This window comes from Pantherophis guttatus, chromosome 1 (assembly GCF_059756535.1).
Source record: "Pantherophis guttatus breed Tessera chromosome 1, ASM5975653v1, whole genome shotgun sequence".
NCBI classification, from domain to species: Eukaryota; Metazoa; Chordata; class Lepidosauria; order Squamata; family Colubridae; genus Pantherophis; species Pantherophis guttatus.
In genome coordinates, this window is record NC_142063.1 from 84479991 (window position 1) to 84607419 (window position 127429).

The 127429-nt window shown below is 36.6% G+C and overlaps 2 protein-coding genes across 3 annotated transcripts; one reads left to right on the forward strand and one right to left on the reverse strand.

Moving 5' to 3' along the window:
* Positions 1-15372: 15372 nt before the first annotated feature.
* On the reverse strand, positions 15373-56607 carry PDHX (pyruvate dehydrogenase complex component X). Of its 2 annotated transcripts, none has more exons than XM_034417359.3 (11): positions 55187-56607; positions 51195-51278; positions 46660-46760; positions 43662-43852; positions 41928-42026; positions 32338-32515; positions 31782-31929; positions 25792-25850; positions 23044-23202; positions 20538-20602; positions 15373-16375 (listed from the first exon to the last, which is right to left on the reverse strand). In XM_034417359.3, exons 1-11 carry the CDS (start codon positions 55326-55328, stop codon positions 16111-16113), a joined length of 1491 nt encoding a protein of 496 aa, XP_034273250.1. In that variant the 5' UTR covers positions 55329-56607; the 3' UTR covers positions 15373-16110. The 2 variants fall into 2 exon arrangements, with proteins under 2 accessions (XP_034273250.1, XP_087733395.1); XM_087877269.1 differs by having other exon boundaries at positions 15951-16375; positions 56237-56606.
* A 62-nt stretch (positions 56608-56669) lies between these two features.
* On the forward strand, positions 56670-82721 carry APIP (APAF1 interacting protein). The gene is made up of 7 exons (XM_034417361.3): positions 56670-56750; positions 62565-62665; positions 67474-67522; positions 71398-71515; positions 73895-74030; positions 80922-81089; positions 81972-82721. Exons 1-7 carry the CDS (start codon positions 56691-56693, stop codon positions 82069-82071), a joined length of 732 nt encoding a protein of 243 aa, XP_034273252.1. The 5' UTR covers positions 56670-56690; the 3' UTR covers positions 82072-82721.
* The last annotated feature ends 44708 nt before the right edge of the window (positions 82722-127429 follow it).

Here is a 127429-nt window from a genome sequence, read left to right on the forward strand (position 1 = left end):
TACTGTAGCTTTCATCATCAATAAATTCATCCTTATTTTGAGCTGGATCTCCTTTTGAAAAACTCCAGTCTCAGCCACCCTCTGTGATCTGGTTTCTGGAAGGTTGGACCACTTTTTCCTTTTAGTAAAAGACAAGCGCACTACTGGAATTAAACAATCTCTTTCTTTCTCTCTGTCTCTGTCTCTCTCTCTCTCCTTCTGTCCCTCCTTCCCTCCCTCCCTCCTTCCATGGAGGAGTTCTTACTTTTTCTTTGTTTGTTTGTTTGTTTATTTGATTTGTATATCGCCCTATTCCCAAAGGACTCAGGGCGGTGAACAGCCAAACAATAAAATACATAGATACAAAAAATTTAAAAACCAGATAAAATCAAATTAAATCATTTTGGCCCAGACAGATTAAAACACCCCAATAATTTAAAAACAGATTAAAATTTACATATTAAGAAGAGGGAAGAGATTAGGCCAAGCCCGCCTGATGGAATAAAAAGGTCTTCACAGCGCGGCGGAAGGTGCACAGATCCGGGATCCTCCGTATCTCCGGGGGTAGCTCATTCCAGACGGTAGGTGCCCCTACAGACAAGGCTCTCCCCCTAGGGGCCGCCAGTCGACACTGTTTGGCTGACGGCACCCGGAGGAGTCCCTCTCTATGAGAGCATACTGGCCGGTGGGAGGCTATTGGTGGTAGTAGGCGGTCCCGTAGATAACCAGGTCCTAAGCCATGGAGCGCTTTAAAGGTGTTTTTCTCTTACTGACGTCTTGAAATCTAGAATACTAATCTGTTTTCTTGATGGCATCATCCCTAGAACCAGCAGTTCCCCTTCAGAATCCTGAATTTTACTCTCAGGCCATGTCATTCAGTTGGAAATATGTGGAAACACTACCTGTGCTCAAGCCCTTTTTTCTTTCTTACTTAACTTCCTGCTAAACTATTCAACCTCTTTCTAGCAGCATCATTCATTCCATGAAGGAGACGAGAGAGACAGAGGTTAGTGACTTTAATTATTCACTCTGTCTATCATGTCTTGGATCTTGGAACCTGGGAGGCAACACACTTTCCTTGCCTGATTTGCAAATTGCCACCTCCATTCCTCTCAGTAGTGAGTCATTCATTTTCAACACACACTTTTTCCTCTTCAGGGCAGATGGCAAGTTCCTTCCCTCTGTGGGAATCTGAGCATCTCCCTTTGCAGTTCCAAACTGCTGGATGAAAACTTTTCTCCAGAAGTCTGCAAGTTACCATCCACTGACACTGATAGCGTAGCTTCAATGATAAGGACTACTTAAGGTTCTGGCCTGGGACACCTGCTTTCTTTATGGTGGTCTCTTCCTTCCTGACCATTTTAGAGAAATTCCTCTGCTATATCCAGAAATGTCTTGTCTTCCCTAATGAGTCTCACTGTGGCCCAATGTGCCTTCAGCTCCTCTACTTTCTCTTACAGCAAAATGAATTTGTATCTGGTGCAGATGTAGTTGAAGTCCTCCTCAGTCAAGAACATAGTATTCATTTTGTTATTCCCTTTCAGACTAAGAAGTGTATGCAGAGCACGAAGAAGAGATGAGAACACTAAGCCAGAGACAATAAGAATAAAATAGGATATGATTACAAGAAAGAAAAGGGACATAGCTACAGCTAGTTTATGTCATATTTCCCTCTCCATGTCTTTCTAGCCTTAAAAATCATCTGTTCTTCCACTCTTTTACATTTTTTACTTCTTTCAATAAACATCCATTCTTTGTAATAGATCACGTGCTATCTACAATTTTTACATATTTGATTATTTCTTCATCTATTTTCTCACCCTTAGTAAATAATTGACTAAGGTACACAAATTTATCTACCTGCTCTAGTTTTCACCATTTCTGTATAATAACAGCCCTTTGAGCTGGTTCAAGTCAGGAAAGAGACAAAAATGCTAGAACCCGAGAGCCAATTTAGTGGTTAAGACACCAGTATTGGATATATTAATCTCCTTCAGTTATATTTATATTTAAAAAGGGCAGGATAAAATAAGAATAACTTTACTTTATTGGTTTAAGCTATAGTAACAACATTTGGAAAATCTGTCTGTGTTTTCCCCCCTCCTTATTCCCTAGGAAGTCAGGGCAGTTTGTTTTCCTACAATTTTCTTAGTTTCCTGGACTTAAAGCATGTTTTTTTTTTAATTGTCACTTTCTAGTTTCTGCAAGGACATCTTTGTGGCTCTCCATACCAACTTGCAATGACAGTACAGTATTCGCTCCATTCTCCATTAGATTTAACTACCCTGACCTTTGAATAATAAGAATAAATATTAATAATTTATTAAACTTCTATGTCATCTGACTGTCAATTACTCTGGATGGCTTACAACAACAAAAGAATAACACCAATAAAACTTTAAAAAAGTTAAAAGATGGCAAGAGCATTGAAGCAAGTGGTCTTGCTCTCTCTCATCAAAGGCCTGGGTGAAGGATCAAGTCTTCATGGCACTTCTTATAAACAGCAGAATGAGAGCTTTTAGATTTTTGGGGAAAGGGCTCTCGTTCCAGAGTGCAGGTACTGCTACAAACATGGTAGACTTTTGAAGTCCTAAGAGGAACCTGGAGCGTGCCAACCCTACAGGATCGAATCGGTTGGGCAAATATTATGAGAGACAGACACTCCTTGAAGAATATAATTTCCAGATATATTTTCTTTGCTTGCATCATTCAGTCCAGCATTTGCTGCATATCTATGACCACACCTTTAGTATTACCAGAAACATTCATCATACATTTAACTATACATGAATTAAGTAGCCAAGGAGACATCATATCTCTTTGTCTTATTTCCTGCTCGTTGAATCATTTGCTGAGTATTATAATTCATGTATGATGTGATGCGTTATGTGCTTGTGTTCTTCTTAGCTTCTTTGCTGCATGGCCCTACAATTCTGTGTTGTTGTTTTTTTTTACTACCGGTATTAAATATCAAAATAACTAAAAAACAGCAATGTATTAAGGACACTTTGCAATCAAGGTTTCATTTGCCTTCTAAACTCCAATATTTCATACTTCTTTCCTTGCTTTAACAGTTTCACTCTGTTCAACTAAATTGTCCTGATACACTAAAGAGTGTAACTGGAGAAGCAAAATCTGTTTAAGCCGTTTGCGAGATGTTTTAAGTCTATCACACAATATAATTTTTCTTTCTTTCTTCTCAGTAGTTTATATCGGTAGTCTCTGTCTCTTAAGAGTTTTCTTTTGGTAATATAAGTATTAAGTGCACCAAAGAAGAGACTGTACTTGCTTTTGGTGCAATTAAAATAACTTGGTTAGCCGCAACCAATTACATGGATTTGAAGTGTACATTAACAATAAATTGAAAAAGTGAATCAGAGCTCAGGGTGGAATCAGAAGGGATGGAACAGGGGTGTGATCTTTAGTCAACCATGTTTAAAAAAATGGGCACATCACAGAGTTCATTTTTCCCTGAGTCACAATTTGTAATGCTATTTTTTTACAATTGAAAAACTACTTCAGACAGACTGCCTTGCTTAATAATAAAAATATTCTTTTTACATGCAAAGTTAAGATTGCTATTCAGTGATATCATTTCCCTAAAATGAATTAGCAATTCACCAGATAAAAGTCTTTTCATACAAATATTGAATATTACCAACACTGGGAAAAATACATCCTGCAGACAGTGAGTTTTCAGAACACTCAGGAATAAATAATGAAAGTAAGATGGTTTAATGTATGAAGGAAAGTCTGATAGATCTCCTATAGTTTTCCATGATCGCTATGGGTTAATATATCCCAGTTAAAGGTTATTTGGGATTGGGCAACAGAACATTTTTATACCTGCCAGACTTCCAAACCAATGTCTTTGAAAGTGGGATCACTTTGATTTCATGATCAGAATGAAGAACCGGCAGGCATTATGAAAGTGCTGTGTGGTGAAGAAGTGGGAGGAAGTTCCCCTGCTACACTTCACAATCCCTTCCCCTGGATCTGTCAGTTCTTGGATCTATCTCATTCGCCCCTCTCATCACCTCTCTAAGGCCTGCAAACTGATTGCTAGGTTGGGAGAAGGAATGTACTGGGAACGTAATGGATGCCAAAAGGTCCTACTTTGACCCAAAACCCATCAGCCAAGCTGGGTTTTTTGGAATACAGGTAGTCCTTGATTTACAACTATTTGTTTAGTGACTGTGGCAGCGTGGAAGTTTCTGGTTTTTACTTGGAGTTGGGGACTTTCTGGAACGCTGACAGACTGTTCAAAGTTACAACGGCACTAAAAAAAGTGACTTTTCACTGTTTTTCACACTTATGACTGTTGCAGCATCCCCGTGATCACCTGATCAAAATTCAGATGCCTTGATAACTAATTTATATTTATGACCGTTGCAGTGTTCTGGAGTCACACAATCATCTTTCACGACCTCTTGACAAGCAAAGTCAACGGGGTGACATAGTGACGCCAGATTCACTTAACCATGTTACTAACTTAATAATGGCAGTGATTCAGTTAACAACTGTGGCAAGAAAGGTCATAAAGTGGGGCAAAAGTCACTTAACTGTCTCACTTAGCAACAGAAATTTTGAGCTCAATTGTGATCGTACATTGGGGACCATCTGTATGAATTTAGGGAGACGTTATTTCAAAAAGCTGCTTGATCAGGTAGCTGAATTGGCTTCCACCTCTGCCCCTTATTAGTCAGGTTAACAGATAGCTGAACCAACTAATCAAACAGCTCAGTTCCACTCACTATAAAGCAGAAGAATTGGCTTTTCCTGCCATCAGGTGATGTTCAGTGGGGTGGGTGGGGGGAAGCCAGAGGAATCCAACAATCACTTTCTTTAACTAAATCCCTTTTCACATTATAATTGTTAGGATAGCACCAGTTTCTGATCTGATTATTGGGGCAGTGTTATTTAATCAGCAGATTGTTTCACTGACCGGTAGGTGGCACTTTGATGCAATTACCTGGTTGTGCATTAAAACTGGAGAATCCATCAATTTCTTTACTTAACATGTGCCGCATACAGTAACTGAGCATCAAGTCATTGTCAGCATGTGATAATAGCAATAACACTTAGATGTATATACCGCTTCACAGTGCTTTACAGCTCTCTCTAAATGGTTTACAGAGTCAGCCTATTGCCCCCAACAATCTGGGTCCTCATTTTACCCACCTTGGAAAGATAGAAGGCTGAATCAACCTTCAGCCGGTGAGAAACGAACTACTGAACTGCAGTCAGTCGGCAGTCAGCAGAAGGAGCTTGCAGTATTGCATTCTAACCACTGCGCCACCACAGCTCATAGTAGTAGAATAGTAGTGGAATTGTGGAAGAAGAGCAAGTATGTAGTGGAATGCATTTTCCAACGAGCCTGGATTTTCTTTTTTAATGTCAACCAGTAACTAATAGCTTAACTGGAATCTTACGTCCTTTGATTTTAGAACATGATGTCAGATAGCATGATTTCAGAATCACTTGATGTAGTCAGATTGTCGAGGACAGGCATGTTTTCTTTATCTCTCCACAGCTTATATCACAATGATTGAGAAGATTAATTTCTCAGAACAACAGAAGTGATTATTGATGTTCTTTAAATTACTCCTAAGAGATGAGCCTCAGTGTAGACACACCCAGGAAAGATACTGTACATCACTTAGAACAATCTGGGGGAATGCCCAGGGCTGCCTTTGACAGGGTTCATAGCTACTGAAGTGATGTGATATTCTGTATTTACCTGTCTTTATAAAGGCTGCTATGTTTTGTTTTATTGTCTGTGGATATTTCCTCTCTGTATTATATTTTTCACTTAAAAGTTGTACTTTTGCCATGCTTTCCTTAACAAAAATGTCTGCATCTGTTGTTTTTGATTCCACAAATCTCCCGTCTCTACTTAGTGTAGCAAAACAGCAGGGTAGAAACTGGCCGTTCTGGAAGCCTCACGTCTTATACCGATATATTTTATTTTGGCTCAAGGTCTGGTCGATGATGACAGTTTAGGGAAGTGTTGTGATCCACCAGCAGCCTGCAAAGTTGGCAGCAGAGTCGGACAGTGAGGAGGCTGGGGAGGAACATGGGCCAGTCCTGGAGTCTGAGAAGGCTCGGACGAGGACTCTGCATTGGAGGCAGAGAAAGGGCCATCTGGGAGGTATGTGCTGCCTCCAAAGTCCCCAGAGTCAGACTTCAGTGAGGCAGAGGAACAGGGGGAGCCTGTTCCCAGTGTGCGTATGCGCAGAGCTGTCAGAAGGCAAGAACAGTTAAAACAAAAGGGATGACTTGGGAGTAGGGCTTGGAGATGATTGGCCCCTCCCATAAGACTTAAAAGAGGAGCAAAGGCACGTGGGCCTTTGCAGGAAGCAACATTGTTAATTCTGTGCAGTTTAAAGTCTGAAGCTCTGTTTGATTCTGGACTCCATATGGCTTTGCCAATTAGGTCTTTGGCAGCATGTCAAGGCAGATAAAAGTGGGTGATTATCAGCCTTATCCAGAAGGACCAGAGGTGGGTTTCAGCAGGTTCTGACAAATTCTGGAAAACTGGTAGCGGGAATTTTGAGTAGTTCGGAGAACCGGTAGTAAAAATTCTGACTGGCCCCACCCCCATTTATTCTCTGCCTTCCAAGTCCCAGCTGATTGGGAGGAAATGGGGATTTTGCAGTAACCTTCCCCTGGATTGGGGAGGGAATGGACATTTTACAGTATCCTTCCCCTGCCACGCCCACCAAACCATATCCCACCCACCAAGCCACACCCACAGAACCGGTAATAAAAAGTTTTGAAACCCACCACTGCGAAGGACTCTTTACAACTATTTGGGACTCATCTGTGAATGAACAGAATTCACAGCTGTTAAAATAAAACAGGTTTTTGGGACTACTTGTGCGTTTTACTGACTCAGGAAACCTAGGTCAGGGCAGGAAGAGCTTTTTGTTTTGCTTGGAAACTCAGCAACATCAGGACTAGTTAGGAGCTTTAGGAAATCACGGGTTAGACTATGAAGTGAAAGGCACACTCAGAACAAGGCAATTCCATACTATCTCTGTAGCCTTGCCAAGAAAAACTACATGGATATGCTAATGAAGTCATAGAGAACTGAGCTTGACTCAATGGAGACTTTATTTTTTATTGAAGTATTGTGTCAGGAGTTGGCACTATCTAGCCAATCTTGGCTGATCTCAAGTGGTATCCTGGTTAAGGATAGCTTGAGCTTAGATGGGAGACTAAGGCTTAACTGGAAGATTGGGGAGGGGGGGAGGCAATGCTACACTGCTTCCATATTTTTTGCTAAGAAGCCAACATGAATGTCCTCATGAAGCCAATGGTTGATCTTGAAAGAGGCTTGATTGCAATTTCAAGAATGCAGATATAGTTATAGAGAAAGGACATATTTTAGGGAGTTGATGGATTGTTATTATTCAAATAGCCTAGAAAAAGAGTGTTTATTAATACTATTTTTGATGGCATGCATCCAGTAACCAATTATGAATATTTGAAATATATGTATCTAAAATTCCTACCCAGAAAAATCTATTCAATAGGAAGCAAAGATCAAGGTTGCATTGAAATAGTCAAAGAGAAAAAAAAAATCCACAAAAAAATAATTTAGTTGCTCAGATTGCCCTCTGCTGGTCTAATTCTATTTTGCCTGTTAATAGTTCTGCAATTGTTACCTTGATCAATTGTTACTTACCATAATAGGCTTGTGCGGCATGCTGAGGAAATAATTCAGACAGATACTGTATAGCATTTTGGAGCATGAACGTAGCACCTCTCTGCAACTCTTTAAAGCAGCTGCATCTTTTTTTCAGGATTGCACATCTCCCTTCTTTTGTTGCTACATGAACCCTGGAAATGACATGGCTGCTTTGAAGAATTGCAATCAGCTGCTACATATATGCCAAGAGGGTTCCAAAGCACCTTTTTAGAATCTAATCTGAAAGATTGCAAGCCATACTAATCTAAATCACCATAAAATTAATTTATTTATTAATTTATTCAGATCTATTGAAGATAACGCTGTGTTGAAATCTCCTAATGCCTGAGGATTTCTTTGGATTTTTTTAATGCTTATTATTATAATATACCTTGGAATTTAGCAAGCTTCTGAGAATTTAAAGTAATGAAAGTTCTTTGGAAGATGCGAAGTATGGCTTTATAATAAAGATACTTTTTGGAGTATTTCTATAAATTGCTGTTACGTATCCTCGTTTGATTATTGAGATTTTAAATGTTTGTGTCCACATTTACAAAACGCCCACTGAATCAAAAGATGAATAAATACAGATGGAACTTCTAAAAGAACATAGTATCATGCAGAGCATACAGCATACTGGCAAAAAAGGTGATAAAATTGAATGAAACTCACTCACCAACTATCTTACTTAACAATGGAAATTCTGGTCCTGTTTGTAGTCTAAAATTCTTATATATCTTTGCTCTTCAAATTACAATATATAATCTCCCAGCCTTATTTTTAGATACTCAAAAGATTATTTTCTGTTTGCTCACAGGAAATGGACATTTCTAGACAGATCACAACATTCTGCTATGTTGCCACTGCCGTCTGCCAGGCAAAATTAACACCTCATTCCTCAGTATATTATCAGGGTTTCCTTGTTGTTCAGATTTGCACTGGCATTGGCATATGTATTTCGGTCTTTGATTCAGTGGTGATTGCTACCAGTTTGCCCCAGATCAGGCGAACCGGTAGCAGTGGTGGCGGGAAGCTCCGCCCACCCCAGATGTCTCTGCGCATGCGTAGAAGTGTCATGCATACGCGTGAGTGAGCCCATAAGTGAACCGGTAGCGACGGGATTTGAATCCCACTGCTGCTTTGATTGTATATAGAGTTTAATCTAATAACAATAGCAAATGAATTTTTTTCTTTCTTTTTTAAAAATATTATGTTATTAATACATTGTATGTCATTACATTGGGAATTCGACAGTTTTCAAAATTGGGCAAAGGTTTAAGTAGCAGGTATTTTAATGAAGCACAACAACCATTTAAAATGGTACCCTACAGTAATTGTATTTTTAGAATATGTCAAAGTATAACTTCAATGTTTGGTAGAGCTTAAATTCAATTATTTAAAATCAGTCAACAAGAAAATATTCTGTTCATTAGCAAGTTTTAAAAGAAACTGCCTTCAATATTGCTGAGGTGCTTTTCTCTCTGAGAGTCTAAGAGATACTGGGCTAATTATCTTATTTATTAGTTGCAATCACATGATGCTTTTTCTGAATAGCTCTTGCAATCACCAAGATGGGAATAAAATATAGGCAATGTTTGTTCATGAGCGCCATATGCTAGAATTTAGCATGATTAAGAAGAATATAGAACATTCAAAAATGAGACTGTCAAATTTAAAATGTATCTTTGATTTCTGTTTTTCTCAGAAGACTTTCCGTTATTCAGTAATACAATTTCTATTGATATATTGTTGGAAGTGCAAATATGCCTGCAACTCATAACCATTTTTCAAGGTTACAATAAATGTATAATGTAAATTAAGCTGAAATGTAGGAATTTATGATTACTGGTTGCATCAAAACCTACTGGCCTTCCTGAAATAATACAGCCATTATGTAGAAAAATTCCCTAGTTAACACACACAATCACATTCATAATTGCTATTTAAGCCTGGGCAAAACAGGCAGAACAGAATGATAAATTCTTGAATGAATTTGAAAGACACAACTCCAGACTCCAGGAAAGTAACTTCATTTTACAGGTTTCATATGGGCTATGTTGCTTGCAAATCATCAAGATGAAATACAAATAGTTCTGCCCTATTCTTATTCTGTTCGTATTTCTCATACTCTTTAAGGAATGCAAGGGCATTTTTAAAATATAGAAATCATTCAAAAATATGATCAACGGCCCATTTAAAATAAAAGCTAGCTCTAATATCTCAGGAGTCTTCCACCTTACCATCATGTTTTCTTGTATAAATCATTCTGCATTTATTAGAAAACTTCTAAAACTTATACTTCTTGCATAAAACATCTGCATTTATTAGAAAACTTTTGTTAGACTGAAATGAAGAGATTCCATTTTCAAAGCAGCAGGGTTAATCCCTCCATTACTGAAACCAAAACTTAACATATTGCAGTGAAAGACCAGACGTACATTAGGACTGTGCTACAAGGATGTGGTGGAGGGGCAGGGAAATGCTTGCTAATTGGGCGAGGGACCTTATTTAAACTAATTAGTTAAATAATTAGTTCTTCTCATGCTGAGTCTACCCCCTGCCCCCTTGAAGTGATTGGATGCCAAATTTTTTGAGTAAGTCTGACCAATCAAACTTCTTGTTTGGTTTCGACATAATGCCAGCCCATACTTGCAGCTCAAGCTTATTATGAAGCTGCAATGGAAGATAACCTTCTGACTTAATTTTTCCCACTGGGCATCTTCCAAATTAGATCATCACTCTTATTCCACAGCCTCCTTCTACCAGGGGAGCCAGCTCAGTGTGAGCAAACCCATGTCAGTTCATCCAAGCAGCTGTATCACTATTTCCAGCCATAACACTCCCACTCCCACCCTTGACATAGACAGTGCCTTGTTAATAAAATGGTAATAGAGCCCTGTGGGCAGAGATCCACATTGGACGGCCATGGGGATATGCAAATGGCACCTCTTGGAAACAGCTCAAAGAAAATAATTTTTTCCCAGGATTGCACATTAGTTGCTACAGCTGTTCCAAAGAGCTCCCTACAGGTGCTACATACATGCCCAGGCTAATCTCTGCACAGCTCTAATATTTCCAAACTTTTGCACGCATCTTTGGTGGGCTCTTTTCCACTGCTCCTTATATAACTTATGTAACTTGAGACTTTGCTTGAAGGCAACTATCAAGAAACAGTTACCAAATGATATTGTGTACTGATTATAACAATTATAATGTCCATCGAAGTCTGACATATAGGTTATTTTATTAGGTATACATAGATGCATAGACAACTTTTTGTATTTTTTAACTGTAATATTATATGGAATTTGAACTGGAAAGAAATATCCAAAGTTTGAGACCATGAGATAATTGTTCACTCTGAATACTATAAGGATTATCATAGAAAGCCTCTGTTCCTCACTATCAATAAGTTGCAGTGCATGTCCATGCTAAATAATTTTATCATTCTTCTTCCTCCTCTCAGCCCAGTAAACAGATAAATCAGCCCTTCAGATTCTTGGAAATAATTAATATGCTTCCCCACAATCTTCTCTTTTCCAAGCTAAACATATTCAGTAATATTAACCAATTCTCCTAAATTGTATCTTCCAGGTCCATTATGATCTTGGTCTTCTGGGACTTGCTTCTCATTTGTCTGTTGTTCTTAAAATATCATGCCCAATTTGTAGGTGGCCTGATTAACATATAATAGTGAACAATGATAATGTCGCTTTCTACCGTTGATCTGCTATTTTCAAACATTTGTTTTGCTTGTACCGGTGAAGCATATTTAATTACACAAAAAAGACTGTTTCTCAGTTTTAAAAAGTAACTAGAAGTTACTCAGTTCTGTGTTAAATTCTACTCAAAACAGAGTGACGCAACAGGGAGCAGAAATGAGAAACATTTTAACTGCAATAAGGCTATGAAAAAGTTTTAAATCATTGACACAATAGGCACTCTTATCAATTTCAAGAGCAGGAAGATAAAGAGAGAAATCCCAGCACTGTGTTGTAAGATCCCGGCTCTTGGTAAAATAAACAGTGAATGACTAGCAACAGAGTCTAGAAAACCAGATGAGTCCATGACTGGAAGCAGACACAGTAATGACTGCACTGATTCATCCTCTACCGAAAATGAATGATAATGGAAGTATGAAGAAACTACTGCCTGATTAAACAGGAGCTGAGAGTAAAAGGAAAACAAACCAATTGCCCTGAAACCAGAAACCTTCATTGTTCTTTTGATGGCTGCTCAACTATACTAGCCATTAGTCCAAATAATCTAAAGAAGTCACCAGTGTCCTGATGGTCCTTGAGGAAGATCTGATTGCAAGTGCCACTCTCTCACTTGCTTACAATCTTGCCCATGCGCCTAGTTTTAATAATGCATTCAGTGTAACCACACTATATCTTAGGTATGCTTTATAAACCAGACAATAGTTTCATGTAAAAAGAAAGATGCCAGAGATACAGTATGTTTGAAATTCCCAACATTCCTATAAATGGGCTAGTACAGGGAAGATATGTATACAAATGTCTATAAATGTATAAATTATATTTCTAAAAGTAGTTTGTTAGCTTTACAGTCAGGACAAATTGGTACAGTCTGAGGCTGTATCAACTAGTGAGGAGAGATTTAACTTGATTATTCAAAGGATCTGCCTTGGTCACAAATATATTTTGCATAGGCCCAGTTGTTATGGAACTAGGACACAGGAAGTCTTTTTCAAACAATAAAGAGAAAAGAGGATACACCTATTAAAAATAAATGTTAAAAAGATCTTTTTAAAATATTGAAAACATTTTCAATGGCAAAGCAAAGCTACTTTACTAAAGAGTTATTATTTTAAGCTTGATAATTTTTCTCCGAAACAGGGATGATTCTCTCTCCTTTGGGAGCCTATTTGCGAACCATAACTATGCTGAATGAAATCTTGCTAGAAGCACTGAATACTCCTAGTGGCAACTGTAGCGTGCCAACTAATTAAGCCCATAAGAAACTATTGTAATGTGAACTTTCTTTTATTCTACCATGAATCAGAAACCTTCCCAAGATGAATTTTAACAAGAGTACAGTTTTAAGGCAGGATGTACTATATTATTTCAATGTAGCCAAGATGAAGCTACTTCAATTAGAGCTTGAATGTTTAAATTTAGCAGCAAATATGCAAGGACATATTGTATTTCATTAGTAACTATGTAATTATAAAGCTGAAAAAACCCTCATGGCTATTCACTGAAAAGATTTATGAGGAAATTGTTTCAGTAAATCTGGCAATTGTGAATAGCAAAGCAATCTTGTATATACCTATCCAGAAGAGAATCCCATTAAGGTTAATGAGTCTCAATTCCAAATTCAGCAGATACAGAAGTTGAGTGGTATATATTTCATACTAGACTGAGGGTGGGGTGAGGGTTAAAAGTCATTTAACCCTTAAAGTTTAATTAAATTTTGAATTCCATATGGAGTGCCTTGAATATCAAGAATACACCTTTTGAAATATGGACAGTGAACATTCTGACAAGTTACATTTGGAACAGCAAAAGTATTTTCCATACTGAACTGCCTAGCTGAAATTTAATTCTGTGTATTCAAACAAAATATAACAACAATCACTTATATTTAAATGTTCAAATACAGTTGAAAGATGGTTTAAGTAATATGTACCCAGCAATTCGAAAACACGTAAAAAATGCAAGTAGAAAAATAGGGACCACGTTTGATGGGAAGGTACAGGTGAAACTCGAAAAATTAGAATACCGTGCAAAAGTTCATTTATTTCAGTAATGCAACTTAAAAGGTGAAACTAATATATGAGATAGACTCATTACATGCAAAGCGAGATAGTTCAAGCCTTGATTTGTCATACTTTTGATGATTATGGCTTACCGCTCATGAAAACCCCAAATTCACAATCTCAGAAAATTAGAATATTGTGAAAAGGTTCGATATTCTAGGCTCAAAGTGTCCCACTCTAATCAGCTAAATAAGCCATAACACCTGCAAAGGGTTCCTGAGCCTTTAAATGGTCTCTCAGTCTGGTTCAATAGGAATCACAATCATGGGAAAGACTGCTGTGACAGTTGTGCAGAAAACCATCATTGACACCCTCCATAAGGAGAGAAAGCCTCAAAAGGTAATTGCAAAAGAAGTTGGATGTTCCCAAAGTGCTGTATCAAAGCACATTAATAGAAAGTTATGTGGAAAGGAAAAGTGTGGAAGAAAAAGATGCACAAGCAGCAGGGATGACCGCAGCCTGGAGAGGGTTGTCAGGAAAAGGCCATTCAAAAGTGTTGGGGACTTTCACAAGGAGTGGACAGAGACTGGAGTCAGTGCATCAAGAGCGACTACACACAGACGGATCCTGGACATGGGCTTCAAATATCATATTCTTCGTGAAGCCGCTCCTGAACAACAAACAATGTCAGAAGCGTTTTACCAGGGCTAAAGAAAAAAAGAACTGGTCTGTTGTTCAATGATCCAAAGTCCCCTTTTCTGATGAGAGCAACTTTTGCATCTCATTTGGAAACCAAGGACCCAGAGTCTAAAGGGAGAATGGAGAGGCAAGATGCTTGAAGTCCAGTGTGAAGTTTCCACAGTCTATGTTGATTTGGGGAGCCTTGTAATCTGCTGGTGTTCCACTTTGCTTCATTAAGTCCAGGGTCAACACAGCCGTCTACCACGAGATTTTGGAGCACTTCATGCTTCCTTCCACAGACGAGCTTTATGGGGATGCTGACTTCATTGTCCAGCAGGACTTGGCACCTGCCCACACTGCCAAAAGTACCAAAACCTGGTTCAATGACCATGGGATTACTATGCTTGATTGGCCAGCAAACTCGCCTGACCTGAACCCCATAGAGAATCTATGGGGCATTGCCAAGAGAAAGATGAGAGACATGAGACCGAACAATGCAGAAGAGCTGAAGGCCGCTATTGAAGCATCCTGGTCTTCCATAACACCTCAGCAGTGCCACAGGCTGATAGCATCCATGCCACGCTGCATTGAGGCAGTAATTGATGCAAAAGGGGCCCAAATCAAGTACTGAGTACATATGCATGCTTATACTTTTCAGAGATCCGATATTGTTCTATGTACAATCCTTGTTTTATTGATTTCATGTAATATTCTAATTTTCTGAGATTGTGAATTTGGGGTTTTCATGAGCTGTAAGCCATAATCATCAAAATTATGACAAATCAAGGCTTGAACTATCTCACTTTGCATGTAATGAGTCTATCTCATATATTAGTTTCACCTTTTAAGTTGCATTACTGAAATAAATGAACTTTTGCACGATATTCTAATTTTTCGAGTTTCACCTGTAACAGTGTTCCATGCGCCTTTCGCATTTAGTCATGCCGGGCACATGACCATGGAGACGTTTTCGGACAGCAATGGCTCTTCGGCTTTGAAATGGAGATGAGCACCGCCCCCTAGAGTCGGGAACGACTAGCACATATATGCAAGGGTAATTGGAACTATTGGTAATTGGAACTAATTGGAACTCTTTTGCACTTGAAAGTATACAAATACATTGAGATTTACATACAAGCAGCAGCAATCCAGTTAGCCTGAAAGTTATAGCCTACTGTATATAGAAGAAGAATGGATCCATGAAATTTGGGCAAACTTTCTTTATATGATGTCCCAAGGTTATGGCTGGAAGCACTGCTATGAGAAAAATCCAATACCACCAGTTCCACTGCAAATATCTAAGTTCAGATTTTATTCTGAAACCATTGTTTTCAAAACTCACAACAATATATATTACCAAGAACCATAGGTAGAAAACATGTTTAACAGGAATAGAATGTAGAATGTACTTTAAGTCTAATGATTAATATTGTTAGGTAATTGAATTTTGGCACCTTGCATTTTCTTCTCAACTATTTATCACTATTAGTCATTGTATTTATTGTATGCAGAGAATTCTTCATATAGTCAGATTTTTATAGCTGAATCCTATTCTAACTGCTAGAATAGAACTGTTTAACTGCTAAATTAAACAGCAACACTGTTGACTCAGATCAATTACATTTTGCCATCTCAGTCTGGTTAGACTTAAAAGACGGTTTGTATGCAGCGTAGATAAAAGTTTAGCTCGAAGGAAAGATAGTCTTCTTTCCTTTTAGTATTTTTATACATCTATTCAATCTTATCCAAGAGTTCTATATGGTATACAGGCAACATCCATTTATATTAGAATAAACTCTAACATTACTCTGAACCAGTTTTGTAGATGTAACATGCACAATAGTACTTCAACATATAAAAGTCAAGAGATAGAAATCATTAAACATCCTTTAAAGTTTATTTAAATAAATAAGCAGTTTAAGTTGTCCATGTCACACTATACATACTTTCCTAACTTCTGTGCCTAGTTGACTTTTATCTTCTTCTGGAATTCAGTTTAAATATTTTGTCAAACACAGGATGAAATCTTGATCTTTTAACACATAGCAAGACGCATTGGATTCTCCAAGTTTGCCTTGAGTGTGTCTAAAAATTTAGAAGCTAGTTCATCATTTATCACCCGACCATCACTTGACAGCGTTATCGTTAGGAGCTGGTGTTGTCGAAGCTTCTCATTCCCATCTTCATCCTCCACAACAGTGAGTTCTGTCCGAGATCCTCCCACCGCTAAGATGCAGGCTTGAGGAGGCATTACGAGACCAATGAAACTGTTGATACCGAACATTCCAAGATCTGAGATGCTTTTGTTGGAAAAAGGACAAGAAATAGAAAAATAAGACACTTTGGAAAAATAATTCAGAAACCGTTTAGTATAGATAGGTAGAAATAAATACGTTGTGATGATTAAGTCTGGATTTTGAATTTGGTTTTGAACAGAACAGTCAAGTAGTCTCACTCTTCATCAACATGAGAGTAGGGGTACTTGGGGGTAAGAACTGGTTCAAAATTCCATGTGACGAAATATGGTTATTGAGTCATTAGCTGTTTTATTTATTTAATGTATGGCATCTACAGAAGCCATGCAATCATTGAATACAATGATTTTAGTTTAAATAAAGCATCAGCACAGAGAGAGAGAGAGACAGGGACGGAGGGAGAGGGAGAGGAAGAGAATGTGAACAATATTCACATTCTATAGGAGATAAAATATTAAATTAAGATAAAACCATAAGATGATCACCATAATATGGGGCCATAGAATTGCAATGGGATAGATATCAAAGGAAGCTAACCATCTAACTGTTTCTGGTGTGGCTGCGATGAGATCAGGGATCTCGCAGATCAGGATCCCAGGGATATGAAGTGTAGACTACCTCCACAATGTTATGTCCTAGACAACATTCTGTCTTAACGGAGCAGCTAAAGGTCTATACACACAGTGACCGAACTGGATATTGCATCCCTCATGGTCCAAAACTATGGAAGCAGCAATTAGATTACAGCTGTCCTTTAAGGACTCACTGAAAAAATATATTGAACACCGGATCCATATTTTGGAACTAAACATAGAAGGCTTAAGTAGAAATAAATGTGAGTACCTAAACAGAATGGTGATAGATAATATGATAGATCTTATACATTTTGGCTGATGTGGAAACAGGTTAAAGGTGTTAAGTGTCAAACTTTTATTGGCAAAGGCTTACCCATTCACGCCTATTGTTTGGCTGCTCAATCTGGGACCCATGAACATCAATGGGCCACAGGTGCTCTGCTGATTTTTAGAGATTATTTTAATGAAAACATGGCAAATGGCCAGACATAAAAAGAAAACAACCTATTTTTTTCAACAATATCCCAGGGCCACATAAAAACACAGTCTTTCTCAGAGAACAAAATGGTGACTGCAGCTTAAATAAGCCAAGGTGATAGGAAGGGATAATGAAGGGATAATGGCAAACACTCAGTAGCATATCTTCTAGGAAATAGATGTTTTGAAGTTAACTATGCATGAATTCTAAACATGCTTCCATCTAGTAGACTGGGAAGTACTGATTAAATGACGCAACACAAAATATTCACTTGAAAAAATAACCCACTAGTACTAACACCAGAATGCAAATCAAGCAATCATCTCCCACACAATCCTTTAAAGGTTTTGAAATGCACAGATAGTATACAGCTCACCAATATTGGATATGATCTTGAACTCACTGAAAACTAAGTTATTTTGAATGCATCTGATTTAAACTCTGGCATGGGAGTTTAATACTGTTTTATACTGTCTCTTTGCAGCTTGAGCAAAAAGGATTCTTTTGTTTACAAGGATACAATGTTGCACTGTGGTTTTACAATACCTGTGTCTAATGAGGTAAGGAAAAATACTGTATTTTTTGGAGTATAAGACGCACCGGAGTATAAGACACACCTACCTTTTTTGGTTGTTCTTTTTTAAAAAAGTTTTTTTTTTATTTTTTAGACAAACACACATACAAACATACAATGCATTTTCTTTGAACAGAGTATCTGACTAGTTCAGAAATTTAAACAGTGTTTAGTCATTTCAATTAAATTTACAATTTCTATATTTCCTTTTTGCCATATTTATTCCTCATCTATTTTTTTTAAAAAAAACCAATATTACCCTTCATTCTCATCTCTAATCTTAATCAAATTCAATTTTTCCCTTCTATTCTATATTATACCCCTTCCCATTGTCATCTATTTTTATATCCATCCTCACATTGGTTAATTATTTAATATTACAATTGTTTAATACAAATTCAACATTTTTATATAAATCAATTAGTTATAACTATCTTTTTTGTATATTAATCAATATGAATATGAATATTCCAATTATTTCCATGCAATCAAATTTCTTACAAATCAATTAATTATATTTACCAATAATAATAAACCAAATAATTTCCCCCATATATTCCTCCAAACCACAACTTAACCATTTCTGCTTTCAACACAATATACAATTAATAGTATCTCAATTATTACAATTGCCTAGTTAAATAGAGCTTTTTTTCTTTTGTGTTTTAAAATCTTGAACTTTCCTCTTTTGCCCTAAATTTCCCATTGTTTGCACCTACCTTTTTTGGTGAGCAAAAATAAAAAGAAATCTCTCCCTGCTTCATTTTGTCACGTTACAGCAGAGCCTGCTTTACTTTCAGTTTCGCTTTTTCAGCATAGCTAGGGAAAAAAAATCTGCTCCAGCACTCTTTGCAGCAGCAGAGTCCTGCACAAAACAGCTGAGAATCGGGAAGCTGATCTAATCAACTTGTGCTAATTAACCTATGCTGAAGCTGAAAGGGGCTATTTTTTCTTGCTGCTTTCTTGCAAGGAGGTAACTGCTGTGAGGCAGAGGCCAAAGGGTGGGGGCCAGTGGGTGGGCAAGGCTACATTTGGTGTATAAGACGCACCTAAATTTTCACCTCCTTTTGGGGGGTAAAAAGGTGCGTCTTATACTCCGAAAAATACAATATCTATCAGGAGGATTTCAAGGTGTCTGGAAGCAGCCTTGCTTGTTCCATTGCAACAGAATCAATACTAGGGAATCTGATAAAATGGTATTGGCACTAAAATATAGTGAACCAATGAAATACGTTTCATTGTTTTTATGAAAGCATTCTGCAAATCTGTTTTATGATCTTCCCCTTGCCAGGTAAGGTCCATCTTCTCTTCTGTAAATTGTACATGGCAACTCTAATAAAAATGCTGTTACTTTTTTTTTTTTTTTTGGACATTTTTCCAAATATGCAGTATTCTTGCCATCAAGATTTAGAGAATATGAAGATATGAAACAAAACAGCATTCCATTCCCCAAAAAGTCCATATGTACAGAAGATCTCCTTTAGAGGAACGTTTTTCTTCTTAACACTACACTCACACTAATTTCTGATTTTGAGTCAGTTTGGAAAGGAAATCAGATGCCATTAGAAAGGGCTGCCTTCCTTTCTAAAGGGAGGAAAACTGCCACATACACCTTGTTTCATTTTAGCAACAGTCCAACACAATTTATCTCTTAGGAAAGGTAAGATGTGGTTGATGCTGACAAAAGAGGAGTTTCTCGTTTTGTTACTTTCCTTGTACCTCTAAGCAGTTCTTCCTGTTATTCCTGGTCACTTGAAAGCTTGCAGCTTCTATCTTATTCAAGAAAATAACCGTTGAAGGGCAAACGGGGTGGGGGTGGGGAAAATGTCTGCTCTCCTTAAGATCCCATTCTCAACAAACCTACCAAGCATGAGAGGTAACGAAAGTATGGGCTGGATGCAGTTTTCCATTCTTGCAAGATTAGATCTGTAGAAATGTATTTCCCTTTACCACTTCAACTATAAGTGCTGTATAAGGGCCCTGAAGAATTAAGGGTTAATTAAATTCATTAAATTTACTCAAACTATCTCCAGTTTGAAGCTAACCGGTTTCCAATTCAGTGATCTAGCATAAATGTCATTCCTCCAAGTTATACTAATTTCTACATAGTGTTATTTCAGATTCACGGGATTGATAAATGAAAATGCCAAGTCTTTTGGCCTCTTTTTAGGCTCAGCCTTAAAAGTGTTTTGACTTGCTTGCTTACTATGAGTCAATCATTTTCATGAATGTAACAATCCTAATAATCCAAATACCGTAACAGATTCCAAATTTTATAAAATAGCAGATATTATGATTTCGTAATACACCTAGATAGAGCATTATTAAAGTGGCTGATTATCCACTGAAAGGCTGCAGAATTAAATTCAAGAAACAACTCGACAGCAGTCTCAAAATACAGCAGGAAAAACAGAAGTGAATATAGCAGTACTTATTTATAAATAAGTAACCCCCATTCATTGTTCTGTTCACGGACCTTATAATGGAGGTGGAAAACACAGATGTAAGAGATTTACAAAGACTATCTCAAACATCTCCACCCTGCCCCCGCCATTCTGTTCCGAAATGTATTTAAATTACCTCAAAGATCCTCCTTGGTATTCTTCTGGAAGTAACTTCCCATCTCTTGCTTTCTTTGCTAAAGCCTAAGGAAGCAAGATCCAAATATAAATTATTTTAAGTTATCATGACTTTCAACAAAGTACATGCTTTTATGCACATTTGATTGGCTTGCTAATTTTATGAGAAAATTCTGATAGATTCAGACAGTTGCTACAATCTATGAGAGGCAGTTAGAAGAAGTCATATATTATTTATTTATTGGTTCGATTTATATGCTGCCCTTTTCCGGAGACTCAGGGTGGCTTACAATGCGTTAAGCAATAGCTTTCATACTTTTGTATCTACCTGCTTAGTAGGGCTCCCCCCCCAGTGGTGTTCTTTTTCATACAAAGTCAGCTTATTGCCCCCACAAACCGGGTCCTCATTTTACCTACCCCGAAAGGATGGAAGGCTGAGTCAACCTTGAGCCTGGTGAGATTTGAACTTGCAGTAATTGCAGGCAGCTGGTGTTACTTAACAGTGCTTTAGTCTGCTGCGCCACCAAGGCTCTTCCACATATGTTGCCTTATGGAGAGCATATGTGGTTATCCAAAATCCATCATTGTCTTGTTTACAGAATCCAAAAATTCAAAAGCAATTACTTTGCTATAACTATAAATTAACATTTTTATATTAACAGGAAATCCCACCAAATGTCAACAGAAATCATAGCAAATGTCATCGAAAATGTAAGCCATGCTGCAGGATTCAGAACAGACAGGTGAGAATAATTCAGTGTTAATTCATTTCTCCCAGGAGGCAATAAAACTCATAAAACTCATGATGTGTTATATTTTTATACACCATATTTAGATGCTTCAGAATTAAACAATAGAACTTGCCTTCTGAATGCTTAAAAATAGAATAGTTATAGGAGATATTTTAAAGATTCAAATAAATGGCAATTAAAAATTATCTAGATAAGTGTTTCTTGAACTTTTTTCTCTCAGGACCATTTCCCACTTTAGAAAAATATGGCTGCTAAGAACTTTTGTTTGTATAAGATACATTCATCAATGTTAAAAATTTTATTACATTAATTGCAGTACCACTTCTTACTATTGTTTGATGGAATTTTAATATTGTAGTAGTTTTCAACATAGGCTGGCAAATAATTTTGAATTTGTGGATCTCTGGATGGGTCTAAGGAGACCCCCAGGGATCCTAGGGCCACACTTTAAGAAACACTGATCCGCATGTTTGTGATGTAGGCATTATTGTGATTTTACAATTTTATCCAAATGCTCTTTTACTGATCTGTTCCAAAATCAATTTAGTGCCACAATAGACAGAGAGAACAAAACATTATGCACTTTGTAATTGTTTTTAAATATCAATTAAAGTAAAAGGACTCAATCAATCAATCACACGATAAAACAACTTTTCATTTCTGAAATATTTTGTCCAAAATACAGAAGCTGTATATGTGAATTAATGGAACAGTCTCATCACCTTTGCCTCATGAAATTAGAGGTATAAAGATGCAACGCCACAATTTTTCATTTCAAAAGGAGGAAATTATTATGACTGATCCATTTTTCAATATTAAATCTTCTAAGGTCTTTTGTGAAATCGGCAAGTTTACAGACATTTTGCCAAATTCCACAAAATATGCTTCCAAAAAGTATCCACTGTAATTTTTAATTTCATAAGACTACAAATGCTCTTCAGCCTAGCAAGAACCCAATAGGTATTTTGAAAATGCAAAGCCCAGTGTTCCTAGGTTGTCCCAAAGGTGCTTTTTCAAAAGGCAACTGGACTTTCTTGTTTTTCTTTGAAGATGTTTCACTTCTCATCCAAGTAGCTTCTTCAGCTCTGATTCCATTCCCCAACATCCTGTCAGAGCTGAAGAAGTTTCTTGGATGAGAAGCGAAATGTCTTCAAAGAAAAACAAGAAAGTCCAGTTGCCTCTTGAAAAAGCACCTTTGGGACAACCTTAACCTGGATGATTGAGAATCTCCATAGACATTTTCCTAGGTTATATTCCTTGATTATAAGTTTTAGGAAAATCTCCAAAAACCTCTCACACAATATTAAAAGGAATATTCATATCTATATTGAGAAAATTAACCTTATTAATTTTAAAGACAATGGTAATGAACTTATTATGCTAATATCTGACAATATAGGATGTTTAGTTAAAACTAAAATAAAAATATTAAAATGGATGGCAGAGATAACAAATAGGGAGAGAGATGATGGTTTAGGGATGATTGAGCTATTAATGGTCTCTAATATCCATGTACTAACATGCACTAGATCAATGCCTCTTGAATCATAAATGAGTTATTGATAGGTTACTGTGCCACAACAGTATACAGAGGTTATTGCCTTCTATTCAAGATTTGTGATCTTTGTAAATCAATCTTGTTCTCTATTTTAAAGCCAGCCAAAAAGACATAATCAAAGGAACAGCGGATGTTTTCTTAGAAACCATATAATTCAATTTTTGGTCTAAAAGAGGCCTGGATATTTGAAGACACACCTCTGCAGAAGCAGCAATTTCTTGAATTCCCTTGGATGCAGCATCCTTTATGATAGGTGTAATAAAACCTTGGTCAGTTGCCGTTACTATAGAAATGTCTATTGATTGCAGCTGCTGGGGGCCTTCTCCATTCCAGGTCACGTTCACATCTGGCATTTGCTGGAAGAAACAGAAACAGAGAGAGACACAGATGTGAAAAAATAGCATTGAAACCAATTATGAAGTTTTAAAAAGCCTTTTAGAATTGTGGTGATAGAAGCAATAACATATGGGAAATGATTTGCCTTAAGCAAGATCAAGTTAATAATAGCAAGAAAAAGGCCAAATGACTCTAAAAATAGACTTATCTTATTAGTGTATATCAATTTTGTCACAAAAGATGAATGCAAATTATGGTCACAGGCAATTACAGCTGTAGGCAACCACACGATAGATGGGCTTATGCAGTTTCTGGGTTACATTATTAACAGAATTCAAACTTGTTGGAGGGCAACTCTCATTTTGTTCCTTGCTAGTAAAGAACTGTGACATTCTGCCCAAAAACATAACAGAAGGTTTATAGAATTTCTGTTCCCATTTAAATCAGAAGGAGAAGAGAAAAGAGCTAAATATTTTTTAAAAGTTAAAAGGCATGTGTGTGTGGGGAAGTCACATAACCATATTGAAAGGCGAACCAATTAGACCTGTTTAATTTGAAAACTTAATTTCAGAAGTCAACTCTTAACATTTTAAAATTCAGTTTGGGTTTTTTAAAGGTTTTCCCCTTTAATATTCTGAGCTTTCACTGGAATAGTGAAATAAGCAGCTAATTTTAAAAACAAGCAGATCTGACTCTTCAATTCAATTTGTAGAATTCTCCTAATAAGCGTTAGCCTACACTGATTACATGAGAGCCACACAGGCCTTAATCACACCAATGTATGCACTGACAAACTGCCACTGCCAATTTCTCTTTTCGGTTGCAATTTTTCACACCACATAATGTATGCTGCATAGAAGTCTCCCACAATATTCAGAATTGATTTTCACAGTCTATGAGCAGCTGTGGAAAAAGCAAGCAAACCCCCACACTACTAATTGAAAACTTGAAACATTGTATCTTATCTTATGATTACATATTGTATCTTAGTTATAAATAGTATTTTCTACTATCCACATAAAAGATCAAATTCAACATAAATGGTACACTACTGAAAGATCCTTATGAACTAGGAAATTCTAAAATAAACTATAAAAATCAATATCAATGATGGGTTAGAAAAAATGGGAATTAGTGGAAAGTCAGTATTAAGTTTTTTTTTATTATACTTATGGAAACAAATCCTTTTAAGGATTTAGCCTATTTTCTCCATAAACGCCAACTAAACACATTGCATCTTGAAGTGAACTTAGATACAAGTGAATATCAAACAAATATATACACTAAATACTAATATAGATGTAATGGCTTGGATCTAAGAGCATGGCTCCCGGACCTCTCAAAGCCTGGCAAATAGATGGGGAAGAAATGAAGGTAGTGACAGATTTTATTTTCCTGGGCTCCAAGATCACTGCACATGGGGAGTACACTACAGCCAAGAAATTAAAAGACGCTTGCTCCTAGGGAGGAAAGCTATGGCAAAGTTAGACAGCATACTAAAAAGCAGAGACATCACCCTGCCAACAAAAAAGTGTATAGTCACAGCTACGGTTTTCCCAGTTGCAATGTATGGTTGTGAAAGTTGGACCATAAGGAAGGCTGAGCACCAAAGAATTGAGGCATTTGAACTATGGTGCTGAAGAAGACTCCTTAAGAGTCCCTTGGACTGCAAGGTGATCAAACCGGTCAGTCCTAGAGGAGATCAACCCTAATTGCTCTTTAGAAGGCCAGATCCTGAAGAAGAAACTGAAATACTTTGGCCACTTAATGAGAAGGACTCAAAGAAGAGCCTAATGTTGGGAACAATTGAGGGCAAAAGAAGAAGGGGACGACAGAGAATGAGATGTCTGGATGGAATCACTGAAGCAGTAGGCATGAGCTTAAATGATCTCCGGAGGATGGTAGAGGGCAGGAAGGCCTGGAGGAAAGTTGTCCATGGGGTTGCGATGGGTCAGACACGACTTTGCAGCTAACAACAACAAAATGGCTTGGAAATCCTAGAATATTAACTAATTAATATTAACTAATTTAATATTAAAATGAAATTTTGGAAGAAATATTTGTTTCTTTCTCTGGGGACCATAATCCCTTATCAGTAGAAACAAATTCATTGAACCAAAGGATATAAATCTTTATAGGTAGATATTATACAGTACAATAGTTGGAAAACAATAAAATGAATTATCTATTTAACTTAAACTTGCTGTTACTTGAAGGATATTGTAGAAAAGATAATACAGTGCCAGAGATCACCAATATCAGTGTCCATAATCGATAATATTTAATAAGAGGAATTACAACAATAATCTCAAATCGCATTATATTTTATAAAATATTGTTGAAAATCATCTTGTAATGTAATGGTAAATGCACAAAAAAGAAAAGCCTTATAAATGTATTTGCGTAACATATTTTGTTCAATTTTTCTCCAAGGCAAGAGTTGTTTAAAGGTGCTTTGTATTTGGCTTGGCATTCACTGTATCTGTTACAGCATCTTTAAGAAACATCTTTTCCTGGTCTGGAACACAATCCCAGAAAAATACAGATATAAGAAATAGTTAAGGTGGCAGGAATCAGGTGTGTATATTTTGAAGGACTGATTTACTTACTTTCAAGGTCACTGCAGTTGCCTTGATAATAAAGTCATTTATAGATACTTTAACATCATCTGTGTGAAAGAAAAATAAATTATAAGGAATAATTAAATAGGAAAACTAGAATTCTAGACATGGAAAATCATATGTTTAAAAAATTAAAATTATTTATCTTCACAGCAGCATTTTCACAGTACCACAAATTTGAAATTCAAAAGGTATTTGTGCCCCCACACAAGTTTCCTTTGGGGCTGAGTCCCACTCATCGTGATTTCATGAGCCCTACAAGGTAGACTGGATCAGGAAACAGACACTACAAAGGCCTAAAATTACTTTTATCAGAATGACTCTAGTAACAGAGTTTTGCAAATCTGAATATATCCCCCCTCCTCCTCCTTTTATTTTCATCTCAGTTAGGGAGGTGATAGCTTTTGTAAATCTGTACCTTTATATGGGCTTAAAGGTAAAAGTTTCCCTCGCACATATTTGCTAGTCGTTCCTGACTCTAGGGGGCAGTGCTTATCTCCGTTTCAAAGCCGAAGACTGTCCGAAGACGTCTCCGTGGTCATGTGGCCGGCATGACTAAACACTAAAGGCGCTGTTACCTTCCCACCAAAGGTGATCCCTATTTTTCTACTTGCATTTTTTACGTGCTTTTGAACTGCTAGGTTGGCAGAAGCTGGGACAAGTAACGGCAGCTCAACCTGTTACGCGGCACTAGGGATTCCAACTGCTGAACTGCTGACTTTTCGATTGACAAGCTCAGCGTCTTAGCCACTGAGCCATGCTTATTTGTTCATTGCTTTGTAATTATCTTCCCTCTAACAAGGCCAGCCTCTTTATATCTACACCTATGAACAATGCAAAGAGCCTGTTATTACCTGCTTCAATAGGTTTTTTTAACTTTCCACTTTACTTGATATCTGGTATTTTCCCATGCGAGGACCAAGTAATCTCTGTGAGATTGTCCAAGCATACTGTAGAAAATTTCATTACAGAATTAAATCACATAAAGTAAAACTTTGAATTAGTAGACTATCCAAGGCAGGGGGATCCAATCTCCCACATTAAATGCAAAATCATATTCATGTCGATGTACATTTTTGTGGAATTTATAGATTATCTATTTCATTTCAAATAATGTTTCTTCAAGCCATGGTTAATAACATGTCAAGCCTCCAAGAATCAATCTTAACATCTATTTTCATGCAAGCAACCCTGGCTTAAACTCACTTTTTTTTTTTTGAGGAATATCATTACTGTAGGATGAAATAAAAATGAAATAAAAATCTATATGCATACATACATGTGTGTGTGTTGTGTGATTTTTTTAAAAAATATAACAATCTGATACTTCTTCTTTTTATTGTTTTTAATATTTTAAATACCCACTCTTACTCTTTGTAAACCACCCAGAGCATGACAGCATATAAATGAAATTAAACATAATGGAAGCAAAGAATACTACCAAAATAGAACATAAAATCCCTTTGAATGTTATGTACTGAAACATAGCTGATGTGCAAACATAATTTTGTGAGCACATAATATTGAAACTTTATAATAATTAGACCTAATTGAACAGAAATTAATATAACTATATTGTGTGCAGATCTGCATAATGAAGCTGAAGTTGTTATTTTTAGTAACATTAGGATATGATTCATACACTCATTCATAAATTATTGTTATAATTCATAATTTTAAGAAGAGAAACAAAGCAAGAAAGTAATCAGTGAATGAAAAATATGCATTATAACATTTTATAATTTGTAACGTTCATGTATCAATCTTCCATTATTTCCAAATCTATTCTTACGTCTGAAAATAAGCTCCAAAGGAGGCACTATAAATCCTGTCAGGCATGAAGTGGAAGAATCAAAATGATTGTTTTATATCTGTTCAGTCATAAGTAGGTGACATCTCAGTCTGTGATGCCCTTGGGGCTACTGCTATTTAAATGACATAAAGCCATCCACAAATCCTTAAAATCCGGTTAACAGTAACAGAGAGTAGAAAGGAACTTTACCGCAAGCTGCAAAATCTAAAAGATTTAACTATCATAAAACCATTTCTTCTTGGTTAATAGTTAGCTTGATGATGCACACTGATTCGTGGTAGTTCTACATTTTGAGACATAAGTTTGTTTTCTTTAGCTGAATAGAGATCAGTCACTGATTCCTTTTTCTATATTACACCATCATTTTACAGAATGTGATATTGTTTTATTGTTAACATACTTCTTCACTATAGAAACTTTTACCATCTTAAAATGATGCTGCAACCACAAATACAGGTGGTTAGTATCTGAATGTACAAAAGTCAACAATTCAGTTTAATGGCTTGTTGTTAGTTGCCAAGTCGTGTCCCGACCCATCGCAACCACATAGACAACGTTCCTCCAGGCCTTCCTGTCCTCTACCATCCTCTGGAGTCCATTTAAGCTCACACTGACTGCTTCAGTGACTCCATCCAGCCACCTCATTCTCTGCCGTCCCCTTCTTCTTTTGCCCTCAATCGTTCCCGTCATTAGGCTCTTCTCCAGTGAGTCCTTCCTTCTCATTAGGTGGCCAAAGTATTTGAGTTTCATCTTCAGAATCTGGTCTTCTAAAGAGCAGTCAGGGTTGATCTCCTCTAGGACTGACCGGTTTGATCGCCTTGCAGTCCAAGGGACTCACAGGAGTCTTCTTCAGCACCATAGTTCAAAGGCCTCAATTCTTTGGTGCTCAGTGTAATGGCTAGGTTCAAACAAATCAGTATCTTTACAAGAAAAACTGGGTGAATGTTATTTCTGTTTTAAAAACCAGAAATTGTTGATTGAATTAAAACTATACATCTTGTTGGTTGGATTCTCTGGGCTTTGGGAGATCAATGCCAATATATTGATCAGGGTTGTTTTGCAGATATTTGACCCCATGTCCCATCAAGCCTTCTTTGGTGAAAAATTCAGAAGAGGAATTGCCTGGTTGTATTTGTAGTCTGCATAAGTTTTGAACCCAGGAGTTGGTTGGTGATTGAAGGTCTCTCATGACCAATAAACTTTTTAGTGACTTTGAACATTAACAGTCCCTTTAACAGATCAATGGATCTTTATATTTTATTTATTTTATTTTATTTTATATCCAATTTATATACCACCCTTCTCCCTGAAGACTCAGGGCGGTGTACAGCCGAATAAAAACATAAATTACAAACATTAAAATAGTATTAAAAGAATATATATAAATTTGGCCCCGTAATTTAAGAACAATAACAAACCCATTTAAAACATTTAAAAATTAAGAAAAAAAGTTAAGCCAACCCGGCTTGCTGAAAAAAGAGGGTTTTAAGGGCACGGCGGAAGGCACCGTGATCTATCACCCAGTCAAGCACATGATCCAAACTATATGCAACAAACAGATAAGGCACACCAATCAAATGGAACTGACACTCAATTAATGATACTTAAATTGAAAAGTTTCATATATCATTACTTGATAAACAGTTGATATGCCTAGTTTGTTCAGATTTTTTTCTTTTTTCCCTTTTGCTTGTTACTGTTTGAAAAACTAAAAAGTGAAACTATGAAAGAATTGGAGAATTGTATTCTACCACATGCAGATAATATGTTTTGCTTTATAGACAGATATAGAAAGTGGTTTTAAGTTCACTTTCATGCTTATCGCTAGACAGTTATCCAAGCTTTGATCACTAGATGAAATCAAGAACTTACATATTCACCTTTTCTCAGCAAAAAAATTATTATTTGACCATAGTGAAATCCTACGAAACAGCCTAGCCTCAATAATCACTAAAATATTATATTTTGGGATTTTTCCCAATTTTGAAAATGCAGGCAAATCTATCTTTTGGGTAAACTGGGCCTTTGATAGTACTATTATTTTAGATTTAACTGGGCCTTTAAACAACTTTTGCAGAATGAAAAAATAAATCTGTGGAGTGCTTCTTGGCATTTTATTCAGCGCAAGCATTTGTTATACAGTCTATCAGGTCCAGATGTTATTGCTACTTCTGGAAATTCCATAATGGATGGAAATTATGGAAGAATCAATCATGGCTCCTAAGGCAACAGCCTTTCTCTTAATAGGAAATTGATGAAACTGATATTATTTGATTTGATTTCAGTCCCACCTGACTCCAACTTGACCCTACGAATTTACTAGTTACCAATGCAACCTGTAAGAAGGATTCTGGCAGTACAACTAAGAAATGTTATTAAAAAGCACTTTTGTGAGCCACAGTTCATTTCATCAAATGAGATTAATTTCCTTTCCACTGAAACCAGTGGAAGGTTGCTTTAAATACTACAATATTCAATTCCCTGTGATCTTAAATGAGGTCATTTCAACAATAAAAATATTATTCAGACCTCAGAGAATAATAAATAACAGAGCAACTGCCTGGCTAAGTTGAAACTCATGAGTTGGAATATTAACTAGTAGGGTTTGGACTATCCCATTACTGTCACATTTTGGATTTAAACCAATTTCTGTTGTGAATTTGACTTTGGATGACAGCTATGCATTAAAGAGGCATATGTTTGTCCTGGCTTTTCCCCAGTGCTTGGACATTATCAAGGTTTCAAGATGTACTATATATATTTGGGGCATAGGGGCTGGATAAAAGAATTATATCTGTGAAATGCAGATGTAGATTGTTGGCTGTCAATCTTTGAAAGAGGCAAGGAAATTTTTGAGCAATATAGCAAGCATTCTGAATGTTCTCTTTATAACTTAATCACTTAGCTTTCTATTTTTCTTTTGCATTATTATATTGCTAATACCGTTTTTATTCTGCTTTTGTTGTTGATTTGTCCAATATAAGAAAGTAGGTTTAAACAAACTCTCCCTTTTAAATGTCACATCAGCATGGTAAAATACTTTTGAAACTGAGGGAAAATTTTATTTTAGAACACGATACCATATCATATAAAGAAAAATAGATATCTTTAAAAATAAATATACATGACAATACTTGCAGTATATCTTAATGAATGATTATCACCTTTTTTTATGCTGACCTATCATACTTAGGCAAAGAATATGATGTGGAAAGAAGCAGAGTTAACTGTTTGGAAAACAGTGGATAGTCTGTGGTTTCTCTGGTTCTAAATTTAAATCAATAATATTTTGAAACCAGTTAAAATTCCTCCAAACCAATAATTGAACTGAGAACAGTGTCTGTTCTATAAGATACTGTATAAGTTCATTATGTATGAACTTTTCCATATATGTTTAAGGAAAAATCTAAATTCTAGAAAAATATAACCAACAATTAACCCTGAATTTTGGTATCTTTCTTCCAAATTGCTGTAATGAGTATAGCTTACCAGGATTAAGGAAAAAATATGGCACACATATTCAAAACTCTATGCAAAGCAATACGCAACAACAGAAATTGCTTGTTGGCAAAACTAAAAGCTGGAATTCTATCTTCCCCACATACCCTCACCTCCATCAGTTGCAGCGTTACTGTGTAAAAAGTATTCAAAAAAACAACATAAAGCTCACCAGGGCTGGCTGAAGTGGAAAAACATCATCATTTAAATAATCCTACCTGTTTAGAATACTAATGAAAGAATTTGCCCTCTGCACCTCCTAAGGCTGCTAATTAAGCGGTAACCTTCAAATGCTTCATTCAAAATGTAAAACCATTCAAGTGAATAGGTTTATAGTGGAATTTGCAGATTCTTTTTTGGGTAGGTGTATAATTGCTTAACTCTTAAGCAAAAAATAATAAATTAAGTAGAAATCCTCTGCGACAATAACAGCGGGACAGTTGTCATCAAAACCAATTAACAACTATCCATGCTAAATGTTGGATTGCAAGAGATGTCACACATGCAAACAAAATACTCATCTGCATATAAGATCAAAGGCAGAATTTTGACAGGCATTTTGATTCTTTTCAGAAAAGCTCGAGACGCCCTGCAGTAAATGCTGCATAGCTGAGTAGACAGATCAGAATTTTAATACTTGGTTTTAAAAAATAGGAAAGAGTTTTACCTTTTGCCAACTCTTGCCTTAGATTTAGTATAGCACCAAGGTCACAATCAGCCGATGCATATGCATGAGGTACCGTGGTCTTTGATTCTGTTAGTTTCTTAGCAATAACTCTTCTTGTGTCGCTAGCAGGGATTTCAGTGAACGGACTCTTGCAATAAAAACACATTTTACATATTAAATTAAAGGAAGAAAGATGATTTCCATGGAATAGATCATGACAATAAAGGACATCCTTTAAATCATAACGTTTTGTGGTGGAAAAACTGGGTTTTAATGTATAATGTTTTCTAAATAACTATGATGCCAATTATAGCTTTCTTAAATCAAAATGAACATTCTACATAGGCATATAAACTACAAGGCATGTATAAATATTCATTACAATTCCCACTGAAGTCCACCCAGAATCATAACAGATCGGTGTGTCCTTAAGTTGCATAAATAAATAAAACTCTAAATTGAATTCTAAAACCCTCCTGGTATAATTCTATCATTTATTTTTACATAATGTGATGCAGTGATCTTAGCGTAGCTATAAATCTGAGAAAGTTAATACCATAGAAGCTGGCCGGCCAGGAACAGACACAGGGATAACTGGAGGACGTGAAGCACTAATGGGCACGCTTGCTGATGGTGCAGACAAAGGCATTCCAGCTTGGTGTAGGGGAAGCGAAGAAACCATGGGTTTTGCTTCCACAGGCTTCTGCTTCTGCTCTAAAAGCTTGAGGGCATCCCTGTCAATTCAAAGACACAAGTGGAAAGGTTTAAGACACACTTCAAATCTAATGAAGTGCAAATAAATCTATAAAACAACCTCTACAAAGCACAAAGGCCTGGTGTGCTCTGGTCCATGGGGTCGTAAACAGTCAGACATGACTTAGCGCCTGAACGACAGGACCAATAACAAAGCACAACAAAAATCCACTCCAAAATCAGTCCTGTTACTGGAGATTATTTACCAAGCAATTTATAGGTCTCATTATTAGGCATTCATTTATAGGACAATAGATTTAAGTTGTAAACCAAACCATTTGGACTACAGTAGTGTTTTTCAAACTTGGCAACTTTAAGATATGTAGACTTCAGCTCACAGAATTTCAGAGATAGTATGCTGGCTGCAGAATTCTGAAAGTTGAAGTTCATGCATTGTAAATTTGCCAAGTTTGAAAAATACTGGACAATACATACTATTTCACTATATGAAATGCCAAAATTTCCCTGTCAGGACTATTCTTAAATCCTCTCCCATGTCAACACAGTACACAGTCGCAGACTGCAGACTTTACCATGTCTGAAATTAGAATTGGGTTTATGGTGCTGTCTAGGAAGATAAAATTGAAAATAGAACATAGCTATTAGGATTGCAGTGACATTTCATCGTACTATATTTTGAAAAGAAGAGTAATTTCCTGTGCATTTCAAGTTTACAATATTTATTTATAATCCACCTTTATTATTTTTATATATAACTCAACATACTTAATATTCTTATTTGACTCCCAACACCCAACAACAACATTGTGAGGTGGATTGAGTCGAGACAGAATGACTGCCCAAGGCCACCCAGCAGGCTCTCATGCCTAAAATGGAACTATAACTTACAGTCTCCTGGTTGACAGACGAGCACCTAGATATATTATACAATAAATTATATTATTGAAAGTCATTGGTAGTCAGATAGCATACAAGTTTAATAAATAGTTATATTACATTTATATTATTGTATTATTTATTCATAAAAATGAATACTTTATTATTGTTGTTTATTGACCATTGATTATTATATATTAAACATGTATGCAGCTCAACTCCCAATGATTCTGAGGAGGTTATGACAAAGAAATTACAGTAACTCAATAAAAGATGGCAAGAATGACAGACTGGATGGAACAAAGCAAGAGTCTCATTCTTTCTCACCAGGGGAGAGGAAGAGGAGCCCTGTCTTGCTCCATGTGTCCCCAAAATATGAGATCTCCCCGAAAATAAAACCAAGCCCTTATTTCGGGGTTCAAAAAATATAAGACAGGGTCTTATTTTCAGGGAAACACGGTAGCAGCAGAGCGTGGGCCATCTGGATCTTGAAGGGAACTTTGTTCCTCTTTGTTCTAGAGAGAAAGGCATTGCTACAGAGAAGGCATGTTTCTGAGGTTCTGGAGAAATGGTGTTGTTTAATTGAGCAAACCTGAATTGTGCCAATGCTTGAAGATCAAGTTGGCTAGGCAGATACTATGATAGATACTATGGGAGACAGGCAGTTCAAGAAGAAGCCAGGTCTTATGCCATGAAGGCTTTTACAGGTAACCATCACACCCAGAAACAAACTGGCAAACAGTACAACTTGTGAAGCAGAGATGTTACATGGCACACTAAGAAATGCACATCACTGCTTGCAACTGCTGCACTATGTACCAGTTGAAGTTTCAAGGGCAGCTCCATGTTGAGTGTGTGGCAGTAATCAAGCTATGAGGGGACTAGGGCATGAGAGACTACCTAAAGCCCACCAATCCAGCCCCAATCTAGAAAAAAGTGCAACTCTTTAAGAGAAGTTGCTAATCCAGGAAGATTTCCAGATTGCACACCAACCTTGAAGGGTAAGTGCAACCACATCCAAGGTCGATGATGAAATATTGCCAGATCTGGATAGCTGAAACACTCACAGCCATTTGGTCTTGGTAATATTTAGAAAGGTAATGGCCAATTATTGATGAATTTTTGAATATTGGAAGAATGGACCAGACACAGACTACATTTGTTGTGCTTAGATTCTAAGGAAATCTTTTCAAAAATAAACTACACTTTAAATTATCCCATTAAAAGTAACCTTTTTAGGCTGAATGAAACTCATAAACTGGATACATATATTATACACGAAGGCAGGAGTCCCCAACCCCCAGGCTGCGGCCCACTACTTGGCCATAAGCCATTTGGATCTGGGCCGTGGAAGTAACAGGCAAGCACGTGCATCCCCACTTGTGTGAGCAGAGGGTGAGCTCATGTATACGTGCTTCATTTGTATGAGCAGTGTGCGTGCCTGCCTGCTGCTCAAGCAAATGGAGTTGCATGCACTTGTTGGTTGCTTGCGTGGAACCATCCACTCTTCCCCTCCCATCAGTTCACAAAGTCAGAAAGGTTGGGGAACTCTGCACTAAGGTATAATGAGGGTAACTTTGTATTTATTAGCAGTTTCTAGAACTAGATATTCAATAATTTGATTGATGCATTTGGAAGTCTGTATTGCCACAAAATAAGGCAAGAATGCTGGAAGGAAGTACAGAAGTTGTAGGGGATTCCTCACTGGAGAAAAGAAAGACCGGACAGCCACCTATCTGAAATGGTATAGGGCCATAATGGGAAACCTATGGCATGCGTGCCACAGGTGGCACGCGGAGCCCTCTCTGTGGGCACGCGAGCCGTTGCCCAGCTCAGCTCCACTGCGTATGCATGCACACTTTCCCCCCAGCCAGCTGATTTTTGGGTCTCTGCCTTGCAAGCAGGGGATGTGTGCGGATGCGCGGGGGGGGCGCTACCTTTCTCCTCACTTTCTGCTGCCCATGCCTTCCCAAATCTCTGGAGATCCTGCTCCCAGCCCTGTTTTGGGAAGTGAGGCTTTTCCCCACTCCCAGCCCTGTTTTGGGAGGTGAGGCTTTTTTTCCTCCCCAGCGCTGTCATGGGATGTGAGGCCAAAAGGGGGTGTTGTGTGCGCATGCGTGGGGGGAGGGGAGCACGGGGTCACATGAGCATGTGCGGGGGAGGAGAACGTGGGGGGCTGCATGTGCAGGGGGCGGGGCATGCGGGAGGGGCAGTGCATTATGGGTGTTCGCATGCACGCATGTGCTATTGCACGCACGCACACGCTTTTGGCACCTGAGGGAAAAAACATTAGCCATCACTGGTATAGGGTCTCCAGCTTGAGCAGGGGGTTGGACTAGAAAACCTCCAAGGTGCCTCCTAGCTATATTCTGACTGAACTCTATACTTCGGCCACAAAAATGTGTGGGATGAAGTTGGTGAAATTCCTAAAACTACTAAAAAAGGGAGCTATTATATGCTTCCCACTTCTTTCCAAATTCAGACTTTGGTAATAGACACAGGTCAAGCTCTTAAATTTTGAGGAAGTGAACCAAATTCTTCCTAAGTATTTGGTTTAAGTGCAACCAGTGCCATAAATAATTTGGGGAAAGGTGGCACTGACAGTACTGTAATCTTCTGCCACTCAGCTGATCATGAGGAGGAAAACGAAGAGATCAGACTAATACTCAGACATAATAATCAATTCTTCTACAAACGCTTCAAATGTGGAACCCACTAAGCAAAATCTCAATTTACAACAGCATTTCTGGTAACAAAGAAGGAAAGAAAAGAGATGAGGAATATTTTTTCCAGTCAGTTTAATTTTTGTTTCACTTTGGAGATTAGCATAATTTATTCATCTGCATTCGCTGTCTTGCATTTTCAACACAACTGTATAGAAAACAGAAAGCTGCTCTATGCAGGAATGGGATTTTCTTTGTTGAGGGGTTCATTCATTTACATCATCTAGTCTGCCAAGATATGTGTCCTCATTTCTTTTCCCTCTCTTTGATCTAATGGATTATATCTTTTCAAACCATTACTCCAATTTATTTAAGCACATTGGGAAACAATAAAGGCAATTTCTGACAGCTTCTTTTTAGAACAAGCTTAACCCATAGTAGATGCTTTGCTGATTTCTTCAGAAATCTGGTTCTCCCATCCCCCTCTGAAGTGGAATGCCTTATCAGCTACTGTACGCTTTAAGCAAACATCAGAATCTAACAATAATCTAACAATGATTAATGCTGGTTAAGCAGGAGAGAGAAAAATCTCCCCTCTTCCTGAATTTGGATTCTGTCTTCTTAACTGTGGTAATAATAATTTAAAAATCACATTGTTTTCTTAATTAATTCTTAATTTGACTTGTGACTATGGATGAAATATGCAGAAGAAATTCATCCACAGATATTGTATGGTGATGACCGCTAACTTTGATGGCTTATTAAACTAAAGTTTATTCTCCACAAAATTAAGTTTTGTGGAGAATATGCCTCTTTGGAAAAGCCAATTAAATGGGACATCAATGGCCACTGATAATATAACTCACAGTGGTACATCCTCCAGGCAAAGAGGAATTAAGTACAGCTAGGAACAGTTCTCAAGATGGTAGGATCTTTCGTCTGCTCTAATGATGTTTGTTTATTTGTCAGAACTTTATCTTGCCTTGCCTCTAGGAACTTAAATTAAAAATAAATTAAAACAAATAATGAAGTTGATGGTATAAACCAGTGGTGAAATGTAAAATTTGTTACTACCGGTTCTGTGGGCGTGGCTTGATGGGGGGGGGCAAACTTTTTTTTTTTTTTTTTTTTTTTTTTACTTTTAGAAGCATTTTTTCTACAACCTCTTCGGCTGAAGAGGAAAAAATGCTTTTAAAAATTAAAAAAAAAGCCTCTGTTGATTGTGCGGTTCAGCTGGGCATAGGGGGCAGGATTTTTGCTACCAGTTCTCTGAACTACCCATGGCCATCGCTACCAGATCGGGCAATCCAGTCCGAACCAGGAGCATTTCACCCCTTTCTACTAAATACTTTAAACTGCTTGTTATTTCTGATTATCTAGGAACACTGTATATCTACCAGGCCGTCCTATTTGATTCTCAAAGTAACCCTGAAATTTGCTGAGAAACAGTAATTGGTGTGAAATCATCTTTTAAGATTCCACTGCTGAGGGTAGACTTGAGCTGAGCTCTCTCAGTCCAGCAACCCTTCACACTGGCTCCAAAACAGTGATAAACAACTCCACTATTTTGCCATGTCTAACTATATGCACTGTTTTGAAATATGTTTAACAAAAATATGATAAATAAAACTTTTTAAAATTACACTATACTTCGACATCACTGGTAATGGAAGTACATGTGCCTGATGAACTATATATAAAAATAGCACCTACTATTTGGAATGCACTCCCCCTGGAGATACAGAGGATCCCGGATCTATGCACCTTCTGCCGCACCCTCAAGACTTTCTTATTTCAACAGGCTGGCCTGGCCTAACTCCTCCCTTTTAAATTTTTTAATTGTAAATTTTAAATCTGTTTTAAGTATTGGGGTTTTAATTTGTTCCGGGCAAAATTTATTTAATGTGGTTTTATATTGTTCTTTTAAATTTTGTAATCTATGTGTTTTATTTTTTGGCTGTTCGCCGCCCTGAGTCCTTCGGGAGTAGGGCGGTATATAAATTTAATAAAAGAAAAGAAAGAAAAGAAAAAGAATTCAAAGGGATTATAAGAACATCCATATTATGGAACAATTGCTATTTTAATTGCTTATTTAATAAAGCAGTAACATTTTATGGAAAACAATTTTCTTAACTGAAAAAGCAATTACTATTATGTGCAGAGATAATCAGAAATAATGAGCAATTTAAAGTATCTAGTAGAAAGTTTATACCATCAACTTCATTATTTGTTTTAATTTATACAGATTTGAAATCCTAATTTTTAATCTGCAAAACACAATTTTTTTCATGCTACTGCAGAATAATTAATATGTTCAACAATATGAAAACAGAGTTAAAAATATACTTACAGAGTTTTAAAAAGTAATGCATTACTTATAGAAATCTTTAAATTACTAAATATTACCCACATGCCTTCTATACACACACATACACACACACACACACACACACACACACTGTATATATATATAAATAGATAGATAGATAGATAGATAGATAGATAGATAGATAGATAGATAGATAGATATAGATATAGATATAGATATAGATGTAGATATAGATATAGATATAGATATAGATATAGATAAATAGATAGATCAGGAAGTTCCAATCTGGACAGAATATGAAAAAAAAGTCTGGCTCCAGATCAGCAAAAAGAGTAAGATAAGGTTGTATGTTCTTTTCTTATTTATTCAAACTATTTGCAGAATATATATTTAGGATGGCTAGATTGGAGGGAGAGGAGTATGGTTTTAAATTGGAGGAAGAACTTGTGCTATTTCATGATACTACACTGTCAGCAGAAAATACAAATTATTTATAAGCTTTAGTAATGAAAGTCAAGGATCATAGGGAAAACGGGGAAAGGATTAAATATAAAGAGGATCAAGCTAATGACAACTCTTAGAACTAATCAAAAAGATATTTAGAAATATGAAATATAAATAAATAAATTTAATTACTGGGTAGTTCCTGCCTTATAGGATTAACTTTCAATGGTAAGGAACCAGCAGTCAAGAAATACACATCAGATTGGCATTTGGTGGGACATTAGGAAATGTCAAGATACCTACAAATACCAGAATTGTGTAGACAATACTTTCTCCTTTGACTATGGAACTGAGAGTTGGGCTTTGAAGGAGGAGGCTAGAAGGAATGTTCGTGATTTTGAAAATTGGTTCCTCAGAATATCATGGATAGCCAAGGAAAACAAAAAATGGATCATAGAAAGAATCAATCCAGAGTTCTCTCTTTAACATAAATTACAGGTTCAAAACAAACTTTGGAGACATTATACAAAGATGTGGCTCCTCTGAGAAATTTATTATGATGGGAAAGGTGGAGAGAAAAAGGACAATTAACTGCAAGGTAAATGGATTCAATTACAGTGGTGAAGAGTGAAAGACTTGGAGGACCAGGTTGGTGATAGATAATCTAGGAAAAGCTCCACGTAGTCACTAAGAGTTAACATTGATTTGATAGCACATAGTCAATATATCTATTATGAATGAATCTATTTGTGATATCTAGGACTTTAGTTATAAATTACTGTAACACAACTGCACTATTAAAATCAATGAGGATTTTGCTAATGACTTCAATTAAGTATGAATTTCACCATCAGTAATTCCTCAATTCATTTTGCCAATTCTGAAAAATACAAAACACAGTCTTCTACATTCTCAGGACATGCCATTATCAGTGGAGTAGATAAGGTTCACGATGATGAACAAAATAAATGCAAACCTATTTACCAATTTTGCTTCTAGGAGGCTTTTTAAAACACCATTTTACAACAGAGATCTCTCTCCCAAAATAAAACACCAGAATGTATAAAATCCAATATCACAGATTCGTTGAAATAATGTGCTCTGTATAAAATGTAACTTTTATGAAAAATTGTAATTTGTGACATTCAGCACAAGAAATTTAGCTTCATTCCCTGTAGTGTGCCCTTTACTGTAAATTTTACTGAAAACTGTGTTTTGCTGCCACCTGCAGTTCTCAGACTCGTGGGGGGGAATCTACAACATCAAATAGTCCATTGCTTATTGTTTTATTTTAATTAGCATATTGGCTATAATAAACAATTGAGGGTAGGTAGTAAGAATTATCTGCTATATGATACCTCCTTCATCAGGTAACATATAATGAAAATATGACTTGCTCTTATCTTAACTCATTATATGGATGAGTAGTTAAAGACATGTCTAAGGGTGAAAAACATTATTTTTTGTCCTTGTACAAAAACCTGTGTTAAATGTCCATAGCTACTAGGGAAAATTAATTACTGTAGGCATCTTAGTAATCTTTAGAAGTTTTCCATCTGCCATGAATTAATTATATATTATAAATTACATTTACTTTTTTACAATTACTAAGATTCCTCATAATTATTGTTACATGTGGGGTATTATGTATTCAGTTTACTCTTCTGTCTAAATCGGGTCACAATAACAAAATAGAGGTTGTGTTTATTCATTTTTAATACAAAGATCTATTATGCCATTTCAGTATTGGCGCTGTCTTAGTGGATGGCTTCCCATTATCTCTGAGAAGTTAGCAATATTTAAGTGCTCTGTTACGAAAGGCAGTTCATTTATTAATAGAAAGAAAAAGCCCACAGTTATGAAACAATCACTCATAAATCTAAGCATAGCAATCTCAACTACTATAACTGATTTAGAAAATGCTGGATAAGGATTCTTGCTTAAGATCTAAAACCTTTTATTACCAAGCAGTCTGTATGATACACAGCTCCATACAAGCTCCATCATTCCAAAGTATCTTTCAATTAATTTCAGTGCAAGTAGGAGCAACGCAATCCTAGTAGGATCACTTGGTTGTGTAAATGGCCCCACCATTCTATAAATAGAATCAGAAACTGAACTGATTTAACAACACCTTTCAAAGCATAGCATTTTCACAATTGTGGCAGCCATTGAGGAGCTGGATGGAAGAAAAACTTTTGGTCCTTGCGAAAGAGAAGTCTATATGGTTCAATCTTGAAATTTCCATTTTCCAACAAAAATCAGCTGCTTCAAATGTTTGCGTAATTTCTTTATTCTGTATAACTTTAGTCTGATGTCACTGATTCAGACCTGACCTTTGGTGACTGTATTGGAAGATGCCTGCTTGTCCCTGGTAATAACTCTTGCTCTTCCAAATACATTGCAACAGTCCACTTGATTTGTGGACTTGAACAGTCCACAAAGAACATCCATCTCTTTGATGATCTTTTTCTTCTGTTCTCTGAATTCTGCCAAACCTCTGTTAAACTCAGTGGTGGGTTTCACTTACCTTTGCTACCGGTTCACTCGCGCACACACACTCGCTTCACTTGCGCAGAAACTTCTGCACATGTGCAGAGCATATTTGATGATGTCCGAGTGGGTGGGCGGAACCTCCCACCGCCGCTACTACTGGTTCACCCGAACTGGGGCGAACCCATAGGAACCCACCACTGGTTAAACTTAATTTTGGCATGGTACAGTAGTTGCTCAACTCTGTAAACTGTTTAAGTCTTACTCTTGCATCTTAAAGATGTCAAGTTTGAAAAACACTGGTTCTCCCTTTCTCTTTCTTCCCCTTTCTTTTCCATCTAGATTCTATTATTTCTGTACCCATGTGATTCACCATAAGATTTTACTCAGTGTGTAACTTAAAATACTGTCATGGCGCTTCTATATCCCTGTCTTCATAGTTTCAACTGAAAAACTAATTCCTTCACCCCCATATTCCTTTCTGTTTTTGACCTTATTACAACTAATACACAGTTCCATTTGCAAGGAAAGTAAGATATCAACTGGTATAGTTGAGTCTTACAAAAATTAGAAGGAATAAATTTTATAGAATATGATATATAAAGAAAAAGTTCACATTTCACATACTCTTTTGTGAAAATTCCTCGAGGTCCCGAGGGTGTGCAATGACTTGCATCAAGTCCATGTGTTTCCAAAATATTACGGGCAGCAGGACTTAAGCGAAACCTAAAAAACAAAGGTACAACTGTATTAAAAGGGTACATACAAAAAAGTAACACAGCATTTATTATATATATATATACCATATTTTTTTTTTAAATTTAAATGACGAAACAATTCTGATTATTAAAGTGATACTAAAGTCTTCCACAATAACCTCTAAAAAGTAAAAATAATTTATCTAGAGAAACAGTAGCCAACAAGAAACATATTTAACAACACTTTGCTGACACAAACTAACCCTCCCCCCCCTCAAAATCTGGTACTTTCCAGATGTGTTAGTATACAACACATCCATTAGCTCTAGTCAGCATGATAATTATCAGGATGCTAAGACAGTTTAACACATCTTCAAAGAAAATGATGCTTTATTGTAAGTATGTTATATTTGCTTTTAAAGTAATGATTCTTGAACTGGTAACAATTTGCTCCAATTATTGTTTCCTCCTTTACATTTTCAAAAGGAATTACTTACAAATGATAAAAAACTTTATCCATTTCACCCTTTAATAAACTATAATGTTCTCTGGCAACTTAAAAAAAAGATACTACTTTAGCCAAAAGCTGAAACCTATTAACATTTTTAACTAAATGGAAAAATATTAAATTGGGATATATTAGAGACATCCTATATGTTAAAATTAAGAAAGAATCAAGCAATGTGGATCAGAAGTGTGTAGGATAAAATATTAGGTACTTTTTTAAAAACTATCTGGAGTCATCATATTAGCCATGTTTTAATTTACCTTGTCCACAGCCTGGTCTATTTAGTTTTTTAAAAAATACCATTCTTATATTGCCATTCACTGAAATGTTAAGACAACCAATACATCAATAGTAAATTATATAGGAAAAGATTTATTGCATCTATGCCCCTGATATGGAACATCGTGCCTTGGAGATGAAAATGATGCTACCGCTTGCTGAATTTTGTATGGCAGTCATGACTGAACATTTTGAGGCCTTTGATATCTAACACACAACAATAAAACTGACACACTAGGGGTTAGATCTGTGCTGCTGGAATATTTTATTGTTGTTTTGGGGATTGTATGGATTTGTATGGATACATCAAATTGATTATTGATATAGCAGTCGTTTCGGCGGTTAGTTTCTTGGAGTCAGTGTTCTACAAACACTGTAAATAAATAGTTTTCCACCAAAAATGTACTGATGTAAAGGCTTGTATTTCCACTTATTTCATTTACTATTTCTATACCATGGATAATGCACAGAGAAGTGTAATTTTCAGAGCTGTAGTTACTACTATAGCGCTGCTAGTATCACTAAGAATAAATGGACTGAAATTAGAATTTTTGAGGTTTCCATAAATTCTATTATAGAATAGAATAGAATTCTTTATTGGCCAAGTGTGTTTGGACACACAAGGAATTTGTCTTGGTGCATACGCATAAACTCTATTATTAGAATACAAAGTACAAATTGCTGTGAGAGGTTAGGCTAAGATATAAACTTTGACTATTTCCTGATTATTCTGCAACTTTTAGAATAGGATATTAAGATATGGATTTTTATGCATCAGGAGCAATCTAGTTTCTCACACGAATACAAAATTCTACAGAAGACTCAGTAGAAATATGTACTGAAATACATCAGTTGATGAGGTACCCAGAGACTTACTGTCCTTTTCCATGGTGGTCTTCTATTTTAGGAGCTAATGGGAGAGTTGGGAAAGAGGCTGTTGATGCTGATGATGTCACAGGCTCAGAGGGTGCATCACTTGGTATATCAACTTGCTTCCAGTCTTGTCCTTCTTCTACTAGCAAACCAATTAGTGCACCCAAGCGCACATTTTTACTTCCTTCTTCCTTCTGAAATGGAATAGAAAACAGAATGCTGAAGACTTATGAAATTACCATGTTTTTGCATCATTTAGTGAACAACCACTTTTAAAAATTAAATCAATCCCAGTCTGCAAACATACTATTAAACTAAGATACTAACAGGATCCAATCTGGGTTGGTCATTGGGACCAGAGATTTTTGTCTTCTGAGCTTTTGGACTCATGCTGGAGCCCATCTTCGGGGAACTGTATGTGATTAAGGTTTGGGGGAGCCTTATATTTGCTATTAAACAGAAAATTGACAGCTAAGGAGCAGGAATTACAACTAGCTGCAGACCTCTGGAACGTGTAAATGTCTGCCTGGTAAATTTAGTCCTTGTTGGCACTTGCATGACTTCCTTCTTCTCCTTTTTCTCCCCTGTCCAATTACACTTCCTCTCATTACCATCTCATTTTTCAAATACTGTTAGTGATTGAAAGAATTCATAAATATAGTAAGAAATGTTTACATTTGTCTATCTGTAACTAAACTGAAAGATAGAACAGATGAGATAGCTAAAACTAAATATATCAATTTTTCCTTGATTTTGAGAAAAATAATAACCACTTGCCCATTCTAAAAGTCATTAACATATTATTGTTTCAATGAAATTACAAAAAAGTAGAATAAAAGACCTTTCAAGAAAAAGGTCTAAAACTAATTGTGATGAAGCTACGTTGTGAAAGATAGGTACCATTATCTTAGATGCAGCCCTATTATGTTAAACTCCAGACAGGCATTTTCTTGCTTGATTTCTTCTTAACTGCCCAGGAAGGTATTTTACAATCCATTCATGTATCAAGATTATCTTTGATACTCATTTGCATAGCATATTGAAGCAGAAAGTTTCAACTGGAGGTTTCATACCACAAACAGTGAAGTGATCTGAATTTGTATACAGTAACTTTACAGTATGATATTGCTATAATCGAATTTTAACATGCATATAATAGTGTGTACAATTAAGACTTTGTACTAGCTAGTGATATTTTCTGTCATATCTCCTTCATTGGCAGTATTTTTAATCTACAAATATTTGAGTCCCTACTATTTTTACAACTACTCATCATATTGGCATTGCAAAAAAGATATTTACTCAACCTAAGAGTTATGTAATGCGCAACATGTTTCTCTCAAACCAAAGCATGGTGTTAGGCAACATTGTATAATCACATGATTTCAAAAGCAGGTATTTGTCAGATTCAGCTAGCAATCATTTTCTGAAACCAAAACAAGCCTATACAGAGTCATATGAAAAATAAACTGTTTTACCAAAATATATTTTATGTATATTTTAAACCAGGGTGGATAAAAATCAATGATTTTTTAAAAAAAATCAAAAAAATCAGATTTTTTAAAATTTAAATCGGATTTTTTTTTATTTTTATCAAATTTATTTTAATAAAAAACTTTTGGGGTAAAAATCTATCGTAAGATAGTTTTCTATTTAAGATACATAAATAATTTAGTTTATTCAGCATGAAATGGAGCTTAGTTATGTAGCATGAGGTTGTATATGAGTAGCAGAGATGACAGTTGGTCTTTAAAAATTATGATTTAAATCGAGTTGATTTAAATCAAGCCTTTTTACTAGTGATTTAAATCATGATTTAAATTGTGATTTAAATCAACTCGATTTAAATCAAATCCACCCTGTTTTAAACTAATAAAAAAGTTAACATTTCAAAAATGTTACACTTCAATGAAAATGTATTGTTAACAAGTCAATAGCAAACAATATTTTTCAATCTATTGTAGAAGGGAAAGACTAAACGTTCTGTTAGTCATTTTGTAAATTGCCATAAGTCTGTACTGATTTGGTAGTATACCCACAGATTAAATAATATATGCTAACTAAATAATATATGCCTGCTTACTGCAATCATGTTAGTCCACATTAAAACTTTATTTCCTTATTGATTTGACAATTTTCCACGAACAATATTTTCAATTTGAAATGGCTTTATTCACATGCTCTTTCTTAGGATAATTTTTTTGATTTCTTCACAGTTTACAGAGTTTAGATTTCTAGCCATATGATTCATGCTTATTATAATTCCTTATATCCACAATTTTAAAATAATAAGTCCTCCTAAAATGAATGATCATAAATAAAAATTCAATAAACATAACTTGAAAGCGAAGAAATAAAATACTTTCTAGGATTGTAGTCCATCTGAGCAGACTTGTGGGACTTCAGTTGGATCATTGTTTCAGAAATCTGTAAATCTATTTCAATATTGTATCTTTTTTGAATTCTGCCAATATTGGTTTTAAAATAGCAAATATTCAAAAAGCAACTTTTGATGTCATAGAAAAGAAGATAGTAAGAAAAATTATTGGGTTTTTATTTGGGTATTTTATTTATTACTTGGTAAGCCGCCTGGAGTCACTGAGAGTGAGCCAGTACCCATATCAATTTAATTAATTAAGTAAGTAAGTAAAATAAATGTCATGAAAGATCTAAACATTTATTCAGGTGAATACTAATAATTCAGTAGTTTCACAAAAGGTAAAATAAGACCAATTATATGCAAGCACACACACAACCAATTGCATTTTTTTCTGTACTTCTCCTCCCCTTCCAATTTAGCATCCTTCCTATTTGTATAAATTGCAATAAAAATAACTCAATCATTGTGGTTTCAGATTCTGGGAATTGTATCCTAATCTGGAATACTAGGTCAAGAAATTTTAATTAGATACTTAAAATCAGGAAAAATAAATCTAAGTCTAGTGAAACTTAAGTATATATTCTAAAGATCATAATTTATAATAACTTAAATTACTCCTACCATTATTTTAGCTAATATGCCATCTTCACTTGATTCCATTGTAACCACTGCTTTATCTGTTTCAATTTCACATAGGGCATCTCCTACATTCACTGTTTCTCCTGTAAAATAAAAATAAAATTCAATCTTTTCAACAAATTTCATGTTTTCTTTCATAGTTTATATTAAGTTTATAAACTAAATTATAGTTTGTAATTTAAAAATAAAATCATTTAACTTAAAACACAAGTTTTGTTAAAAACTGTAATGAATAGATACTAAATAATTTGCTTTTAGATAAAGAAAGTGCATTTCAGTACAAATACAAAATAAATGATATGAATAAGGTAAATTAAGGATGAAATTAATATGGCTTGTGGCACTGAGTGAAAATCCATATGGCGTCCTTACCTTTATCAATTGTGCCCATATGTAAAAAATAGGAAAAGTGATACTGACCATTGGCTGATGTACAACCAGCTGTATTAGAATTGCTTGCAAATAAAATTCAGTATAGAAAGAATTACAGATTAATTGATCTGTATCAACCCTTCTCCAATGTATTTCTTTCCATACCTGTTAAGACTGCAACTCTCAGGAGGCTAATTAGTAATTATGGGAATTGTACAAATCAGCAACAGAAATGAAGAATGAGACTAAGTCAAAGTAAGTTTACAGAAAGAAATTCATAGCAATACCCAGGATTAAAAGGAAAAAGTACTAACAGGGCAACTATATAGTGCCTGGAGGCTGTGCGGATCTGGAGGAACAGGCTCAAGCTCAACTCTTCCAAGACTGAGTGGCTGTGACTCCCGGCATCCCGATATAGTCAGTTGACTCCATCACTGACTATTGGGGGCGAGTCTTTGGCCCCCACAGAAAGGGTTCGCAATCTGGGAGTCCTCCTGGATATGCAGCTGTCCTTGGAGGAACATCTGACAGCTGTAACCAGGGGGACCTTTTGTCAGATTCGCCTGATTTGCCAGTTGCGGCCCTTTCTTGATCAGGATTCCCTGTGCACAGTCACTCATGCCCTTGTCACCTCTCGGCTTGACTACTGCAACACTCTCTACATGGGGCTCCCCTTGAAGAGCACCCGGAGGCTCCAACTGGTCCAGAATGCAGCAGCGCAGGTAGTGATGGGAGCAACATGGCGCTCCCATGTAACACCGCTCCTGCGCGAGCTGCACTGGCTCCCAGTGGTCTTCCGGGTGCGCTTCAAGGTGTTGGTTATCACCTTTAAAGCGCTCCATGGCATCGGGCCTAGTTATCTTCGAGACCGCCTGCTGCTACCGACAACCTCCCATCGTCCCGTGCGCTCCCACAGAGAGGGCCTCCTCAGGGTGCCATCAGCCAATCAATGTAGGCTGGTGACCCCCAGGGGGAGGGCCTTCTCTGTGGGGGCACCTACCCTCTGGAATCAGTTGCCCCCAGAGATAAGGAGAATCCAAGACCTTAGTGCCTTCCGCCGTGCCCTTAAAACTCACTTTTTCCAGCAAGCCGGGCTGGCTTAAGAAGAAATTTTAAATGTTTTAATTGGTTTGTATTTTTAATCTTGGGCCAAATTTATATATATTTTAATTGTTTTTTAATATTTGTATTCCATGTTTTTTTCATTCTGGCTGTACACCGCCCTGAGTCCTCAGGGAGAAGGGCGGTATATAAATTTAAAAATAAAATAAATAAATAAATAAATAAATAACTATATGAAATAACGCAATGTTCCCAAGAAGAGAAGAAAACCAAAACTATCTAAGAATAAAGAAAAAAAAATTAAGACAGGGATTACCACCTTGTATCAATAAAGGATGCCAGGTAGTTAAGAATAAACAAAATTATCCTAAGTAATAAATTGCAATGAGCCTGCAAACAGAAATTTCATGCAATCTGATATTTTAGTATTAAAAATCTCTCTAAATAAACAGTACTGTCCCATTTCTCTTTTTTTAATGCACTCACACAAAACAAATTTAAGAAGTAATCTGAAATTGCTTTGGAAGTTCGTAAAGGGAGAAAAAATCCTATTAGATTTAATTTATATACTTAATTTCAGAACTTAAAAGAAAGAACTAAATATGAATTTCTATATAAAAGTATGAAGGCTATTGCTTAATAATGCATTGTAAGCCGCCCTGAGTCTCCGGAGAAGGGCGGCATATAAATTAAAGCAAAAAAATAAATTAAAAAAAATACTATTTTTAAAATGGAATAACTTAGCTAGCATTTTGTCCTAAATTCAATAACATTTGCCATTTGATTTCTGTGTTAATGAGTTAATTGATCCAGAATTCTTCATTTAACTAAAAGTTGGTAAGACACTTTCCATTTAAAATGAACTAAACTGGATAAGTTCCTAAATGGTTCTGGAGTCAAAACATCTAATATATTCAGTACTTCCTCTGGAAAATTATACTAACAAAGGTTTGATTCTCTGTCATTTGACTGACTTCTGTGTTAATGAGTTAATTGATCCAGAATTCTTCTTTAACTAAAAGTTGGTAAGACACTTTCCATTTAAAACGAACTAAACTGGATAAGTTCCTAAATGGTTCTGGAGTCAAAACATCTAATATATTCAGTACTTCCTCTGGAAAATTATACTAACAAAGGTTTGATTCTCTGTCATTTGACTGACATTGTGTACAGTGATGATTTTATTAGAAAAGGAAAAGGTCATTTAATTGTCTTACTGAAAGAAAGCAAACTGACCTGCCTAAGCCCTAAATTTGATTTCTCATAATTTTCCACGTCAAAGACTTAAATATTGCACAATTATGTTCAGAATTTTAACAGCCAGGTCACTGAAATGACATGTACAATTTTGACATCTACTTCCTCTGTTATATTTATGTAAAAACAAAATACAGAGAATATTGAAGGGTAATGATGTAAGTAGATCATGTTCCTTTGAAATGGCAATTGTAAACAACAGCCACTGGGAAATGTTTCAAAATCAGTATTAGATCTCTGCAGACATTTCATTTAGAAGAGTCTATAATAAATCTGAAGAAGAAAAAAGGGAAAAGGAGGACAAGGAAATAATCAGGTACTTATCTATTTAGTAAATTCAAAAATGCAATTTGTTCCTTTTGCTATAATACAAACAAATTTTATCAGGTTCGCCTGATCTGCCAGTTGCGGCCCTTTTTGGACCGGGACACCTTACGCACAGTCACTCACGCCCTTGTCACCTCCCGGATGGACTACTGTAATGCTCTCTACATGGGGCTCCCCTTGAAGAGCACTCGGAAGATCCAACTGGTCCAGAATGCGGCTGTGCGGGTGGTTATGGGTGCGACTCGTTGCACCCACGTGACACCTCTCCTGCGTGAGCTGCACTGGCTCCCAGTGGTCTTCTGGGTGCGATTCAAGGTGTTGGTTACCACCTTTAAAGTGCTCCATGGCTTAGGACCTGGGTACCTTCGAGACCGACTTCTGCCACCAATAGCCTCCCACCGGCCAATTCGCTCCCACAGAGAGGGACTCCTCAGGGTGCCATCGGTCAAGCTATGTCGGCTGGCGACACCCAGGAGAAGGGCCTTCTCTGTGGGAGCTCCTGCCCTGTGGAACGAACTGCCCCCGGAAATACGCAAGATCTCCGACCTCCATGTGTTTCGCTGTGCCCTTAAGACCCTGCTGTTCCGCCAGGTAGGGCTATCTATGTAAATGATTTTAAATTGGGTGTTTTAAATTTTGGGTTTTAAATTCGGGCTGAAATTGTTTAATACTTTTAACTATTTTTTTTTTTTTTTTTTTTTTTTTTAATTTGATTTATATGCCGCCCTTCTCCGGAGACTCAGGGCGGCTTACAATGCGTTAAGCAATAGCCTTCATTCTTTTGTATATTTTATACAAAGTCAGCTTATTGCCCCCACAAACTGGGTCCTCATTTCACCTACCTTAGAAAGGATGGAAGGCTGAGTCAACCTTGAGCCTCGGAGAGATTCGAACCAGCAGAAATTGCAGGCAGCTGTGTTAATAACAGGGTGCACTAAACCACTGTACTATCAAGGCTCTATTCTCTATTCTCTATTCTCTATTTTAAAACTGTTGTTTGTACCTTGTGTTTTTAATTGGCAGTACACCGCCCTGAGTCCTTCGGGAGAAGGGCGGTATATAAATTAAATTATAAATAAATAAAATTATAAATAAACCATTACTATAATTGCACCATGAGATCAGCGACCTTAAATACTTTTCAAGTTTTCCTTAGAATACTGCTTATGTATAAATAGAAAATGAATTAATAAGTTTCTCTTTTACACAATTTAATTACCTTCATTTATACCATAATCATAAATTGTTTAAACCATACATCCAACCAAACCTATAATGGGACAATGCAAATTTAATAAACATATGAATTAATGACATCTTCAATACTCTGTAAAACTGATAAAATTATGCATGCTAAATCTACAACAAATATCAGTCATAAGGGAATAGCAGCATAATGATAATTTATTTTTTATAGAAAAAGGAAACAGGAGTAAATTATACTGGAAAAGATAAAATATTTCAATGTTCAAGACAGTATTTTAATAGCTCAGACTTACCTTCTGTTTTCAACCATTTCACTATATTTCCTTCTTCCATTGTAGGTGATAAAGCAGGCATAGTGATTTTAATAGCAGGGATACCTAGAAGGAGAAAAAATGTATCATCATCATATTGTTTCAGTTTCATGAGAACAGCCAACAAATTCACAGTACCAAATTCATAGAAAGAACCATGTGTGCTACATGCAATTCATGGTATAGCGATTCTACAAGGAGCTATTATGAGGACAATCTTAAGTGAAGGAAGAGTAACTAGAGGCTGTGAAGAAAGTTGGCCCATAAGCTAACTTAGTTGACCTAATATCATATCCTTAACAGCTACTTATTGACAATGGAAAAGGTAGATTGGGTACCATGTACTAAAAAGTGGAGTAGAGAAATACAAAGCTAAATTCTGAAAAACAAAATCTATTCCACCAGTGTTCAAAAATTACATTTAACTATGTCATATCTGACGCGAGAAAGGAAAGCAAAACATTCTCAGTCTGTCTTTGGTGTTTCCAAAAACACTGCTGATGGTCTAATTGACTTTGGAGTTTGTAGGACATTAGTTTTTAGTGTAATATTGTATATTGATCCCACATTAGGCTAAAGCAATGTATAACAAATCCAAATTATACAAATCTATAAAGAAAAACTTAGTAGTCCTTGAATTACGACCGTAATGGAGTCTGGTCTTCCTAAATTGTAAGTCATGATGGTTGTAAATCGGATGACCCATGTGACTGACTCAATTTTGCAATCTTTTCTGCATTATAAAATGTGATCACTTAACCGTGGGATGCTGCAAATGACCATAAATGTGGGCCAATTGCTGAGCACCCAAAGTGTGATCATGTTTTCCCTGAGGAGGGAGGGCCGTCAGAGTTTGAATCCTGGTCATAAGTACCCCCGAGAGGCCCTCAAAACTTAAAATGATCACTAAAGCAATCAATCATAAGTACTACCTGTAACTGACCTGTGATATTATTTAGTAGCGTTAGAAGTAGCAAAGAAATTATAGGTGTAGATTAAGCAAGAAAGGTAGTTTGACACAAAGTTGCAGTTCGTATTGTGAAATGTGATTTCATTTTAGATGGGTAATAAGACTATGAATGGATATAATCTACAGAGACTTACCTGCCAAGGGCTTTATTTTCAGTTCTTATAAGAGACTGCAAATGATTTACCTATCCTCCGTCCCCGTCCCCCCCAAAAATATTGAAATTCTATGCTAGAAGAGGGTCAGAAACCCACTCCTCCTCACCGAGCAAGCCCACCACAAAGAGCCCATTTCTGCCTAATGGATTGACAGGGAAAAAGCAGGTCTGAAGAAGAAACCTCTCTTCTTTTGCAACCATGTAGATCATCCTTCTCAAACACATTCATCAACCTGTATGGAATTTTTCATAGCCTACTGCAATCTGAATAACTTGTAATTGAAGTAAATACTTTATTCTTGAAAGGTGTTCCTTAAATTTTTGAGGCATAGGCTTTGATTCAAAGATAATCTTTTACTTGAAGTGATATCAGAATGGTATAGTCCACCTTCCCTTAAGTCTCATAACAGATATAGCCATGAGAGAAGACTTGTTAAAGCTTGAAAAAAAGAGATCAGGAAACTCCATAACTGTAGACAAAAGTACACTGAAAAAAACATTTCAGAAAAAGGCTATGTTGCCAAGAATGCTGCATGATTGACAAGCTAGATTCAGCAATTCAATGACACTTTAGCCTTTGGGTGTTTAACCTTTTGGCTTGCCTCAGCCGCACTGAGTGAAGAGGGAAGAGGAATTGCCTTGGGCAGCATATAAATATAAAATATATACATATAATGTGCATGTATGTTTATGTGTACACACATTAATATAATCTATATATTAATGTATATAATAATGTTAAAAGTTTATGATCTTGTGAGACTCCAGCTGTCCAGGGCTCTTGGTTCAACACACCTATTTTAGCCTTTATGCACAACATACAATATCATTCCACTGAATGAATGAATACCCAGGAATCTTAAGGAGCAAAAACTAATAATTGCAAAGCAACAATTTTTCCCTGGAACCAAATTAGGATAGATATTTTAGATATTTGCATTAATCCTTTATTTAATGCTTAACTGCTTATGCTATCATCAATGAGAGACTCACACTGATTAAAATCTGTAGCTCCCCATTCCCTCTGCTTCCAACTTTCCCTGCAAGCTTCCTCACTGACTTTCTAGGGAAAGTGGCAGAGATTACAAATGGCAATTACATGATTGCAAGGCACTTGGTAACTGGTTATAAATGTGAGCCAGCTGTCAGCTACGCCAAAACCCATAATATGACCAGAGTGATGGGGGATGATGTTTTACAATGGCTGCAAGTCATTTTCAAAGCTGTTGCAACTTTAAATGGTTGTAAAACAATTGATTGTATGTTGAGGATTACCTACAGTTCATTTTGAAACAAAATCTGTATGTGAATTTATTAAAAACTAATATACCAATTAAACATTTGCATGCACAGAGAGATTGGCTCAAGTATGTAAGACTATTAAATCCTCACTTTAGAATGTATCTGGAAATAAGCCTCAATCATCATAGTCAGATATACTTCCTATTAATCATCTGCCATTTTATCTTTTTATTTTGTTGCTGTTGTTGTTAGTTGTGAAGTCGTGACCCATTGCGACCACATGGACAACGTTCCTCCAGGCCTTCCTGTCCTCTACCATCCTCTGGAGTCCATTTAAGCTCACACCTACTGCTTCAGTGAATTTATCCAGCCACCTCATTCTCTGTCGTCCCCTTCTTCTTTTGCCCTCAATCTTTCCCAGCATTAGGCTCTTCTCCAGTGAGTCCTTCCTTCTCATTAGGTGGCCAAAGTATTTGAGTTTCATCTTCAGAATCTGGCCTTCTAAAAGCAGTCAGGGTTGATCTCCTCTAGGACTGACTGGTTTGATCACCTTGCAGTGCAAGGGACTGGCAGGAATCTTCTCCAGCACCATAGTTCAAAGGCCTCAATTCTTTGGCGCTCAGCCTTTCCTATGGTCCAACTTTCACAGCCATACATTGCAACTGGCAAAACCTTAGCCTTTACTATATACACTTTTGTTGGCAGGGTGATGACTCTGTTTTTTAGTAAGCTAGCTTTCCTTTTAATTTCTTGGCTGCAATCCCCATCTGCAGTGATTTTGGAGCCCAGAAAAATAAAATCTGTCACTACTTCCATTTCTTCCCCATCTATTTGCCAGGATATTTTTTTATACTGAACACATATTCTTAATATGAATCAATATACAATATTGTGATCTTATTAAATCTAACATATGCATGAAGAATGCTGTAAGTATGGAATATGGCTGTACTATAAATATAATGCATCATCAAAACACTTTTTAACCTTTAGCATTCTGCCTGAACTTAGCAGTGTTTCTTCCCACTATTTTGCAAATCTTCCCCTTAATATGTAACATGGAGCAAAATATGGCAGCAATGCTTTGCTTCTCTATATTTAATATTTACCCTATACGATTAACTCTTTGAGGACATATTCTAGAGGAGAATGTAAAATATGCTTATTGATATTGATTCATTTCACAAAAGGCAATCGGCCCGCTCTTGGGATGCTTGATTTAACCCTATTATAAATAGTTCTCCCTTTGGCCTACGTTATATCAGAAAGCCAAAATTCTAAAATTAGTTCTGAAAGGAAACGTTCAAGGGACTGAAAAGAAATGGATCTACATTAACAGAAAGCCTAAAGCTCATCCAAGCAGCCTGAACCACTTGCAAGATCCTTCTTTATACCATGGAAGCAAAGCAATACAAACTTTGCATTCAGCTCCACATCCTCCCGGCTTATTTGGCACCCGCTCCTATTCCTTGCTAGTTTCTTGAATCCACCACGCCTACAGAAGCACAGCCCCATCCTTGTTCCCTTCACCGGTTCACCCAGCCGAACCCCCGGTTTAACAACAAATGACTAGGACAGCAATTTCCCCGGGAATAGTCAGGTGCTCACCCAAGGTTTCCGAGGTCGTATGTAGGAATTTGCAACCCATCGCCTGGGACAAGGAACCGAAGGGCGCTGGCATTAAATTCCTGCCCAGCAAGCGATTGATCGCCCCTCTGCAGCGGTGGATCAGCCACAAGGAGGCTGCCATCTTTCCCCCCTTTCCCTCCCCTTCCGACAGGCAGGCTGTCTATCGCATTGCCTGAAAAAGAGTATTCCTCCCCCACGGCAAGGTGTCTTTTCTGCCTGAATTCGCGCACGAACTCGGTAGTCGTAAACCAGCCACGCATTCGCTGAAGAGAGGGGGGGTGGACTTCTGTGAATGAGTGATTTGTACTATTAAAGAAGCCATTCTGATTTTTGTGAAAGTGTAATTTGCACTATTAAAGCGCAATTTGCCTTAAATAGAATGCAGATTCCGATTTCTTTCACTACATATTTTCTATTTCAAGTTTTTTTAAAAAAGTTAATATGGGCACAACTTTACCCATTTTCTTATATGTGTGTGTACCGGTGTGTCACAGTTCACTTCCTCCCAGTATTTTTAAGAGTAAAACGGGGTGTCTTTGTGAGAAACAAACATCTTCCCAGCCTCGTTTCTTTATTGCCACTTCACGAAAGGCATATAAATGGAATATACTATAATAGCATCTCTGTCACTTTCTATACTGCATATCAGCAGAATAGTAAACATCGAAGCAAATTATGGGAGGAAATTATTAACTGCCTGATCGGTTCGATCTAGTCAGTTGTTGCAGACTAAAACTTTCTTTAGAAGTCCATTCGGTTATCGAGCAGAACATATCGGGTAAAGGCAATCGCAATTTACATGTGTTTAATGCAGAGTTCGGCACCAGTAATCTGATGTTTAACATGCTTTGGTGGGGTTAAAAACAATTTTGAAATAAAGAAGGAAATATCATTTGATACGTTCAGGAAGAAAACACAAGCGATCCAACCACTTGTAAAATAGACTATTAAACGATCAGGTGGCGAGGAAAGGAGGGACAAGGAGGTATTTGATGAATCTACATGTGTATATCCTACTGTCTCAATTACCTAATAAGCACGTTACCCGGTTGTAAAGGCCTCGCCCGTTTTCACACAATCTAACCAAACCGAAGCGCGACCTGGAAAAAAATAAATAAACGAAAAGTGACATGCTAGGAATGGACGCTGGAAAAAAAAGCTATCCTTGTAGAGAAGCATTTGGAGCCATGTTTGCAATTGTGCGACTCATCTCGGGCATATACGCCCTTTTTTAAAAAAAATCGGCTACGGCTCGTTTAGTAACGGTGCAACGGATCAAATTCACGGGCGCTCGACCAAGGCAACTTTATTCCCGGTCGGTGACCCAAAACTACGACCTTCCACCCACCCATTGCTCTTTGCGCCGCTACTTTTCGAGATTCGCGAGGAGGCTCCTCCCCGCGGCGGAGTCGGAAGGGCTCGGGTCTTTCTCCGAAAGGAGCTCCTCCGGCCCTAAGAAGACTCTCTAGTGGCTGTAAGCGCTATGGCGGAGCCCTTTGGGGACTGCGCTTGCCCGTACAGGAACGGCTTCGAGGAAGCAAAGGTAACGGGGTGCGCTCAGCGGCACCCGCCGATTCAGTTCTCACCCAAAAGAGGTGAGGGAGAGGGAGAAGGCGCGCAGAAACCAAAGGTGGCGAGCATGTGTCAATTGCTCTCTGGCTAGCCAGGTCGAGTTTTAGAATTCGATCGCTCCCCTAACGGGAGGGTTCCTGCACCCTCTGATTAAGGTGTGGCTGGCAAACTTGATTTTTGTTTAAAGGTGTGGCTAACAAAAACCATCGCTAGGAGACGAAAATGACAACGGGTAAAAATTCGACACATCAAAGGAGCTTCCATTAATTTATAGTAGGAATAAAAGTAAAGGTTCCCCTCGTACGTATGTGCTAGTCGTTCCCTACTCTAGGGGGCGGTGCTCATCTCCGTTTCAAAGCCGAAGAGCCAGAGCTCTCCCAAGACGTCTCTGCGGTCATGTGTCCGGCATGGCTAAACGCCAAAGCCGCATGGAACGCTGTTACCTTCCCACCAAAGGTGGTCCCTATTTTTCTACTTGCATTTTTTACCTGCTTTTGAACTGCTAGGTTGGCAGAAGCTGGGACAAGTAACACGAGCTCACCCCGTTATGCAGCATTAGGGATTCGAACCGCTGAACTGCCGACCTTTAGATCGACGAGCTCAGCATCTTAGCCACTGAGCCACTGCGTCCCTTATAGTAGGAATAGCATCCGTTAGCAGCCAAAAATGCAACAGGAAAGTAGTCTTCGCTTGTGTCGACTTTCTGCCTATGACATGTTTATTTAAATTTAATGTGTCAGGAAGAATTAATGCAGACTGTTAGTAACTGTAGGCAAGGAAGATGCCAGATGGGTGCTTGGGTACAGTAATGAACTGAGAATGGACTGTGGAGTTGACCTTTCTGATGTAAACATTCGATTTTTGGATTTACTATTAGGTAAATAGTAGTAGATTAAGGGGTGCAGTGGCTCAGTGGCTAAAGATGCTGAGCTTGTCGATCTAAAGGTCGGCAGTTCAGCGGTTTGAATCCCTAATGCTGCATAACGGGGTGAGCTCCTGTTACTTGTCCCAGCTTCTGCCAACCTAGCAGTTCGAAAGCAGGTAAAAAATGCAAGTAGAAAAATAGGGACCACCTTTGGTGGGAAAGTAACAGTGTTCTGTGCACCTTTGGCGTTTAGTCATGCCGGGCACATGACCAGGGAGACATATTCGGACAGCACTGGCTGTTCAGCTTTGAAATGGAGATGAGCACCACCCCCTAGAGTCTGGACGACTAGCACATATGTGCGAGGGGAACCTTTACCTTATTAGGTAAGATTAATGCAGCAGATATAGTAGAGTCATAGGGACTCTAATGTTAATTGTGAGCCCGGTAGTATTCCACCAAGTGCAAAGATTGATCTCGTCATACTGTTTTCCTTTAAAAAAAAATTAAATGTTTTACAAAGCACATTAAAAAATAACACAAACTAATGAAGAGTAAAGGGAGAAAAAAGAAAGAAAAAAGTGCAAAAGGAGAGAACAGAAAAAGGGGAAGCTTCTAATTTTATATGTCCCAAAATTAAGTATGTTGACAAAATTAACTCTTTATGATTACAAAGGAAAAAAGCACACTTTTTTTATTATCCAGTTTTTCTACTCATCAATCCAGAAATCATAGGTGCAGTTTTCTTCTAAACTTGAAAAAAATCTATAGGCAGCTTCCAATCAGCCATAAATATAAATATTATTTTTTTCTCCGAAGAAGTCAATTTAGCCAAATTCCATCATTTCCATCAAGTTCCATCATTTTCATCAGCCATTACTCCATATATACTCCATATATAGATATAACAAAGCAAGCATGGACAACTCGTTTGACCAAAAACTAGCATGTAGTTGACATTATGTATAAGGTTATTTTCCTATAATCAATCAATAAAAAATAAAATAAAATGATGACCTCAGACTCAACCTCTAATCATTTCAAAGAACCAAACGTAGGTTTTTTTGGTAGCCAGTTCCTTCAGGATATTTTTTGAGTTTACAGTTTAACTTGCAGCCTAGATAAACCTTGTGGTCTCCTATTAAGGTACTAATCATGTCTAACTCTGTTTAGTTTCCAAGCCAGATAAGATTGGTCAGATGATGCCACATGTTAAGATGGAAAGTGCAGCAAACTGCAGTATAAATTCTAAAATGAATTTAACACAGGTTTTTTTTTCTGTTTGTTTTTTTGTTTTTTAAAGAAAAGGACCTACGGGAAGAGGTTGACAACAGAAAATCCCAAGTTAGCCTACATCAATTTCACATCTTCACTATGACCCACTGCATGTCCATGCCAAATTTGATAATTGTTTAGGTTCCTACATGATGGCCACTCAATCTTTTCCAGTTTTCACCCTTTTTATATGTGACACCTACTCTTATATTTCACCTCTATGCTTGTTGGGAAGTTGGGGAGTTCTGTAACATGGATGTCAACAATCCTTATAGTGCCTAGGTTTGGCTGGTATATGTGTATCATACTGCACCGATCCATGCTTCTCTTGTTTCATTTGTATGAAACCAGTCAATGTTGCTCTATTCAACAAACACTGGTTTATAAAATAATGGCAGGAATACCTGTAAACATAGCCATTTTGTTTTAAAGCTTCTGGTTTGAAGTTTATTCAATAAAACCAAGAAACCAAAACAAATGGCAACTTTGTGGCATTATAAACTAATCATGTCTGGTTTTTAACAGGCCAGAGAAGGAAAACTTGTTTTATTCCTGATTTTCAAGTCTATAAATTACTCCAGTGGAGAGTCCTTGGTCTGCCCTTTGCACTAAACATAGAAAAACCTTTCCCAATTTGATTGTTCTTGTTTACAAGACTTGCTTAGCAGGAATTATCAATTTGTAAAGAAGAATTCGTCACAATCCTCATATATAGAGTCGCTTTGCAGACTGAGATGGGCGGCATATAAATTTAATTAAAATTGTGTGACATGGAAATCACGGAAATATAACCATCAGTTCCATCCTTTTTGTGCCAAAACGTAGTTTGCCATTGGGTCTGAGCTATAATTTGTCAATTTATATCAGAAATAGAATTGCAAGCCTTGATCAGATTGACCTGATTGGGACTTTTCTATAATTTGCTGTACAATGAGAAAACTGTTGAAGAAAGTCAGTCCAACTATGTTAGCAAATTATTAGTTTCCCATTAATGAGAAAGTAATAGCCAGTGTAGAGGAAAAATGAGAACAATGAGAACACATGCTCAATATTCATAGAACACTAAATTAAAGATGGCCAATTTTAGAGACTGTCAGCTGCGCTTAACATTTTTGGGAAGATTTTTGTATCAACTCACTATCACACAAGTGCAGCTTGAACGATAAGAAAACATCTAGTATGGATTTTAAAAGTAGAATAAGTATTGGCTACTTGCTGTTTGGGATAACATTTGCTTGGTACTGCCAGAAGAGTAGTTCCACTTGTACAGTTTAATTTTTGTGAGTTAGTTATTAAAAATCTCCAAGAAAAAAAACCATTTATAACAAGCCAGTGAAAAGAAAAGAATTCTGGGAAAAAAGAAATTAATAAACAATTTAATAGAAAACATCTCGCATACCTTACTCTTAATTTTAAATCTGGCAATTTTGGTGGCACTATGTCAGAGAAACTTACACATAGGAATGACCATAAAATATGTCAGAGCCATAAATTGTTTGAATATTAGCCAGACTATGGAAAGCAACAGAATTAAAAAAAAAAAGGTACTGCACAAATATTCCTGAAAGTATTGTTTTACTTAACATAAATCTAACTTGGGGAATTATATATTGATAACATGTTTGATCCAAGATTCTTTTACAATTTAGGAGAAAATTCAGGTTTATCTAAAGGTAGCTGTCTTTCATACACAAGACAGCCTTGATTTAGTGTGAGATTAGAAAGAATGTGTGAGCCAATTTGGTGTAGTGATTAAGGTATCAGGCTAGAAACTGGAAGAAGTGAGTTCTAGTTCTGCACAAATCACAAAACCAGCGGAGTGATCTTGGACCAGTCACTTTCTTTCAGCCTAAGAAAGTGGCAATGGCAACCTTCTTTTGAAAAATGATGCCAAGAAATGATTCCAGACATTTTCCAATAATTGATCAGAATTGAATGAAAAAAGTCTACAAGAGATGAACTGCAACTCCGATGTATCTGCATTTAACAAATAAAATAAAACGTAGTTCGTAGCCCTTGTACAATTTAATAGGAAACACAATAAATATCTAACCTTTCTTAGAAATGCAGTTAAAGAAAGTTGGGAATGTTTTTTCTCAAATGTATTTCAGCCCTATGGCTTAACAGTAATTTTATAAATCCTTGGTGAATCCTTTCACAAATGTCTGCCATTACTTCCATATGTAACATAAGCTGCAGCTTATCTTAAAAAATACTGAATGAGAAAAACCTTTCAGCTTATGGAAGTATGTCTCATATTTTGCAAGGGTACATGTATAAAGGCTAGATTATATATAGTAATATGAACAATTACAAAGGACGTTTTGTTACTATAACCAAATCCATATTAGTGGTGAAGAGTTTGTACAAAGCTGCATTCTGTCAACGTCCTTTTGCATTAATTGTTCTGGGTTGTTATTTTGCATCTGTTGAAATGTGGTAAGTGAAGGATGTCAAACAGCAGATGTTAGTGGTAATTTCAGGGAAAACTCCATTAAAAAGCCATTTTTAAAGTTGATTATGCTGACAGCTTTACTCAAACAAATGGAATGAGTTTGAGAAACTTAAATTGTCCTTTTTATCTGAAAAAGGAAGTGGTTCTTTTCTAAGAAAACGTATGGCTATCCAATCATAATGAGAGATTTAAATTGAAACATCTGTTACACATCTTAAGAAGGTATATTCAAAACCTCTCCTAAATAACTTGTCAAGACCTGAAGGACATAGTGCACCTTGGTCTAATTGGACCTCTCAGTGGCTTTTAATGCCATTAGCATCTGTATGAAGCTGCTGGGAGAGATCATCCCACAGTTTCGGTTGTCATATTACCAATATGTGGATAATACCCAATTGTAAATTGCTACTGTGAGTTCTGAGGGAAATACTGTCAATGTCTTTTCCTGATGCCTTAGATGCTATCAGGGTTTGGATAAGAGAATAGTCTGAAATTGAATCCTAATAAGATGAGCTTTTGTAGATTCATTAAAGTTCTCAGTCGCCAGTAGAGTTGTTCCTTGAGGGGTAAGCATTAGCCATCAGAGAGCAGGCTCAAAACTTCGATTCATGGCTTTGGCTGGAATAGCAGGTAGAAACCAAGCCAGAGAGATCTATAACTAGCTGTAGTTAGTGCATTGTTGCAAACCTATGGGGTAAGAGGACCTAGCTAGAATAATTCATGCCATTATCACCATCTGTAGAAGGAAAAAGAAATGCTATTGAAGGATAACAGAAAGAGCTACAGGAATGTAATTTGAGTAAATGTCCTGGATAAGATTATCCCTAGTTCTCCCAAAGATGAAGGGAGGAGGGGAGAGGCGCATTCAAATTTGCAAGATTCTATTATTATAGATTTATAATAAAACTAGTAGTTGATCTATATGGCATTGGATTCTTAATATGATTTACCTTACAGGGCAGATACCACCCTGTTGTAGAGTCAATGTTGACTCTACAATGTTGACTCTCAATAATCATTTATTGATTTATATAGCGGCTCATCTCAATATGTGATTTGGGGGGGCAGAGATTTTCTACAGGATATATAAATACTGTAATGCATATTTTTAGCCCAAATAATAAACTAACCACTACAGATGTGTTTAAAAAATATATTAAATGATCAGATATTTTATGTTTCTCCTATAGGAAAATGTACACCCAAGGAATTTGATTCCAGAACTTTGTCGGCAGTTTTATCATTTAGGATGGGTTACAGGAACTGGTGGTGGAATCAGCATGAAACATGGGTAAATAATATGAGAAGTTTTAAAATTGTTTTAACTCATGCCAGTTTTTGAAAAATAACTGTGAAAAATAAAACACAACATGTATTGAGGTGCATGACATTCTTCAGGCAACTCAAAACTAATTAGATATTATTTATCTCCTGATGTAGAAGAAAACTACATACAGTTTAATAACTCAAAAATGTTGTGGAATATGATAAAGATTTTGATGCTTAAATAATTCAAATGGTTTTAGCATAATTCACAAATCTATTGATTGAATGTAGAACACAAAACAGACAATTCTGAGTAGGGACATCTCTTTAGTATTTCTAAAAAATGTACACATGAATTGTTCGCAATGACAACACACATTATTGGTACAAAATCATGAAAGAAATAAAATTCTGCATGAACTGAAATATTTACTAGATCACAAATAAGTCTGTCTATATACCATGTTTCCCTGAAAATAAGATCCTGTCTTATATTTTTTTGAACCCTGAAATAAGCGCTTGGCCTTATTTTCAAGGAGGTCTTATTATTTTGGGAGGCGTGGAGCAAGACGGGGCTCCTCTTGCCATCTTACCTGATTTCTAGTTCTGTCTCCCTAATCCTAACCAGAGGAAATGGCGGGGACTGGCTGCACATGCGTTTAAATATTTTCGGGGAGGACTTACTTTTGGGGGAAGGTCTTATTTTAGCGCATCGCTCAAAAGCCCGATTGGGCTTATTATCTGGGGAGGTCTTATTTTCGGGAAAACAGGGTATTACAAAAACTTCATGATCTTTAACTGGGCAAAACAGTGCATCATAGAGCAATAATTTTGAATCAAGTTTCCTCAAATGGGCTGATTTACAGAAAGTTTCCAAATTCCAGGACTCATGACTCCTGAGGGAATGAAATGTGGGAAGGTTGTGACTGCTTTAGAGCTCCAGGGTTGATATAGCAATCACATGATCATTTTCAATGTTCTGTTATAGTTTCCCAGCCATTCTCACAATCCTTTAGTTCTGGAGTCCCCAATCCTGAGCCACCGACCAGTACCAGTCTGTTAGGAACCAGGCTGCACAGTGATGATCAAGCGAAACTGAAAGCATCCCCCCCCCCCCCACGGTCCATGGAAAAATTGTCTCCTACAAAACAGGTCCCTGGTGCCAAAATGGTTCGGGGCTGCTGCTTTAGTCACTTCTACATCCTACAGCAGCCATACTTATCTTCCAACTGGAAAGGGAAGGGGAGGAGTGGAAGGAATTGGGAGGAACAGGCAAGCTCCCCATTTGCCCCTCAATCCACCCTACCCCAATTGTCATCTCCAACATGCACAGCTTCTTTTACGCACCCTCCCTGACCCATGACACACACATTCCCGTACCTTCCCTGACCCACACAGCACCTCTTACGCATCCCGATGCACCCTTTATGATCCACCACCACTACACCTTTCCCGACCAGCAAGGTACCTGTTGTGCACCCTCACATACCTTTCCTGACCAATATCTCCACGCACCTCCTTGCTCCATTCAACAGCCATTCAACAGCAGTTACTTATCTGCCTGTTGGCCTTGGACTTGCAACTGATTATTGTCTTCTCACATGGAAAAGTCAGCAGGAATTCTAGAGAAGAAAGAAGGGAGGAAGTTTAGGAGAAAGAAGGGAATGAAGAGTAAAGGGGGGAGGGAAGAAAGGTGGAAGAAAGAGGAAGGGAGGAAAGAAAGAAGGAAACTCTAGGAAGGAGTTACCCAGTGGTAAGATGGGTGCCCAGTAAATTTTATAAATAAGTGAACACAATAGGCAAGCTGGCAGGAAGTTGGAAATTGCTCCCACTCCCACTGCTTTTTTGCTCATCCTTGGTCATTCTGTTTCTCTATTTAGGTAAGATTTCTCATATTTCTGCAATGATGATCCAACAGGGCATGGATTGTCTAGTTAGATAAGAACAGTCATTCAACCTGATAAAATAGGAGATTTCCTTTGTTCCTAACATGTGGAAGTTTGGAAATCTCCCTCAAAATGGGGAAAAAATCTCAGCAATAATACCACAATGCCTTTTAAAAATTCAAATTCCGTTCTTGCTGAATAAACTTTACGATTGCATACACATTTTGTTTAATCTGTATACATGTATACAAATGTTATCAACCTGAAACTGCTTTACTGGTGTCTTGGAAACTTCTGGAAAATCATTTCTACTTGAAAGAAATCATGTCAGTACTTTACTTTGCAGGTTGTTAGCTCCACATAGTGGTAATAAAAGGAAAATCATGTAATCTGTCTACATAAAATAACTTCCTAATGTAAGTTCTGCTTCTTCAAATGAAGTTGTTCTAATGTTTTTATCTCAAGGTTTTTTCAATCTCAATCTTAGGAACAAGAAAGATTTATTGGTTCATGATAAAGGAAATGTTTATTCACATACCGAAAGAGAATCCTTAGGTAAAAACACAGGACCCTGTCATACTTCTTTTTATCCAAAATCTTTGATTCATGTACTCTCAACTAACCTCATTGTGGGATTTTTTAAAATAGAAAAGTCATAGAAAAACAATGTTTGTTAAGTAAGTACTAAACTCTGCTTCAAATGATAGTAAAATCCTCTGTCCCTTTGATCCCCTCTGAGTAATGGCCTTTCTGACTATTGAGAGTTAAGAGCTAGAATTTATCAGAAAAAGCAGGGAAGAGTTTTCTGCTACTGATGTTCCTGTATTCCCAGATTCCAATCAGGATTCCATCAAGCACTCTTGGAATCCAAAGAGTTATGGCAATAGTTGGATCCAGAGCACCAGGGTTGAAAATGTAGAAGCACAACACTTAGGGAAGACCTTACTGGGAATAATGATGAATTTTGTATAAAGAAACTTTTAGGACAGCTTAATTGTTAGATTTTTGGGTATTGGCAATAGCAATGGCACTTAGACATATCCTCCTTCCCAGTGCTTTACAGCCCTCTCTAAGCGGTTTCAGCAAATTGCCCCCAACAATCTGGGTCCTCATTTTACCGACCTCAGAAGGATGGAAGGGTAAGTCAACCTTGAACTGGTGAGAATCAAACTGCTGGCATTTGGCAGAATTAGCCTGCAATACTACATTCTAACCACAGCATCACCACGACTCTTCAAAGTATTCCTAATAGAAATATTTTTAATTTTGTTTAAGATGTTTTCTGATGAGCAAATGTAGCTATTTACATGTTTCACTTCAGAGTTAAAAAAAATTTAGTCACATAATAAATTCATGGGTTTATATTTCTCAATAATTTCAAATAGTAGATTGAAAGTAATAGTTTTGTGCATAAGCAGCTTTACATCTCAGAATACAATATATTGTCCTTCCTAGTTATAAGGGGTTTTAAAAGGTGTCCAGTATTATTACAGCTCTGTTTGTGTCAGTTGCTCATATATATCTGCTGAAACTGTTTTTATAATGATCTGTCTTAAGGGAGGCAGGAAAATTACAAAATCACTTTTTTCTCAGGGAACAAAAATACTTTTTCATTTTTCCATCATCAGTTATCTGCCATCACAGCCAAAAGTTATACATACTAAAGCCAAAAAAAATGCAATGGGTTAGTTAGAGCAAGCATATTGCCATAAGTGACTTGGAGAATAGCATTAGCATTAACAAACAGATTACAAATGGTTAAATTCATAACGTTGCCAATAACTGTGCTGTAGGCTTTTTGCTGTTTGCGAATACTTGACAAATTAGGGATCCAATGAGATCTGACTCATGAAGATAGAATCTCTGCCGCTTCTTTCTGATGTAAAAATAATGCTAACTTTGCCTTCAACTGTAGTAAATCTGGTTTTACCTGACTAATTAACCACTAGATGTCCCTGTTCTTCATGCTTCTAAAAGTAAGGATGATTAAAATAGTAGTTCTTAAAGGAGGGTATTTTATCCTGTCCCACAGATTTTATATAGAGATGTGTGAAATATTTTTCCCAGGGTTGAAATGCTCCCAGATCGGACCGGAAACCCCGATCTGGTAGCGATTTTTCCCTGTGGTTCGGCGATCCGGTAGTGATCGCCGCCCAGATGTCATTACTTCCTGGTTTTAACCAGGAAATAATGTTTTTTTTAACCTTCTGCGCATGCGCAGAAGGTGTGCGTACATGCAGAAGGTATGTGCGCACGCGGCACGTGCACTTCTGAACCAGTAAGAAAGGTAAGTAGATTTCACCCCTGATTTTTCCCTTTTAACAGTCATTAGCCATAAAGCTTTTTGTTTCCATTTTGCCTTCCTTCCTGTAGCTTTTAATTAAGTTGATTGTGTCTATGCAATAACTGCATATATTTTTCACTGGTACAATTTACAGTGACCATATTTGAAGCTTGTTCTATATAATCACATTGATTGTACTGGTGAGATAAAATGTCAGGGACTATAAATGAAACTCCATTGCATTAATTTCATTTCATTTTCATTTATTTGAATTTCTATACCGCCCTTCTCCTTTCGGACTCAGGGTGAACAGCCAGATAAAAAACATCTATACAAACATCACAGTTAAAAATAAAGTTAAAATAATTTATAAATTTGGCCCATAATTTAAAACTTGTCAATTAAAATAAATATTAAAATTTTAAAACTAACCCTAAAATCAGGACAGACCGGCTAGCTGAAAAAAATGAGTTTTTAGGGCCCGACGAAAAAATGCTGATTGTTCTCGAGCTAGCCAAACCTATGGCAATTTGTTAAGCACAGTTGCCAAAATGTAATAGCGGAAGCAAGTATTGTATATCCCCTTATGTCTGTAAATGAAGCTTAGTTTTTCCTGTTGTCTTCTGTCTGCAATTACAAGTCTGATTTCTCCTTCCCTCTCAGCAGTGAAATATATATTGCTCCGTCTGGTGTCCAAAAAGAAAGAATACAGGTAAGTAAATATGAGTAGTATTTCTATCTGGATTGTAGCCTTGAAAATAAATCCACAGCCTATCCATACTTATACATGAGAAAGTCTTCCGGAATTCTTTCTAGATGAACACATGTAGAATTGTTACCGCATGTATTTTTAAAAAGAATTTTCATTTTTCTTATTTGCTTCCTCTGGACTATATGAGATTTTAAAGTTGAACTCTAGGAGGCAGTATGAATGAGTGGAGCAGCAAAAGTGAAGTATACTATAGGGATCTTTTCTTTTGCATACTATCTAATTAGGACATTTTATTAATATGTAGAAGGACAGTCTCTTCCTGTAAGATGGTCAAAAGGCAATCACTTTGTCAGGCCATAGTAGGAAGCTTGTTAGAAATCATAAAAGAAATGTAACCCTCTTACATCTCTACTGTTTTATATTCCTATATGAAAAACCAGAGACTAGCCAAGTTTGCTTTTATAACTATTTGGCAATTACCAGTGAAGAAATATATGGATCACCTGAGATGATGTCATCCCTTCAAGGTAGACCAGACTAGGAAACCAATGCCAAAGAGGTCACTTCTATTTTTATTGTAAAGCTATAGTAACATAATCTTGCAAGTCTGAATATGCTTCCTTCTCCTTCCCTTTATCTTCCAGTAAACTAAGGAGGGGTTCATCTATTTATTTAGCTTCCTTTCTTGACCTGGGCTCAGGCCCCATTTATCTGACAGTTGCCTTGATAATAGTTCTTCCTCTTGTTCTTCAAGAGATTCCCTTGGCTCTCTACAGATGGCCTGTTCTCTTGTTATTGAGGACATGTCCTCACACAGGAGCCTCCATCTCTGTATGAGCCTGCTGGTAGGACATATTGAAGATGAATCAAAAGTATCTAGTAAGAAAGGAATGTTTTCCAGTAGAAAATGCCCAGTTCCTCTGGGTAAACATTTGCATGGGGAGAAACTTAAGGCAGGTTGGGTATCTGGAGAACTCCATTTGGCCCATTCTCATACTATCCTGCTCCATTCAGCCATGGGGCTATATGTCTACTTTCTTCCCTGCCTATCCACTCCAAGTAGAAATCCCTGGCTTCTTCTCTCCATGACCTCTACCATGACCTCTGGGCTTGCTGGAGGGGACCCTTGCCAGCCCTGATTGAGGCAGCAAGTCAGCTAGTCAATAGGATTAAAGAACATCATTCCTCTCCTGCTTCCCTCTCTTTCCTCCAAGCGGAATCTGGTTGAGGGAGAGTGACAGGCAACAAAAAAGGGAAAGCGTTTTCTGTCCTACTTCTTGTTCCTCCACTAAAGTGACTTTTACATAGGGAATTTATTTTCAAGGTATGACAAAAGAACCATATTCAGGGTAGCAGTTTCCAACTATCTTGAGTCTTACTGGGCAAGAGCAAATACAAATTATCTATTTTACTTTTTGGCTTTAGGGTGTTCTATCTATTATCTAACTATCAGTGAATACTTCCTCTCAGTTTGGAAGCTAGGTGGGAAGAGGTTCCCCTTTTATAATTCTAGAATGTTGTCAACATTTTTCAAACAATGAAAAATACCAGTCCTGTATGAGAAACATTATAGTGTAATGAATCCCTGGATTTTAAATTAGATGTCTTGCAAATATGAAAAGTTATAATTCACAGATTTTATGATACTATTATAAAAAGCAGTATTATTAGTTAGAACTAATTTATGGCCTCTAAGATTGTATTAATCTTCGTTGCTATTAATGCATATTTTCTGATTTAAGACTGGAACCTTATCCCAATTTATTTGGATGTACGTTCCACTGAATTAAATGGGTTTGATTACATTGTGCATAATTAAATAGAGCTGTGTTTACTTATTCATTTGAATGTGCCAGATTTAGAAGATGGATTGTGGGTAATTGCAGTCTCAGTTTTCATTTGTTTGTTTAATCTTTTCAAGGAGAAGTATTGAAAACTGATCACCAAGGCTGTGATGATTGCAAATACTAGTGCTTAATAATTTCAGTCCATTAAAATCAAGCAAGTGCATTGGGTATAAATATTGGGAATAATTAAATTGACAGTCATACTGTCTTACTTACATGGAATCTTAGTGAAGTCAGTGCCCCTTCCCATTGTACTGTGATATATAAATTCAGCAGGTTGTATGCGTATCAGTGTTACATCTGTATTGTATTGAAGTGGGGACAAAACGTTATACTATGTGCAAAAATAGTTCTAAAACCATAGAAGTTATATTATATACAAAACTAACATGATTAGATGTATTGCTAGGCTCTCTGTTCAGAAGATTTTCACTTCATTTTACCTTTGAATGGAAGATACATTTTAAAGACGTGTAAAATGCTGCAGATATAGGGTGAGCTGAGATTCCAACGGCACAAGCATTATAGCCAGTCAATGCTGCTTTTAGCCAGCTTCTCCTGCACAGTCGAAAAACCAGTTTCTATTGAGCTTGAACTGCAAAGGATATTTTTGGACTGTCTGTAATGTAGTGTGTACTTGCATAGGTGCTTGGCTGCCTCATAAAATAAATTTTCTCAAAACTCCAATCAATTGTATCAATATTTTTATTTATTTATTTATTTTATTTTTGAATTTGTATACCGCCCTTCTCCCTGAGGACTCAGGGCGGTGAACAGCCAAATAAAAACATCAAATACAAATATTAAAATACAGTTAAAATATATATATATATAAATTTGGCCCCATTAATTAAAACAATAAACAAAACAATTAAAAACACTTAAAAAGAATTAGGCCAGCCCGGCTTGTTGGAAAAGGAAGGTTTTAAGGGCACGGCGGAAGGCACTGAGGTCATGGATTCTCCTTATCTCAGGGGGCAACTGATTCCAGAGGGTGGGAGCCCCCACAGAGAAGGCCCTCCCCCTGGGGGTCACCAGCCTGCATTGTTTGGCTGATGGCACCCCGAGGAGGCCCTCTCTGTGGGAGCGCACGGGTCGATGGGAGGTCGTCGATGGCAGCAGGCGGTCTCGGAGATAGCTAGGCCCTATGCCATGGAGCGCTTTAAAGGTGATAACCAACACCTTGAAGCGCACCCGGAAGACCACTGGTAGCCAGTGCAGCTCGCGCAGGAGCGGTGTTACATGGGAGCGCCATGCTGCTCCCGTCACTACCCGCGCTGCTGCGTTCTGGACCAGTTGGAGCCTCCGGGTGCTCTTCAAGGGGAGCCCCATGTAGAGAGCGTTACAGTAATCAAGGCGAGAGGTCACGAGGGCATGAGTGACTGTGCACAGGGAATCCCGATCAAGAAAGGGCCGCAACTGGCGGATCAGGCGAACCTGATAAAAGGTCCCCCTGGTTACAGCCGTCAGATGTTCCTCCAAGGACAGCTGCGTATCCAGGAGGACTCCCAGATTGCGAGCCCTCTCTGTGGGGGCCAAAGACTCGCCCCCAATAGTCAGTGATGGAGTCAACTGACTATATCGGGATGCCGGGAACCACAGCCACTCAGTCTTGGAAGGGTTGAGCTTGAGCCTGTTCCTCCCCATCCAGATCCGTACAGCCTCCAGGCACTGGGACAAGGGCATCATTGGGGTGGCCTGGGGTGGAGATGTACAGCTGAGTATCATCAGCGTACTGGTGGTATCTCACCCCAAAGCCACGGATGATCTCGCCCAGCGGCTTCACATAAATGTTGAACAGGAGGGGCGAGAGGACCGACCCCTGAGGCACTCCACATATAAGAGGCCTTGAGGTCGACCTCTGCCCCCAATATGCTTTTGTTCTAGTAGTTTCTCAATTTGAAATACCCTTGTCAAAAATAAGATTTCCATGGTTTGTCAAACTTTTCTAAAGCATTTTTGTTGTTGTTGTTGAAAAGTGTTGTTGAAAAGTGATGGTTATCCCAGCTGGCTGTTCTTTCATTATAGCCTGAAGACATGTTTGTGTGTGATATCAAAGAAAAAGACATCAGTGGCCCTCCATCTTACAAGAAACTCAGGAAGAGTCAATGCACACCTCTGTTCATGAATGCTTACATCATAAGAGGTATGGCCTAAATATTCTTGGTGGTAGATGCCGTTGATAATAGAGTGATTTTTTCCTGTAACATGACTGAAAGGCAAATGATGAATATGATTTAGAGGCCACCAGACTCCCAGCAATTCTGGATGATTTACAAATGATTTCAAACATGAAAAACAAGACAATAAAAACGAGAAACAAAAGAAGGATAGCAATGACATGGATAACGAACTGGGTATAAACAAAACAACCTAAGTTAAAAGGACGCCTTGTTCATCTTCAACCAAGGCCTGGGTGAAGATATATTACAGTACAGTCCTTTTTTTCCCCCAAAAAAAGAAAACGTAGGAAAGGGCATTAACTGTGGCTTCTGGAATTATTTCCAATCCCTTAATAATAGGCTGGATGTAGAAAACATGGCCAAGGGAGGGAACCCCAGAAACTGGCAATATTCTGAGTCATTGGCCTCTCCCACAGCAGACATTTTTTTCTGGATTTTTGTTTTGCTCCACAACCTCCAGCTTAATTCAGCCCACTTTTAAACTCTATTTTCTTTTACCAATTTCTTACCCCATACCAAATTTGGTCTCCTTCTATTCATTTTTGAGAATTATCAAGCCTTAAAAGAGCCTTAAACCAATTTATGGAATTAAAGGATGTAGTTAGTTCCTGAGGGTTTTTTTTTAAACCTCCCAATCTAGCCTGTAGCCCTGAGCATCCTAGAAAGATCCCAGTAATGTCTTATTGGAATATTACAAAACTACAGCAAATTCATTGACAACAGCCCTTATTTTATAAATAGGATGTTTACAGTTACAATGGAATTCTTACCGTAGCAGTTACTTTTTTTAAAAAAACCTAATTAATGTGTATGCTTCCCATGTTACTAGCTGGTCTGAGTCCTGTTAGTTGTAGTAAAAAGAAAAAGAAGGAAAATGAAAGCTGGAAGGAGTGCAAAGAAAGCTCTTCCTCTGCTTCTTGTAATTCATACCTTATATTAAGAATATGTAGATTTTAAATGTATATCCTGAAATAGAGGATGACGCTGATTAAAAAATCGAAATAGAGGGAGTTTTTGATTTAGAAGAACTCCAGTCGAAGTCAGTGTATCTTCTTGTCTTCCCACATCGAGAATTATAACAACAGAAGATTACATCCATCCTTTTTATTCTCAGACTTTCAAGTTTTAAAGACAGGAAATTATGAATATTGAAACAATTCTACTTCTAATCTGTTGGTGGCAGCATCCCAGTGTTAAAAAGTGATTTGGAAGAAACTAGTTTAAGACTATTATAATAGGCAATAGTGATGCAGACATAATTTCCTTGCATAGTCATAATTCTAATAGATCTGACAATAAGCACTATCTTGCATCTTTTCCTAAACCTACTGTAAAGATGTATTGAGACCAGTAACTTCCATAATGTGCTGTCCATGTTACACTCCTTACTGCAGGGGTGTCAAACTCATGTCGTCACAGCGGTGTCATGTGATGTATCGGGACTTTTTCCCCCCTTCGCTAAACCCGAGCTTGGGCGTAGCCACCACATGATGCATCTGGCCCCCGGGCCGGGAGTTTGACAGCCCTGCCTTACTGTATGGCAGACATTTTGGTAGGTACCAAATTGAGGAGGGCTGTCTTGCAATATGTACTGCTGAATGCATACATAATTGTTCTCAGGTAACTTACAAAGGTCAGGACATAATGACAGATGCACGGTAAGACTTAAGCTATGAGATTTGCATTGTGACATTATGACATATATTTTGTCCTTTCCCCTCCCCCTCCCCCACTTCACATACACATATTTAAACATCAATCAATTACATGGAACAATTTATTAAGGCACAAAAGAATTAGGACTTATCTATATAGATATCTATCCTCAATAGATAACCATTCATTTAGTGACCATTCGAAGTTACAACAGCAGTGAAAAGTGACATACTGCCATTTTTCACACTTACAACGGTTGCAGCATCCCTATGGTCATGTCATCAAAGTTCAGATGCTGTTATGACAGTTGTAATGCTCCAATTCGTGTGATCCCTTTTTGCGACCTTCTGACAAGCAAAGTTAGCGGGGGAAGCCAGGTTTGTTTAATAAACGTGTTACCAACTTAGCAGTGATTCACTTAACAACTGTGACAAGAAAGGTTGTAAAATGGGCAAAACTCACTTAACAACTGTCTTCCTTAGCAATGGAAATTTTGAGCTCAATTGTGATTGTAAATCAAGGATTACTCATACACTACAAACTCTTGTGTCTGTAACCTTTAACTGGGCAAAATAGTGAAACATAGGGAAACAATCTTTGAACCAAGGTACCTAAAACCAAGGGCCAATTTAGAGAACAAATACTGAATTTTTGAATTTATATCTTCTTTAAAAATATTGTTTTAGGAGCAGGAGCAGTGATTCATACTCATTCCAAAGCTGCTGTGATGGCCACACTTTTGTATCCAGGAAAAGAGTTTAAAATCACTCATCAGGAGATGATAAAAGGAATCAAGAAATGTACTACAGGGGGATATTTCAGGTAATTTACAATAATAAATAACATTGGAGTAATATGGAGTACTCCTTCATACATGCTGTTTTTGACAGTCAGTTTTTGTCTTTTGTAGCAAAACAATATAGGTAGTCTTCGACTTACAACAGTTCATTTAGTGACCGTTCAAACTTACAACGGCACTGAAAAATGACTTATGACTTATGACCATTTTTCACACTTATGATTGACACAGCATCCCCTTGGTCACATGATCAAAATTCTGACTCTTGACAACTGACTCATATTTATGATGGTCGCAGTATCCCGGGGTCATGCCCTTTTGCAACTTTCTGACAGTGTGGAAGCCAGATTCACTTAACAATCGTGTTTACTAATTTAACAACTGCAATGATTCACTTAACTCTAGCAAGAAAGGTCTTAAAATGGGGCAAAACTCACTTAACAAATTTAGTTAATTTATGTTTAGCAACATAAATTTTGGGCTCAATTGTCGTAAATCGAGGACTACCCGTAGAATCCTTAAATTATCACATTATGCATTGGATGAAAGGGTCTATGACCCACAAAAGCATCTGTGATAATTGCTAGTCTTTGATGTGCTAGAAAAACTTTTATAGTTTTTGTATTCAACTTTTATCCCAAACTCCCAGAATCTAAAATGAATCCATCCCAAACACATGCTCCCAATTATGTGAATACCCAGAAACCTTTTCCAGAAAGGTAAAGACAAGCTTTTTATCCTGTTCTTCATAAATTTATCTTGATACAATCAAGAATTGTTTATATTTATAGTTCCATGGGCTCAAACTCCCACCCCCCTCTATTGGAGTAGCTATTCAAGAAAAGAAATAACTTTTAAGATCACAACAAATTTCTTTTATTCTGTGTATCATAAAAAATTGGTTAATCACTTAGTACTTTGGAAATTTGGAGAACGTATGAGGGATAAAATGAGAAGGGCAAAATATTTTATCAGCAGGAAGGTTAAACTACCTAGCACTTTCACCCATTATAAAATATTATTTAGTCTAGCAGTCACTGTTATGCTTTAACTATTCATTAAAAAGCAAGTTTTAATTTTGTGAAGATTATGCCACCTAACAATTCCAGGAATGAACCTGTGTTTTTCAATTATGAGTTTGAGAGAGAAAACAAGTAAAACGTATCTCAAATCCCTAAGTAAAATGACTTGGACATTTCAGTGGATTGATATTATCCAACATAGCATGCTAAAAATCTCAGCTATGAACAAGATTCAGCAGATTACTCACTGGAATTTGCACGATGAATAATAAAGTGGGATTAAGTTATCCTGGCACTGTTCAAACCAATTTAATTCAAATTGTCAGACTGCTACCTATATACTTTATACTTATTTGATTTTAGGATAATATATCACTACCATAAATAAAAGATGCTGCAGCTTCTGTTACACTGTGGTATGCTAACATTTTATCTAGAAAGCTTAAGTTTGGAACATAGAATTCTAGACACCCTGAAAAATACAGCAGTATGAAAGGAGATGTTTCCACATGTCCTTCATGAAACTGGGGATGTGTTGTAACAATTGGGTAATGCTGTAAACATGTTATGTATCATCATTATTACTTCTATTTAAAAACTAGCTACCAAGTTTACAGTGGGTGCTCTTAATGCAGGACTCCAAAGCTACTAGGAAAACATGGGATTTTTTTCTAGTAACCTGCAGATAGATATGTAATTTGATAGTAGGGATCTGACTTCTGAGCAGTGATCTCTCTGCTGCTTTTCCAATGGATAATAATACTGGGCTTTTAGGACCCCAGATATTCTGGGTATTTTATATAGTCCTACTGGTCAACACTGTTGAAAGCAAGGAGATGGCGCAAATAAAGCAGAAAACTGGTACAGAGGCAGAAGAAGGAAACAGTTGAAACTGTTATTTCTTTTTTTTTAGGTCAATTTTTTTTATTTATATATAAGTATTTTGAATACAGTGTATTGTCCAGGGATAACATTTTACAAAAAGGAAAGAAAAAAAAAGATAACACATATACTGATAGCAATAATAATAATATAACAAAATAATTCAAATCATATTTATAAATATTAGCTTACTTATATTTCTATTAAATATATTGGCTTACATATAATTAATTATAAGCAATATTCATATTTTACTTAAACATAACAATATTCTTTCTTCATCTAATTTCTACCTCTTATCTCTAACCATTGATAAAACCTATTCCATTTTAAATAGTATTCTTTGTCTCCATTTATTTTCAGTGTCAATCTATCCATCTCTGCACAGTCCAATCTTTTCTGGATTATATTTTCATCTGGTGGGGTGTTCTCATTTTTCCAATATTGTGCAAATACCATTCTTGTTGCTGTCAGAACATGTAACATTAAGTATCTAGTCCCTTTGTCATAATTTTCTGGTATTATATCTAAAAAATATTTCTGGTTTAAAATCTATGTGTTGCTTAATCATCTTCTCCAACCATGTATGTATTTTTGTCCAATATTTTCTTACCTTCACACATGTCCACCACATATGATAATAAGTACCTGCAGTCTGATTACATTTCCAACATTTGGCGGCCATGTTGTTAAACATTTTTGCTAACCTAGCCGGTGGCAAATGCCACCTATAAAACATTTTGTAAAGATTTTCTTTATATGCAGTAGTTGTCAGTTTATAGTTTCTATTCCAAAGTTTTTGCCATTTGTCTAATTCTATTGTATAGCCAAAGTTTTCTGCCCATACTATCATTGTTTCTTTTACTTGTTCATCTTCCATTTTAAAATTTAATAAGTATATATTTTCCTTATCAATTTTTCATCTGTCGCTAATAATGCCTTGTCGCGTATTGTTGGTTCTTTATAAAAACACCATGTTTTCGCATCTTTCTCATATCTCAATGTATTTGCAGGTATGGCCACCAAGCTAAATCCACCCCTGTCTTGTTTTAAGTTCCCTGTTCTCATTTAAAATGTCTTTATAGGTTATAGTTTTTTCCAAATTAACAACATTTGGATGTATCAGTGCTTCCATTGTAGAGAGCCAGACTGGTATTTTCATATAATTTTGTGATTTGATTTTTTTCCATACTACCGTGTTTTCCCAAAAATAATACCTCCCCAAAAATAAGACCTCCCCCCAAAAGAAGCCCTTCCCCTGAAAATAAGCCATCCCCGAAAATATTTAAACACATGCACAGCCAGTTCCCGCCATTTCCTCTGGCTAGGGTTAGGGAGAAAGAGCTGGAAATCAGGTAAGACAGTAAGAAGAGCCCCGTCTTGCTCCACGCGCCCCCAAATAATAAGACCTCCCCGAAAATAAGGCCAAGGGCTTAGTTCAGGGTTCAAAAAAATATAAGACAGGGTCTTATTTTTGGGAAACATGGTAAAAATAAAGCATTCCTCACATAGTGTCTTTGAAAATATCTGTGTGCCGTGCTCCTTCCGTACCATAAAAAGGAATGCCATCGTAATTGGAGATCATTTATTTATTTATTTATTTATTTTTCATATTTGTATACCGCCCTACTCCCGAAGGACTCAGGGCGGTGAACAGCCATAATAAATACAAATACGTATAGAAGTTAAAAACTATTAAGAAACAGATTAAGTAATTTAGGCTCAAAGATTAAAAACATCCAAATTTATCTAAAGAGGTTTAAAACCCAATTTAAAAGCCAGTTTAAAAGCCAATTAAAAAGGGAGAGTTAGGCCAGACCAGCTTGTTGGAATAGAAATGTTTTCAGGGCACGGCGGAATATGCGTAAGTCTTGGATGTTTCGTAACTCCGGGGGAAGCCCGTTCCAGATGGTAGGTGCCCCTACAGAAAAGGCTCTCCACCTGGGGGCCGTCAGTCGACATTGTTTGGCCGACGGCACCCTGAGGAGTCCCTCTCTATGGGAGCGAACTGGTCGGTGAGAGGCTATTGGTGGCAGGAGGCGGTCTCGTAAGTACCCTGGTCCTGAGCCATGGAGCGCTCTAAAGATAGTAACCAAAACCTTGAAGCGCACCCGGAAGACCACTGGGAGCCAGTGCAGCTCGCGCAGGAGGGGGGTTACATGAGAGCGCCACATTGCTCCCATTACCACCCGCGCGGCCGCATTCTGGACCAGTTGGAGCCTTCGGGTGCTTCTCAAGGGGAGCCCCATGTAGAGAGCATTACAATAATCCAGGCGTGAGGTGACAAGGGCATGAGTGACCGTGCGTAACGAGTCCCGATCCAGAAAGGGATGCAACTGGCGAATCAGGCGAACCTGATAAAAAGTCCTCCTGGCTATGGCCGTCATATGCTCTTCAAAAGACAGCCGTAAGTCCAGGAGGATGCCCAAGTTGCGAACCCCATCTGTGGGGGCCAACGACTCGCCCCCAATAGTCAGAGATGGCGCCAACTGACTATATTGGGACGACGGAAACCACAGCCACTCGGTCTTGGATGGGTTGAGTCTGAGTTTGTTCCTCCCCATCCAGATCCGTACAGCCTCCAGGCACCGGGACATCACCTCGAGGGCATCATTGGGGTGGTCTGGAGTGGAAATGTACAGCTGGGTGTCATCAGCGTACTGATGGTACTTCACGCCAAAACCACGGATGATCTCACCCAGCGGCTTCACATAAATGTTGAATAGAAGGGGCGAGAGGACCGATCCTTGTGGCACCCCACATATATCATGTCCCTCCAGTAATAGTAATCTTCAGTGCCTCAAATTTATCCATTTTTTTACCCAGGTAAGTATAGATGCCCGATACTATAGCTTCCAGTCCAGGTCCCCAAAGCCTCCATGTCCTTTAACTCCTGTAACATTTTCAATTTTATTTTTGCTTTTTTCCCTTGCCAAATATATTTCAAAATCATGTTATTTATTTCTTCAAAATATTTTTTCTCTAGTTTTATCAGTATTGTTTGAAATAGGAAAGCAACTTCAGTAGTATGTTCATTTTTATAATAGCTATTCTCCCTATCATTGAGAGTTGTACATTCTTCCATTTCTCCAGGTCCGACTTAATTTGTTTCATTAACTTTGTATAGTTATCCTCTTTAATTGTTATACATCTTGCTGTTAGATTCCTAAATATTTCACTTTCTTTACTATCTGAAGGTCTACCTTCTTTGCCAATTCATTTCTCTGCTTTTCTGTAAGATTTTAAACTATTATTTTAGTTTTTTTTTAATTATTATTTTCAATCCTGCAACTTCTCCATACTCCTCAAATTTCCCTATCAGTCTGGTGCCAGTTTGAAACTGTTATTTCTTTTTTTTTTAAAAAAAACTTTATTGAGTTTAAAAGACATAAGTATATTGACATGATAAAATGAAAGAAAGAGAAAAAGGTGCGTTAAATAAAAGTAAAAAGTAACTTGAAATATCACCAGAAATATATTCTGTATATAGTTAAAAACACTGCACATCTGATATTAATGAAAATGTCAATATACTGAAACTGTTATTTCTGTTTAGCAGAATACCAGGCTTGGGTTAAGATGTTTAAAGATCAGAATGCTCAATCATTCAGAAAGCCACCAGATAAATATGCCATTACTGACGTTCAGCCTTTCCATAGGGAAGGTAATAAGAGATCAGGGCTAGAATATTTATTTGCATTCCTTGAACATAAGTAAGCTGTTGCCAGATTTCATAACAGCTGAATTGGACTAAACATACCTCCTAGTAAGAGCCACTCAGTGCAGCTTGCTACCAAGTAAACATGCTCTAACCTTCATTTGCTTTGCAGCCCAGCACAAATGTCTGTTGATAGTTTCTTTATTTCCCAAAGAAATAAGCTATCCCCAACTCAGTTTTCTCCAACCCTTCAAGCATATCCTCCAACTACCACATGGAGTAAACCATGTTAAAGAGATCTATTCCTAGCAAAGCCATGGTCTGCAAATACTTTTCTGGGAATAAGCCATTCAGTTCATAGTTGAAGAGTTGAATGCGGTATAAACATGGATGGATTTATGCTTGCTGAAACTAGCATGAATTGCTTTCTATCACTTCCCGAAAACAGCCCATTCTTATATATTTACTTCCTTTTCTTTCCTATATCCCATCTCTATCTGATGTTTTTCCTGAATTGGTAGAGCTTTTTCTATTATGCAAGGGAGAATGATGTGTATGATGTACCTTGTAAAATGTAAAAGAAGACTTTTACATTTAAACTCACCTTCCTTTTTGGTAAAAAATAACAAGTGGTAACAAGTAATGATTTGGTACATTTTGCTACTTTTTGAAAACAAGAATACAATCAACTGTTGGTAAAAAAAAGTGCAATATCTTTCACTGTTATATATAAGATAAATTACACATAATTGTATTGTTGGTATTATCCAGTCAAAACTAGACTGTCAATATCTTTGAAACTACTGAGGGTATAGACTGATTTTTTTTCACTAAAGACACAAGCAAACATCACTGAGTTCAATCAAATTTCTTTCTAAGTAATTTTGTCATTGCTATATTAATTCTTGTTTGGGTTACGCCCACTGAATGTATGTATCCAATTACTTTTCCCCTATGTGATGATCAATATCTTGAAATAGATGAAAAAACAATGTTTTAAAATAAGTCTTTAAAGATTCCCATTGTGAATAGGCTGTAATGCTTATTACATTTTTGCTCATTTACTTCCTTTGTCAAAATTAAACAGGCAGTTGTATACTTGATGATAGTCTATTATGATAGCACAGTACTGCAGTTATCTTTGATGTAATGATTTCATAGATTCCTGGTTTTGAAATGGGGGTATGTTATTTCTTGCTTTAATTGTTAGCCACATTTGGATACATTAAAGAGAAAACATGGACATGAATGTTTTAAACAAATTGAAACAAGCAATCCAATGATAACTAGGTACTGTATAAGAGGCTAAAATGACCATGTTTTTCATGTCAACAGTACCTCGTTTTTTTCAGATACGATGACATGTTAGTAGTCCCTATTGTTGAGAATACACCTGAAGAGAAGGACTTGAAGGAGAGAATGGCACATGCAATGAACACATATCCAGACACTTGTGCTGTGCTGGTCAGGCGTCATGGGGTTTACGTTTGGGGTGAAACATGGGAAAAAGCCAAGACAATGTGAGTAGAATGAGGAAATAAACCAATATATTGGTGGGCCTATCTCTTCTAGAACTTCTTAACATATAAGTATAGCTAGATTGTGTTTGCTTCTACTTCACCTGATTTTTCTGTTTTTATTTTTGAGAATTGGGAATTATTCCAATTACCAAGTGTAAAAATATTATCCACTGTACCATTCTATTTTTACACTTGCAGAGCTTCTATTGTTATAACAACAACAAAATTTAAAAAAGATTTTGACTAATGATAAGGAAAATACAGCAAAGCTTTACCAATTGTGTGAGGAAAATACTGGTATGTCAAAATTCTTTTTTTCCATAGTGAGAAATATTTTTAAATTGATACTAGATAATACTATATTCACCTTAACAAAATATTAGGGTTTTTTTTCCCCTCAAGTACATTGTTCTACAAGGGAAAGGTTGCCTTAGTTTGGTTGAGAGTGGTGGCGCAGTGGTTAGAATGCAGTACTGCCGGCTACTTCTGCTGACTGCTGGCAATTTGGCAGTTCGAATGTCATCAGGCTCAAGGTTAACTCAGCCTTCTGAACTCAGTAAAATGAAGACCCAGATTATTGGGGGCAATATGCAGACTCTATAAACCACTTAGAGAGGCCTTCAAAGCACTGTGAAGTGGTATATAAGTCTAAATGCTATTGAAATTTGAGGTAGACCTGTTATTTTTCTGTCTGTATCTATCTTAAATTCAGAATTTTCTTCTTTTACTGTGAATGCAGTATTGTACATTGTGAAAACTTTCACTTTTATTTCTGCTATAATAGTAAATTAGTTGATTTATATTTATATAACAGATTTGAAAACAAAGTGTATATAACCAAAATATATAACCTAATTTATTTTTCCTTTGTGTATTCTTCAGGTGTGAATGTTACGACTACCTTTTTGACATTGCAGTACAAATGAAACAGCATGGAATTGATCCTTCTATAATTCCTAGTGGAGAAAATGGAATTGTTTAGTAACTTTTTCCCTAAAAACTACCTTTCAGTACAATATTACTGGATTTCTAGGACGTGTCTGATTATTAAGCACTAACCATTCAACATTGTTTATTAAAAGTCTGAAGGATACCCCATTTAATTTATGTGATAACTTCTTGTTTTAGAATCTTCTTTGTAATTTATATTCTAGAGTTGAACAATATATCACTAAAACATGGTGGCCTTACAACCTTTAAATTCAGGATTTTTTTTTAATTTATTTTTTTTACCAAAGAAGCACATCATGATATCCAGCAGGGGAAATGTTCAAAATAATTTCATATAGGTGTTGAAAGACTACCATGAATAAAAGTATGCCAAAATAAGACATTAGCTTTTACTTTTGAAAAATGACACCTTAAGAAAGTGAGCAGATTTCTCCTACATGCTGTTTTCTTTGGATAATTCAGTATACATTCAGAACAGAAACCATTCCAAAATTTTAGGTATTTGAAAAGTAATGAAAGCAGCCTGAAAAAAAAAGTATGCAGAAATGAATGGTATATTTATTATATCAAAATGTTTTAGATGGTGCCAATGTATTTAATAACATTATAAAAGTTCCATATATCATCTTATAATTTGATATGTTTAAAAAATGTAAAATGGGAATATATTGCTGTAATTTACACTTCAGCGTTACTTGCTCTGTGGGCATATGATGCCAGGAACAAAGTTTGAAAGGCAGACATTTGTGAAGATGACTAGTAACTAAAGAGTTGAATCTTGCCATAGATGAAATGATATCAAAAGTATTTATTAAAAGGTCCTCCAGACAAATATTAAAATACTAAGGTAAAGGTAAAGGTTCCCCTCGCACATACATGCTAGTTGTTCCCGACTCTAGGGGACGGTGCTCATCTCCGTTTCAAAGCCTAAGAGCCAGCGCTGTCCGAAGACGTCTCCGTGGTAATGTGGCCGGCATGACTAAACGCCAAAGGCGCATGGAACAGTTACCTTCCCACTAAAGGTGGTCCTTATTTTTCTACTTGCATTTTTTATGTGCTTTCAAACTGCTAGGTTGGCAGAAGCTGGGACAAGTAACGGGAGCTCACCACATTACGCGGCACTAGGGATTCGAACCGTTGAACTGCCGACCTTTCGATCAACAAGCTCAGCGTCTTAGCCACTGAGCCACTGCATCCCTCCTATTAAAATACTATTAAAATGCAAAATGATATGAACCACTTATCCCTGCCGTTAAAATATATAACACTGTGCAATAGAAAGAACAAACCTCTTTAGTCCTGGTGACACTTTATGCAAACACTGTCTAGTATTAACTAAATATTTATTTGTCAATTACATATATCACATAATCTACAGAAATAAAAACAAGTTATGTTGAAAAGAGAACTGTACGTTCCAATTGTATGAGCATTTGATACACAAAGGTGATTTTATGTTGACTCTAGTTACTAACATTAACTTCAACACAGCTCCATAACCACTAAAAAGAAAGTACAGGGAAAGCTGCATGAAGCCTCCAATGTTCAGATTTTACTATACCATTAAAAAATAAAGATCCTTGTACACAAGTACAGAATGCAATACCGCTGGCCTGGTAATGGCAGTTGTGAAAATAATATTGGAAAAGTAATTGATTGGAAACTACTATGAGTTAGCCAGGTGGATTGTCTACACAACAGGCACATGTCATTTCGGGATGCATGAATGGAAGTAATGCCACTTCAAGGGGCGTAATCGTGCCAGTTTATTCTGCTTTGAGCAGACCCCACCCCAAGTCGCGTGTCCAGCTCTGGATATTGAACTTGAGTCAGAGAAAGTGGATTTAGGAAAATTTAAAAGTGATCAGGGACTAGAAACTAAACCCCATGAAGAGGATTTTTAAAGAGCTGAGCATGTTTAGCCTGCAAAAAGAGCTACAGGGAAATATAGCACTCTCCAAATACCTAACAGGATGTTGGAGTAGAAAGTCAGGTCCTGTTTTTTCACATTCCACAGTGCACAATATGGACTAATGGATTTAAATTACAGAAAGGCAGATTCTGACTGTTGGGGGGAAAATATTCCAGTTAGGAAAAGCAGATCAACAAGGGGACCAGTTATCTAGAGATGTGGTAGGCTCCCCTTTCTTTGATATGTGCAGTGAAAGGTTAAAGTTAGACAGTCGTCTCTGGAAGTTATTTCGCTTGGATTCCTGCATTGAAGAAGAGGTTGAATTCTCTCCCAATTCCAGTGTCAGATTTTATTCTATGATACATATATACATGCAGACAGATATACACAAATGCATATGTGCATATGCATACTGTATATAAAAGGTATTTTGGTAAGAATAATTAAGCTTTTAGTATGCTTGCAGAATGGTTTTTCATCAAGTAAGCATTTCTGTCACTATCAGGGCAGCCAGTTTTCAGCTATTCCCCTGCAGCCACAGTGGGGCATAGAAATATGTTCTTTGGCGAACAGCATGAAAGGTGATAAGCAATGGTGAGGTGATGTTTAGTTCAACTAAAGTAGGCAGACAAAAGGTTTCACTAGATCAAACCATTTCATAAGCTTAATGGAAGCACAGGATATCGTGGTTCTTTGCAAACTAGAAGTTTGCTTTGGAATTTTTGATAGTTACAGCTATTGGTAGAATTGAGGCTGAAATATGTTAGAAATATCATGAGAGGCATCTGAGGATCTTCCAGATGTGTGGCACAAGCTTAGTATCTAAACTGGCTCTTAATTTCCAAAGTTGAAGTGATAGCAGAAATAATAAAATATTTTCTTTTTATATTCTGCATGACACATGACTCCGACACAAATGGACTCCCTCCATTAAAAAAAGATTTCCATTTCAACACATTTGGTTTTAACTTTGGAACAGAAGGGAATCACACAATGTTCTAGCTCTTTTAGCTCCTTTTGAAAGATCATATTGGAACATTATAGCTCCTGGTCATAAGAGCACTACATCATCAAGGCAAAGGTCTATCTGGTCCAGTGTTCTGTCACACAGTGTTCAAATAAATACATTTGAGAAGCTGGAGGAACATGACTGTTCTTTTCCATTATGAACCCTAATGCTGATATTTATGGCAATCTGGTTTTGATTGTGTGAAATGTTATAGCAGTCAAAACAGCTATATTCTGTATTTGACATTTCCCTAAACTAATGGCTATTCTGGTGGCATCTTCCATGAATATTTCCATGTTGAAGCTGCTGATGTATTATAAAGGCATAGATTATCCTCCAACTGTAGACTACAAAGCTATTGTCAATAGTTTGATTTCAGGTTGCTCTAGAATAGAGCAAATCTGGTGCATGGGTTCACTTACAGCAGTGATGGGAGCATTACTGAAAGACTTGAAAGAACCAGGTTGAGGACAGGTCATCTGGGAGAAAATCTATATTGCCAAGAGTCAATACCACCTTGATGGTACATGGCCAGTCAATCAATGAAATAAAATATCCCAATTTTGTTGGGGGGGGGGAAGTAACTACATAGTATGCATCTAAATATTTTCATTTTCCTTGAACATATAGCTTTTAGGATAATTTTTCAAAAATGTTATGCGACTGCAATTAGGAAGAAAAAGCACATGAAGTTTTTAGCCATTCACAGCTAAAGCAAACCCTTTTATATATATAACATAGCTCATTGTCTAACACATTATCAAATTAATAGTTTGAGCTAATGTAATGAGCTAATGTAACAAGTTCTAAAGAATTTACAGTTGATCAGAATTAGTTTGAAGATGTTTTGTTCTACACTATTCCAGATTTTGACACCCTGGCTTGTTTTCACTTCCTACTTACAATTTTCCCATGCCTGTTCCATTTGGCATTCAACCACTGAATGAATGAGAACATACTTACCCAAATCTGCTTCATAAGCTGGAGGAGGTCTCCAGAGCTAAAAATTACCTTAGTCTTTTTAAAGGCTTTTTTAAAATCCTACTTTTATTATTTTTATAAATAACTGAAGGCAATAAACATATCTTAACACTCCTTCCTCCTCCTATTTCCCCCAGAACAACAAGTGTGTGAGGTGAATTGACCTGAGAGACAATGACTGGCTCAAAGTCACCCAGCTGGCTTTCATGCTTAAGAAAGACTAGAACTCAAAATCTTCTGGTTTGTAGCTTGGTGCTTTAAACGTTTAAAGAATATTACCATTTTTAAATTAGTATTTCATCATGCAAATTATTTTTAATAAATATTTTACAACTTATCCACAGTACAGTATGGGTTATAGTTAGGACAATGATCATAATTGCAGAAAAGACTTTGTATTTAACATTTATAAGAATTCACACACAAAATTTCCCATTGGTGGGATACAATCGGTAGTGAGTTATATCAGAGTTAACTTGATCAAACATGGAAGACCTTAATTGCCATGTTGAATCTTACATAGAGGCATTATATAAGAGGAAGATGTATTTATCCCGTATTAAGTTTTTATATCTCTGTCCATTACAGAGATGATGGTGAATGGCATCATTCAAAAGTACTGTAGGAAGAACTATAGACAATCTCATTGTTTTTCTCTTCTGAGAATTTTTTAGGAGCAGACATTGAAATATAATGGTAAAGCTTTTAATCTTCAGAAACCTGCTTAACAAGAATGTAATCCATAAAATGAATTACTTCTATTGAATATGTAGGCTTTTTAGACCTCAGCAAGGTACTCAGTTAATTAAAAATAAAGCCTATTTCAGTGAAGAGAAGAGTGAAGTTTGTGATCAAAATAAACATAAATTTAATACCAAACCAATTAAACCATGTTGCATAGTACAATATGTAAACCCAATACAATTCACAATTCATCCAGTTTACCATTAGTTCCTTGAACAGAAATTAAAATTATCCCTCATTGCAGGGTTGAGGTAGATGGCTTTTGGAAACAATTGTTTGTTTTTCAGCATTTATAACATTATGCTAAAGAATAAACTATCAGAGGCAACCTCTATTTTCAACTTTTATAGTTAATATTTTCAATTAACTTCCTTGTAATCAGCATGTCAATACAGTAAAGGGCTGGGCTAGGTCATCTGTTGCATCAGCATTGTCAATGTGGGTTTTCTGGTAAGCTCAGATTTCAATGAATCATTTGCTAGCAGTTCTAATATGATGATGTAGTGAAAAGATAGAAGGGAAAGATAGAAAGCGCCAGTAATTTGCATTCTACTATACAAAAAAAAAAAAAAAAGGCTACTCATGTTCAGAGATAGCATGTTTTGTGCAGATAAAGTCCCAGTCAGATGTAATCCTTAGATCTGCATAAAGCCTCTGTCAGATAATTATCTAAAACAGTGCCACTGAACCACACTGTCTATACTGGAAGGATGGTTTTCTGTTTATACTTTCCCTCCATTTTGTCTAAGGGACTGAAGGGGGAATGGCTTAGCCACTCTATAAATATGACCTCCTTTACCCACACACACATGGGCGACACAGGGGAGACACATGGGAGACAGAAAGAGAGAAGAAGGGATTATGCTCTAGGCACATTTACCTCAGAAATAAATAAAGACCAAGATACAATGTTCTGTGATTTAAAATGTAAATAGTTTATTGATTTTAAATAAACAAAGTTTTTCTTGATAAAAGAAATCTGTCTTAATTGTAGCTGCTGGGACCTTCCAAGATCTTATTGACCTCTACAACCTAAACTAAAAACTTTTCTAACAGCCTTTCCCTGAAATCCTGGTGTTAATGAGGGTGATACTGAGCTAGATATGTTAAGCATTCTGTAAAGTAGTTTATGATGAATTTACGTCCTTTGACCAGAGGAGAAGGAGGAGGAAATTTTAATGATAATTCCAGGATCTCTAACTGTATTGGGCTGCTAACAAATGATTCAAATGAAGAATCATTTGGACAAACAAGATGGCTGATATAAAGTCAAAGGCTAACTGATCCTCTCCATTCACTCTCCATTTTTGCCCACCTTTGGTGCAGTGATGGGTTTCAAAAATTTTTAATACCAGTTCTGTGAGGGTGGCTCGGTGGGCGTGGTATGGCTTGGTGGGCATGGCTTAGTGGGCGTGCAGGGGAAGGATACTGTAAAATCTCCATTCCCTCCCCACTCCAGGGGAAGGTTACTGCAAAATCCCCATTTCCTCCCAATCAGCTGGGACTCCGGAGACAGAGAATAGATGGAGGCGGGGCCAGTCAGAGGTGGTATTTACCAGTCCTCCAAATTACTCAAAATTTCTGCTACTGGTTCTCCAGAACTGGTCAGAACCTGCTGAAACCCACGTCTACTTTGGTGATTCTGTTTCTGTTTTGGTATTACTATTACTACTATTACTTTACCAAACAAAAACAGAATCGCCAAGGGTGGGCAAAAAAATAATAGGAGCAGGAGCAACTTCTGACTTCCTTCCGGCTTCTCCATTGAATTTCCTTGGAATCTGGAAGCATCGGAAATCTTCCCTTCCCTACATATATATTCTTAGAAAAAATCATGTCTGGGCGATCATTTTGCTTTATTGCATGTTGGGATCCTATTTAATTTTAATTAAAAGAATCAATTAAAATACTTTGGCCACCTAATGAGAAAGAAGGACTCACTGGAAAAGAGCCTAATGCTGGGAAAGATTGAGGGGAAAAGAAGAAGGAGACATCAGAGAATAAGGTGGATGGATGGAGTCACTGAAGTAGTAGGCGTGAGCTTAAATGGACTCCAGAGGATGGTAAAGGACAGGAAGGCCTGGAGGAATGTTGTCCATGAGGTCGTGATGGGTCGGACACGACTTTGCAACTAACAACAACAGCAACAAAAAAGAATCAATTAAAAATCAGGGATGTTAAGAACATGGTAAACATACAGATTGTTTTCTGTATGGATGTTAGTGCCTTCAGGTGCCATGTCAGTGATTCATGAGCTAAGCTGTCTAGGGTAGTTTCTATGATCTGTCCCTTGCACAATATTGCAAGAGAAATCTAGAAAAACAATTCTGCAATTTACACTTTAGAAGAGGGATCAACAAGTGGACTCTTCAAGGCACTTTGATTGTCTAAGGAAGAACTGTTGTTATGGTCCTTTGAGTCAATCAGTATTTCTGGTGACCACATTGGCAAGTTAATATACTAATATTGGCAACATTTTCAGTTACTTGACAATCAACTCTTTATTAGGAGAAAACTGGCCCCAAATCAGTAACCTAGTTTCTGTGTCTATTTGAGGACTAGAACTCAGATTTTCCTACTTCTAGTCAACCACCTTCAACCATCACATCAAACTGACTAGCTGTTGCTAATTTAGAAGCCAGGTCAACAAAATGATTGTTATGGGAAAAAAAGTGATTATCGTAATTCATTGAAGGCAAGGGACTGCCTTGCTAAGGCTACCAGACTGTATTGCTATTTTATTAGCCAAGGACATATTTCCAACAAATCATGAGATTTTTATTGCTCACAGACTTTTTATTGCAACAACTCTGGTGGTTTGCATGAAAGCATCCACAATCAAGTGTAATTTCCAGTTAAAGATTTGCATAAGCATATCAGGGAAGAGCAAGGGAAAACCTGAAAGATTACCAAACCCAAAATATAATGTATTTATGTGGAAGCTTTTTATTACTCAGTTTCTCAGAATTTTAGATTATTTTTATAACATAGGGTCACATTCTCAGGTAGATCATTGTCCACAAAGACAACTTGGAAGATTATGACCTTGCTGCCACAATGGATATGTTTTAATTAAACCAAAGTAGTATAATTTCAATCCTTTGGGGTGTTACTTATATCAAATGCCATAATTTGTGCTGACATATTTTCTTGGGTCAAAGCTCTATTATGTGTATCAGTCACCAGGTTACCTTGACTTTTGATACACCTATCATGTTACAAAAATAAAGAATTCCAGTCTACACCTAGGAAAGATCTAGCCAAAAACCAAACAATAAAATTTCACAATATGACTAGGTGTGTTTTATTCAGTTTGTCTATAAAGACAGGAGTGCCAGTGTAGGAGTGTAACAAAGAACAACTCAGGAAAAAGTACATTAGTAATTAACGACTTCACATAAATCCTTATAAACTCATTTAGAAACCGAATATGATACTGTCACACTGAGCTTTGATTTGGAAGCAAACAATTCGAAAAGCTAGTCCTATATTTGGCAGACAACAAAGTACTGTCTGATGTGTTAAGACATGGAAGACATTTTAACTAGCAAATAGAAATTACAGAAAAGAGTTTCTTGAAAATACAAATATGTATTTCCTGATTCATGTATGAATAAATGAATTTGACACACATTCCGGGATGCAAAAATAATTTATTCCTTTAGGAAATGTAGAATATATATTTTCAATTATGTGGAAAATAAGCCAGAACTTAAAACCTGATTGTAATCGATTGAGGAGAAAACTGGCACATAAATTCATCCCTTATTTATTTCCTTTATTTTACACTAATTCCCAGACCTATTGCTTGCACTTGCAATAATGCTTTTATTAAATGAAATAGTTACTGCAGAAATGTCTTACAGAGTGTTTTTCCACTGCTTAGAATTTATAATAAAAGTGCTATTACAATGAATGAAACTTCAGTACTAAATCCCTGTTATATATCTCCTGATGCATGGTTTTAATTATATTATTAACCATTAACGATGGCTTTTTGATTGCTTAGAGGCAGGTCTATAAAGGCAAATGCAAGATTTCTTCCTCTCCCTTCCCCACAAGACATAAAAACTCATTTTTTTTCCTATCTTGACATGAGTTTTACTTCAACAGAATTTGATCGAAAATTAACTATGTCTCGGGAAAATATTTCTGGGAAATATTTTTGGTATCCACAAAGCTGCCTATTGACTGCTTTAGGCATATTTTAAAAGCTAACTCAGCCCATGTAGGTTTATCTTTCAATAAGTGCCATAGAAATAAATGATAATAAATTATTTTTAGGCTAATAACCTGTGGCATTGCAAAAACAGCTTATTTTGTCAAGGGAATCATTTCTATGGCATCATTTCCTCTGAAGTGTTAATCAATCTAGCAGTGTGAATGAATGTACAAATTGGCCTTAAAAATCTAAAATTTGCCTGAATCTTATGCAAAGGATTTATATATACATATAATGCTAGGAAAGATTGAGGGCGAAAGAAGAAGGGGACGACAGAGAACAAGGTGGCTGGATGGAGTCACTGAAGCAGAAGGCGTGAGCTTAAATGGACTCCAGAGGATGGTAGAGGACAGGAAGGCCTGGAGGAACATTGTCCATGGGGTCATGATAGGTTGGACACAACTTCACAACTAACAACAACAACAAAAATACTGTATGCTGTGGGCTTCCCAGTAGCAATGTGATAGCTGTGCTCATATCTATAAGGAGAATTTATTTCGCCTAAGAATTATCTGTTTTTTTATTTACTTGTCAAACTACATGTTTCACCTTCACTCTTATATGAGGCTTTAGATTTAAACTGAGAATATCCAAAGACGAACAACGATCATTATCATCCTAGTTTTTTGCTCTCATCTAATCTCCTTCCTCCTGTCAATATTCTATAGTGTTATTTTTAAAATTTGAACATCTTACATAGCCAAGTTCTTTTACTCAGAAATAACTAATCCTCAAATATTATTCTTTATTTTTCTTTTTACGGCTCTATAATCCATTTTATTGGGGTGGAGTCGGGGCAACTGAATGGAACTGAACATTTTACTGGCCCAATGCCCTTCCTGACATCCTGACATGGAGTTTGTAGAAGATATTTAATCTTTGCCCACTGATAGAGAAACATCTGCTGCTGCCTAGGATTGAACTTTCAGCCTCCTGAATATGAAGTGAGCATCTTTACCTCTAGATCACTGTGCCAGTCCTAAATATAAGTATTCATATACTTATTCATATATTTGTCCAACATTTTCAGCCATATTTTCCACTAATTGAATATGGAATCTATTGCACAAGTTGTATATTTATTCAATATACCTGGTTATCATCTTCCTTTTAAGGGCATGTAGTAAATGGAGAAATAGGAGAATCAGTTTGGTGTAGTGAACAAAGTAGGCCATGGGTTCTAGTCCTGCCTTAGGCATGAAGCCAACTGGGTGACCTTGAACCAACCACTTTGGGAAGGGGCCAATGGAAAGCCTCTTCTCAAAAACCGTGTCAGGAAAACTGCAGGGACTAATATAGTCAATCGCCAGGAGTCAACACTGACTTGATGGCACGTACACAGATCATAAATGATGCTTCTTTAAAAACATAAATAACACATCATAGGCAGATTTCTAATGAATATAATTCCAAATGGTATTACTGATCACTTAAGCCGTAATTTATATTATTTCTCAATAGCTTTACAATTAATTCATAATCCAGCAGCATTATTTTAAAAGGCCCTGTTTGGTATGCCATGCTGGGTTACGTAACAGCTGGTGCTAACATTGTGCATTTCAGAAGGATTGCAAAACTTAAGGTAGACAGAAAGGCGCTCTGATTAGCCATCTCAGCAATGATGAATATTTGGCATACAGAATAAATTAAAGGGGTATGAAAGGAGGGAACAAGGGCAGTGAAGAAACAGCAAAGAAAGGAGATAAAACAAAACTTAAATGGGATTTTGGAAGAGAAGTATCTTGTAGAAGCTGTTCATTAATAAAAATATATGCAGATTCTGATCACTAGAGGAAGAAGCAGAAAAAGTATCCTGTATAATTATTTCTGTAAAGCCCTTAGTAAGGTACCCATTCTTTTGACAAGCATTATACATGTCATGGAGAAATGGTGGTCCAGGAGTTATTGGCAATAGAACAGGAAATGCCATAAGATAACTGAAGTAAATGTGCCTTCACAAAGTAAAACACGCAGCAAATAAAGCATTGCCTTAAAAGGGGAACTGAATCCAGAACAAGCAAAGCTTGGTATAAGTATAAGCCTCAACACTGGAAATTTTTAAGAAGATGTTGGATAACCATTTATCTTAAGTGGTGTAAGGTTTCCTGCCTGGGCAGGGGGTTGGACTGTAAGACCTCCAAGGTCCCTTCCAACTCTGTTATTCTATTCTATTCTAAGTTAACCATTTTGATGGGGTGGGGGAGGAGGATCAGAATTTACGTTTGGCAATTTGTATAGATGATGTAAAAGAGAAAGAAACCAAAACATTCAAAATGCAATTGTGGGAATGAAAACAGGTGGGGTGTTTACACTAATAATAAATAATGACAGATGAAAAATCTAATATATATGCATGAGGAATATAGCTATAATTATGCATGAATAATGAGAAGCTAAGGAATAATTGTCTAAGTAATGACATTCTTGAGAAGATTGTGCTTCATAGAAAATTAATATCACTCCATGAGAAGCATGTGGCACAAGCCAGCAATAAGAATTTAAATAAAAAAAACCCATACATCCAACAACTTTAAATTTTGCAGGTGTTACAATTTAAACAATGAAACAAAAGGCTCCTATCTAAAACAATCAATATGGACAATATGACATTTGAGGATTGTGAAGTTAGACAATATAGTTTTGAGAAGAGCTAGAATGTTAAACTTCTAAGAGATTTGTAGACTGGGAACTGGTTCATTGAAATTGCTGCAAGCCTGCGCTAAAGTGAAGGGAATCCATCTGTAAAATAAATGCAATCCATTTGTAATCTGTAAGACACTCTTCCTGATTTAATTGCCTGTTTAGGATTGCAAAAGCAATGAAAAAGCTGTCAAATCCAAACAGATGGCTGAAAGGCTGTGTCTAATTCAGGAGAGCAGAAATTATGCAAGGATACGTACGTGATGAAGGAATGGCTTTTAGATTGCATTCCTACACACAGAAAATAAGCTCCATTGAATTCAGTCAGGCTTATTCTCAGGTTAACAGGCCTACAACCGGGTTGTTAGAATTATAAAACTGGTCTGTACATATTTAGAATTAAATCAATGTAAATTGGACAATCCAAAATGGAGACTTTTTGCAATGGACAGAAATAGGATGATTGTTTTGTTGAAGAGCATCTTGGTTCATTATTGTTTTGTGTAAGATTGCAAAAAATAAACTTTTAATACCCAATGATACCTATAATAAGGAAGACATACAGATCTTTGTCAGAAACTCCGCCTGGGAATGGGGTAGGAGACAATGTGGTTTGCAGTACAGAACATAATTTTGCCTTTACAGACAAAATGGCTAGCTTATCAAAGCAATAGGCATTCTAAGAAAGTACTCATGGTTTGTATATTACCCAGGTTTTTTTTTAGTGTTCATGAGATCTGCATCCATAGGAGAAGGGATGGCAGAACTTGAGAGCAGAGTGAAAACAGGGTTCAGCCTAGAATCCCTACATAGTCACAAGAAAACTAAGTGCAATCCCCTTTGGGTACCATTGACTCTTATCTGATTCTAAGAAGGTGCCAATCATTAGTTAAAAAGACTCCTTTGCATAGGCTTTTAGTAATAAATCAGTTTAATAATTGAACCTTCATGTGTGGACCTGCTGTTTCAAAGATGTCAACAGCATCTTTGACAGGATGGCAATTATAGCATTGTAAATCAATTAAACAATAAATTTCATTGTATCTTTTATCTAAATGCCTTGATGAACAGATTGTAATTTATGAGCTGTGGTGAAAACCTGGTTGCCAGATGTGCAACATCAATACACGTTTTGAAGATTGCTCCCATCAAACAAGTTAAACCACCCCCCTCTCTATATATTAGAGAATCACCATTTAATTCTGGGTTAAATGCTGATTTAGAACCAAGAAGATTTAGACTTGCTCCGCTTCAGCCATGAGAGCATATTGGATGACTATATGCCCCAACTACCTTGAGAGATGTTGTGGAGAAAAATGGAGATCAGACTTCCAAGCATGCTACCTTGAATTCCAAGAAAACAGTTGGGATATAACTGTATCCAGTTGTCTGCTAACTGAATGGCATCCATTAACTGAAGGGATTGCCCATTTTCTATCTTCTGCTCTCTACATTATTCCAAAATCTGGTTGAGCAAGTAGTAAAAAATCCCCAAAGAAGATTGGACAGGGAAAATCTATAGTATAAATAAAAGTCTGCTTTTGTAGCATTGAATGAAGCCTGTACAGCTGGCTTAGTGGAAAACTAAATAACTGGTCCATCTGGCATAAGTGACTCTAAATAGTAAGGAAAAAGAAAAAAAAGAAAATTGTGCCTTCCCCTCAGATATTATGAATCTGTGATCACTGGTCACTAATGATGCTGCTGAGCATTCCTGAAATTGTAGTTCAACAACTGGAGTGAGTTTAGAGGATGGTTAGAAGACTGGAAACAAAATCCTATAAGAAATGGTTAAAGAAATAGTATATTTGGCCTGCAGAATAGAAGACTGAGGAGAAATGTATTAGTAGCCTTCAGCTGTCTAAAGGATTGGCATACAAACAAAGGAATGAATGGATTGAAATTACAGTTTCAGATTCAGGTTAGATGAAGAAGGATTACATAATAGAAAAATGAACAATATTGCCTCAATGTGGGAGTTAGAATGGGACACACAGGGAGCATACAAAAAGATATACTTGATATGGTCATGCCAAAGCCAAAAAAGATAAAAATCTTAGGAAGGAACATAAGGATTTCAGAGATCTGTTAAAGGAGACAGAATAATGTTACAACTGCAACTATGATAAATTGAAGGCAGAGAAATACAAATAATTTTTTCCAGAAGAGTTCCATACTCCAATGGAGGTTCCAACTTCAAATTGGTATACTAAAGGATGCCAATGGACAGATAGTACCTAGATCAGAGATGATGGAATATAGTGAAATTTTGTACACCAGGGACATCAAAACATATATCCTATCTGCCTGTCTGTCTGTCTGTCTATCTGTCTGTCTGTCTATATCTATCTATCTATCTATCTATCTATCTATCTATCTATCTATCTATCTATCTATCTATCTACCTACCTACCTATCTATCTATCATCTATCTATCTATCATCTTCTTTTCCCTATTTACAAGAACCTCTACTACTAGATGAAATTATGTGACCATTCTAGTCATTACCAAGATGACAGGCTACAATAATTGATGGCATATCTATTAAGACAGTGGTTCTCAACCTTCCTAATGCAGCGACCCTTTAATACAGTTCCTCATGTTGTGGTAACCCCCAACCATAAAATTATCCCTAAAACCATTGAAAATATGGGCAGACCATAACCCGCTAATGGTAACTTGGAAGATCCCACATTGTAGGAAGGGTAGATGGAGAATGAATATAGGTATTCTGAAAGATGAAGAATTTATGAGTAAATTTAAGAAGGAGTTATATCTTTTTTTCCAGGAAAATAAGAAAGAGGATACTTCAATATACAATACATGGGATACGGTTAAGGCAGTGATGAGGGGATGGTTAATCAAATATATGATTGATAAACGTAGGGCGGGTAAGAAACACCGAGACAACCTCTTGAATAAATTACAACGGGTGGAAGAAAGGATGCAAAATGGTTTAACCCAGACAACATTGATAGAGGAAAGGGAGTACTGGCAACACCAGATTAAATTATTAGATCAAGAGGAATTAGCAAATAAAATAAAGTGGACTAAACAAAATTTTTTTGAAAGGGCGAATAAAACAGGAAGATGGTTGGCTTACCGGCTTAGGAAGGAGCAGGAACAACGGAGAATAGAAGGGCTGAAAGATATAATTGGGAATCTTCATTGTACTAAGGAAGGCAAGAGAATGGTAGCTCAGGATTTTTTCACACAGCTTTATCAGAAAGGAGAGGAAAATATTTGCGAAATTCGGAAATATTTGGAAAAGACAGACTTGCCTAAAGTCTCGGAAACAATGAAGGAATTTCTTAATGCGGAATTTACAATGGAAGAAGTAGAAACAGTTATGAAAGCACAGGCGAATGGCAAAACCCGGGGTAGAGATGGCCTTCCAGTTGAATTATACAAAATACTGTTTGACGTGGTAGGAAGACACATGACGGATTTATTCAATGTGGTTATGAAAGAGGCTCAGGTTCCAGTATCTTGGACTGAGGCTTATATTTCTATTATCCCAAAAGAAGGAACTGATCTATCTCTTATTAAGAACTATAGACCTATATCATTATTAAATTCCGATTATAAGATATTTGCGGGGGTTCTTGCAGCCAGGCTTAGCTGCTTCCTTAACCAATTCATTCATTCAGACCAAAACGGCTTCCTTCCTAATAGATATCTACGAGATAATCTTAGAATTATAATGAATACACTAGCATTTTTCAAAAATCGAAAAATCGAAAAACGCCTGGATAAACAATTAGCTTTAATTTTTGTTGACGCCCAAAAGGCATTTGACAGAATCAGTTGGGAATTTATGATTTCTCAATTGGAATATATGGAGTTTGGTGGGAATTTTATTCGGGCAATTCGAGCTATCTACCGGGAGCAGACTGCAAGAGTTCTCATAGATGGAGAGGAGACGGAGAGAATTCAAATTCGTAGAGGTACAAGACAGGGATGTCCCCTTTCCCCATTGCTATTTGTATTAACTTTAGAGCCCCTGCTTAGAGAAGTGAGAGGAAACACGGAAGTAAGAGGAATGAAGATTAGGCAGGAGGAAGTTAAAGTCCAGGCTTACGCAGATGATCTTGTATTTATTTTGGATCAACCACTGGACTCGGGCCTGAAATTATTATGCTTGATTAGAGAGTATGGGAAGGTAGCGGGATTACTGATGAATGAAGAAAAAACTAAAATCCTTGTGAAAAATATCACTCAGATGCAAAGGCAACAGCTGGAGCAATTAATGGGTTTAAGAATAACAAATAAAATTAAGTATCTGGGTATATGGTTGACTGCCAGATGCTCCTCCATAAAGGAGGATAACTATCTTCCTCTTTACAGCCAGATGCTCAGAGACCTAGAAAGATGGAAAAATCTCCAGCTATCAATTTTGGGAAGGGTGGCAACCATTAAGATGTGTGTGTTACCCAAATGGTTATTTCTATTCCAAACAGCCCCGGTAAGGTTGAATAAAGAGTTTTTTACAAATCTGGATAAGAGTATATCTAAATTTATCTGGCAGGGAAAGAGGCTGCGGATTAGACCTAAAATGTTACAAGAACCCAAAAATAGAGGAGGATTTGGACTCCCAAATTGGGAGCTCTATCACCAAGCAGCAAACTTGATTTGGGTGAAAGAATGGATGGTCCTACAAAAGAGATGACTTTTGACATTTGAGGGAGCCGGTCTTCAACATGGCTGGCACTATTTTCTATGGCCGGGAGCATCCGGCCACCCTAGACACTTTGATGATCACTATTTACGTAGGACGCTTGGGTACACTTGGGAAAAGGTTAGAAGAAGAGTATATTCAAAATTTCCATGTTGGATTTTGGCGCAGGAAGCTCAGATTTACCCGACATTGTATAAAGGGGAGAAAACCTTGACGTATGAAGTTTTTTTGGATGTTCAGGGTAATCCGAAGTCACGAGAATTATTAACTCTTCAAGATAGATTGGTGGTCTTATTCTCAAGTGTATTCCAGGTATAAAAAAGATTTATATAGTGAAGGAATCTACCGTAAAAGACAAGAATTGGATAAGATCTTATTAGAAGGAGGGAAAGGGATACTATCTAAATGTTACGCATATTTATTGTCTCTGCAGATAGGACAGGATGTAGTGAAGGATTGTATGATAGCATGGGGGCGAAATTTTGGATATCCCCTTGACTTCCAGCAATGGGAACAGATTTGGTTGAAAAATATGAAATTAACTATGGCTTCTTCATACAAAGAAAACATATATAAAATGGTCTACCGGTGGCATCTCCCCCCGGCGAGATTAGCTAAAATGTTTCCCGGGACATCTGCCTGCTGTTGGAAGTGCGGTTACAGTAATGGAACTTATTTTCACCAATGGTGGACCTGCCCGCAGGTGGTTAAATATTGGAAAAAAATAAGGCAATGGACTTTGGAAATTACACAGATTAATTTGGAATTAAGGCCCGAGATTTTCCTATTGGGGGCAAAACCTTTGAATGTTAAATCAGATATATGGTTCTTGTTGACTCACATTATTACTGCAGCAAGATTAGCGTATGCGCAGGAGTGGAAAAAACAATACTTACCGATAGATTTGAAAATAATATATAAAATTAATGAATGTGCAGAATCAGATAGATTAACTAGATTGATCAATGGTAAAAAAGATTCAGAATTTTATAACAGTTGGAAATTATGGTATGATTGGGTCCAGAAAAGGTGGGATAGAATAAATATATGATGATGTATATATATGATGGCAAATATGTATGTATAAAGGAATGACTTTATATTTATGGACAATGTAATCACATTATACCATGGTGGCAGGATTGTATATTTTATTTGTGTATTGGTGTATAGAATATATTAATAAAAATTATTAAAAAAAAGAAAAGAAAATATGTGTTTTCTGATGGTCTTAGGTGACCCCTGTGAAAGGGTCATTCAACCCCCAAAGGGGTCATGACCCACAGGTTGAGAACCACTGTATTAAGATAAGACAAGCAACAGAAGAATCGGTAAATATTCTAACCTAGCAGAATAGATTGTGAAGACTACCACATAAGATTCTTAACTTTACATATTAGCAAAATAATGCTTAGACTCATCCAATACAGATTAGAATCCTACATGGAAAAACAAATGCCAAATATTCAAGCTGGTTTTTAAAAAGGCTAAAGAACAAGAGACCATATTGTGATGCATTCCAGATAACCGAGAAAGGCAAAAAAATATCAAAACTAAGTTAGTACTGTAAATGGGAATCCATTTTAGATGCTATGTTTTACATTTTGTATTTATGTATGTTCTTTTAGTGTCACATTGGGGGGGGGTATTTATTTATTTATTTATGCTGTATGCCATCCAGAATTTGAATTGGTTGCTTATACCTCTTAAAAACCAGGCAATCCCAGAAGATGACACTGACTTCATTGATAGGAGGACACAGAAGCTGGATTGGAATAAGATAAGCTTGGTGTCGAGTCCTACCGGAGCTCGCCATCGATGGGGGGTGTGGGAGACGAAGGAGTGGAGATAAGCAGCCGCAGCGAACACACAAACAGTTCCTGGACAGCAGCATTCAGGGTGATGATTGATGACGTTGCCGGGCTTCTCCGATTCTGCTGTCCTCGCTGCTCTGGTGCTCGCAGCTGTTACTGTTAAGGGAATGGGGGGTGCTTGATTGATAATCACCAGATGTATGTTTAAGGGGCTGAGTTTTTGTTAAATAGCGCTGTGGTGTGATTACACCCAGCGCTGACTTTGAACCAAAACACCGACTTGTACTTTACTTTTGACTGCAAGCTTATCATTGATTATTTCCTATCGCAGTTCTGAACGAACGACAAGCCGAGACTTGGCTTTAAAACTGGAAAAAGAAACATCAGTAACCTGAAATATTCTGATGATACTACTGTGATAGACAAAAATTTGCAGGCTGCAATAATGATAGACAAGGAACACAAATTATATCAAGATTAAATATAACAACTAATCTAATGACAATAGGTATAAGAACCAGCCTTAGAACTGCAAAAAAGATAACTGAAACGGTGGATAGTTTCTGCCTTTTAGGATTCACTGTCTTTAGAAAAGGAACCAGAGGTCAAGAAATAACCACAGATTAGCATTTGGTAGACTACAAATGGTGGTCTTGGAAAATGTATTTAAATCTGCCTATACCTTATTTGCAAGTCCGATAATGAAAGTTTTATTTATACACCACCCAGAGTCACTCTGTGAGGGAGATAGGTGGATTCTAAATGTGATAGATAGATAGATAGATAGATAGATAGATAGATAGATAGATAGATAGATAGATAGATAGATAGATAGATAGATGATAGATAGATAGATAGATAGATGATAGATAGATAGATAGATAGATAGATAGATAGATAGATAGATAGATGATAGATAGATAGATAAATTACCTACAAAGATATGAATCGTGCCCATTTTAATTTTCCCTCTGATACTCTATAAATGCAAAAGTTGAACTTTGAAGAAACAGGATAGAAAAAGTATCAACACTTTTGAACTTTGGCATTGGAAAAGCCTTTCAGAATACTATGGATAACTTAAAAATCTATTTGCTTGCTTGCTTGCTTGTTTATTTATTTATTTAGTCAAATAAATCAAATAAACAGAGGTAAACAAATAAACAAATGGTTCATAGAAGAAATAAACACAGAATTCTGTGTTTGACCAGGCTCTAACTATCATATTCTGGACACATGATGCAAAGACAATTGAGTAGTCCATAATGCTAGAAAAAGTGGAAGAAATGAGAAAAAGGGGACAGCCAACAAGGTTGAAGGACTCAGTTACAATAGCAATTACTGCACCATTAAGAATCTTAAAAAGTCAGGTTGAGGCAGGTTATCTTGGAGAAAGTGTACCTGTGTGGCTACTAACAGTCAACACTGATAATTGCAACTTTTGAGTTAGGAAAAGCAAAATCAGTTTATATCAAGAAAGGGATGAGGAACAGATGATAAAATTATACCTTATATCGTTATGCAGATACAAGATTTCCAGCATTGTGCCAAGGATCCCACAAGAATCCTTGGATGCATATGCTAGGCCACATTGGATCCATATAGCATTTTAATTCATGCTAATGCATTGGAATGATGTTACAACTGGGCACTGCAGAATATTTAAGTAGGAACTAGACATCCAATAATGCTTGGAATCTTGTTAATATATTTGGTTACTACCTAGTAGATCACCCAGGTCAACCAATAGATGAGAGAAGTCCCATAAGAGAACCTTTGCAAAAAGTCCCCTAAGTCCCCTACCAGGACATGATCCTGTTAAAAAAAACACAAATAATACAGATATATGTTTATCTTTCTGTCACAGAAACTCCTTCGTTGACAAAAGGTTAAATTGAGCTATACATTACTGCCAACTTGCAAATTTACTGTATGCTGCTGTATGTGTTGAGGGCATTAACCCTGATATCTTTGAAGGGCAATTAGTTAAGTTCATAAAAGCCAACAATAATTAGAACTAATAAGTCAATTTCTATATCTTTAGAATCAGATGCTTTCTGGCGGCAAGGCTAGCCATTGCTGGAAATGATTACACCTTCAGGATAGTGGGCAGATTTACAGAAACAGGATACTGGGCATATTTCAGTGCTCTAATTCATCTGTAATTTTGTCTATGGAAATTCTCAGTCATCCAGGTCATGGTTGTCCCAAAGGTGTTTTTTCAAGAGGCAACTGGACCAGAAAGTCCAGTTGCATCTTGAAATAGCACCTTTGGGATATCTGTTGGTTTCAACCTGAGATCCCTCTCTCCCCCATTGCAGACATTTGAAAAAAGTTGAATTGTCTAGGATAAAAAAAAAATGGAAACACAAAGATGTAGAGTTTATAATGCATTCTTAACCTAGACTTCTTTTGTTTTGGGGAGAATATTCTGCAATTCAGTGAAGAACAAGCACAAGGACTTCAGATTATGTTTTCTTTATCTGGTAGAGTGAGTGCAATTATTTAAGCATTGGGCATATAATGCTTTGAATTGACCCAGAGAATCCAGCTAAATTTAAAAACATCTTTGTGCAAGCAAGCTAATATAAATAATCAGTTGTATAAATCAAGAGAATATTCATGCAACGTGTACAATATTCACAGAACAACTCAAGCATGTAAACAAAATTATTCCTTACTTGACCTGGGATCCTGCCACACCCAGACTGCATACAATAAAACCTTTTCATGTTCTGCATGAAAGGATAGATTGCAAATGAATTTTGGTACAAAGTTTAAATAAAGAATTACAAAGTAATTATTAACTCCAAGTGTCATTTATTATGACGAGATAGTGGAGCGTGGCCTGTCTCTTGCTGTGCTTCTAACAGAATGTACGCAGTTCAAAACTGGCACAACCAGTTGGTGAATTGCACACAGGTCGCAAAAGGCAGCCTGTTCTCATCATCCTGTATGTCTTTGTTTACTATATCTAATTTTGGCAAAGGTACTTAAAAAAAAAAAGATAGAAGCTGTAGCTGAACTGTCTTTTACTGTCTGATCTCATCCAAGATTGAAATAATGAGTTTCAAGTTAAAATGAAGATTTTTTTTTAAAAAAAGTTATGTGTGATATGCCATGTTGCTCAAATATTCCATGATAGAATGTTATTGACACAGTGAGAAATTTGCAAAATAAAAGTTTGTCTAGTATCCAATCTAACAGTCTATGAATCTATCCATCACGTTGAACTGATGAAATAAATAAATAAATGCTTCCCCTCCCCTACATGGGAAAATCTTCACGAGCACCAAGAGCTGTCAGATCAGTGATAAGGACAACAACTATTTATCTGACTTGCCAACTTTGTGTGTAGGAAGTTCATCTGATTTGTTATAAAATAACTAGGCATTATATATTAAATTTAGATTATGTTCCTGCTGAAAAGGATACTCAGATTTCACCCTTCTACAATGTAAAATGTATTGGAGATGCAATACAATAATTGATTGAGTCAAAATCAATTAAGATATAATTCCCCACTTGCAATTTCAAATTCAAGGAAATCTGTACATCTATACTACAGATTGTAAATCCAATTCTACTGCCTGAAAAAATGAACCAGATGAGGACAGCCTGCTAAAAATTCACCCTGTTTCTGCCAATCAATGATCTCCTTATTCCTCTTCTCTTGTCTTCTGTAGTCTATGTCTGTGAAAATCTGTAGTCTATGTTGATAGTTTCTTGTGTTGCTAGCAACAGAAAGATTGAAGTTTCAGGCTTCAATCTGCTACATTTATGACATCCATGCCATAACTTTTCACCTCAAGGATCCCTACAACCAAGACTATGAGATGAAATGACAGATAATTAAGGCAGGATATATAACCTCCTCCTTATCTTCATCTGGTCGGCCACTTCAGAAGACATTATCTTTAGTCTGATTTAGCAAACTTCTTTTTCAAAATGCATTATAGATAATTTAGTAGCTTTATAGAACTGATACCACATAGCTGAGGGATTTTTTCCTAACAGAAAAGAGAAAGAAAGAAAGAAAGAGAGAGAGAAACAGAGAGAGAGAGAGAGAGAGAGAGAGAGAGAGAGAGAGAGAGAGAGAGAGAGAGAGAGAGAGAGAGAGAAAGAAAGAAAGAAAGAAAGAAAGAAAGAAAGAAAGAAAGAAAGAAAGAAAGAAAGAAAGAACTTCATTCACAATTTTTTTTCCTAACAGAAACTAAATTGTGAATGAAGTGGTTTCTTTAGCTAGGATTCTGACATTTTGATATAAATAGAAATAATACACAATAGGAAACATTTTGGGCATGATATATTAAACCAGACTTACTTTGAAATCACAACTGTGGGAACAATGACTCACAGTATTTAAATTCCAGGAAGTCAGTTTGACCTTCACTATTATCGAGTACTAATTTTTGAATTGTGATTAATTAGAACTTTCCAAAATGCAACTGTTTTAGTATCAAAGCTGTACAGTTCATTGAATACTAATTGCTTGATTGTTTGGATTCATGAATCGAACAGGAAACGTTTATCCTGGATGCTCGGGGTGGGACAGGACTAGTTAAAAAATCTCTAGTAATAATATAGCTACAAAAAGATAAAACATGTTACACTGCAGATACTTATTAGTTTAAAAACTTACTCATGATAAAATGTTCTTTTAACATACATAGAAGATAATAAACTACTTCCTCGGAATTTGTGCACTGGAAATGTCCTTCTGATCATTGTTTAGGGAAACATTTCCCAAATTGAAAACAGGTCATAGGCCCACCCTACCTGAACATTACCTGGAAAACTCCATTTACTTATGTAGCTCAGCTACATGGATAACTTCCCAGGAAATAAACAGTTTCTTGAATAAACTACTATGGCAAGAGTGAAATTCTAGTGATTTCTGCCAGGAACTGAAGCATGCAATCAATGATTAGAAGATCATATAGACCAGACTCAAACTCAATTCCATTGAGAGCTGCATCAGGATTGTGTTTTACCTTGGGGGACTGGGTGGCCAGCTCAACATCACTCTTGTTGGGGGTGCCTGTGGGGGCCCCAGTGCTCTGCCAATGAAACCAGGTTCCCGTGCTTTGTTTTCAGCTGCCACGGCCTCCTGCAACCTTCTGCCAGTGAAAACAGAGCTCAGGAAGGCCGCCTGCTGCCCTCCTGGGCTCCGTTTTCACTGGCAGAGGGTTGCAGGAGGCTGTGGCAGCTGAAAACGGAGCTCGGGACCTGTTTTCACTGGCAGAACCAGTGGTCCTTTGCTGTTCCTTTGCTGTTTCCAGGGCGGCCCCACTGGCCAGATCTAAGTACCCCGTAGGTCAGATCCAGCCCCCAGGCCTTGAGTTTTACACCCTTGATATAGATGGATGGGTCAGTAAACTCATACATTGGTCTCCCAATAACCTTTGGAGACAGGAGGTAGAGGAACCACAGCCAGGGCAATGGTCAGGTAAGAGACATCTCAGCTCACAGAAAGCATCTCAGAAGGGACCCACCCCCTAATTCCCTGGAAAATAAAGGCAAGCAGGGAAGATGTGATTTCAGACTTGCAAGACTCTGTTATAATAATGGTAACGTTAGTACTCATGGTATGGAATTCTTGTCTGAACTACAGTCCAAGGGCTGACAGCTCATTAATATTTACATGAATGTGTGTGTGTTTTCAAGTCTTCTGGAAACTATATGAACAAGTCCATACACTTTTCTTGGCACTATTTTCAGACGTCGTTTGCCATTGCTTTCCTCCTAGAGCTGAAAAACATGACTGGCCCAAAGTCATTCAACTGGATTGTAGGTCTAAGGCAGGGCTAGAACCTGTAGTTTTCCAGCTGTAGTTTTCCCGCTTCTATTCCAATGACTTTAACTAGTACACCAGCTGGCCTCCCATTACTATCTAGAGATCTTAAAATGTAGTGCCATTAATTTCAATAATTATTCTGGGTATTAGGAAATTTATGACCAGCCCTATGAATTTTAAAATAGAACTACTCTTTGGATTTTCACATTTTAAATCCAATGTTAAACAAACAATCCAAAACATGCCATATCCTGTTTCCATTGTTCATATATTGGAAAAGGAGGAATCTATTTATCATAAGTAGTTTCCTTGCTCCCAGCTACCAGAGAGGAAATAGCAGATTAAATTTTTCACACTTTCCCCCAAACACTTGTATATTTGACAAGCATGGAACAGTGCAAATAGCAATTTGTGGATCTGTACCTCTCTATATTGCAAGCAGTGTTAATTAACTAATTAACTAATCGGTCATATTTGTTTTGTTTCCTCCCATGCTCATCATTAACCTTTTCTAAACAACTGGAAAGCAAAATCAGCTGAAGACATATATTCTCAATATATTTAGTAAACTGCATTTTGAAAATAGTGAAAGTCTTATTTTGAAAGCGATACACTTTTAAATGTTTATCTTGCTCTTTTGATCTTCATCACAAACAAGACATTCCTTTTATAACTATGAAGAATGGCTTTCCGGAGTCTTCTTCCACACTATTCTTCTTTGACTGATATGTGATCATGTTTTCCCACTCCCAGTTATATTTCTAGAATTTCTTTCTTCTTACCATACAAACCAAGGCCTCTTAGACCAGAATTTAGAATCTTCCACTCTACTGATCTTCCTTGTAAACAGAAAGAGAGGAAGTAAATCCGAAATGTATGTCTATTGATTTGTGGAAGCCTGAAGATTAATAAAGGCTGCTTTGTGCAATAAATCTTATGTCTGATTGTGGTTCCTGGATGCTACTTCAACAGAAATGCAAAATACTTTTAAGAAGATAAATACTGGTTCTATTGCTTTTTTATTCGAGGTAATTGAAGTTGGTTATTTCTTTCTTTCTTTTCCCACCATGCTTGTCAGTCAAGCCTTACTCTCATCTACCAATCATATTTGCAAATCAAGTTCCTTGGAATAAATAGGCCAGACATGCTGACAAACAAGCATAGGATTAAGAAGATTATATAATTGCCTGTCAAATGTAATTGACAAGTATATTAAATTCTCCACCCATCTGGTACAATCCTTTGCAAGAGGCAAAAATAATAATGTGCCCCAAAGCACCAAACTTTAATTTATTTTTCACTGTCTTTTGATGATGATTACTCTGGCCTTCCTTACTACAATGTTTTTTGTTGACTTTTACGAGTGCTTAGATCTATTTGCTTGGCCACTGCCATTTTGATCTTCCCTTATCTCCTTCATTCCTGGCTCATATCCTGCCACCTACAAAATCTATTTTTTCAGAAAAAGCTTCCTAGCTCTGTGACCTAAGAAGCTTCCATAGTGTTGTGGCCCATCAGTGGCCTGTGCGGATTGTAGCTGACTCTGACAGCGAGGAGGCTGGTGTGGTGTTGCGCCAGTAGTCTGTGCAGCTGGCACTCTAGTTGGACAATGAGGGGGCTGGAGAAGATGTGGTGCCAGAGGCAGGGATTCAGCCAGGGCCTTCAGAACCTCCAAAAGGGGATTTACTTTTTGCGCCCATGTTTGTTAATTATAAACTTTTCCATCTATGCATTAGCTTAACTGCTACTTTTGAATCCCTAATGATAGTTTCAAGTGTGAACAACAGTCCTATATAAGCATGGTGTGGCTAGTCCTTAAGAAAGTTTCAAGCAATGGGGAAACATTGGGAAATAAATAATTGGATTAAGAACCTGGATAAAGTCCCAAAGGTGCTTTTTCAAGAGGCAACTGGACTTTCTGGTTTTTTTTTCTTTAAAGATGTTTCGCTTTTCATCCAAGAAGCTTTTTCAGCTCTGATTGGATTGTGGGGAATGGAAGGATTGCTGAAGAAGCTTCTTGGATAAGAAGCGCAACGTTGTCAAAGATAAACCAGAAACTCCAGTTGCCTCTTGAAAAAGCACCTTTGGAACAACCATGACCTAGATGACAGAGGATCTCAAAGACAATTTGAATAAAGAGGAGAAATGAATGGGTCTAGGACTTGAATGTGTAAACAATATAAATCTTTTTCCTTCAATCAGGAGTAACTTTCTCATTCTCATCAAAATTCCTACCTGCAAGATTCAATTCTCCAATCTCTCTTTATTCCCCCAGAGATAACCCCAGCCTGTCTATCATCCCACAAATACTATAGCAGGAGAATCGTTTTGCTTTGTCTTCCTCATGCTTCCTGTAGCATATCTGGTTGCTTTCCCCAGCTTTCACCCCAATCCTAGCTGCCTCCTTAAAACTCTACACTAATGAAAATTATCTTGTTCTAAAATATCACCAGCATCAGCAAAATACTATGTGGAACAGTAAAGTTATCCAGGGCCAAATGATGCTTTGGAAAACCATCTTACCATCTTACCATCTACCTTTCCTCAGCATCATGTTCAAACAAACATAAAGTATTTTCAGACTTTCTGTTCTAAACAGGAGGATGGTATCCGAGCAAGCTAGAGTTAGATGTTTGAGGTGATTTGCAATCTGTACATGTTTCTATTTCTCATGCATTAGTGAGCAAATGGATACTTTAGGTTGATTTAGTATCTTTTGTAATATAGAATATATATAGAAATTATATATATTATACTAGTACTAGCAGAGCTTTCCATTTTAGCATCTCTAAAGGTCTTTAAATGTTTTATGAATTATGATAATCAGCCCTCCTAGTTATTCTGATGATATAATGAGCCACAAAACCTTCTCTGAAAGTAAGAATTTGGCCATGCATATAGGTGTGTAATCATTCAGAATTCTTCTTGGTTCAAAATAAGTTACTGTGTCTCTTATTGATAGCAACGAGTGACTGATAAGCTGCAATAAGCAAAACAAAATAAGCAGATGTGACCATATTGTAGGATCTATATTAGTTATGCTGGGAAGTTTCTCCTCAAAGTCTCAGTGTTCATGAGAGAAAGACTAGCCATTAGAAGTGAATCCCAGATTAAAGTAAAGTAAAGTGAATCCCAGATTAAAGTAAAAACTACTACAATTTCTAGATATAGTTAGATAGATAGATAGATAGATAGATAGATAGATAGATAGATAGATAGATAGATAGATAGATAGAGATAGAGATGATAGAGATATATACATTTTGTGTGTGTGTATGTGTGTGTGTGTATGTATACACACACACAGACACAGATACACACACACACACACACACACATACATACTGTCAATCCAACAATGTGCATGCTGGCTAATTAGATGTAACTGCAGCATTTACATAATATGATATGCCCCAATAAATGAACCACATTATAATTTACCACAAAACTTTAGTTCACTCAATAGACTAATACAATAACTGAAACACAACACCATGCTAACCATTAGCCAGCCAACTTATTAATTTATTATTTATTCTATTTATATACATAGCTGCCTACATATATAAATTGGTTTTATATTTATAAATATAAATATATTTATATTTATATGGTTGGCTAACATCAGGATGAAAAAATTAACTTTGGCATATAGTGAACTTTCTCAGACTCTTACCAAAACCCACACTTTACTGGGTAAGATCACCAAATTCCTTCTTCCTGCCTGATTATTATCATATACAGTAAGCAGCAAAGACTCTTTCGTTTGTCTCCTTTAGTTCACGTATTTGGGGGAAGCAAAGCTTATTGCTTTGTTGAAGACCAAAAAATGAATTAATGGCAAATTCCTCTCTCATTTGCTTTGTCTTAGAGTGATAATAGATAAAAGTGAGTTGGTGAAGCAATTGTCCACTTTATGCTTTAGCTTTCAAAGGCTGGCTAAAGGCCCATCCATTACACTCTACTTAAAGATATTGTATGGTTGATTCAGCAACTTAGCAAATCAATTAATGCAAAGGAGGACAGTTGCAAATTAAGTCATCATCATAGGGAGAAAGACAAGGGAAATAAAAGCTGCCTTTGTTCAGACAAATAGATTTCATCTTTCGGGGCATTGGGTGCACTTGGAATTCTGAAACATGCTATGGCATGGACAGTTTTAAAATATTTGTTTATTCATAGCAGACTGGTGAAGTCATTCCCCATCACTCAAGCTAAACTTCCCGGGCACACTTTACAAGGTCTGTGAAGTCCCTTAGTTTTATTTTTAAAAAAAAAAAAATATATATAGACTTGGAGCATACAACACTTCCAATTCCTTAAAGCAACTGGGTACTTTCCCATAGTTGCACGGCTGCCCTCCGCAGCTGCAACATGTTCCTGGGGAAAGGTATATTTGATTTACAGAGTTTCAGAGAGGTACGAGAGACCGGTTGTTGTAGTGGTTAAGGTGTAGGAAATCATGAGTTCTAATCCCAACTAAGGCACAAAGCTGGGCTGGATAACCTTGCGCCAGTCATACTCACCTAGCCTGAGGAAGAAGGCAAGGGCAAACCACTTTTAAAATCTTACCAAGAGAACTGCAGGGAATTTGTCCAGGCCACTGCCAGGAGTCAAAGGCACACACACACACACACACACACACACACACACACACACACACACACACACAGAGAGAGAGAGAGAGAGAGAGAGAGAGAGAGAGAGAGAGAGAACATATTTCATATACTCCAAAGGAGCAGTAAATGCTACATCCTACCATTTCAGTCTATGAGGTGGCGCAGTGGTTAGGGTGCAGTACTGCAGCTACTTCAGCTGACTGCTAGTTCAGCAGATCAGCGGATTAAATCTCACCAGCTCAAGGTTGACTCAGCCTTCCATCCTTCCGAGGTGGGTAAAATGAGGACCCAGATTGTTGGGGACAATATGCTATTTAGTATACTGTCTTTGGTGTAAGCCGCCCAGAGTCGTCAGAGAGTGAGCGGCATAAAAATATGAATAATAAAATAAAAATAAAATAAATTTTTTGAGAATATTTGTGAGAGAGAAATTCTGGAAATATGAGTAAAACTATGTTCAGCCCTATGAACTTTAAAGTAGAATTAAACACTGCACTTTTACATTTTAAGCAAGCTTTAAATAAACAAAGGAGAGCCCTTTTCCATTGTCCTTGAGTTAGGAAAAGGTTGGAAGAGGTGAAATCTGGCATCACGCATAATCCCCCTGCTCCCCCAGCATGACTGAGATGTGGGGGAAATGTGGCTTCATCTTTTCAGACCTTGTGCTCAACACTCATACTTGTGACAGAACAGACAGTGATTTGTGCCTCTCTTCATTCCATTAAGAATTAAAGAAGTTCCCACTGCGGGCAGATGCTCTAGGAATACAAATTATGCTAGAGGGTTTGCACTTTGCTTTGTTCTGTGTTAGATGTCTCATCAACGTCATAGAAAAATAATGAAATAAAATCTGGTGGGGCATGGAGTTTGGTGAGAGAAAAGAGATCTTTGACACAGTACTGCTCAAGTCATTCATTAATCAGTGGCACATATGAAATTATGAGTTATCTCACTGTAAGGTAAAGGTTCCCCTTGCACATATGTGCTAGTTGTTCCCAACTCTAGGGGTCGGTGCTCATCTCCGTTTCAAAGCCAAAGAGCCAGCGCTGTCCGAAGATGTCTCCATGGTCATGTGGCCGGCATGACTAAATGCCAAAGGTGCATGGAACTCTGTTACCTTCCCACCAAAGGTGGTCCCTATTTTTCTACTTGCATTTTTGACGTGCTTTCAAACTGCTAGGTTGGCAGAAGCTGGGACAAGTAACGGGAGCTCACCCCATTATGTGGCACTAGGGATTCGAATCACTGAATTGCCGACCTTTTGATCGACAAGACTGTTTTAGCCACTGAGCCACCATGTCCCAGTTCTCTATGTTACCTGTTCACTATGGTACAGTGAGATACAGTGTATCTTAATATACCATACCTAAAAAGACAATTGTATTGAGGTTTCCACGTTTTCTCTGTCTCTCTGTCTGTCTCTCTCCCTCTCCTCCTCTCTCTCTCTCTCTCTCTCTCTCTCTCTTTCTCTCTCTCTCTCTCTCTCTCTCTCTCTCTCTCTCTCTCTCTGTGTGTGTGTGTGTGTGTGTGTGTGTGTGTGTGTGTGTGTCAAGTGTTAATACACCCATCTGTAAGTATACAACCTCAATACTGATATGCACACATATATAATTCAGTGTACTCAAACAGCTAATTAATTCACGCAGGAACTCATTCTAGCCCCAAAAAGGAGCATAAAGCAATATTCTCCAAATGCCTGGAAAATGACATTAAAGAAAAGTACTGATTGTTTTGGGGTAACACAGATTGGTACACTTGGTACTGATGAAGTACATAGAACAGAAGGTCTTGCTTCAATCACTTTGATTTGGGAGAGAGATGAATAATAATCAAATAAGTGAAAGGGTAACCACAAAGAGTCACCAAGCTTGCCTGGGAATAAATTTATGTTGCAGACATTGTGATAGAGTTTACATTAACCAGACTCCTGCTCTCTGAAATTCATCCATGCATTCAGATGGTCATTTGACAATTCCAGTTCATATTTTTTTTAATCTGTTGTTTTTGAGTTGAAGTTTTAGTCTGCATTTTCAACTGCACATGTTTCATTACTTCAATTTAATTTGGATTAAATGAAAATGTTGAATTAGAATAGAATAGAATAGAATAGAATAGAATAGAATAGAATAGAATAGAATAGAATAGAATAGAATAGAATAGAATAGAATAGAATAGAATAGAATTTTGTATTGGCCAAGTGTGATTGAACACACAAGGAATTTGTCTTGGTGCAGATGCTCTCTGTACATAAAAGAAAAGATATATTCATCAAGAATCATAAGGTACAACACTTAATGATAGTCATAGGGAACAAATAAGCAATCAAATCATATTAGGAAACTGTCAATATAAATCTTAGGGATACCAGCAACAAGGTTTCAGTCATATAGTCATAAGTGGGAGGAGATGGGTGATAGGAACGATGAGAAGATGAATAGTAGTACAGTTTATTTTCATTTTTCAGCATTGCTTTGGGAATCTTCAGGCTGAAAATAAATAGAAAAAAACCTGGAGAAGAAACACACACACACAGTTTGTTAGCAAGCCAAAAATGTACGTGTGTGTGTGTGTGTTTGTGTGTGTTTGTGTGTGTGTGTTTTTTCTCTAAAATAAAGTGATAATTTTTCCACATTTCTGTAGAAATGACAACTATCCCTATTCACACTGGTAAAATAAACATCCAAGTGTTGCCCTTGTCAGATCATCGTAAATGAAACTTTTGACAGTATTTTTTTTTTTTGTCACATAGGTTTTCATGATGAGAAAATGGAATAAACCCAAAGTGCCTGAGGATATGGCAAGAAAAGCAGTCATGGTATCAAATTCTTTTTTCAACTAGAGTTACTAGGAATTGGTTCACACATGCAGACAAATCACTCCTCCTCTCTCTGCGAATCAAGTTCTGATGAGGGGAACTTTTTCTCCTGAGAAAGATTTTGTTTTGTATGTGTTTTGTTTTTGTTTTTGTTTTTCTTTCTTTCTGTTTTTTATGTTATATATTTAAAGCAATGTTAGCTGCCCAGAGTCATTAACTTAAGATGGGCCATGTATATATCCTAAATAAATAAATAATAAATAGTGACATAATGGGTGTGTGCATGTGCATACCTTTGTGCCACTGAGGAAGGAAGAAGGTTGTATTTTACGATACACACATTGCTCCTAGAAGCACGAAGCCGAAGACACCAGCCTGAAGATGACGAATGAGACTTCGTCGAAACGTTGCCAAGAAACCTCCAATTTTACGCGGGAGAAAACCTGAATAACCAAAGACCTACATATATATATATATGTATGTATGTATGTATGTATGTATGTATGTATGTATGTATGTATATGTAATAAAAATATAAAATTAATATGTTTTTTAATTTTTATAAAAATTATTTTCTCTTCTGCCATCCTGCACTGCTTTTTTCTTCAAACAAGAGACTACCCTTATAAACTTTTTGTTTTATAAATATTGTCTAAAGGAAAAATTGGCATGTCCCCAAATAATACTTTGACAGCTATCCCCTTTTTGCAAATCAAGACTGAAAATGAAAGGTTATCTATATTTACTCTGAAATACATCTCAGTGACTTCAAGTCAAAATGTTGGAATTGCCAAGAGGTAGATGATAGATGATTGATAGATGACATAATGATTATCTATCTATCTATCTATCTATCTATCTATCTATCTATCTATCTATCTATCTATCTATCTATCTATCTATCTAATCTATCTATCTATCATCTAGATGATAGACAGACAGACAGACTGACAGAAAAGTATGGATCAGGGATAAAGTTTTTAAAATCTTCATCAACATATTATGACTTTAGTCCAGACTAAGAATACTTGGCATAATGTGGAGGGAGGAGGAGGGGGGGAAGAAGAGGAGGAGGCAATATAAACTCAGCAAAATAAAGCAGGCTATATGTATATATGTAGTTGAGTGTAGATTGTAAAATTAACTGGGTATATCAATTAATTAACTTCACATTTTTCATGACGATAAAATGTCCTCTAAGCTAAGTTTGTCTTCTAGTCATTCCATGGACATATCTGTATAATTTTCTTGGCAAAATTTCAGAAAGTTTGCCACTGCAAACTTTTTCAACTTGTCTTATTTAGCTACAGCACTAGAATTTCCTTCTTCCAGATATTCAGCAGATACACACCCGGTTTGATTTCTTGAGGTCAGCTGTGAGGTCAAAGTTGGCTAGAAGGTGTCACCGTGCTGAGCCCTTTTTGTCAAACCAGCGGGAAGTATTCTGCTTCCAGCTCTTCTGTCTCAGGTGTATGTTAATAGGAATTAGGAATTAGGTGTTTTTGATGCTCAGGAACTTTACTATTTTTGTTGAAAGTGGGATATCACAGGGGATATGTTTTATTCATATTTCTCTGCTTTTTTACATCAAGTTTAGGGAGGATATTTAATTTTAAGTACAAAAAACAGAATGAAAAAAGTGGAGCGTGGAAGTAATAGTTGAGTTCATTTCTAAATCTTCAGTGTGTCATGAATAGATTGTCTTTACCTCTAGCCTTTTATGTCCACAGGGTTCATATTGAAATAGTGATCTTAATCCCTAAGAAGCAGCAATATTTTTGCAAGGGAAACTTGCACAATTTGTGGTATGGACTGATGCCATATATTAGCTGTGAAGCAAGGTTTGACGTAGCTAAAGAACATCAAGTACAATAGTACATTTTATCTAAACCATGCAGCATAACAATGCACACAGGACCCTTGCAAATATATCGGTTTCTTCAGATTTTGAACTGATAAGGCCAATGCAAATCAAAAAGTGAGGGTATAACATATCTTTTTCCAATAAATAGACCTAGCAATTATACTTATCCTGCCTATTAATTCTTAGTTAATCAGTCCCAAACCCTGATCTGCAGGAAAAGTTCATTTGCACTATCATTTCAGACTCTAGACATTTTCCCCCATTAAACTTATCATTAAATGGTTTGGGAGGACAAACCATATTATCATTAAGTGAAGAGACCATGGGCCTTATTTTATAAGATACTTTTGTAAGATTAAATGGGGAACAAAGTCTGATTAGACTCGAAGATTATCTCACATAAATATGCATGGGTTCCAAGAATTGGTATCGCTTATACATCTTTGTTTTCATTCATCACATCAGAACTTTGAATCAGTCATATGATATGGCATGATCGAACAGTTGTTAGTCTTATCTCTTTTTCTTTGAATGAGCTGCACTGCGGTATGAAGGAAAAAGTTGTGTCTTCTGGCTGCTGATTTGTCAGCATGGAATAGTAAAACACCTATGTACCTTCAAATAAAAAATGGACTATGGCCTTTGGTAAAAAATTAAAAAGAATTTTGAAAGCCATAGTTCTACCTACCATATTTTGAGGTATTGTTTTTTTTATGGCACAGGGATGCCCATCGATAAGATACCTGTAACTTTACCTCCTAGGAAAGCAAGGCAACAATGCAGTAGAAGCTGAGTTACAGATAATAATAAAGTCCCAATGGCTCTTTGATGTTGTATCACTGATCTATTTATGTTGTTACTTCTTTTGTGGCAGACGTTAAATGGCGTTAACATTGGACAAATTTCCAGCTAGGACTAAAGAAGGTGAATCCACTTGTGCTTTTGGTGAAAAATACTACAGTTAGCTGTAGTAACTAAATGTAGACACTGTGGATGGCCACTCTTGAAACTGCAACATTATGGATTGTGGCATATCACTGTTTTTCCTGTTTTGCTTCTTTTATTCCTGGTTTCCCTAATACAATTTATGTATACGCAGATGTTATGGCAGGGCTGCCTTGAACACCTTGAGAATGTCAAGTTTAGACTGTTCCTCTCTGTGATCATGAATGAACAGTGATATCAGATCCAAAATGTCAAACTATAGGAACATCCTGTTTTATCCAAAACATTAATGCCATGTGTACTTTTCAGAGAAAGTACCAGAATGGAAGTTTGCCATTAGCAATCAATCCGTGGAGGTATGCATTTAATTCCTATTTCCTATGATTTCTCAAATGGGCACTGAAAAACTAAAATATATCTCAAAAATAAACATTACTATCAGGAAATTCTCACTCTTAAAACTAAATGTATAACTATCCACAAAGGCATGATAAAGTTTTAGGGACATACATTCTTGGGTTTCTAATTAAGCCCTGCATTATCAATTTGTCAATTTTTAAATGAAATGTTCTTGAACAGAATGTTTTTGTGTAAACTCCAGGGCTGATTTTTTTGTATGTGCCACCCATATTTGTTTTCTTTCTTTTTGTATTCTATCTTGGTACTTCTATAAAATTGGCATAGGGGGAAAAAAATCAAATTAACTGTGAAAGGGTAAAATAATGGCTTAGACGGTTGGTTTTTTGTTTTTGTTTTTTACTTTTTTCTTATTTGCCTCTTAATCCTATTTGGCTTTCCACTGTTTTCTCTACGCGTGCACGTATACTCTCTCTCTCTCTCTTTCTTTAAAAAGGCTTCTTCACCCTTCACTGCTGGAAATTTCTGTTGACAGCCTTATATTAACAGCGTCTTTCTCTGTGGATTTCCTCATAATAGTTATGTGAAATGAAAACAAGAACTTAGGGAGTGGACAGAGAAGGGGGTACTGTAGTCCCAGTTTTTCTTCCCAGAGTTGTGCCCCAATTTAAAGATCAGTTGAAGATTTTGGCAGAGAATAACCTAATCCTATTAATGCATAAACTGCAACTTCAGCTTTTTTTCAAGGAGGGTGTTTCTTGTTCTTGTTTTCCCATCTCTCATTCTTTGTCTTTCTACAAAGCACTTTAAAGAGGCTTAGACAAATCAGACTTCATATCAATGTAATTATGCTTCAGCTTTAAAGGGAAAAGGCTTGGTATTTAAATGGGGGGGGAGAAGTGTGACTCTCGTTTATTCATTATTATTACTGTTGTTAGAAATGGATATTCAAAATGCGGACAGTGATTTTCAATATGAATTAGAAAATTTGAACATATTGGAGACTAAAGAGAAGTAGGAGAGAGGTGGAACAACCTGGATAAAGAAGGTTAAAGATTTAAATTCAACCCTCACAAATAATGAATGAAGCTCACTAAATAACAGGCAATCACATGCCAATATCTAAATCTGAATCAAATCTTATCTAAATCAGAATCTGTTACTCCAAAATATAATTTTTTTTATAAAAATGAAAACTATTTCTTCAGTCTCTGCAATTTATATTTTTCTACGCTGAAAATTGAAGTTCTTAATAAGAATCAAAAGTGGTGACAAAAACAAAACTATCTGAAGCATAACCTAAAACTCCTAAAATTTTAGGAACAGTAATATACAGAAACAAAATCTATGGGTTCTCCTTTTGTTTCTTTCTAGCCCTTCAAGGCTTTCATAAATTTGATCCCTTCTTCCTTTATAGATGGGTTGGGAGGGGTTGGGTTTCCCATATTAAAAGTTGGAAAAGTGAGTATTAATAGCAATAGCACTTAGATTTATATACTGCTTCACAATGCTTTACAGCCCTCTCTAAGTGGTTTACAGATCAGCATATTGCAATCTGGGTCCTCATTTTACCCATCTCTGAAGGATGGAAGGCTGGGTCAACCTTGAGCCAGTGAGAATCGAACTGCCAAACTGCTGACAAACTGCTGGCAATCAGCAGTGAGTAGAATTAGCTTGCAGTACTGCATTCTAACCATTGCGCCTTCACAGCTCTTATGCACCACCACGGCTCAAATGAATATTAAGGCTTTTCATAAGTTGCAGCATAATAATGATTGTCATTATCAACTTTTTCCATGCTAAAATCAAATGACTCTTAAGTGATAGTTTAATAGTTCATTAAGGTTAAATAATCTAATATTTTGTTTATGTTTATACTTTCAAAGAAGTTAAGCTTCATCATTACCTGAGCAAAAAAAAATTAAATATAAATAATATTATTTGATAGACAAAGGAGGTAGTAATTACTTTAACATAAAGCAAGTCAAAAGTAAAATAAATTTGCATTATGCATTATGTTGGACATAATGCATTATGTTGGAGGCAGGCTATGTGATGCCTATGATCACCACTAGACCCACAGATACCTTCATTCATTCATTCATTCATTCATTCATTCATTCATTCATTCATTCATTCCCAATAATCTTCGTATCCCATCAGACATGGCCTTTTTACCATTTAACTTCCAATTTAAAACATAGGAAAATATATTGTGTAAAGTATTATTTTTTTATAAAAGATTACTCTGACCCCATAGTGATACTTAGAAAATAAATATCAGTGTTTCCTGAAGCCTAAAGTTTTATTTATCCTCACCAGCAAATGTAATTTGAAATTGCCTGGAGCATCTTCAGAATCTAGAAGATGGCAGGAGTTGTCTATTTAGTGGGATTTTGTGACTACATAGTAATTCCATGTATGTCTGGGAAAGCTCCTTTAAGAAGTGCATACAGTACTCAACCACATGGACTAACAATCTCTGTTGGTAGAACATAGTGTGCTGCCAAATCTGTGGTACCATAGAGATGTGCCATCTGTGATTACAGATGGTAACAATGCAGTGCTAACTGCAGCCCTCAGCATTAAAAAATTGATGCATAATTTAATCTCAGATTATATAATTAACCAAGTACTTCATCAGATAGTCATGAACTCAAAGGAGATGCTTTGTCCAGTTTCTGCATGAATTTACCCAATGAAAAGGAGATCACCAGCTTTCTGGTTCCTTTCTCACTGAACCAGTAATCCATGCCATTGACTCTGTCCAGATGAGAGCATTATATGCCCCCTCCCTACCTTTGACCCCTATTTATAAAATTAAGCAACAAAAGAGTTCTTGTTTGCACCTTGGTTATAATAGCTTTCTGAAATACTTTAATGATCTATTTTTATAGCATGTTCTACTATGGATTTGCTACAAATAGTGGAAAAAGAAAATAGTTCCTTTCAAAAATTCAACATAGCATTAAAGTTACTTGAAGTCAGTTGTTATTTCTATCATGGGAAAATCTTTCCAGCTTTACGAAAGCAGTTATGAGCTCTTCTAAAAATCACGTTTTCCATCTTCTTTAGTTGATCTTTACAGTAGAGAAGAAATGCCAAAACAGTCAATGTTTTGACCTATCCTAGCCAAGATGTTGCAAGTCTTATAATTATCCCTTTTCTTTGTGGTTTCTTTTCATTGTTAACTAAGCCCTTTGAGTGACTGGTGGGGAAATAGGCTACTCAGAATGAATACAGTTCCTTTCCAATTTTAAAAACCAGAAGATCAAATCAATAGATAAATAAACAATTGCTCTTGCCCCTTTTTCTCATCTGTCAAGAAAAATTGCAAAGGCTCTTTCACCTTGGAAACAGTGGCTAATATTATTTTGTAGTGAAGAATCTTCCAACAAATACAAGCTATCTGAGATTTTTACAAGTTGTAGCTCCTATATATCTAAAGGGCACGATATCAGAGAAGGCTGCCATAATGCAAGATGAAAACAGCCCCTTAAAATAATTAATTTTAGAAGTCTATTTAAATTATCACTTTCCAAGTGGTACCAAATTCTGCTATACAGTTGCTCATGGATGAGAATTTGCTCCTTAACATCCTCATCATCCTGTTGTGTTCTTCCCTCATTGTTCTCCCATTGAACAGCAGATTTTGGAGAAAAAGCAGAATAAGAAGTTCATTCTCCTCAGCAAGACACAGGCATGATAATAAATCAATCTGTATCTCAATGATGGCATAACAAACATGGCATAATGTATGGCATAACAAACATGGACTTACAATGTACATTAACATTTTACCTAAATTAAAAACATAGATCTGTTAAAAAGATCTACCAGTATATTCATATACCAATGTCTAAGCTATCTAACCAGTGATGCACAGGGATATCTCAAGGAAAATCCATCTTGGATTGGAATTAGCATATTTGGTGTATATTAGAATCACAATTACATGTTTATGTGCAACTAGTGGCAAATACCTATCTCTTTACATTCCTAAAGAGTCCTTATGTAGAAATGGCAAATGCTTTTGGGATTCTATTTCAGAAAGAAAAGAATAGTCCTAAAAACTAGTCATGCTTGTGAAATTTAATTATTCTAAGGTATAACAAATCCCAAGACCCAGCAAACATTTTTTTTAAAAAAGTAATGCAAATTAACTTATATTCCATTCTCATGTGGTTTGCATGCTGAGAATATAAAGCCCAACTGCTTCTCTTCTCTGATTATCCTATTCCCGTGATGGCGAACCTATGGCACGCGTGCCAGAGGTGGCACGCAGAACCCTCTCTGATGGCACACAAGCCGTTGCCCCAGTTCAGTTCCACCGTGCATACGCGCACGCCTCCCGCCAGCCAGCTGGTCTTTGGGTCTCTGTCATGCATGCGTGGGGGGGCACATTCAGGGGGGCATATGCACATGTGGGGGGTGCGTGCAGGGGGCACGCATGCATGCATGTGGGCTGGGGTGCATGCAAGGGGGAACGTACGGACATTGCATTTTGGGGGTTTGGGCACGCTTTGGGCACTCGGTCCGGAAAAGGTTAGCCATCACTGTCCTATTCAATACCATGACAAGCAGCGATTTTTGTCACTGCTTCTAATTATTTATCTTTCCTGTCATGTCCTCTTGTATCCACTCAGGATCTGTGTTAATCTAGTATTGTAAACAAAGTACAAATGATAACTGTCAGAGAAGAAAGGTGTAGTATATACGCACAGTGACTTCAAGATCCACTTTGATGACATGCTAGCAAAAAACTCGGAATTGCTTCATAATCTTGTAAAAATAGAAAATTTGTGAGGACTATAATAGTGAATTGCTTAGTTAATCCATTACCCATAATCCAACAAAGAATATACTGAATAAAAAGTTATTCTATATTAGAGTAGTTTGAGTATGTAAGAGGTATACAATGTATATAATTTTTTTAAAAAGAGAAGTTTGATATTTTATTCAACTGTTTTTACACTAAAACTATTTATGTATGTCAGCTTTTAAGCTGATGTTTCATATATAAGAATCACAAATAAGGAACATTTAAAATAATGTGTTTATTACAAAGTTTTGCTTATTATTTATGGTGGTTAGAATTATGCAACTGAGACATAAAACTTCAAGGCCAATGATATTCCATACAAAATCAACACATTACATTTAAATAATCAGTTATGATTTTCTTTTTATATATAAGAGCATAATATACTTTCTTCATCAATATTTGATTTTGTTTCTTGACATTATGTATATAAGCTATGTCATAAAACAAATTTATTGGAATTAAAGTAATTGGGAAGTATAACCATTTTTAGAAGATATGGAAGTATAGGCAAAATTTGGTTATTGTTTGCAAGATATTATTTTCATCTGACTTGCCAAGTACCTCTACCACATTTTGATTTCTTGCTGATGAGAAATGAATATCTGCACTCACCTTACTGTAGCTGTCAAGGAAAAAAAGTCCATTCTATTTGCCTTTCATTTTGTAGGACCCTATTTAGCCAATTGAAGATTCTGCAGATGTCAGGGAAAATAAATTTGAAGTTATTCAAAATTCATTTTTACAAATTATACAGTTCTAAAAAAATGTGGAAATAATTTTTGAATTAGATTGTGAAAATGTGTAAGTAAATTTTGCACTGTGGAATACCAGTCATTTTATTCCAGGTTCCTCAACAGTAAGCCAACCTTCTTTTGACTATTAAGGATGATCTCCATTGGAGACTTTTCCTTTCCTTTTCTTCCCCTTCTCTTTCTTTTCCTTCATATTATCTCTAAATATTGTTTGTGCTACTCACTTTGGTATACATAATTCTGCAATGGATTGTGTCATTTTCTTAATAGAAGCAATCTATAGTTATTTTAGGTGCCTTCTGTCCTGAGGGGGACTCAGCATGGAAGCCCCGTAATAGTTTACAAGGTGGAAATCTGGTTGAATTTTAAATATTCACTGTAAAGCTATTAACTGATATGTATAACAGACAAATTGGTCAGATCTGGATGCTTAATCTGATGAAATATTAATTTTTATTGTCTTTCTTTGTGCTAAGGAATAGTACTGTTAAAGAAGTATGGTGATGAAAAAATCATAGTGATGAAAGAATGACTATATGCTGGGAATTTGCAGAAAATTGATTACTGTAAATTTAAAAAATGACTATTCTTTCTGGTAGATTAAAGGTTTTTTTAATGGACAATTAAAGAGTATGGTCTTCTCTTAGATTATGTAGAAATGTTAACATGAAATGCAATTTGTAGATTTCATATTTAAGCTTTACATCACAAGGAGAAAAAAGATCTCTGTGCATAATGACAATAGTCATCAGGCAAAAGGTTTGACTGAAAGTTTTGTCCTAGGCTTAACAACAGCTAGCCTTTTTTTTTTATTACATAACATCTGTTTATGTGGAGAAATATTAAAAGGCAGAACTCCTCTTTATGTTACGGTGTAAAGCACAACTTTTAATGTACTGTTATCCGCTGTAGAGTATGCACAGCTAATTTTTACACACATATTACATACTATTACATATATACATATTACATGCTATTACATACCATATGTAATGCTCTGATATAAAGTAGAACCCTTCTCAAATCATGTGCTCAGGATCAGTTTGAAAGATTGCCTATGTGCAACAGAACATTCTACTTAGGACAGAAATCACAAATTTCTCCAGCGTTTGTTTGGCTAATTAGCAGTTCCATGAAGAAGTACAGTGCTGACATTGTTCTGGAAATGTTTTTTTTACCCCGACTTCCCTTAAGCTGCTCTTAGTTCAGATGTAGAAAAGAGAGAAACTCCTGCTATTCCACCAACATTGCTACTGAAGCGAAACAGCAGATTTGGAATGGATGGGAATGGAATTTCACAAGGCGAGAGCAGGAGATGAAAGGGCTAAATGTAAGCTTTTAATATAACTCCTTTTTAGCCTTCTCAGGATGGAATCTATGAACATTTTGATTTATACAAGGAGAGGCTATCCACTTATGACAAGGCTTAATACTGAACCCTAGTACTATAGTTCCTTCAAAGAAGGTCTTGTCTTTTGTCCAATGGAGGCAGAAATTAAGTGGAGTAATCTACATATTTTATCTCTGACTCTTTCCCAGGCTCACCACAATAACTTTGTGTTTGACAACTGAGATTTCTGTCAATGAAATAAAGCTATCAAAGCTCCCAGTCACTGAACCTTTTGAACAGAGGTTTCAAGTTCTTCCAGTGTTTTCAGATTGCTTTTTGGCAAGGGAATGCTCATTCTGGAAACTGAACCACAAATACCCATGGAAAAAAGATAAAATATTGACAGACTTGTAGAGTTGCTGAGAATGCCATATTCTTTTTATTTATTTCCTTTTGTAAAATCCTTCCATTCTTCTCAATACCTGCATAATCTTGTAACAATTTCCGTGTGCCATGAATGTTTTTTAAAAATGTAATAACTCACATTACAGGTAGTCCTTGACTTATGACAATTCAGAGCAAAATTTCTGTTGCCAAGCAAGACAGTTATTAAGGTTTGCACCCATTTTATGATCTTTCTTGCCATAGTTGTTAAATGAATCACTGCAATTGTTAACTTAGTATCACGGATTTTAAGTGAATCTGGATTCTTCATTGACTTTGCTTGTCAGAAGGTCACAAAAGGTGATCACATAACCCCAGGACACAGTCATAAATGTTAATGAGAGCATAGAAAGTTTAAAAATACAATAAAATTAAACAATATAAAGGAGGCAGTAAATGCAAGATCTATAAGCAGATCCACTTCAATTTCACCCTTCTATTCAATAGAATCCCACAATGGGACAAGAAAACAACATATTTAACATTCAGTCTTTTTCTTCTTCATGAGTTTCTCCATTATTCTTTCCTTGACCTTTTAATTTCCAGTCCTGGAAAATGTACCAGTACTGTACTATTTATTATAGCAAATAGCTGCTTTTGCAGAGGCCATTTAAAAATGGGAAAATAATGTAAGGAAGAATGATTACTAGATGTATCCCTCGCCCAATTTAATTCAAGTACCATTATTGCCTCCTTTTACATCTGATCAGAGTTGCCCGAGTGCTTGGCTTATTTTATGCCTTAGATGCACATATTATTATAAATTACAAGCTTCATTTAAATTGCAAGCCCATAAATTAACAATAAATATTATATCATAAACACACACACAAGCACACACACACATACAATTGACTGATACAAGTAACTTTTTAAAAAAGTGTTCTGATGAAAGACCCCTGCACTATGATACCATTAAATTTCCCACTTTTCATTAAATCTAATCACATTGATGACCACATACAATTTCATTCGAAAGCAATTTCTGTGGAGGGAAGTTTGAACTTAAGCCACGGAGGAAAATTTGATTTCAAAAATTTACAAATATCTATTGGAATTTGATCTAGCAGAGGAATTAGTAAAGGGGCAAATGATAGCATGGGCAAGAAATATTGGGCATAATTTAGAATTGGAGGACTGGGAAAAAGTGTGGGAAAATAACTATATTATAACAAAGTCAGTAGTTTATAAAGAGAATCAATACAAAATGTGGTATAGATGGTATCTGGCCCCTTCAAGATTAGCAGAAATGTATTCAAATTTAAGTCCAACCTGTTGGAAGTGCAAACAGGCACAGGGTACTTTCTTCCATGTCTGGGGGCTTTGCCAAAAAATTAGGAAGTATTGGGAAAAAGTAAGAATTTGGCTAATAGAAATAACATCAGAAAAAATAGAACTTAAACCAGAGATTTGCCTATTAGGGACGATTAAAGAAAACTATAGGAAAGAAATAAAGTATTTAATATTACACATAGTCACTGCAGCCAGATTGACGCTCGCCCAATATTGGAAAACTGACCAACTGCCAACACATCAATTGATAATCCAAAAAATCTATAATTGCGCGGAAATGGACAAACTAACATTTGAAATGAAAGACAAGGTAGACTCAAAATGTTATATAGCGTGGAATAGGTGGTATGATTGGATAACTCGCAGAAATGAGAGTAAATGAAAAATTTTGTATGATAATAATTAACAAATATGCACTGTTAATAAGATAAAGGACGTGTGACCAAAGTCACTTTTTCTTTTTATGTATTGTCATTTGTATTAATATATATGTATCTTGTAAAAAAACCAAACAACTATTATTTTAAGAAACAAGCACATTGTTTTGATTAACATTTTTGTGGATAGAAATATTAGGAATGGTATGGCATTTCTGTGAGAGTCATTAAATCTGACATACAAAAATGCACTTCTAGAAAACTTACAAATGGTGAAGCTAGAAAGATTTGGGTTGTTTTCCAGCAACAAGAAAGCTATAATGATAAGTATATGTGTTTCTGCATAGACTTTTCCAAGTACACAGTGGCTGCAATTTCAGAGATACTTACCTTGTAGTAGCTAAATATTCATACTATTAGTTATGAATAGGAAGCCATAGAACTAGGCAGTATGATGCACAAACTACTTCTTAATCAAAGCTGCACAATACACCAGCAAATTCTTTGTCCAGGTGATTGGCATTCATCTATATAAATACTGCAATGCATTTGTAGATCTTTATACATCTGAGTTAAAATGTATTCACATTTATACATTTGAAAAATTATGCCACTGTAAAAATTTGTACAAATCTTATTCATGTGAAATGCTCTTCTAAAACTGTTCTTTGCAAACATTAAAAAAGCAATCACATCAATGCCTTTATATTTAAACATCAATTTGCTACATTCATATCTTTATTGTATCCTTTAATTAGACTTTGTAAAAGATTCGCTATGGTTGGCTGTGATTGCATATGCTTGGCAAGCTGGTATCATTTTATATATTTATGGTCCTTTTTCTAGCTAGGTCAATGTTATACCATGTCTCCTTTCAAAGTTAATTAAGTTTCAGAACCAAATGACAAACTGAATTTTTAAAGTGCCAACAGTGGGGAAATCTAACTCTGTTAATACCAAGGGGTTAATAAATACACCCGGGAATGTTGGAAAATTGTACTCTAAATGTAATTCATATTATTAACCTATTTGGTTTAATCACACACTTATGCTTCAAATTTATTTTATTAATATCCAGACTATGCTGAAATATCACTTTTAATTTATACCATGTTTCCCCCAAAATAAGACCCTGTCTTATATTTTTTTGAACCCTGAAATAAGCGCTTGGCCTTATTGCCATACACTCAAAAGCCTGATTGGGCTTATTATCAGGGGATGACTTATTTTTGGGGAAACAGGGTATTATGATTCATAGAACCAAAGTTAAAGAGAACAAGCTTAATACGGGGAAACTTTTTTAGAAAAGTATTTTTTCAAACATGTTTTCAATTCCAAAAAGCTCTAATTATAGATTTTTAAATCTATTCACTAATTCTAATTCCCAAGGTTTTCTGGGAAGAAAGAAGGGCCAGCAGTTTACTAATGAAATATAAATATAAGCTATATACTACATCAAAGAACATATTGCACAAAGATAACTTAGTACGATATACCACATCAAAATAAGGAGGAGTTAGATATGTATTGCTATAGTAGTACTCATGAATTCTAAGAGGAAAATGTATTTTGGATGATGAATGCCTATAAGCAGGTACTCTGCTGTCTGAGAGATAGTAAAATAGCAGCATCCATAAATATGGATAGTTTCCAAAATCTTAAAAACAAGAACACGCTTGGCAAATAAATAAAAATTAAAATGGCAACCAGAAGTTAATATGGACTGAGGTTTCTATTAGACTCCATGATTACAGTACATGAAAGACTAATATATCCAGCTAAATTGAATTGCAAGTCCCAGAGGTCTTTCAATAACACAGAAAAATGCAATATGCATGAAGGACACCAGGGAATGCTAGTAAAAGAAGAGTCAATAAATGAAGAGGTTGCTCTGATTTCCAATTGAAGTCCTGGCACTTTTTTATGTATATCACAATGCAAATAAAAAAGGGGGTGGGGTTTTGAACACG

Bases quoted from the DNA above. Each gene is read 5' to 3' on its own strand.
- APIP (XM_034417361.3), top strand. From the start codon at position 56,691: ATGGCGGAGCCCTTTGGGGACTGCGCTTGCCCGTACAGGAACGGCTTC. The intron at 67,523-71,397 runs GTAAGTAAATAT...CTTTCATTATAG, and splicing joins TCCAAAAAGAAAGAATACAG to CCTGAAGACATGTTTGTGTG. The intron at 81,090-81,971 runs GTGAGTAGAATG...TGTATTCTTCAG, and splicing joins TGGGAAAAAGCCAAGACAAT to GTGTGAATGTTACGACTACC.
- PDHX (XM_034417359.3), bottom strand. From the start codon at position 55,328: ATGGCAGCCTCCTTGTGGCTGATCCACCGCTGCAGAGGGGCGATCAAT. The intron at 46,761-51,194 runs GTAAGTCTGAGC...TTTATTTTACAG, and splicing joins GAAATGGTTGAAAACAGAAG to GAGAAACAGTGAATGTAGGA. The intron at 23,203-25,791 runs GTAAGTAAATCA...TGTTTCTTCCAG, and splicing joins CAACTGCAGTGACCTTGAAA to CAAATGCCAGATGTGAACGT.